Here is a 144179-nt window from a genome sequence, read left to right as displayed (position 1 = left end):
GGAAATGTCCATGAGACAGGCAGAAAAAGAGGAAGGGAAACAAAGACATTGGATAGTTAATGCTGCCTCAGGAATGCATCAGTAACCATTGCTCTGCCCTCCCCTTGCTGTAACTTCCAAAAGGTGATTTATACGTGAATTGGCTTTTCTAGAACAGAATTTTGGGTTGTTGAGTTGGTTTCAATTTCAATAACAAATCATCTCACTGTTGCTTTCCCCTCTTGAAAGCCCTGAGCATCAGTGCCTTTGCTATAGCTTTCTATGATAACCTATACGCACTCACCACTGCAGGTCAATCCAAATGATACCATATTGCCCTGAAAGGAACTGAATGAGAGAGAGAGACAGACAGAGACAGAGAGAATGAGAGAGTGTTTTTGTCCATGCTTCCCACCCTTCACCACGAGCTCATCAAAAAAACCTAGTTACCCCACTTGTCCACCAAATCAGAAAGGAACATAGTGTGATGAATGACAACTCTGAAAGACAAAGTTTCTGGGTAATTAATTATCAATTTATTAATTACGGCTAACAAATAATCAATAAATTGAGGTCAGTAGTACTCTCAGAAACCAAAGATGAACCTTGGGGACCCCTGAATGTTTAAATACCCTGGAGAAGGGGTTGTCCCACATGGGTGGAAACCAACTCTAACTGGTTAACAATTAATGAGAAAATGAATATTATAATGAGAGCTGGGCTTATTCTAATGAAGGGCTCAGGGACTTGACTCTGATCATGTCACTCTTAAACAAGGAGACTCATCTTAAGCCAGACCACTCTGAATCTATACAAAAGAGCTTATTTTCTACCCAGCGTAGGAATAATGAGCAATGGTGGGTAAAAATTCCACCTAGATAAGACAGTCTGAATTCTTTGGGCAAAGTCAGAAATGTCCTTGAAGGTCTAGACTTTAAATGAGGAAACAGAAAGGGAAAAAAAAAACAACCCTGGATTTCTGTCATCCCCCCCATCAGTAATTGGTTAATAGTAATCATTTTTCTCAGTGGTGTAGTGGACAGAACACTAGATTTTGAGTCAGAAGAATTGGTTTCATACGTGAGCTCTACCACTTAATATCCTCATGCTTTTTGGAATGCCCCCTAAACTCTGGGGTTTCTCTAACCTCAGTAGGAGAGAAGCTTAGGGAGAAAGTTGTTTCTACAGTACAAGAAAGGAAAGGTAAGAGCTTTCTTCTAGTACATGGATCCAGATTTGGACTTTTCCTGTAGCCACTGACTCTCTGGACGTGGGAGCTAGGATGTTCTCAGTGATACCAACTCTGTCCTCCAAAGACCTGCCTTGTTTGTTTATTAAGTTAGACAGGAAAGGAGGAGCAGGGGAAGCAGCACCTTAAAGAGACATTGGAGAGGAACTAGCAACAATTTCTGCTGATCAAATGCAGGACATGATGGGGCCCTCATTCTGGTTACACTTAATAACTTCTATGCCCGGTTATCACAGCCCCTAAACTCCACTTAAGGAGCAAAGAAGGAGACGACAAAGAAGACAGTGAAGATGCTTTGAGGTATAAAATGGATAACAAGTGCGAGCTTGAGATGCATAGACTTGATTTTCCCATTCAAGTAGGTGGCAAGAGAATCTGCTGAGAGTCAAATAAGGGAGAAGGACAGGTTTGTTATAATTTTTTAAAAGAGCACTGCCATCAAACAGGGAAGAATAAAAGTATTGTTGTGCAACAGTGACGGCCCAGTGGAGATCAGATCATGACATTTGTAGTAGATCCAGAGTTGTAACATGGGAGTGGAAGTGGAGAAGGTGGGTGGGAGGGTGCCACAGGTTTGAGGATCTGCAGAGTGTGAATGACAGACAACAAAATAAGGAGGCTAGAGATGTAAAGGTATAAGATGATGGCATAGGGTCAAGTCTGTAAAGGGAGGAAGTGATCAGGGATTTAGTGATTAGGGATTTAGGGAACTCAGAAGGATTAAAGACAAAGAATAGGTTTAGTTGGAGTGAGGAGAAGGGTGCTTTACAATCAGAAACAAAAGTGTTTTCTAAAATGTAGCTGAACTCAGGTTAATCGTAATAACCAATCTTAGTCCTGGATAACTGATAATAAAACACAATTTTCTCTTCAGAATAAGGAAGTGGGAGACTATAGCTAGGTATGGACTGCTATGTAACTGTTAGATATGGTCATTTTGTCAGGTAGTCATATTTATTGTTTTGGGTTATCATTGTTGTTATCATTACAAGGGACTATTCATTGTCAGGGTGGTTGGGAATATCAGTTAACATGGTATAAAAAGCAAAAGGCATCAACAAAACTGCTTAAAGGAATGTATAATTTTTCCATCCAATTATTTTTATTGTAGAAAACCAAAATATTACCAGATTACAAATTTTGTATACAACAATGTAGACTCAGACAAGATTTTCTACCTAACACTTCATGTGTTCAGATAGCCCCAAAATGTTTCTGTGGCTATGAAGACCAGTCACAGAGAGTAGACAGAGCATTAGATGAGGGGTCATGAACCCTTGATTCTAATCTTATCTCTGGTTTGAACCAAGCACTTGCCTTTTTTTCTGCTTTCATTTTCTTTTATAAAATGGGAATAACCTAAGCTATCTCACAGTGTTGCCCTGAGAATCAAGTGAAATAATGCATAAGAAATCAAAAAATTTGAAGTATTTTTATGATGTAAGTATATGTACATTCACATTCATATACCTTGCCACTACATTCTATGCCATCCTGCTTCCCTTCCCCTTTTTTCTCCCACTTGGGGCTGTTTTTAAGTCACAATCATAGACTCTAAAAGTTGGGAGAGCAAGGATTAGGGAATTAGGGAACTTGGAGGGATCAGAGGTCACTGAATTCACTTTGTGCCTGAATTAGGAGGCACCTGCATAGCTTCCCTCCTAGCAGGTATTAATTTTTTCTTGAAATAAAAGTTTTCATGCAGCTGTAATTCTCCCATCATGAAGCTGTAACTGCATGTGTAAAGCATAAACTGGCCTAATGCTACCTTCTGGAGTGACAGAGGAGAACTCTAGAATCTCTCCAGAGGGCAGCCCTTCAGATGTTTGACAGCAGCTAGCATGTCACCCCCCACCCATCTCTGGGTTAAACAGCTCAGTTCCTTCAACTACTTCTCAAAGGATACATTATTAACAATAATAAAAATCTACCATTTTCAGTGCTTTAATCTCTCTTCTTTTTTGTCAAACTCGGTTTCCCACATTTTCTCAGTTGACATCACAATAACTCTGGAAATTGTGATTGGAAAAAATCTCCAAAGACAATAGCTCTACTTGGCTACACAGTGCACAGGGCCTAATGTGAACACTTCTAGAAGCCAAATGTCTTGGTGAGGTCCAATTAATAAATCCTTTTGTGTAATCTCTTCAATGCATCCTTTCTGAGTACCTTCCCTCAGTATGGGACCCAGAGTGTTGCTCTCTTATTAAAGTCAGAATTATCTCTCAGGAATCGAAACCCTGTGATCTCAGCTATCTTCCATCTCTCATTAAAGCATGTTTAATTAGAACTTTTTAACTAGCAGGAAGTGGCAGAATGAGGGGTTTGCAACAGGAACAATGCAACCACCACCTGTCTTAATAGAATAGCATTTAAAAAGAAGCTTAATTAAAAAAGCAAAAATGACAGATCACAGAAACAGCACGTCCATTTCACAGTGCCTTATTTATTTTGTTCTCCCTGGAGAACCAGCTTGAAGGGTAAGAGACAATCTGGAGTTTGATTAGTACAGCTCTAAATGTTTATTGACTGACTATTGACTGAAATAAATGAGCATGGGACCAGGAGGCATGACATCTGAATTCTAATCCAGGTTCTATAGCTCCATTAGTCATGTGGTCTTGGGCAAGTCACCTGACTTCTCCAGATTTCAGTTTCCTCATCTGTCCCAGATCTAATGCTGTATTATATAGCTCTACAAGCCTCTATTCCCATAGACCACAAAGCCATATCCATTTTTGTGTTGAGATAATCAGACCATGTGCAGATTGGATAAGAGAGGAGCAATGTGATAATCCAGCAATCCTCATGAGTGTCCACCTGGTGAATGTTTCAGCTCAGTTATTTTATTCAACCTAAAATTCACTTGAAAATAATGCCCTCTAGACATCTCCATCCTTGCAGAGATGAGAGACTATGAATATGGAATGCTATAAATAATGTTAAGCTTAGCTGATGTGCTGGCTAGTTTGCTGAACTGTTTTCTCCCCTCATTTGTATTCTTGGTTATGTGAGATTACTCTCGGGAAGAAAAAAAAAAGATATATTGGCAAATGAAGGCAATGAAAATACAAAAGATATCAACAAAAATAAATTTATAAAAAAATACTGCTCTCAAAAATCAAATCTTTTTAAAAAGATACAAATACAGATACAAAAGATACAGATACAAATAATATCATTCAGAGTAAAAAAGTGAATACTATAGAAAATGAGAGTTATGATAGCCTAAGAAGGGAACGGATCAATTTGGGTTGAAGAAGTATAGGAATACTTCATTTAAGAAGTAGGACTTGAATTAGCTCTATATGGAAGTGAACTGGAAATGACCCATGATAGGATGGTTCTCAAAGCTTATGCCAGCCAGGAAAGTCTTAACCAAGCTAGAAAAGTTTGAGGGGAAGAGAGTATAAAAGTCCCTAAGAGATGCAAAGTTTTATTGGAGTTCATAGATGGGATATATATTTAATAATACTTAATCATGTTGAAAACAATTATATGTATCATTTAAAATAATTTCCAAAACAAATAAATCAAGTAAATGGCCAAAGTTGGAAGTAAACATGACAAGAGACATTATTCTCTATTAGAAAGAAAAAACACATTTATCTAGCCAAAGTCAGTAGTTATTGCAAATATAATGCAAAATGGGATTTTAAAAATATGCCTTCTTAGTTGCAAATTTCAAACACTAATCATCATAGCCAAAATTAGCAAGAGAGAAAATATATATGTGTGTGTGTGTGTGTGTGTGTATAGAGAGAGAGAGATCTATGCCATCACAAGATTGATGTGAATTTTGCTTTTATGAAAATCATAAAACTTACTTTCCAAAATCCAAGAAATTTGAGTTATTAAACTAGAAAGATTCCAAATATGTATTTTTAAATGGACACTCTAGCAAAGCTGGAAGAAGGCAGACAAAACAACAGGATTTTTCTTTCTAGCCTTATGGCCAGACTCTCTTTCATATCATGGAATATTCTTGGTATATGATGTTTTAAATTGAAATCAACCTATTCACATATGTAATATGTGTATATAGACATAGGCATAAACATGAGCACATACATATACACATACACATGCATTTAAGAATGGGTGGAGAAAGACAGACAAAATTATATTCTTCCTCTGGGATCTTTTAGGAAATACATAACGAGCATTAGACACTAAATTAATCCATCTCAGAAATTATTACTTGGATTTCAATTTCAATGTGTAACTCTTCAAAAGTTAAAAAAAAAAGTCATTTCTACATCCAGTTGTGGTGTGTGCTAATAATCAAATCATGGGAAGAAATAATTGGAAGAGACATTAAAAGGTCATCTTGTCCAAAGACCTCTGTCTTTGGATCAATAAATTAACAGAACTTTTATCAAGTACTCTCTTCTGTGTGTAAAGTACTAGGGGATAAATACTAGGGGATAAAGAGTTAAACTAAAATAAGATTCTATCTTTCATGTAGCTTATAGTATAGTTGGGGAAAACCACAAACTCAATTGTATACAATAGCGCATTAAAGAATTCTAACATAAAGTATCTTATGGGATACCAAAGTTGAGGAGAATGAATGAAGAGATATCATTTAACATGGATTTTAATGGATAATAGGAATACAACAGGTTAAATATGTGAGGGTAGACATTCCATACATAGGTAAAAATGTAAGTAAAGTGTGGGGTCAGAAAGTTTCAAAGCAAAAAGCCATCTAGTTTGGCTGGAGTGTAGAGCACATATTCCACTCTAACAAATTTATGACCTTATCAATGTGTGTACTCTCTCCAAAGATGTACATCACAACCTATTCACACCTGCCCATCCTCTGAGACTCTGGTCCATGTCACTCCATAAATTCATCACAGGAGGTACACCCAATATGCAGTGATCCTTCCTCACCTTCACTTGAAATGATGATGATACCTATGGCAGATGCAAGCTACAGTTTTCTTTAGATTTTTAATGTGGCCAGCTCATCTTTTTCATTTATATATTTACTTTATGCCATTCTTTAAACAACTTCTCCATAAGTCCTTGTTTATAATGTGTTGCAACCTGCTCATCCTCCCCCCACACCGATGAATTTCTGCATTGCCCTTTGCATCATTCTCAATTTCAATTCTCCCCTAGTTTGCAACAGTCCATCACCAGAAGTATACTAGTATTGAAAATATGATCTTTTGTTTCAGGAAGAATCTTGGAGTCATTAACTAAACTTTGCAGCTTCCCAAAAGCAGTCTAGTCCAATATTTTCCTCCTGATTAACTCTGGGCCCAGATTACTGTCATATTGCAGTATGTATCCCAGAGCTATGGACAAATTTTGTCGTTTGTCCATTCAACTGTGTATCATGATCTGGGCACTAGACATTCTTCTTCTACTTATGCTTTATGTGGATAGATAGTAAAAACTCTCTTGGATGATTATAGATAACATTTAGGAGATTCATAACATCTGCAATGTTCCTGGACTGGATGCATCTGCAAACAAGAGAAACTGTATAACCTTACCACCCACAGGTAATCACTTGTCAAAATGGATGGTACTGGATTCCCTCCATGACAGTGACAGACACTTTTGTCAAATACACATCTCTCTTTCTGCTTGCTATTAATGATCAGAGTCTCAAATGAAGTTATTTGTTGTTGCATCTTTCAAAGACTTGAAGAGCCTTTAAGGTGGCATTACTCTCTACTGAATTAAATATTTTTAATTGTTAACAAATGATGAGCACAAAGATGGTGTGTGCTCTGCATCTGTGTAAAGCACTTAACACAGTGCCTGGCACATAGTAGATATTATATAAATTATATAAATAATATATATATATATATATATATATATATATATATATATTATACAAATCCTGATTCCCATCCTTTTTTCCCTTCTTTTAGTCAATTGTGTCAAGTGGATTATTTTAGAATATTCATTTCAAAAAGCCCACCTGTTCCTTCCTATTACACTCATCAAAGATGTCCTCAATACATGCGTATGTTATTTTCTTTAAAATTTTGTAGGTATGAGAAAATAAGCATGTAAAGTATAGGGGGGTTGTGCTGCCTTCTTTTAGAGGAGAAGAGTGTAACAATAAGGCCTAAGATTTTTTTCCACACCTTTGATTATTTTTTACTCTTTAAAATACCTTGAGAATTGATCCCTGAATACCTTGAACATGCTATTACCTCTACCACAGGAAGCACCTCTCTCTGTTTTAACTTACCGTAGCCCAACTATTTTATCATCTTTATTTTCTTCAGTGTTACTCTATTTCAGCTCTAAGTACATTCAGGGCTGTCAAGTCAATGGGCGTTTATTAAGCGCCTGCAATCTGCCAGCCACTGTGCCAGGTCCTTGAGAGACACAAGAAAAAAAAAAGGGTCTCTGCCCTCCAGAAGGTCACAGTCTAATGGGAAAGACAACATGCAAGCAACAAAATATCCTTAGACAGAACACATTGGAGATAATCTCAGAGGAAAGGTACTAACATTAAGGAGACCTAGGAAAGGCTTCTTGCAGAAGATGCGATTTTACCAGAAATCTGAAGAAAGCCAAGGAAATCAAGAGTAAAGGTGAAGAGAAAGAACATCCTAGGAATAGGGGGTAGGCAGTGAAAACACATGAAGCAGGAGATAGAGTGTCTTGTGTGAGGAACTGCAAGAAGGCCAGAGTAACTAGTTTGAAAAGCACATATAAGAACTAAAAAGAGAAGAGCCAGGTTATTATGCACTTCAATGTAAGGTCCAAATGTGGCAGCTCAATTGTCCTTGACAGCACAAAGGATTTGTAATAAACATCTCTTTGTAAATTTGGTAAATTTTCTCCACCTTCTGTATTTTTTAACCTATTTTCCATATTTAAATGCTATTACAATGATTTTTTTCTTAGTTGAATCTTTCCCCAAGCTTTCTTTACACATTTTTTTCTATCCACTACTTCTTGTTTTGTTATTGCTCATAATCTTATCCATCATTCTTTGTAAGATTTTACATGAGTTTTTATTCAAAATGTGTTGTTTGTGGCTATCTCTGTCTACTCGACAAATCTAAATATTTGCTGAACTAAGATGTATGGTTCCTCTTTTGATCCCCTCATTGTGACAGCTGACGTATATCAGTTAAATTTCTGTATGAAATTGTTGCAAAATCAATATTATTTTCTCTATCCTTTCCCATTTTTAGCAACAATGTTTTTTTTTAAAAAAATAGGTCAGATTGGAGTTGTTTTTATTGCGCACCATTTCTTTTTTTTATTTTTATTCTTTCCTTTATATTTTCCTTAACTAATTGGCAATCATTATACACAGAAAACAGAATCAGAAATGACACAAATATTGATAACTATCCATTTCTGCTAAATGTCTGTTAAATGTAATGTTTCATTTTAATGTTGTTATTCTGTACTTCTGACTCCTTTCTCAAAGAAAATATTCATTATATATGTGTGAGGCTTCTGCCTTTGGCCTCTCTCATTATTGACTCCTGAACTATATTTTCCATCAAATTTTTCATAAGTTTTGCCTATTTCTATATTTTGCCCTGAAGTCACTATCGAAGTATATGTTATTAAACCTGTAGGGTCTTACCTAATTCTTCAAAGAATTTCATCACCTTTTCATGCTCTATAACATATGGCACATAAGTCGCATTATTTTCATAATAGTTCATTGTGAATACTTATGAGCACTGTAATATGAGATGACTAAATGTCCAATGAAATGATGTTTCTCATTGCTTTTGGATACAGGATAAAATCAGCTCTACTAATTCCCACATTTGTTTCAATGGGACAAATGAAGAGGCAAATGGAGGACCAGGTCCAGAAGTCCAGAATATCTCAGTTCAAATCCAGCTTCAGATACCTACTAGTAGTATGACCATTGGCAAGCCACTTAACCTCCATCTACCTCAGTTTTCTCAACTGCAAAATTGTAATAATAACAGTACTTGTTGTGAAGATCAGGTGAAATATTTGTAAAGTTCTTAGCACAGCGTCTGGCACATAGTAGGTGAATAAAAAGACATAGAGGAAGAAAATAGAGTGTCTTCTGTGAGTGACAGCAAGGAGGCCAAGAACACTGGGCAGTGGAAGTGAGTGAGATGCAAAAGACTGGAAAGACAAGAAAGGACCAGGTTTTGATGTACTGTAATGTAAAGTCTTCTTCTCTACCCATTAATAAATGTTTGCTCCCTTCCCCTTTCGACAGGTAGAACCTTCACTTTTTCTGCAATTCCTATCTGATCATCTCATTCATAGTGAGAATGTTGAGAGGCAGGATGATGTAGTTGATAGAGCAGTATGCTTGGACTCAGGAAGACCCTAGTTGAGATCCAATCATAGGCCCCTACTAGCTAGCGGTACGACACTGAGCAAGTCACTTAACCTCTATGTCTCTCAGTTTCCTTATTTGTAAAATGAGCAGATTGGAGTCAATGACCTTTGAGACCCCTTCTAATTATGATTTTATGATAATCCTCTGATCTATATGATTCCATTCATCTAGTATTATTTCCACTTATTGCTCACTAAATTTAAAAAAAAAGCTTTTCACATTTAGAGTACTGGCAGCTAAGTTTATAGCTGGTCTGATAACTGTGTCGTTCTTAATACCCATTTCCCCTTTTCTTGGGCATCCTCATCTGTAAAATGAGGGTATTGAATTAGATGGCTTCTGAATTCTCTTCTAGTTCAAGAGCATACCATCCTAGGATTTCTTACTCAGCTATAAGTCTTCATGAGGACAGGGACACATGTCTTATCTAAACTTGTATCTTCCCTACCACCTAGCACAGGGCTCTGCACAGGATAAGAGCTCGATAATTTTTGCTGAATTAAAATAAAGAAATTATTAACATTTCATCTTCTTCTAGTTAAACAAATTCCTAGAACTCACAAAGAATTAAATATAGGGCTCTTAAAAACCCTAGCTTTTAAGAAAATGTATTCCTTAGAATCATGAGCATTTAATAGTCAACATACAGCAATTTTTTTAAGCCATCAAAGGCTGGAAGATAAGAACATCTGGTATACAAGAGCATGGTGGGGTGGGGCAGGAGAACATTATGTAAACAAATAACTGCTTAAAAATACATAATACGATAGAAACTGATCTCAACTATTCTCTAGTTTTCCTAAAACAATAAGAGATAAACTACCAATTAAGTCTGCTGAACAAAGAGACATATAAACAATAACTCTAATAATTAGTTTGAGCTTAAATACACTCACACTCAGAACTTAGCCCAGAGGATTTGAGAACATCTGATGGGGAAGGAGTCAGTAAGTAAAATGAATTTTAATTTTTTGTATACCTTTTTTACCTGTGATATGGATGATACTTTGTACCCTAATTATTCTCTAAAAATGTAATATTAATGGTTTCTGAAATATAGTAATAATAATGCTACTGATAATAGCTGAAATTCATCTAGCATTGCAAGTTTTGCAAAGCTCTTTTCATTGTCTCATTTGATTGTCACAATAACTCTGGGAAGTAGAAGTTATTATTAACCCTATTTTACAGATGAGGAATCTGAGGCTGAGAAAGATTAAGTGACTTGTCCAGGGTTACGCAATAGTAAGTGTCTGAGCCTGGAGTTGTGAACTTAGATCTTCCATACTCTAAATCCAGCATGCTATCCACTATGCCATCTAGCTGCTCTTCTTATGTAAAGTTGGCAACAATATTACTCATACTTCTAAAATAAAAATTTTCAAACTTGAGCTTAAATTTGCATCATTGACTTTGTATAATATAATTATGGAAAAAACAAATACCACTAATAAATACTTGAAAACTTTTAATAGATATTTTAAATATAGAAGAAGCAATAAAATATTGTTAACCAAAATGGTTCAGAAATGACTTGTACTGATTAATCAAATGTATCGATAATAGAGTTACCCAATAGAGTTACCCAATACTAATGATATTGCTTCTCAAACAATTAGACTAATGAATAATATATTAAATGCTAAAATTATGTAGCAAACAATTTAATTTTTAATTTACTCAAACATTATTTTTGAAATGTCATAACCCTTTAAGAATAATAAATGTAGTAATAAATAATAATAATAATAATATATGATGCTCACCAGTTCTGCTTTTCAGAGATAAGCAATTTTTTAAGAGAGCAGTTTTTTAAAAAAATTCTGGATGATAAAATTAGATAAATTTTGACAAAATGTACATAAAGACCTAAAGATCTTATCTTAAGGTTATTAGCCCAATCATTCTCAAAGTTCTTTTCAAATGATAATCATTAGCTTTTTATTTTAAAAGGAGTGGTGGTGGTGGTGGAAAGCATCATGTTCTTACTTAGAAATTAAAAAAAAATTAAACACTTTGATGGCAGAAATATCCTTTCTTGGGTGCTTTCAGATATTTTTGCTAGCGACAATTTTCTGTTTCATAGAGGCAAAATAGAGTATTTACTGAAAACATTATCATTTGTATTAAAAGGGAAACAACTTGCCCATCATAAGGAAAACATCTCTTGGGCAACAGGAAATGAAGAGAAGAGTGAAGTGTGTGGAAGCTAAATTTGTCAATCCTACACTGAGATTTGGTATAAAGAATTCCTTTAAAAAATATTTCTTTTCATTCATCCCACAAGCATGTATTAATTGCCCACTCTATACCAGATACTAAGCAATGTTAGAGGACTAAAAAGACAAAAATGACACAGTACCCTCACAAAGTTTACATTCTATTGGAGGGAAACAATGTGTACACAGATAAGTAGAAACAAAATATATACCAAGTAAACACAAAATACTGTTGGGGATGAGACGGATACTAACTATTTGGGGATCAGGAAAATCTTCCAGTAGAAGGTAACATTTGAGCTGAGTCTTGAAGGAATCCAGGGATTCTAAGACTCATATAGTCTAGGGAGGGACAGATTGTATAAAGTTAAGAAAATGATAGAATGTCATGTTTGGGGAACAGCAAGTGGACCAGTCTAGCTGGAATGCAGCATACGTGGAGGTTTAAGAATAAAGCCCAGAAAGGTAGAGTTAGGCCAGAATGTGAGAAGGTTTAAATGCCACTAGAGGAGTTGGTATTTCATACTATAGACAGAAGAGAAGCACTATGGCTTCTTTCCAGGAATATAGTTATACTGGTGCATTGGAAATTACATTGCGGGAATAGATAAGGACTGGAGAGATGAGAATCTTGAGGAGCAATTAGGAGGTTACTGCAAGAGTCCATATGAGGAGTAATGAGGACACAACAGCTCACTTAGTTAAATGTATATTATTTATTTATTTGTAAGATAAACTCTTAGATCTATTGATCAGAAAGTAAGTTTATTCTGTGTACCTTTTCTAGCTTCCATAGATGGAGAGATATGTGGTATATCGCATACCATAGATTTATAGGTTAGAGGTATTTATCAGACCATGTATGCATCCATACACATTCTTATTTAATTTCATTCCACTTAGTTAACTCTGTACCTCCTACCTCCTTTAGAAACTTGTTCCAACAATGATAGTTCTCTCTCAGGCATCTTCTTTTTTTAGTTAATTTCCCCATCCACCCAACTGCTCACTTCTGAATCCTTACTGTATACATGCCCCACCCCACAGAATGTAAGTCCCTTGAAGGCAGGATTTTCATTTTTACTTTTTCTAAGTAAAGTTCCTAGCATAGTGCCTTATGCAAAGAAGGTGCTTCATACATCCCTCTCTTTTTTTAAGTATTCAGTGAGTGGTTTTCCCTGCATCTTTAGGCTGCTCCCAGCAGGTGGCTATAGGATTAGGTCAGGGATGGGGAACCTGAGGCCTCGAGGCCACATATGGCCCCCTACATCCTCGAGCATGGCCTTTTGACTGAATCCAAATTTTGAAGCCACACTTGAGGTCTTAGGGGGCCACATGTGGCCTTGAGACCATGGGTTCCCCATCCCTGGTTTAGCTCTTTGGGGTTCCAAGCTGGTGGGGCTTGAGCCCTCCTTACTCTCTTCATAAGGAAAGGTATCTTTTGGCAAGGCAAGGGAAAACAACAATAACAATAATTTAAGAATACACTGTAATTTGTCACCATCTCCACTAACAGTTCAAGGAACAAAGCCTCAAGAGGACTATTTTTCTAGTAGCAGTTACATCTGCTCATGAAATCATTATAACCCTGGTGATGATAATAGCCAACATTTATATAGTATTTTAAAGTTTTTAAAATGTTTACATACATTATATCATTTCATCTTCAGAACAACTCTGGGAGGTAGGTATTGTTATTATCTCCATTTGACAAATGAAGAAACTGAGGCTGAGAGAGGTTAAATAGTAAATGACTTGCCCAGAGTCATACAGTTAGCATCTGAGCTTGACTGAACTCAGGTGTTCCTGATGTCAAGTCCAGTGCTCTATCCACTGGGCCACCTAGTTGCCTCTCTTTACCTCTGCTCATGTTTGATTCGCTTCACACAGAGATTTGCCCTAGAACTTAAAAGTCCTTAGTCTGCACAGTCTTGTGTCTCTCTCAACAATGAAAGAAAGGTGTTTATTGCTGCCTTCCCACTGGGACTGTGTTTCTAGGGAGCAATCTTCATTTTCTCCACTATACACTGGTTCGTGGACTTAACTGTATTCTTAACTGGACCGTATGTGCTGCATTCCTCAGACTTACCTACCTATGAGCAAATAAAACTTCAAAATTAAAAAAAAAATCTTTAACTCCACAAACCATAAAATATATAAATCTATGTTATGTCTAAAAGCTCTGAAGTCAGGTCCCAGTGGCTGTCACAGAGAAATTAATTAAAGCCTCACTCATTTTTTCATTTAAGAAAAGTATCTTAGTGCATGCTGCAGCCACCACAAGTGCCTCTATAAAGAGCACCATGAGCTGCAGACCATCAAAAAAAATTCTTATTGATCTCCATTTCCAAGAGATTTTCTGTCATAAACTTTAAGCTCAGATACAATCACCCAAATCCCTGGGACCCTTTTCCTTCTTTGACCTGGAATGGTTGACCTCTGCTCAAGGGATTGCTTGGCCAGCTATAAAAAAAAAAAAAACCTCACTTTCTCCCCTCAGTTTTGTAGTGTAATGTAGAGAATTAGATATAGAGTTAAAGGATCTAGATTTGAATCCTACCTACGTATCCGTTGGGCAAATTGCTTTACATCTTCAGGTCTCAGTTTACTTCCATATAAAATATTAAGGATAGACTAGATTTTTTTTTTTTGGAGAGGCAATTGGGGTTAAGTGACTTGCCTAGGGTCACACAGCTAGTGTCAAGTGTCTGAGGCTAGATTTGAACTCAAGTCCTCCTGACTGTGGGGCAAGTGCTCTATCCACTGTGCCACCTAGCTGACTCAGACTAGATAATCTTGAAAATTACTTCTATTTCTACCCCCTACAATTCTAGGAGTATCAGGCAGGAAGGAGTATTTATTGTTATAAGAAATCACAAGGAGGTGAGTATAGCCATAGGAGAAATGATTGACATATGCTTTCCACAATACCCTTTTCAGTACAGCAATGGCAGTAATAATTTGATTACTATACAAAAGCAAGATGCCCTGAGTCAAATTCAGATGTTGGTCCCATTCAGGCCCATGGCTAACGTTCCAAAGCTGCTGAGGGGATTAAGTCCCCTAGGGCATATATGGCCTCTGGAAGTGTTGTAGGTGTTCCAGAGGTCAGCAACAGTGTGGATGGCCTAGGTAGATGGCTCAGTGGTAGGATCTTCTTTGATTCCATTCAGAAAGCATTTATTAAGCTCTGACTACATAGCAAACAGTGTAGGGACATAAGGACAGAAACAAAAGCCTTTGCTCTCAAACAACTTATACTTTTTCAGGCGGCCAGGGTATATAGCCTATACACAGATAAACAAATACAAAGAATAAACAAAGTAATTTCAAGACACAGAAGACATGCCAGAAACCTGACTTTGGAAACTTTCTAGCATCTCCTAAAAAGTCAAGCCTAATCATTCTTAACTCTGGATGTTTCATTTGATCCTGTAGCTGTGTGTATAATTGCATTAGCTGTTGGTCATAATTACCCTGGAGCTTCACTATAGCACCACTTTTGGGATGTATACCTCAGGATCATGTTCCTGATGAAAGTTTTATAACATGGTATCCTTGAATAGGATCCTGAATGGGTACCCTGGTGCTGGATCTGGACTTTGGAGACCCATGCAATAGATCTTTGTTGTTGTTTTGCTGTTTTTCAGTCATATCTGACCTTAAAACTCCATTTGGGGTCTTCTTGGCAAAGATACTGCAGTGGTTTGCCATTTTCTTCTCCAGCTCATTTTGCGAATGAGAGATTGAGGAAAACAGGGTTAAGTGACCCAAGGTCACAGCTAGTAAGTGTCTGAGGCCAGATTTGAACTGGGGAAGATGAGTCTTCCTGATTCCAGGCCTGGCACTCTATCCACTGCACCATCTAGCTGCCCCCAAAGGAAGGTTTAAGAATCACAGATCTCTGCAAGTACACAGGAAGATTTTTTACCATAGTTGTTGTTTATTCACTTTTCAGTCATGTCTGACTCTTAATGACATACTAGAGTGGTTTGCCATTTCCTTCTCCTGCTTATTTTACAGATGAGGAACTGAGGCTAACAAGGGTTAAGTGATTTGCCCAGGGTAAGTATGTGGGGCCTGATCTGAACTCAGGAAAATGAGTCTTCCTGACTCCAGGCCAGGTACTCCATCCACTGTGCCACCTACCTGCCCTGATGAAATAAAGTACCAATGTATTAATTCCTTCAAGTTCAGCCCCAAGAAGAATTCTTACACAATCAGCCAGTGTATCTTTTAAATTTTCAAGGGAATCTGAGGACACCCTCACACGCTACAGATCACTGAAGGATTCTGCTCTCAAAGACATCTGCTTTCCAAAAGCAACAGAAAGTGGCAGCTCTTTCACATCCAGATGTTCTCTGAAGAGATTAATTTCTATTTTCCAACTTGTTTTTGCACTTAGATTGTCATTTTCCATTTGGCAAACATTGATTTATTTTCTGGTCCTTTGATTGTAGCTAAAATTAACATGGCTGTCTTTAATACCAATATCTGGCAATGAGGAGAAAGCTGTTTGACTGGTTCAAAGGCTGGTGGCTGGGCACTGCACCCAACCCCAATTAGTGCCCTTCTGCTGCTCTGCACCCTGGCTAAATGGCCTTGATTCAATGGGAGTCTGGATCCAGGACTCAGTCTGGGAAGTTAGAGCTGAGGCCAGATATAAAATGCAGGATAATGACAGGGAGTGAGGGAAAAGTAAAAAGAAAGAGAATTCACTACATGATGCTTAAGAGGCTAGGAAGTCATCCTAGGGCATGGATTTCAGTCGTTACAAGTATCCGTAACCCTGAAATCTCAAGGAAGCACAGTCACATTATCCTATTGACATGTAATAACATTTTATGCTATATTTTTGGCTCCTTTCCCCCAGTAAGTACAGCAGTATACTGGGATGGAAAGGGCCAGTGGTCCACCATGGGTTTCACTGGCCAGAGTCAACAAGCCTCAACAACTTGACCTCAAGTAAAATAATTATTCTTTTAGACAACATGATCACTGAATTATGTGGATTTGGAACTAGTTGAACGGCCCAACCCAAAGAATTGTCATTAATGGGTCAATGTCAAGTTGGAAGATTCTCTCTCTCTCTCTCTCTCTCTCTCTCTCTCTCTCTCTCTCTCTCTCTCTCTCTCTCTGTCTAATAAAGCACCCCTAAAGAGCTGTGCTTGACTCTGGGCTGTTTTACATTTTTTTAATGATGTAGATAATGGCATAGTTGGCATGCACAGCAAATTTTCATATGATGCCAAGCTAAGAAGAATAACTAACATGTATGGCAGAATAAGAGTCCCACAAGATCTCAGCAGATTAGAGCATTGGACTGAATCTAATGATATGGAATTTAATAAGAATTAATGTAAAGTTTACACTTGGGCTTTAAAGAATCAACTTCACAAGTATAAGATAGAAGAATATAAGACCAGACACAACTTTACTGAAAAATATGCAAGTTTTATAATATTGCAAGCTCAATCTAAGTCCACAGTGTGATATAGCAACCAAGAAATCTAATGTGAGGCTAAATTAAAAGAGACATTGTGGAAAGGAGGTGAGGGAAGGGGAAAGACAGAGAGGAAGCAGACACTGACAGACAGAAACAAAGACAGAAAGAGAGACAGAGAAGTGATTCTCACTATATTTTTCCCCTGAAAACATGTAGAATATTATGCTCAGTTCTGGGCACCACATTTTAGGAAGGCTATTGATAAACCTCAGAATATCCAGAAAAGGACAGCCATGATGGTGAGAATAAATATAAACCTAATGTTTGTATAGCTCTTCATGGTTTACAAAACACCTTACATATATTCTCTCATTGGCTTCTCACAGCAACCCTGTGAAGTAGGTGGTATTTATTATCCCCATTTCACAGATGAGAAATCAGGGTCACCCAACTTGTAAGTATCTGAGGCAGGATTTGAACACAGGTCTTCTTGACTCTAATTCTGTTATTCTACCCACTATTCCATATTGCTTCCTAGAGAGTGTGCCATATTAAGAATCAGTTGAAGGAACAGGGGATATTTAGACTGGAGAAGAGGAAACATGGAGGAAGGTGAGTATGACAGCTATAATAAAGTATTTGAAATAAATATTTAAAAGAAATAGCAAGTTGCACTTAATAGAGTGGCAGTTTCATGTGCAATCTTCTTTTTTATTATACTATGTTACAGAAGCGATTGTTTTATTCCATAATTTTTAAAAGAGAAAGAACATAATTTTAAATAATATGCTAACCAAGAAAAATAAAATAAAGTAAGCTATTTGAAAGGTTGTCATGTGGAAGAGAGATTGGCCTTGTTCTGTTTGGCACCAGAAGGATAGAAATGGACATAACAGGTTTTGGAAATTTCAGGAGTAGATTTTACCTTTTGATGTAAGGAAAAACTTCCAACAATTAGAGATGTCCAAAAATAAAATGGATTGTCTCAAGTGATATGGGATTCCCCTTTGCTAGAAATCTCAGTGAAAGCTGGATGAGAACTTCTTGGGGTTGTTACAGAAAGACATGCTGATGTATGGTTAGGACTCAATGATCTCTGAGGTTCCTTCTGAGATTGAGCTTCAAGGACTATATAATTATCTTAAGCTGCCCCTTCATGACTAAGTGAAAAGGCCTGAGCTATGTGATCTGGAATTCCAAATACAGGTGAATCTAGACTCTTTATTCATTACAGGGATGCAGTTAGGCTGTGGGAGATAGGCACAGAGCATTATGAATAAGATCAGGATAATTATTTGTTCCAGCCAGGCCACCCAAACAATTTCGTATAACTCAAACCCCTTTCTTCTAGAAGACCTACAATCTAAACAGAATAATGTATAGCCAGGTAACCCCATGAAGAGCATGATATTGAAAAGTTGGGGAATTAGGAATATTAGTAACACAGGTGGCATGGAAGACCCTCTCTCTCTCTCAAGGCTCTCAAGACCCTCAACAAAGCCTGGAGAGAGCTGAAATAGCTTGTCAAGACAACAGGCTACACATGAAACAAATGTGTACTCTTAATATTCTCTCTGTGTGAAACTGGACCTCAGAACACTGAACTACCTCTCAGATGTGATTAGAGCAACTTTGCAGGTAAGTGATAAAAGTTTAAACAAGGTTTCCAGCCAATCCTGGAGTATTTTGTATGGAACTCTCCTAATTTGTGGAGAGAGTGCTATGAACCTGTGTAAGTAAAAGGTGGAGGTGGTGTGAGCATTGGAGAAGAAAGACTTTTTTTTTCTGTTTCTGAGTAACAATACATGTGGTTTGAGACTCTCTCCAGGATCAACTTCATACATGTGGGGAGAGGGAAAGACTTGGGAACAACAGACACATAAAGAAAAGCTGGCTCCTGAACATGATTTTTATTTCCAGCTTGCTTCCCTAGACACTAAGCGGAACTTTCCCTTGAGTGAGATCAGGGCCTCTCTCTTGGTTTGAATTCAATATGTCACTTCCAGCAGAAGAGTTCAATCACTGTGTACTTTCTGGTGTAGTCTAATCTATATAACTTGTTTCTTCTCTGTTTACTGTTTGCTTGGCTAGATGGGCTTACTAGCTATTCACTATTTGTGGTGGATTTTTATGTAATTAGCATTAAGTATGAAGGAAATAAACCTATGAGTGTGAGGTTGGGATAGCTCTTCCTTTAATGTTGATCAAGTTAAATGGATTTTTGAAAATTTATTATACACCTAGGCCCACAATATTTAGGTAGGCATAGATGTAATTCTGGTCTGGTAGACTACAGACTCACCTTTCAGAGACTGGAGAACATTTTGTGTCTCCTCATGGCTCCTTCTCCTGTTCCCTTCAAGGCAATAAACAAAGCATCCTTGGTGAGAGTTAGGCAAGATTACAGAGATGTGTGCTTCCTGCATGGATTTGGACAACTTATATGGGCATAAATATTTTACAGGGCGAGCTGGGCAGCACACCCCTTACATAAATTAGCCTACTTAATGATCTTCCTGCCTTCACTGTATTGTCTTTGCATTCTAGCACTCAAACCTTGCTGGAATAACTTCCCTGATGCAGGGGCAGCTAGGTGATGAAGTGGATAAAGCACTGGCCCTGGAGTCAGGAGGACCTGAGTTCAAATCCAGCCTCGGACATTTACTAGCTGTTTGACCCTGGGCAAGTTTCTTAACCTTGACTGCTTCCAAGAAAAGAAGAAAAAAAAAACCTTGTCAATGCACAGCTCTGATCATATGACTTTTCCACAAAAAAAAAAAATCTTTGATGTCTCCTAGTGTTTATGTAAACTTCTGCTCCTGGCATTCAGTGTCTTCCACAATCTATCTCCAAACTTCCTTTCCTGCCTTATTTCATGCTATTCACCTTCATACAAGTACTCCTTGCTCTAGCAACAATGGCCTAGTCTATCTACTGTTCTCTTCCTTCCCTCCCCTGCCTCTGTCCTTGCTCATGCCATCCCCATAGATGGAATGGATTCATGTTCCTCTCCTCCACTCCCTTCTTTTTCTTGACGTATTTCCCCCTCTTCAAGGCCCAACTCAGGAAGCACTTCATCTTTGAAGCCTTCCCTAATGACCTCCCTCATAACTGAAAGTGATTTCTTCCTTTTCAAATTTGCCTGGAATTCTCTTTTGTACTTAACACACTTTCCATTATGTCATGGTTATATGTGTGTCTCCCCCTCAGTTGAATTCCTAGTTACTTGAGGATAGGGACTGTGTCTTATTTTACTCTTCTAGCCCAGAATCTAGTGTCTTCCATGTAGTAAATAGGTACTTTATAAATGTTTATTCCATTAAATTTGATGAATAAATGCCAGATTATACAAGGCCATAAACATTCATCACTCTATACAGTTAATATTAGCTATAACCATACTTATCAATGGCTCCTCTGTATCACTCCTACCTCAGTTATATTTCATCCCACCTTTTGATTAAATATGAAAAATGTCCATAAAATTGGGAAAATAATGACATTTTATAAAAACTTAACATGCAAAAATTTAGACCTAAGACTCAAAGGATGATAAGAATTAGAGCAAGAGGGAGTAATAGCAATCACTAGTCCAATCACTTAATCTTATGGATGAGGAAAACAATGAGACAGAAAGACAAGTTAAGCAACTTTCCCAAGGTCACAAAGATAGCTAGTAGTAGCTATAGCAGAGCTGGAATTTGAACCCAGGTCTTTGACATAAATGAAGGGAATATTTACTCACCCTACCAAAGGATTACTGCAAATAGAAAGACTTTCTGTAACATTTGGGGTGGTGTTTGATATATAGAGTTTAGTTCACTGAACTTTTCAAGAAATGCCTCTTGTGTCAATCAAGGGGCACCTTTAATATCACAGGCCTTGGAGATTTTAATGCTATACATTTTTTCCCAAGGTGGTCCTCTCATACTGACTCCAACAAATGTAATAAAGGAGATAAAATCACCCAAGAAGAGGAAAGCACTTTCCTCTTTTGCCCCCATAATTCACATGAGACATCTGGTCCAGTGAAGGGAGAGGAGCACATTATGTGAAAACTAGAACTGGAAACTCATTTAGCAATTTGTAATATCCATCCTACCATATTCTTCAACATGTTAAATAGCACAGACCCTTGATGCCTACTTTATATTTAAACTTCTCTTTCATGCAGTGCTAAGGATACACTGACAGAATTTTTAACTTTTTCTACTCTGCTTTTTCTATATTTCACAAGGACCAAAGCCTTCTAATTCAACAAACCTATATTAAATGTCCACTGTGTACTAGGTGTTGGGGATAGAGACAATGTAAATCCTACTTATCAGCTTTGTGACCTTGGGCAAATTATTCAACCTCCTTCAGCCTCAGTTCTCTCATCTGTAAAATGTAACAGTAACACCTCTCTTCTAAGGTTGTTGTGAGGATAAAATTATATAATATTTGTAAAGCTCTTTTCCAATTTTAAAGCACTATATAAATAATAGCTAGTAGCTATCATTATTACTATTACTTATAAGGTGATTACAACCTAATAAGGGCATACACACTGATGAAAGTTAATTTTGAAAACTATTAAAAATAACAAAGAACTGAAAATCTTGCCTCCAATAAATATGGATGCAAAAGTGAATTTTGTAATTACATGTGGAGTGCACCATATTTGTGTTCTTTCCAGATCCCTATGACATAAAGTGTAAACTGGTCTCCATCCTAGAGGAGAAAGTGCTAGACAAATGCTTCTCTATTCTCTATTATTGGAAAGAAAGAAGAATTCCTTGAAAGAATGGCAAAAGTGCTTCCAGGAAACAAAGAATGAAAAAGATGAGAAGGAGAGGGGAATACTACTATGTGTCAGAAGTTAAGAAGGTAAAAGAGAGCAAAAAAAGAAAGGTGGGAAGGAATATTGAACACTTGGTGCAAAGTGATAATTATGTAGCATTTCCAGGGTCAGTGTTGGTACAAGAGACTTAACAATACAGTTGAGTCCTAGGTTCAGATCTTGCCTCATACTTTCTGGGTCATGACCATGGACAAGTCACTTAATCTCTAGGAGCCTTAATTTACTTATTTATAATATAGGAGTAAAAAAACTTTCACTACCTACCCGTAACAGGTTGATGTGAGGAAAGTCCTTTAAAACCTACATAAATATGAGGAGCTCTTCATACAGAGAAGGGAAAGTGACCCTTTCAGGAGGAAGCAGCTTCTTGGCCTCTGAGAAATGATGATGGGTCTATTTTCAGAGCTGTTTAACACACAAACATTCACACATTTTATTTTATATATATTTATAGGGACTCATTGATGCTATCAGGAGGGAGATGGTCCAGCAAATTTCTAAAGAAAAAGAGACTAATGGTGGTTGGTATATTCCTGCTAAAGGGAACCAATGTCACCATTTGTTAAACTAATATGATAAATAATGAGGTTTCCTGTATTCCTAGAGCATGTAACTGGACGTGATAGAAAGCCTCTGGAGACCTGTCAAACATAAAAACGACTACCCACTCCTGGTGATTCATGTGGAAAGAAATAATAATGACAGATAGAACCTAGAAAGCACTGCTAACGATTATGAAGACTGGGGGAGGGGAAAGCTGGAAAAGGATAGCTGTCATCAAGTAATTGAAGGAGTCTTATATGGAAGAGGGGTTATATTGGTTTTGCTTAGCCCTCGGGGACAGAACTAGAAATAGTAAAGGCAATGTTGGTACAAAGGAAAGAGATTTACAATATAGTTGAGTCCTAGATTCAGATCTTGCCTCATACTTCCTGGGTTGTGACCATGGACAAGTCACTTAATCTCTAATAGCTTCAATTTCCTTATTTGCAAAATGGAAGCAACACAAATTTTAAGGAACTCACAAAAATCACACACAGATAGCTTTGGGCTGTTCATATGCAAAAAAAAAATTATAACAGTTAGAGCTATCCAAAATTGGGATAATCAGTGGAGGTTTTCAAGCAAAGGATGCATGACCACTTATTGGGGATGTTGTAAGAGATACTTGCTGAGGGCATGGGTTGACTAGATGGCTCTGACATCCCCAGCTCTAAGATTCTATGCTTCTGTGGCAAAATTGGCCCCTGAGTTAGGCTTTGTAGAAAGGAAGGGACTTTAGCAGATAGAGGTAATGGCACGGTTTGGGAGAGACCATATAGATGGGATGGTCTGAGAAAAGGCAAGCAGGGAGGAGAGGCTGGTGAGAAGAAAAGTCCCATTTGCCTGGAACATGGGTTGAGTACATGAAAGGGAGCAGGCACTATGACCTAAGTCTGCAAAGGTAAGATGGGGCTGCCCCTCTGCTGCTGGTGCTTTTGATGACATTACCCTTCTTCATCTCAACCTATTTTCTTAACTTGTTCAGTTTTGAAAGTTTAATTTCTAGGCAGTGGGGAGATTCCATTCCCTTTCCTTCTCTCATAAACATTTTTGTGCACTTAGATGAGAATTTCCAGGAGCAATAAAATGCACAGACATTACAGAAGAGCTTTAACGTATTCCTTAACCTACTTTAAAATGTATAAGTAACCACCAGGACAAATATTTATTCTTGGAAGGAGGAATGGTTTCTGAAACTACTTTGCTGCATATTGATTTTTATTATAGCTCTGAGAGTTATTCAATTTTACTGCATTTGGCTCTTTTTGATTTATTGATTTTTCAAGCAAGTTATTGATTGCAAGAAAACTCAGAAAAATTAAATTAAATGCTTAGAGTCTAAGTAGCTCTCAAAAAAAAATGCAAAGGTAACAGCATTTCCTTCCTTCTCTTGGAAGAATTTGAAATTCTAGGTCTGTATGTTCATGGCAATGTGGACTCAAGTTAGAATTCTTGTTGACACCTCCGTGACCTTAAGCAAGTTATTTCACTTCTCTGAGGCCTCAGTTTCCTCATCTATAAAATGAAAGGACTGGAATTTGTGGCCTCTAGGGTTGCTTCCAGCTCCAATTCTACAACCTTCTTCCTCCCTATGCTATTATTTCTCTTCTAAAACCTGAGAGAAATAAATGTGTCCATGGGACATTTGGACTTTAGCAGCCATCTAGAAAGCGCAGGCTGGTGCTGATTACTAAGAGAAGGGCAAGGACCAGGAATGATATGATAAATGGACAGAGTAGGTAGTTGCCTGTCAATAATAATAATAATAACAATTTAAGATTTTGTAATACCAGTCCCAAAGCCTATAGTTATGGAACTCTCTCCTTGTTGATGGAGATCAATGCCCTGCACCTGCATAGGGCTGAAGCAGAATTGTTGGTGAGGATGAGGAACAAGGAGAATTTTGATCCTCTTCAAGCTCTTTGAATCACTTCAGTCTCCTTGCTTTTGACAGTCTCTTCAAGAGTTCAGGCTCTATGGTCACTTCAGGTACTTCTGGCTTCTAACTTTAAAGAAGAAGATGGAAAATGCCAGTTCCACTTCAGTTTACTGAGGGGAAAGATTCTGGTAAGACATAGGAAGAGCTGGCAGGCTCTAACATGTCCCTTTCTCCAACTTGCTGTACTAGAGACTTAGAAGAATTTCCCATTGGGTGAGAATCTCTCTCTCTCTCTCTCTCTCTCTCTCTCTCTCTCTCTCTCTCTCTCTCTCTCAGTTGAGCTATTGCATCATTCCCAATAGGAAAGTTAATTTAATCTGCTTTGTCTGGTATAGGTTCTTCTATGTATTCTTTCTCCAATTTCTGTTTCTCCAATTTGCTGTATATTCAGATAAATGGATTTCTATGCTACATGCTATGTCTGTTCATGGTGGAACTGGTATTTGGTGGGAAGCTTTGGATATAATGTTTGGGATCATCCTCCCTCCCACATTAATGAACAGCCATCAAAATTTGACTCAAACTTGAAAATCATATCCCCTAGACTAATAATATTTAAGAGAGCAGATACATATAATTCCTTCCCAGTGTCCCCTCTTTCTGACAAGAGACAAGGAGCCAAGCTTCTGGCTCCACCCTCCTGCTTCAATTCCTGGCAGGAAATAAAGTCTCTCTGAGAAGGATGGTAGAAAAAGAAGCTAGAGATTTCTTCTGCCTCTCCTCAAGCTGGACAAGGACACCCTTATACTATATATGGTGGGTAGCTCTCATTACAATTTGAAAAGCACTTTATACACATTAACTCAGTTGATCCTCATAACAACCCTGTGAGGCAGAGGTTATTTCATCTCTATTTTGCCACTGAGGAAGATGAAGGTGAGAGAAATTAAGCAATTTTCCCAGTGTCACATGGCTAGTAAGTCTTTGAAGCAGATTTCAGTCATATGTCTTCCTCATTCTAAGCCTCCCCTGTGATGTGATCTGAAGGATTCCAGGAAGCCTCCCACAATGTACCTAAACATAAGAGTAACTAAGGTAAGGTTTTGCATAAAATCTGTAGGAGAAACAGTATTTGTCCTCCTTATATAGGAAGAACCCCCAGAACTTAGCACCTTGTTTAGGTGCTAAAATGAATTAGACTAGGAAGCTACCAAATGATTTACCTCTAGAAGCAGCAACCCACCTAACTTTCTCCCAGTCTGGCCTCTTGCCACTCCTCATTTCCAGCTGAGTCTCCCTATGGTATCTTGGAGCCTGTCCACCAATGGGACTTTGTGTTCTGAGGCCCAAGGTTTCTTCATGAGGTCTCCTCCATAAAATGCATTTGCCTTTGGTGCCTGGATCACTAGTTACAGCTTTATGGCCAGAACTAAGAATAGTCCCTGAGTATTTCAGGATTCTCAGGGAAACTGCAGGAAACTGGAATCCAGGCTCCTATTGCTCCATTCCTGAGCACACATCTCCCAAACCTGATAATGCTTTCCCCATTTTTCATTCAGCTTTGGAAAATGGGAAAAAGAAGAGGAGAGCTAGAGGGAAGGGTATCATCATGTGAATATAAGGATACTATATATGCTATGGGGCAAAGAAGGAGAAGGACAGCTGACGTTCTGGAGTAGGGGTGGCATCAGGATAAAAGCCCCTGGAAGGAGAACCACACTGTGACTTCCCCTCCCTCATTGCCACCTTGCGCCTTGTAACAGTCCATTAAATACACTCTTCATTAGACCTTGTAGCCACTATCTCCAGTCTAGTTACCATTTTTCCCATTTAGCCCTGGGCTAATTACAACCCAGTATAATTACACATGCACCACTGGGCATTTCCAGCTGCAGATGGAAATTAATATGTGCCTTTTAGGATGAAAATGAAAGTCTACCCAGTGAGATATGTGCCATGGAGTAGAGGAAATGGAGTGATTACTTGAAACAGAGACTATGACCTGGTGAGACAGTCAGCTAAGGGATCCTGTGGTGTACCTCTGTGTGTGTGTGTGTGTGTGTGTGTGTGTGTGTGTGTGTGTGTGTGTGTGTGTGTGTACACAAGGAGGATGATTTCAAATGGGAAGGAGCAAGGATCTCTATATATCACGTAGCAGTCTAGGGCTACATTCACACTCGAACAATTAATCAGATAATTACTGTAATGAGAACCTGGTCTTAATCATAGTGCCTATGTTCACACTAGAGCAATTAACGAGGTAATTGTACTATAGGAGAATTATACACACTATTATTTAAATGCACACAAGCCCAGAGATTGTGGTTTAATAATTTTGCAGCCTACAACCATTCTTCACACCAAAATTAATGAACAGGGACATCAGGAAGAGTTATGTGATGAGCAATAAAGCACTGCATTTGGGGAAAGATGCATTAGCAAAACTAAATTTAGAACTATGAATGCCAGAGCCCTCTCTGTGCCAGCTGAAAGATACCTTCATCAATCATCTGGAAGGTTGCTTCATCCCTTTCCCTGTTTAACCCCTCCAAAGTGACCTTCCGTATTGGAGCACCTGCTCCCTCTGAGTCAGGCTGCTTTGATTGGTGCATAGGGAAATGAGAAATATTGCATTTTTCTTTCCTAGAGGATCATAAAGGGCCAGAGTTTTCTTCTATCCCCAGAGAGGAAATAGGCTGATGGATCACATCATTTGAATATAGCATGCTTCTTTCCCTTAGGTAATTAATCAACAGACTTGTTCTGAATCTAGACTGAATCCCTTAATCTTGATAGGCATTAATCAAAGGGGAGGTACCAGAAGTTGAGAAGAGGAGTGAGTAGATAAAGCCAGGGACAGATAAATAGCTTAGTCTCCTAGCTCAATGGTCTCCAGATATTGTTGATCATGAACCTCTATTAGTCAAGGATTTTTGAGCATTCATCTCTAACATATTTATTCATGTATAAATGATATACATATCCTACCTCACTAATAATTATATGTGTGTATATATATGTATATATATATACATACATATATATATATATATATATACATATATATATATATATATATATATATATAACTTCTAAATGGAAATTTAAAAGAATGAGATAATATTTGACCCTAAAGTCAGTAGGAAGCCACTGGAGTATATTGAGTAAGGGGAGGGGGAAGGGAGAAGGGGAATATGATCAGACCTGCTTGCTAAAAAATTCTTTTTGACAGCTACATGAAGAATGAGTTGGAGTAGGCAGAAGTTTGTGCCAGGGTGATCAATTAAGAGGCTATTTCTATAGTCTAGGTAAGAGATGATGGGAACCTGAACCAGGGCTCTAGTGCAAGTATAGAGAAGGGAATATACAGGAGATGTTTTGGAGGTAGAAATAACAAGATTTGGCAAATGGTCAGAGATGAGGCAAATGGTCAGTGAGAGTGAAGAGTCAAAGATTACCCTGAGATTGTAAATCTGGGTGACTAGTTAGATGGTTGCTACCTTGTTAGCATCAGGAAAGTTTGGAAGTGAGATGAGAGAAAAGTTAATGGGATGAGATCAGAGATATAGATCACAATGTATCCATGCCTATTCATCTATCCCACCCAAAATAGCAAAAGGTGGGAGGATTTTAGAGTGCCTGGACCATAGAGCCTGCCCTTTCAGAGACTTTTACAACAACCATTATGTGATTTGGAGGAAAGGGGAGTGTATTTGGGGGAGTGGGGATTTTCCTAGAGGCACCTTCGTGGCTGCAGCGGTGGGTGCCTGCAAAATGGTTTACAGCAGCAGTCTTGAGGAGTAGAGGAAAAGATGTAATGGGGAATACTGGGGAATAAGGATATGTGTGGTTGCATTGGAAAGGAACCTCATGATTAGCTATAGCAGAAGTGGGATATGATGTTTCTTCCTACCCTCCAATTGCTGGAGCATATATCTTGGGATCAGATCATAGGTGAAACCACTCTCTTAGGGCATAATCTCCAAAAGTAGTTCTTTAGGCAAATATGCTAATATATCATTTACTTGCACTTGGACCCATAACTATAATAATCTGATGGATAAGTTTATTCCAAGCTGGGTCTCATAGAGGGCATAATAGTTTAGGGCCTGGAATCTTGATGGTCAGCTTCCCTAACACTGATTAGACCCTTCAATGACTGGTTAATGCTATATGAACTCACAGGAATTTGCTATTGCTGATGTTCAGTCATTTCAGTCTTATCACACTCTTTCTTTGGAATCTTCTTGGCAAAGATACTGAAGTGGTTTGCCATTTAGTTCTCTAGCTCATCAGATGAAGAATTGAGGCAAACAGGGTTAAGTGACTTTCCTAGGGTCACACAGCTAGTAAGCGTCTGGGGCCTGATTTGAACTCAGGAAGATGAGTCTTCCTAACTCCAGGCCCTGTACTCTATGCACTATGGTGCTACTTAGATGCCCTTTGTTGTGTAAATCAGAATGCTAAGCCTTTAATTTACAATTGGCTATGTATCCTCTGTTCTGCTTGACTTTGAATGGTTTGGCTTTGGCATAACAGTCAGATGGCTCTCCAGGTGTTAAGTTCAAATACTTCTCTTTGCTTTCAAACCCTCTACAATTTGGCCCTAACCTATCAATTCAACTTAATTTTCCCCTTTTCTCCATTCTAGTGTGGCTGATCTCTTTATTTCCCCATTAACACACCACATGCATTCCTAGCTCTGTTCCAGGATATGGCATAGTAAACCTTTAAAATGTTTTTCTGTGCTATTATTCTCTCTCATACCTTTAAATATAGCTCAATATATGTGTTGGCTACAGGACATGTGGTTTTGATACAAGCTGAGAAATAGAGATGATTCTGCTGGACCAGAAGCAGCCAGGAACTGCCCCAAGACAAAACTGTCCCAAGAGGGATGATTTCATTTGCTACCTCCCAAGGTAGACTTCACAATTTCTGAAGGTAGGAGAGTATAAAGGAGGATGTTCTTCCAGAATAAGATGGGAACAAATTGCAAATGTCAGTGAAGAATGACAAGGAGAGAGAGCACTCCTTCTAGCCATTATCTTTTGGGGGAGCATAATTCTGCCCCCAAATAGGTGATGGAACCCCTTTATGTGACAGACCAGCCTTGCCTTGACCAATCCACAAGGATAATCAACAGCTTTAAATTTAGATAAATGTGGTAATAAAACCATACAATTCAAGGCTTAGGTTATTGGGTATTCGCTATTAAATGCAAGGCTACTATTGGATCCAAATTGAAAAGTGTAACCCAGGTGTGGGTTACATGTAGCCTTCTAGGTCTTTGAGTGTGGCCTTTTGAGTCCAAGTTCAACAGAACAAATCCTTTTATTAAGGGGATTTGTTCTGCGAAGTTTGGATTCAGTCAAAGGGCTACACTTGAGGACCTCGAGGACCACATATGACCTCAAGGCCACAGGTTCCCCACCCCCAGTGTAACCTGTTAGACTCACTAACCAAAACAGTGAGGATTTTCCTGATGCCCATGACTGCTAGTGTCTTCCCCTCAAAATCACTTTGCTATCGGTTTTGTATCTATCTACACATGTGCATGCTGCCTTTCCCCTTCGCCTCCAACTGTCAGTTTCTTTTGGGTGGGGACTGTTTTTACCTTTGTCTTTGTGTATCCAGCATATAACACATGGTAGGCACTTAAAAAAAATTTTTTTTGACTGATTGATTGTGGGATTTAGAAGAAGTGAACTATTTCTGATTCTGGGATTGCTTCATATAACCCTAGGCAAATTTTGCACAGGAATTTCCCAGAAACTAGGTTTGCATGTCTTTTTTCCCTCACTACCTGAACTAGTGGCATATTTTTATTGATGATAACAAAAGCTTTACAAATGAAGCTTTCCTTGACTACTCCTTCCCTGAACTGGAAGAGATCCTTTCCTTTCCCAATGTCTTAGAGCATTTTCTTTGATTTTTCTATGTATATAATAATATTCTAACTTGTACTGTGGCCCTTTTACCTGTGCATATTTTAGCCCTATTAGACTGTAAGTTTCATGAAAGCAGGGGTTGTTTATATCTCTAGTGCCTTGAACATACTTGTCAAGCAGAGTAGCTAGCCAGACATTGCTAGCCTGAGGTGAAATCTTCACCTCACCTAAATCTTGTTCTTTATCTGTCCTCATGGTTTGCCCTGACTTCATTGCTGTGGGGTGGCCTGTCTTTCCTGCAGGAGAATTAGAGTCCCCAGGGTTTCAATTCCACCCCTACATCAGATTCCCCAGGGAAAAAAATACCTATTTTTGGCTCTGGTCTAAGAGGTCCTCTCCAAGGAGTGGAGTTGAAGGGAGAGAGCAGAGAAGTAAAGAAAGTGCCCAGAGTATAAAAATGAATCAGGCATGGAATAGTGAGTTTTTATTCTCACACAGCAAAGGGAATGATAAACAATAATCATAGAAACATTACAGTCAGTATTCAAGCCTTTGTGAGACATTTATTATAGTGCTACTCATTGGGTATTTTACATTTTGCCTCCCTTAAATACAACCCAATCAATGCCAACTAGGTCAAGTAGGCACTTTTCTTTTGGGTAGGTTCTCACTCTAGGAAACTCTCTTTTGTCAGGTTTGCCAATATTGCTGCTGCTGCTGCTGCTGCTGCTGCTGCTGCTGCCCTTGCAGCTCCTCTGGTAATTGATAGGCCAGTGCTTGGGTTCTTGGGATGAGGCTGACTCCAGCTGGAGGACAGTGTACCAAGGGCAAGAAGATATGGACAGGAGGCAGCACCCCCCTTCCCCTAGTCTTGCCTTGAATTTTTCCCCTGGGGAATCTGATGTAGGGGTGGAATTGAAACCCTAGGGACTCTAATTCTCCTGTAGTAAAGACAGGCTACCCCACAGCAATGAAGTCAGGGCAAACAATGAGGACAGATAAAGAACAAGATTTAGATGAGGTGAAGATTTAACCTCAGACTAGCAATGTCTGGCTAGCTTCTCTGCTTGACAAATATGTTCAAGGCACTGGAGATATAAACAACTCCCTCCTTTCATGAAACTTACAATCTAGTAGGGCTAAAGTATACACCTGGCTTATGGCTTGGTGGGGGAAAGGGCACCCCAGACCAGCCTGCTAGAACTTAGAGTCATCCTTATACCTTAAAGGCAGGAGGAAGAGGAAGCTGGATGGAGGAGCAGGGATTTCCCCTTCAGTATATCCATAGAGTTCCAGTTCAGTAGGCAAATAAAAGTGTTATTGCAATAGGAAGCAGCCCAATGATAGCTGCACCGGCTCTGGAGTTTGGTATAGTGGGGTAGGGACCCTCCATCACACATCCCCCAGATGTTGCTACATTTAGATGGAACTATGGCCTCATTAATAAAGATAATTCTACCACCTGGGTAGAGTACAACCCAGGCATGCCTTATGCTGTGGGATTCTTGGCTATGTCCTTTCACATAGCCTTCAAGGATGATCTCCCTAATGGGATGAAGGCCTTCCTCTGGGTCACTTAATATTTCATTTATACCAGTGCAACACTCAGGCCATTTGTTTGTTATACATGTGTCAAGGCAATGTCGTTTATGCCACTTCTCAAAGAGTCAAAAAATTTCAGGGTCAGAAGGGGCCTCAGTGGTCATCTAGATCAACCAATACTCTAAAAGTTTTCATCAACGTACCTGACAAGTGGTCATCAATCTTGAAGACTTCTAAATGAGAGGGAACCTGCCATCTCTTAAGATGGCCTGCCCCATTGTTGAAGAGGCCCATGTGTTAGAAAGTTATTGTCCTTGTTGTCATTTTTCCTGCTATCAAACCTAAATTGCCTCCTTGCACCTTGGACTCATTGTTCCTGGTTCGGCTCTCTGGGACAAACAGAACAAGTCTAATCCCTCTTCCCATGTGCTAGCCCAGCCTCTCAGTTATTGGAACTTGCTGCAGCAGCAGAGGCAGCAATATGGGCAGACCTGACAAGAGGGAGTTAACTAGAGGGAGAACCTATCCAAAAGAAAAGTGCCTACTTGACCTACTTGGCATCTGTTGGGTTGTATTCAAGGGAGGCAAAATGTAAAATAGCTAATGAGCAGCACTGTAATAAATATCTCACAAAGGCTTGAATACTAACCTCTCAACTGACTGTAATATTTCTACGATTATTGTTTATCATTCCCTTTCCTATGTGAGAATAAGACTTGCTATTCCATGCCTGATTCATTTTTATACTCTGGGCACTTTCTTTACTTCTCTGCCCTCTCCCTTCGACTCCACTCCTTGGAGAGGACCTCTTAGACCAGAGCCAAAAATAGAAAGAGGTCCCTCTTTCTCCAGACAAAACAGCACCAGTTCTTTCAACTGTCACTGATATGACATGGACCCAACTCCCTGTGCCATCCTGCTTGCTTTCTTCTGAATCATCTCCAATCTATCAATGGTCTTCTTCAACTGTAGTACCCCAAACAGAACACAATACTCTAGAAATGGTACAGAGGGACTGCCATTGCCTTCTTCCTGGGAGCTGTACCCCTCTTAATGTAACCCAAGATCTCAGTAGCTTTTTGACAGCCACTTCGCACTTCTCATATCAAACTTGTATTACATTGAAATCTCCACTTGTATTACATTGAAATCTCCAGATAGTTCTCAAGTGTAAGTTATTGCAGCTAGGGGGTGTAGTGGATAGAGCACTGGGCCTGGAGTCAGAAAAATTCATCTTTCTGATTTCAAATCTGGCCTCAGATACTTACTAGTTGTGTGACCCTGGGCAAGTCACTTAACCCTGTTTGCCTCAGTTCCTTATCTGTAAAATGAACTGGAGAAGGAAACGGCAAAACACTTAAGTATATTTGCCAAGAAAACCTCCAAAGGGGTCACAAAGAGTTGGATATGACTTGAATAGCTCTGTAGGACAGGACCTTCTCTTCACCTTATAGAGCTGTTCTGTGCAGTAAGAACTTAAATAACTTCCTGAGTTAATATGTGCCAGAAATGGGACTTGAATGCAGGTGTTCTTGGCTCTGAGACCAGGTCACTATCTGCTATGTGATGCTTCCCTAGCTTATTTCAATTCCACCTCCTACAGGAAGCCCTTCCTAATCCGCCTTATAGTGCCTTCCTCCTGTGATCATTCCAATTTGTCCTTTATATGGCTTGTTTGTATGTTGTCTTTCCCATTAGACTGTGAGCTCCCTGAGAGTAGGAATTGCCTTTTGCTTTTTCCTATATCTCCAGTGCTTAGAACAGTGCCTAGCACACAGTGCTTAATAAATTCCTGTTGTCTCTCTGTGTAGTATGTGCTTTACAAAATTTGTTGAGGTAATTAAATTGAATGTTCCTGTGCTTGAGTTAAATTTTAAAATTATAGTAACAGTAACACCTGTCTATCTATGCTGTGAGGATGACAGAAAGAATGTCTTCAAAAAATTTTGAGCTCTCCAGAGTTGTGAGTTCTTTGGCAAACATTCATCATTCTTATAAAGGAAATATATACACACTATATTTCTTATGCAGCCCCAACACAGGAAGTAAGTCACAAGGATAAATCACTGCTAAATGGCTATGTCAGCTTTCTAGATGAAAGCTGTAGCTATATCTATCTCCTCCATCCCAAATCTAGAGTCAAGTGAAGCTAGTATATTCCCAATGTGTTATTTAATACCATAGCTGACAAATTAGTTACAATTATTTCAGAAGGCTTGAATCTCCCCTTAATATTCTCACACTGCTGTTCCTTTCTTCCTTTAAAAGAACAAAACTCTGCTAAAGGATGTCATTTACAAAATATTTTACAAAGTACTTTCTTCATAGGAACTAAACAGGACTAGGAGATCCCAAATGATTCCTTCAAACTGTAATAATGGCTCATATTTATGTAGAACTTTAAAATTTTCAACACATTTTGCCTACTTTATTTCACTTGAAACTGATGACCACACTGTGGAGTTAGTAGCATTTTATACAGGCTCATTTTACATCTGAGGACCCTGAGGCTGAGACAGATTGAGACAGAATCACGCAGGAAATCAGTGCCTGAGACTGGATTGAAACCCAGGCCTTTCTGATTTCATGTCTGGTCTCATAGCCACTATGTGATGCTGCTTATAATATTCTCTGAGGTTAAAGTTGATCCTACTAGTATTATCCCTATTTTACAGATGAAGAACCAAAGGCTTAGAGAGATTATGAGATTTAGAAAGAGCAGAAGAGATCTTAAAGATTAGGACTTGTCCACTAATCCATAGCTGATAAGTTTCTGGTCTAGGATTTTGACTCAGGTGTCATGAACTCAGATTCAGTGTTCTCTGTACTATATCATTTTGCATTTTAGGGACTTGATCTACATGTTGGTGCTGCTACTTTTATCAATTATTTAATGTAGGCAGTGTATATACAGGCAATAGCTTGGGTCTCCATTGCCACCCACTGATTAAGTTTTGTCCTGGCACTGAAATTCTCTCTCTATATAAAGTATAAGGATCTGACTGACCTTCCATGTTGTTTCCATGGCTGGCCATTCCCCCATAACTATAATGTACTCCTTCCTCACCAGCACTCTGTAGAATCTTGACTGTCCTTCAAGCATCACTTATGATATAGCTTTTCCTGTTATTGCCTTCCATCCATAAACAACCTGTTTATATTTTGTATCTATTCCATATATACTTATATATGTACTTCTCCCTCAATAAAATATAAGCTACTTGAGGGTAGGGACTGTTTCATTTTTACATTTGAATTTCTAGTGCCTTAGCACAGTACCTGGTACATAGAAGGCACTTAAAAATATTTGTTCATCAATGAATTTAATGACAATATCTAGGTGTATAGCCTTTACATTAATACTCCTCATACATGATTGCTCATAGTAGGCCATCTGTTGCTTATTAGAGCTGTTTTAAAAGGCATGATTAGATAGAAATTCATGATAACCTCTTGGATCTCTTCCCATTCCAAGATGCCATTAGATTGGAGATTTCCTGAGGGCATGGACTATCTTTTACCTCTTTTTTGTATTTCCCAGCACCTAGCACAGTGCCTGGTACATAACTAGTGTTTAATAAATGCTTATTGGTGGGGCAGCTAGGTGGCTCAGTGGATAGAGCTCCGGCCTTGGAGTCAGGAGGACATGAGTTCAAATCCAGTCTCAGACACATAACACTTACTAGGTGTGTGACCCTGGGCAAGTCACTTAACCCCAATTGCCTCACAAAAATAAATAAATAAATGCTTATTGGCTGATTGCTTTAAGTATGTGTGTATAAAAATGTCCCTGAATCAGTCAAGTGAGTCAGCCCACAAAGTGTCTTAAATCAGCAAACACCTTACTTGTTCAATGGAGTGGATTTCCTCCTTACTTATGGCTCTTAGAATGCTCAACTTCCTTCAGGGCAAAATGATACGTTGTCTTTTATGGGAAGTCTTTACTAATCCTAGTTAGTGCTCTCACATACTTCAAAACACCTTGTATTTGTCCCCAGGAGAATGTAAACTCCTTGAGGGTAGAAATTACTTCTGTTGTCTTTGTTGCCCTCCCTGCTTTCTCCAAACCCTACACCAGCACGTGACTTCCATGTGGTAGGTGCTTAGACAATATTGTTGAATGGGAGTAATTGAATCAATCCTGTGGTAGAAGGCTCCCATCCAATAGCTCTGAATTCCAAAAAAGAATTGCAGTTGCTAGCTAGCGCAATATTGGACCCTGTAACCCTTGGACAAGTATACCAAAACTCTAAAGAAGAAAAGCACAAATGGAAAAATAACTTGACAACATGTTAATGAGAATGAAAACAGTAACTGAAATAAATATTTACTGAGTTTATAAATGGTGCATATCTTTCCGCCTTGCCATCCCATAGGATTTTAATGATTTAAAGGCAAGGAAAAAGAACAAGAAATAAAGCTCTGGTATGTGTATATGAAACCAAAATCGTAAGTTAAGATTTACCATATACATCCAACGATGTTAGCACATGGGATTATGAAGATAAATGTAGATTAAAAGGAAAATACATGGAGAGTGTTTGGAGTTATGTTCACATTAATGTTGTTTCTCCAATGCTAGCATTTCAAAGTCATACCGAAATTAAAGTTATGCATTTCACAACTGCATTGTGAACGAGAAAATCAATTTCTTCACCACTGAAAAAGCAGCTAAACTAGAAAGATGCATTTTAAAATGTTCTTGATTATTCCCAAGATGGCAGCAGTAGCAGATCAAAGTCTTTAAAAAAAAAAAAAGGTCAGTCAGGCTTTTAAAATTCCATTTTCTGCTCCATTGCAGATGTAACAAACAGGTTTTCAATATGCAAACAAAAGATGGCCCCTGGTTATACAAATTCATAGTAAAAGTTGTTTGAACACCTTCCTGAGACCTTAATCCACAATTTATTTTCTTCATTATAAGTGTAGTGACTGCATTGCAAATGACTTTTCATTCAACAAAGCACATTGGGTCTATTTCTCCAGCAGAAGGAAAACTATGAAAATGATGTTGTGAAAAATGGCTCATGGGACAGATGCTAATCATTTTTTGGAAGGTTTTTTTTTTCTTCTTAGATATCCAAGCAGGGTTGAGTGTTTAATTTACTCCAATAGCATATCCTTTAGCACACAGCATATCTCCAGGTGACAAAGACATTATTTTACCCATATCGTTGGATGCTGCTACAACAGAATCCAATTCTCCTTTTGTGGAAACATTACCTCAATGATGAGTACTGAATACTACATTCAATATAAGCATTACAACCTGAATGTTCTTTTCCCCTCTTGATCTCTTCCTTCCTACCCCAGTATCTTCTTTTAAAAAATAAATTATTTTCTTTTTAATATGTGGAATAAAACAAATATTTCCATGACATAGTATAATAAAAAAAGACAATTGCATATGAAACTGTAAATCTGTTATGTACAACTTTCTATTTCTTTTAAAAATATAATGAAGTTATCATGTAGATTTCTTTTTTTCCTTTTTTCTTCTCTTCCACCCACCCTAAAGATAGCTACCATTAGACAAAATAGTTATGTACATGTAAAATTATTCTATACATACTTCCATTTATCATTTTTTTTCCTCTGGATGTAGTATCTTTCTTCATATATCCTTTATTTTTAATTTGTATATTTATAAGTCAAAATGACTTAGTCGCTTAAAGTTGTTCTTAAAACAATATTACTGGGGCAGCTAGTTGGCACAGTGGATAGAGCACCGGCCCTGGAGTCAGGAGGACCTCAGTTCAAATCCGGCCTAAGACACATAACACCCACTAGCTGTGTGACTCTGGGCAAGTCACTTAACCACAATTGCCTTCACCCCCCCACCAAAAAAAACCCACCGTGGAATAACAGAACAGCAATACATAAACAAACTAATAAATTAATCAATTAAAAAAATAACAAAAAATTAATGTACTGTATCCAGTGTTCTCTTGGTTCTGCTCACTTCACCACTTCGTGCAAGTCTTTCCATGCCTTTCTAAGACCACCGAACTCATCATTTCTTATAGCACAGTAGTATTCCATCACAATCATATACTACAACTTGCTCAGTCATTCTCCAATTGATGAGTATCCCTGCCATTTCCAGTTCTTTGCCACCACAAAGAGGGCTGCTATGAACATCCTATTTACATTCAAAGTTATAATGACGATTTGTGAATTTCCCTCCATAACTTTACACGAAATCTTGAGTAGTTTTTAGTCATTGATAATAGCTTCACCAGATGACTGACTCATGCTCAACTAGCTCACCACCAATCAGACCTATTCCTTTGCATCAGACAGTATGACCTGTTGCCAGCAGGTGAGCCGGGGGCATATAAAGCTGAGGAGTCTGGGTACAGCAAACACAATAGTGATGATTTTTTTTTCTGTATGAGACCATGTCAACTACACACTCACCCCCTAAACAAATTTCTTTTCAAGGGGAATTGTTTGGTCCCAGTGGGCATAACTAGAAGTAGTGACTGAAAGAAGTAGAAAGGCAGCCTCTGTCTAGATGTAAAGAAAAAAATCTGTCCATAATTAGAGCTATCCAGAAGTGGGATAGGCTGCCTTGAGGAGGCCTTTAAATAAAAGCCAGATGACCATTTGTCAGAAGTACAGGAGGGATTCTTGATTAGATATAGCTTGCAGTGATGTGTGGGTAAGTTCGCTGGGAAAAAAATGTAATCATACACACTTTTAAGTTTAATCTGGATCATTAACATTTTCTCCATGACTTTCTTAACTCTAGACAATCAGCAAAACAATAAAAAAAAAACAACCATGAGCCCTGATTTGTAGCATTTGCTTATTTCCACGCTGTAAATAATCACACTGCAAATTTAACAATTGCCTCTCAAGGCTATTATGATCTGGCTCTAGCAGAAAGGGTACATCTAGGATAATGGACTCAGAGCTGGAGAGACCTCAGAGGACATCTGGTTCAACCCTTTCATTTTGTAGAGGAGGAAAACAAGCCCAGGGAGGTTAAGTGACTTGCACAAGTCCGCACGATGTCAGAGATAAGATTTGAATCAAAGTCCTTTGACTCTAGAGCTAAGGTTCTTTCCAGTGAACATAGTATAATAGCCTTCAATGTCCTTTCCAACTCCAGGAGTCTGGAATTCTGCGACAGCTTCAAACACTAATACATGTGCCAGTAAAAAACAGGCCTCCAACCCACCCAGCGCTCAAGAGGAAAGAATATTAGACTTTGCCTCAGGGGAACTAGGTTTAGTACTGATTCCACCACTTACTAATGGAGTAGGGAAGTCATTTTATTTCATAAAGCTTGAGTTTCCTCATTTGTAAAACAAAGATGATAAAATCTGGCCACACTAATAAATAATAATAACTAACATTTATATATCCATTTACAATTTGTAAAACTTTACATTTATTATCTCATTCAATCCTTACTACAATCCTCTGAGGTAAGTATTATTATCTTCCTTTTTTAAATAAGGAAATTGAGGCAGTCAGAGGTTAAGTAACATGTTAAGGTCACACAGCTAATATGTATCTGAAACAGGACTTGAACCAGGTTTTCCTGACTCTAAATCCAGCACTGTCTAATGAGCTACTCCACTATCTCAAAAGGAGTTTTGAGAGGATAGTCAAAAAAGACAACCTTTAATTATCTGTACGAATAGATACTCTGGCAAGGTTATATTCTTCCATTTTCATCCTAAATCAAGTAGCTTCTCATGACTTCTAATGAGAAGGACAAGTTGAAAGGGTGCTAACCAATGAAAGTGATAACGATACCTATTTCTCAGTGTCTCTCTAACTGTATTACAAAGGCCAACATAAACAAATTATGTGGTTTTAGGTTATTTTCATTCTCTTCCTTTCCCTTAACACAGATTACGAACTTAAACATCAACCAACACGAATGTGTCAATTTGCAAAGAACAAAAAAAGAGGATTGTTTATGAAACTCTGAAACTTGTTATGTACAGTATGAGTTTTTTAAATATATGTTATATTTAACACAGTAGCAACAAGACTGCCCACTTGTCTAAGCTGCCCTCCTATTTCCTATGTATTGTTAATGTTTCGGTGATAATCTATTCTTTATCTTTTTTTTTTTGTAAATCTGTCACTACTTACCAGTTCTCTACAACCTGAAATAGAAGCCCTCCTTGTAGCAAATAAATATAGTCAAGCAAAAAATAAATAAATAAAAAGAAGAAGAAGAAAATTGCCTTGTCTGAATATGATTGCATCATTCTCTACCTTTAGTCTATTACATCCGTGCCAAGAGGAGGGAATTATGCTTCATCATGAGTCTTCTGACGTCATGACCGGTCACTGCATTGATCAGAATTCTGAAGTCTTTCAAAGTTCTTTTCTTCACATACTTGTTATAGAAATTGTTCTCCTGTTTCTACTTATTTCATTTGGCTTTAGTCTATGCAAGTTTCAACAGTTTTTTTTTCTGAATTCATCAATATTCATGATTTCTTAAGTCAAAATAATATTATGTTACATTCATATAACATAGTTTGCATAGCCACTCCCAATTTGATGGATACCTCCTTAATTTCTAGTTCTTTGCAAGAACAGAAAGAGTTGTACTATAATTATTTTGGTGCCTATGGGTCCTTTCCCTCTGACCTCTTTCTGGTAAATGCCTAATAGAAGTATCAATGGTTATATACAGTTTAACAGCTTTTAAATTATGACTCCAAATTGATTTCCAGCATTGGTGGATCAATTCATAGTTCTACCAACAGCGCATTAATGTGCCTATCCTCCTACAGTCCTTCCAAAATTACCATTTTCATTTTCTTTTCATCTTTGTCAATATGCCAGGTATAAGGTGGAATGTCAGAATTTGCATATATATATTAGTAGTAGTAATTTGCATTTCTAGTATAAGTAGTTATTTAAAACATTTTAATATGGTTATTGAAATATTTAATTTCCTAATTTGAAATCTGCTTCTTTATATTCTTTAACCAGTTACCTAGTAGAGTATGACATATATATATATATATATGTATGTACATGTGTGTATATATACATATATACACATATATGTATGTATATGTGTGTATATATACATACACACACATACATATATATGTATGTATATGTGTGTATATATATACACACACACATACATATATATATATATATATATGTATGTATGTATTCTCTATACAACAGATACTTTCCCAGTGCAGTAGGGAAAGGTAGCACAGAGGGATGAATATGTGACACACGCATAATCACAGAATGTCAGACCATGAAGGGACCTTAGTCCAAGTCCCTGATTTTATAGATAAGGAAACTGAAGCTAAGGAAGGTGAATGTGACCTCTGAGTTACGTTTATTAGAAGTCAACAGGAGTTGGCTTTTAATAAAGCACTTTTCCATTCCATGAAAATGCCTCTATTCATCACTTCCAATGTTCTAGTGCACTCTAGTTTGTCAACCCCTGAAGTCATATTAAATTACATTGTGAATCTCGTTGCATATCTTATAAATACGTCACTCATTCCAAAAGCTTACCTAGCAAAATGAGATGCTATTACATTGGACTAAAGGCAATCTGAATACTGACTACAGTGGGAGGGACCTTAATTAGGTTTTAAAAAACTTTCTAACTCATCTACTTTAAGGAGATTATACAATGGTTAATTGCAAAACCATAGTGAATGGGCTTTGCCCCAGTGTAGGGAGGGGAATAAAAAGAAAGAAAAAAAAACTTAGATATTCCTCTTGTTGGACACCTCACTTTTGGTTTTCCTGATTTTCTGTGTGCTGCTGTTGCCTCAGTGGCAATCAATACTTCCTTGCTAATTCATTGGAGTAGTTCTGCTGCTGTCAAGTAAACTGAGAATCAGGCCAACATGATGTCACTGAAAACAGACTTTCATGGTTCATTGAAGTTGAAGTCAGTTTTGGTTTCCATTTCACAGTGAAGTGAGTTTTGATGATCATGGCTTTTGGAAAACCTAGAAGAAGCAATCCATATGTGACCAGTGATGACCAAGGTAATACTGCTTTCCACTGAGCCAGTTAGGAACCAGAAAACTAACAGATTGGATAATCAGCATTTTGAATCATGTAAAAGGCACTTTTTGCTTTTCAGAGGTGATGGTTGAAGCATCTTCCCAAACAGTGTGTGTTGGGGGATGGGAGAGTGGGGAACCATGTAACTCTAGTATTCTAAATCTATATGGAATATCATTTATCCATATGATAAGGAAGAATGCAACAATGGGATAAAAGAGACGCCTTCAGTTTCCTATTGAGTATGAATAACATATACCACATATGAAAGTACTACATAGCTTCTTAAAGTCATGCAGTAACATTTTTTTTTTAAATTTTAAAATAGGACTTAAATAATAAACTTAAAAGTTCTAACCTAATTCCAATCCTTGGTGAGTTACATGCCTGGGATATCTATAATTCCTGGCTTATGCTCTTATTTTAGAAAAGAAAAATATATCTAAGAGGAAATATAGATGAAATATTATTGCATAAATTTCCATCATATCAGGTGGGTCAGGGACAAGAGCAATGATTTCATTGGTATAGGGACTTCCCTAGTAAACTTCTACCAATGCAAGTTGGTACTTACTTTACAACTTACAGACTTAGAGTTGCCTAGAACTCTACACAGATGTGTGGGTCACATACCCTGTATGCATCAGAGGCAGGAGGACCCCGAAACCTAAGTCTTTCAGGCTTTGAGGATAGCTTTATGTCTACGATACTATGCTGACTTATCATTCAGATAGGTCAAATGGAGGATCTGAACTAGGGTCCTCTGACTGTTGTGCTCTTTCTAACATGCATAGTGTTTTGGTGGCTATGCTAAATTTTATTTAATGAATATTTTGGCAAAACAAATGTTTTCTCTGGCCCTTATTCACAGAACTCTTATTCTTAAAAATGAAAGTACTGACAATCTCTCAGATGGATGGATGGATGGATGGATAGATGGATGGATGGATGGATGGATGGATGGATGGATGGATGGATGGATGGATGGATGGATAGATGGATGTCCAATTTACAAAGGAATGACCTCCTAGAAAAGATGGTGACCATTAGAATATTCTCTCTGTCCTTGATGTTGTCATTTGTAATTTCCATGCCTCTTCTCTTCTTTCTCTCTCCTATAGCCACTTTCACCTGCCTCATCTGCACTTCTCACCTTAGGGAAAAGGTTAATAATGTCCAGAGGAAGGAGAAGGAAAACTTCCCAGATGTTTCTCCTTTATTCCCTCTGTCCCTGTATTGTTGCCTCAGCTTCCTTCCAGCAACAGACGTGGTGTTTTTGGCAACATTGCCAGACCTCAGGCAGTGTGATATAGTGGGAAAAATCAGCAGATTTTCAGTCAGGAATGTGGATCTTTTTTCTCTGCTAGGTTGCTCTTATCTCTGTGAACTCATTGGGAGCAGAGATTAATACCTTTCTATCCCCAGCACTTAGCATAGTGTCTGACACATAGTAGGTGCATAATAAATACTTGTTGGCTAACAGATTACTACTGACTACCTGTATGATGTTGAGTATAACATAAATTCTCTTGGACTCAATTACTCCATCTATAAAATTAGAGTGTTGGACTAGATGAAGTTAGTGAACCTTTCCAGCTCCAAATTTTTGTCCCATCTTCTTATTCTAACACCAAGAGGTCTTGCCTTGTATTTTATCTCAGATGTCCCACCATGCTTCTGTTTTAGAATTAGAGGTAATTTCAGAGAGCCACCACCCAGACCATGAATCCTTTCTATAACATCCCTGATACGTGATCATGCAGTCTGCACTTCACCCTCAGTAAAAGGGAACATATTACCTACCATGATAAACCTTTCCATTTTGGACAGCTTTAATTATTAGGAAAACTGCCTTCCTGTAACTTCTATCCACTGCTCCTAGTTCTAATTTGATTTATGCATACCCATTCTGTAACTGGTTCCAGTCAAGTTCCAGAGAAAATAGAAAATGAAAAAGTTAATTTACCAAAAGTAGGATAAAAAGAGATGAGAGAAAAAAATCAAAGTAGACCAAAAAGAAAAATTGAATTGGTAAAACCTGAAATGGAGGCTTTTAAAAATAATAGTAAATTTGAGATAATATTCAATAACAAAATTGAGAATTATTGAAGAAAAAAGAAAAATCAGATGACCAAAATCAGATTGAGAAGATCAATATGATGACAAATTAAAAAGTAAACGTGTTTTGTTACATTGAATTAAAGTTAAGAAAGCAGTGAGAGAACTCTATGCATGCTAAATGCTAACAAAATTGAAAAAAAGTTAATGGATGGGTATGGGTGAACGGGTGAATATGAACAAAGTTTGTCAGTTATGGCTAACTTGCACATAAGAAGTGTCATAAATGACATCACTGAGAACATGTGTAGACAGAAAAGGATGCGGATGGGTCATGGGGAAAGAATTATGTATAACAGAGTGCCGCACTGGCATCCATGAAGACTGAACCTCCAGCATGTTGGGCAGATGTTCTGCGGAGCATTTATGAAAAGACACAGACAAGATTTGCACGGGATGAGAAATCATGAAGGAATTTCAAGCTGCCTCAATGAAAGGAGTACCCACAGCAGTACAGTGACAGATCAAGGAGGATACTACATTTAGAAAATCCAGGAGTCTTAAAAAAACAAACTGATTACAGATCTAAATGACTTTGGTAAAAGCATAGAAATTCGCCAACATTTTTATGTCTCAGTAACAGCAATGAAGATCATAGATTTAAAGTTGTAACACAGAAATTAATTCCAATATTCTCAATTTAAAAATAAGGAAACTGAAGCTTAGAGAGTTTAGGAAGAAAAAAAGCATCAACAACAACAAAAGACGTTAAATACTTGGATACTGGACCAGTAAAAATGCACAAGATCTATAAAAGATAACCATAAAGATAGTTTTGACAAACATAAGGTATGGATTAAACAACTAGAGAGAAAGTGAATTAAACCAATAAAAAATGCTAACAGTACCCACATTAATCTACAGATTTAATGTAATCAAAATGGCAGTGAGCTACTTAGTTGATATATTTATAATAAAATTTATACAGGACAATTGGGCAAAAATATAAAAAGCAACTATGAGATAAACATTGAAGAAGGAGAAATTGAGCTGTGAAATCCCAATTATACTATAAAATAGCAATTACCCAAACTATCTGGTACTGGATAAAAATAGATCAATGGGAAAAAATCCAGAGGCATACAATATATTAATGTTTGATAAATACAAAATTACAAAACATTGGGAAAAGGAATCACTAATCAATAAAACTGTTGGGATGTGATGAAGCCCATATCTCATATACTATAGTAAATTTCAAATGAACTGACAATCTAAATATAAAAAATCCACATGAAACTAGAAGAACAAGGAATGGTGTATTGATTTTTCACTGTGGAAATGAGGAAATTCTCATCAAAGAAAAAGCAGAAATTATAGATTGTATAGAACAAATTATATCGTAAGAAAAAATGAATGAATGTTTTAAAATGAACTTTTGTGTACCTAAAAGCAATGTGTCAAATATAAAAGAAAAAACATTAGGGAAAATGTAGTAAATAAACCTGATTTTTAAAAAAAATATTTCAAAAAGTCTACTTAAAATTGACAAAAAATTTAAGAGCAATGTTCATTGTCCAGTGGAGAATTAGGAAAAGAATACCAACAGTTATTGAAAGAAGAAACAAATTATTAATAACTACTTGTAAAATTATTCAAGCTATCTAACAATTGAGAAAAGGTACAATAAAACAATTCTAAAATATCTTCTTAAACTCATCAAATTGGCAAAGACCCTTAAAATCCATAAAATTAAAATACAACATAGCTATAGTGAAACAAACTCACTGTTACAAAGCTGGTGGAATTCAAAACAGGTATGATCTTTTTTGGAAAGCAACCTGACAATATACAATAAAAGTGACAAAACTGATCATACATTTTGATCAGATAATCCCACTCTAAAGACTGTATCCTAAAAATGTATTAAGAAGAAAAGAGACATATGGGTGTAAAAACAAATATTCATAGGATCTTTATTGTTAATAGTAAAAAACCAAAACTGGAAATAACCTCTATGTTTATGATTTGGGAATGGTTTAATAAATCATTGTTTAATTATTATCTCCATGCAGATTATTTCCATATTTATGTATCTAATTCTAGTCTCTTTCTCCAGTCACATCATCAATGCTTATTGGACATATCCACTTGAACCCCTTGAACACGTCAAACTTAACTTGTCATCTTATCCCCTTAACCTGCCTATCTTCCAAACTTGCAAATGGTAACCTTCTGTTATCAAAGTTTCCAACTTCAGAATCACCTTTATCTTACTCCTCTATCTCACGTCCTACATCCAATCAATTGCCAGGATTTATTAGTTCTAAGTTGCAAATATCTGACTTTACAAATGTTTAATAAATTGGGGGCTGCCTCCTCAATTTACATTGCTCACCTTGTACTTGGATGGGGAGGATGGGAAAGAGGACAGCTGGAGGAGATGGACTGTAATTGTCCAATTCAGTTTATTTTTGAATGTCTTGCTTTCTTACCTTCTTTAACTGACTCCTCCATCCATTGCACTTAAAAAATTCCATATGATCCTGAAACTAGAAGGAAGGCAAGGATGATGGAATCAATGGCTACATAAAACTTTCATTTTGCCTGAATTCGGGTTTAAAGCATATCTAGTTCATTGTTGATTTTCTACAGGTAGTTCTTTTACATAGCTAATTTCTGTAGACTGGGAATTCTATGTCTAATACAACTCTAATATAAATGGATGGCCTTATACAAGTTACTATCATTGGATTTTACACACACCACTACACAATTCCAATCAATTTAACAAACATTTATTAAGCATAGAATATACACGGCATTATGCTAGGCTCTAGGGAAGATGGAAAGCATAACTAAGACCTGATCTTGCACTCTCACTGACTTACAATATTGTAGGGGGTTATGACATATACAATAATACACAATAAATATATTAGGTTCCAAAGATTATTTAAAGTCTAAGAAGGGAAAGGTGACATTCTGCTTTAAAAAAGCATTTACTAAGTGCCTACTATGTGCCAGGCACTGTGCTAGAAGCCAAGGATACAAATAAATAGCAAGACAGTCATTGATTTAAAGATAATACATTCTACCAGAACAATATAAATTGTTCACAAATAAACAAACACGGAATGTAGACAGATATATAATACAAGATGCTTTTGGGGAAGTGGCATTAACAGCAAAAGGACCTCATGAAGGACGTGTCATTTGGGCTGAACCATGAAGAAAGCTAGGGGTTCCAGGAGACAAAGGTAAGGACACCATTCCACGTACACTGAAAAGGAACAGAAGTGGGAAATGGAATTTTATGTGTAGGGAACCAGAAAGTAGGACGGGTAGACTGGAGTGTAGAATATATGAAGGAGAATAAAGTATGACCATCATAGAAAGATTGGCTAGAGCCAGCTTGTGAAGGGCTTTGAATGTCAAATAGAAGAATTAGCACATTATCCTTCAGGCAATATGGACTCCTCAAAGCTTCTTGAGAAAGGGAGTGAGATTTGTGCTTTAGGGATTAAGCTTTAAAGAAGGCAGGTAGAAAGAGGGAGAACATTACATTCAGAGAGAACAATGTGAGCAAAGATACAATATGAGTTTGGGTCAGTCCAATAATTTTCTCCTTATTTCCTCTGTTTGGAATTCAAAGCCCTTCATGACTTGCCCTCCTCCCACCCTTTCTCCCACTCTTCTTACCGCTTACACCCTACAACTGTGCTATGATCCAGTGGCCCTGATCCCCTTGTTTTTCCTTGAACAAAATACTAAATCTCCTGACTCCAGGAATTTTTACTGGCTGTCCTCCATGATTGGACTACTCTCCCTCTTCATCTTTATCTCCTGGCTTCCCTCAAGTCCAAGACTTTCCTGTTCCCCCTTTAATTCTAGTGCCTTCTCTTTTCTGATTATTTCTAAGTTATTTTGAACATATCCTGTTTATACTTAGTAGCCTGTATATGGTCTCCATCATGAGACTGTGAGATTCTTAACAGGGACTGATTATCTTTGCCATTCTTTGTATCCCTAATATTTAACACAGTGCCCAGAATATAGTAGGCGCTTAATAAATGTTTATTAACTATTCCCTTTTCTGTAGTAGAGAAATCCTTCATTACATACATTAACTTAGCTGTCAGAACTAAGATTGCCTTACGTAAAAGAATACAATGCCTCTCTATGGGAAAAGATTATTTTGTTCCCAAAGAATTAAACTTCAGTTTCTAACTGAAAGTCCCATTCATGTTTGCACCGATACAAAATGTTCCTCTGCCCTCAGAGACCCAAGCTTTTTTCTCCTAAAGTAAGCTGGGGAGAGAGAGAGAGAGAGACAGAGAGACAGACAGAGAGACAGAGACAGTGAGTGAGTATGCTTGGCTGAGTGAGTGTTTTTGTTTCTCAGTTGCAATTTCTTACCTAATTCGCAAAACAATGCTATAGGATTGACATTTTTTTCCACTTGCTTTATGAAGACTTGACCCTTCGATTATTATGTATCATTTAGAGTGGACAGTAGAACATATACCTAGGCATCCATTTGCCACTAAATACAAAACCAATAAAAAGCCATTCATGGGGAGGAGGCAGGGTTGTGAGGAGAGGGAGAATTCCACTTCACTTTCATCAAATTCAATTGTACGGATGCCTACTGGTTCCTCACCTACACAATTACTTCCTAACCTATACTATTATAAGCTGTTTTGCTGTGTTGAACAAAATGATCGGCAGAAATGACAGCCATATATATGGCTTATGAAAATGTTTGAGTGTATTAAGAAGCAAATGTCAAGCTGAAAAGCAATTAGATATTACTGAAAGCTCTTTTCACTGGGGCAGGAATCAGAACTTCCTCTGTTCATAGCATTACCTTGCAAGTTGAATTTCTGTGAAAGGAAACAAGTCTCAAGACACTTTTCAACATTGGTTTTGGAGTTAGAAGACCTGGGTTTGAATCCTGGCTCTGCCATTACCCATGTGACCTTGGTCAAATGCCTTAACCTTGCCTGGAAGAGATTGGAAGCGTCAAGCAGCCCACAATACTCCCCAGTGCCAGTAGGAATGCTTCTGTGTGGATTAATGGTCACCTATTCTACTTGAATTGGATTTGTTATTCAGTTGTATTGGGCTCTTTTTTGACCTCATTTGGAGTTTTCTTGGCAAAGGTAGTGGAGTAGCTTGCCATTTCTTTCTCCAGTTCATTTTACAGAAGAGGAAACAGAGGCAAACAGGGTTAAGTGACTTGCCCAGGCTCACACAGCTAGTAAGTGTCTAGGCTGGATTTGAACTCAGGTCTTGCTGACTCCAGAGCTGATGCTCTATTGACTGTGCCACATAGCTGCCCTTTTGAATTTGATACCACTGGATTAGATGACTGCTGAAGTCCAATCTCTGATCCTGTGACTTTTCTGGCAGTGCTGAGGGTGGGGTGTGGTTTGTGAAGGTATATGGGTACAGCCAGTTCTTCTATAACATAACATACGTGTTCCCACCAAAACACCTCTCTATACAAAATAGCATAATAAAAACCATAGGGCTTATGGAGAAAATGTGGCTAGGGACACAATGCTCAAAAATTTCTTCAGTGACCAGAAAAATTAAAAAAACACAATAGGAATCTAATAGAAATGGTAACATAGTTTTACACATTTTAAATGGCTAGGAAATACATACATCCTACCATAAACAGTAGTCAGAATCTGTGGCCTCTGGATACCGCTTGGGCCGTACCCCAGGCTGCACGACTGAGCTGAGCAGGGTGCAACTTCAGGCCTTGGGCAGGAGGCCAAGGGGTAGGTAATGGTGCAGACCAGCCCTTTGCAACCCACATCTTCTATTGCAGCAAACTATAGCAATAAATAAAGCACTTTACCCCGAAATTTGCTTATGGAAGTGGGCATAGGAATGGTTGCAGCTTGTGAGTTATTGCGAAGTGGTGCAGTTTTCTGCATTCTTGAGGAAAAATTACGAAAAAGGAACTAGAAAATGTGCATTATGTTCAAAATGTCCCTAATATATCAATTGCATTGAAACAAATTCCCATTTTTTAAAACAAGCTTTATATCAGAACGAAATGTATGTATATATATGAGGAGGCAGAGAGGAGAGTACTGTAGGGAATAACTGCTAGGGAATAACAACAGGAATCAATCTTTATGTGAATGAATAGTATTGCCTTATTTTTAAAAATCTTATTTTTTTAAAAAAAAGCACCTCTCACTGAGCCTATATTCTAGCTGGAAAAAATTACCTCTTATCCATTTTTATCATAATAAGTTTGTTACATTTACACAAGACAGTGACAAATGAACCATTGATCAGTTCTTCAGCCCTTGCTCGTGTTATGGGAACCTTGGACAGCAGCATTCCTTCCTCCTTCGACCACAGAGAATGGGGACCTATGCATCTCATAACTCACTGAGATAGATTACTTTAAAAGGGTGGACCTAATTCATACCTCCTATGGGTTCTTGGCCACTAAAACTGAAGAAGCATTTACAATCCAGGACACTGAAGCTTTGAAATATACCACAGTTTAAGTATAATGTCGAGAAGCTTATTTTAAGAAGGATAGGTATGGGGCAGCTAGGTGGCACAGTGGATAGAGCACCGGCCCTGGATTCAGGAGGACCTGAGTTCAAATCCAGCCTCGGACACATAACACTTACTAGCTGTGTGACCCTGTGCAAGTCACTTAACCCCATTGCCTAGCCAAAAAACAAAAAAAGAAGAATAGGTATGAGCTGATATACTCCTATCCTATGTGTGGCCCATGTATATATTCCCCTCTTCTCATAACTAAGGTTAAGGGGAATATTTTACTTTAATGTAAAACTTAACAATTAGAATTAGCCCCAAAATGAAATGGGCTGCCCCAAGGAGGTAATGATCTCCATTTGAGGCAGTGAGGTGGTGCAGTGGATAGAATCCTGGGTTTGGAGTTAGGAAGACCTTAATTCAAATCTGACCTCAGACACTAGCTGTGTGACCCTGAGCAAGTCACTTAACCTCCGTTTGCCTCACTTTTCTCAACTGTAAAATGAGGATAATAATAGTACCCACCTCCCAGAGTTCTTGTAAGGGTTCAGTGAGACAATATTTGTAAAGAGCTTTTAGCATAAGTGCTTGTTGCATATTAGGCACCTCATATGCTTGCTTCCTTTCTTCATTCCCTGGACAAAACACTGGGGAAAATTTTGTGTTAGTATATGTGTGTGTGTGTGTGTGTGTGTGTGTGTGTATACACACACATATATGTATATATGTACATGTATATTTGAACTAAGAGGGTTTAATATTTATAGCTATTCCCTTTCAAATCTTTCCATAGAAAAAGCAATCACCTTTACTTCATATTTTTCATCTGGATCTTCATATACTAGGCTTGTTTGAAGAGAGGCGTAATTGTATTGGTGTTTCTACTGAATTGGAAGTTCCTTGAAATAATCAAAAAGGACTTAGATATCTTGTTGCAAGAAGATATTCATTTTAAAGGTATTTGTTTGTGACCTTGAGGAAATCACTTCCTCCCTCTGCATGTCAGTATACTGATCTTCAAAATGAGAGGATTGGACTGGATGATTTTTAAGGTCCCTTTAAGCTGAATGTGTTTTGCTCAATGTCACTATCTGAAGAATAGGTTCTAAGTTGCATAGGCAAGTTTCAACATCCTATCTTAATTAGACTCACATGACCAACCGATTTTATATATGGCATTTCCTCCTTTAAAGGTGGGACAATTTAAGATCACCCAGAAACAGGCCACTTATGGCTTACTGAAAATGACAACAACAAACTAAAGATCAACACAGATCCTTTCAGGGTCACTGGGTGAAAATTACAAAGAATAACATTTAATGCCCAAAATTAGTGACAATATATTTCTTTTTACATAAAAACCTTTCATAAAGCAACTTTTTGAAGACCAGTTTGACTCAAACTAAGGTGCCTTTGGTCATTCTGCAAGCGTTTGGCTTGCATTTGGAATGAGCACCCTCTGCTGGCAAAACAGTAGGTTTTGCTATCTTTTTTAATGTTAAAAACAAAATGAGTAGTGATAATTACATAATGCATCATTCCAAGGTTTTCTTTAAAGAAGGCATCCTAAAGCACTGTAGTGAAGGGCACTTCCTATATCTAAAATAACTACTTAAAAGATATAAAAATGTACTAGTGTTAGAGATAGAAAAAAAATTTCTCAGCAATTGATCAATATTCTAATTTTGATTAAGTGAATCAGTTGCTTAGTCCCATTTATTTTTATTTTCTTGTAGCCTAGTCATGCCTTGAATTAGGCTGTATCCTCTGTGCAGAAAGATGACCTCACTGCCTGACACAGTGAAATGACTGAGGCACAGTCAACAATTTCAGTCACCTTCTCTAATCTGTGGCATTGAACAGCATTAGTTTTGGCTCTGCCTTCAGACTCAAGATGTGCTTGAAAACTTTGGCTTAAGAATCTCCCACTCCCTAGCTAGATCATATGCCCCCCCCAAGTCTGTCTGTCTCTCTGGCTTCCTCCTCTCATATTTTGACTCTCTCCCTCTTTTTCCATCTCTTCTTCTCCCTCCCTCTCCCTCACTGCTTTCTGCTTCTCCTATTTCCCTCTCCTCTCTCTCCCTCCCCTCTTTCCTCCTACCCCCTCTCCTGTGTACAAGTCCTCACAGATTTCTATCCTTTACACACGTTCAACATTTATTAAGCATCTCCTTTGTGCCAGGAATGCTGGGAATACAAATACCTACCCCTACCTTTAGTCCCATCCAAAAAACAAAACAAAACAAAACAGTTCTGGCTGCCCTTTAATGAACATACGTTGTATTTGGAGAAAAACAACATGAATATGGATAAATACAAAATATATATAAAGTAAAAACACAGCAATTTCTAGGAAGGGATAGGGCACTAGCGCTGGGAGGATTACAATAGACCTCCTGTTGTTTGTCTGTTCTTCATTTTTTGAAGAGGTCAATAACATCACTGGGTGGGTCACCTTGACTTGCAAGTGAATTGGATTTAAGTGAGGCAGAGCTGCCCAGCTGTCATCCTTACTCTTTCCTAGAGTCATCAAGGTCCAGTAGCAGGACAAAAGTCAAGAAGACTGGTGATGACCCCTGGTGCAACGGATGATTTTAGCATCTTCAATGTCTGACTAAGCTTTAGGTGCTCCATAGCACCTGCTTCAGCCACTCTCTCCACTGGAACAAATTGTTCTCATCCACCTATTACTCCAGGGGAAGGTTTTACGTGTTTGGGATTGACATCGCCATAACTCACCCACCAGTTAGAAGCCTGCTGATTACCCTCATCCTGGTTTAGCCGATCTGCCAAGAGGGTTTTACAAGGGTGTGGCCCCTGTGCATGCTACAGGTTCTTGGAGCCACAGGTGAGAGTTGGGTGAAGGTGGAAACCAAAGGTGGATGAGCAGCCCTGAAGAAGGCTCGGCAAACCCCCACACCTGAGGTGCTAGTCCTCCGGAACACCCCATACACCTCCTATGTAGCTAATCCCTGAAGGAGTGAGTGCATCCCAGGAATTAGGGTTAGTCTAAGCAAAGATGCAGACATAAGAAATGGGATGTCATACAGGGAACAGGAATCAAGTGGGCCAGTCTGGAAGAAGCATAAGAATGCTTGAAGGAGAGTAATGTGTAATAAATCCGAAGAAAGCCACTGATACTTCTTGAAGAAAGGAGAGACATCAATCAACTGTCATTTAACTGCATATTAAGCACCAAACCACTGTGCTAGGTGTTGGTGATACAAAGAGGAAAAGAAATATGCTTTAGGATTATCAGTTCACCAGCTGTGTGCAGGATTGATTGGAAAGAGAAGCTGCAAACAGGGATATCAATTATGTAGGAAGCTAATGCAATAATCCAGACAAAAAAGTTATGAGAGCCTGAGCTAGGGCAATGACTATAGGAGCAGAGAAAAGGGGATAAATGTAAGACCTCCATATTGTGGGTCAAATGGACAAGACTTGGCATAACTGGACGTAGGGTAGGAATGCCCGGGGAGGAAGAAGAGCCAAGAACAATTACAAAGTTGCGAACCTGGGTGACTGGGAGGATAATGAAGCTCTTAACAGAAATATTGGGTGGGTGGGGGGAATGCCATGATGCAATAAAACACCCGAAGTCTCAAGATCCACTGATGTTAGATTCATCAGTTCATGAAATGAGCTCTAGTACAGTATACAGAGCACTGAACCAGGAATTAGTAAGATCCAAGTTCACATCCAGCCTTATATCATTTTTGGCTATGTGACCCTGGGCAAGTCACTTAACCCGTCTTCCTCCATTTTCTCATGCGTAATGAGAATAATACCCACCTCCTATTTTCTTCTGCAATCTTCTATACTCTAGATTAAATATGCCTGCAAGCAACTAGGTACTACAGTGGAATAGGGAGGGGGTGGGGGGAGGGTACTGAAGTCAGGAAAACCTGAGTTCAAATCCAGCCTCAGAGACTTATTAGCTGTGTGAACCTGGGCAAGTCACTTAACCTTGTTTGTTTCCATTTCCTCACCTGTAAATGAGTTGGAGAAAGAAATGGCAAACTACTCTAGTATCTTTGCCAAGAAAACCCCCAAATGGGGTCACAAAGAATTGGACAAAACCAAGCAACAAATGGACGCAGTTCCTTCAACTAATCCTCATATGGCATGGCATCAAAGCCCTTCACCATCTGGGCTGTCTGCTTTTGGAAACCGTTACACTTCTTAGTTATCTTAATCCACATTGCTTAGAACTGAACCCTGTACCACAGATGAGATCTAATAAGAACAGAGAATGGTGGGACTATCATCAACTTCTTATTCATTGTAGCTATGCCTCTCATAAATGCAATCCAGGAATGTGCTGTCTTCCACATCACATTGCTGTCTCATTGAGCTTGCAATCCACAGGTATTTTTCAAAACAATGCCTTGTGCCTCTATTTTTTCTAAGCAGAAGACTTTACATTTACCCCTACTGAATTGCTGAATTCTGTCATATTAAATTCAGCCTAATGCTGTATTGCCTATAAAGATCCTTTTGGCTCCTTTCATGAAGTTAGCTATCCTTCTCAGCTTTGTCAGCTGTGAATTGGATTAACATACCATCTCCCTTTAGTCCTATTATCACTTAAAGGAATTTAATTGGTTACTGGTAAGTCATCTCAAGATACATTGGACAGAAAATGGCTAAATGTTTGTGGAATATGAACATAATGGAATGTTAGTACTCTAAGAAGTGATGAATAACTACAGAAAACATGGAAAAGCTTATACTACGATGCCCAGTGAAGTAAACAGCAAAGAAAACAATATACACAAAAGACTACACAAATGTAAAGAACTATAAAACAATTGATTTTAAATTTTAAATTTAAAAATTTACATTTAAATTTAAAAATTACAAAGAAAGATGGCCCCAAAAAAAGAGACATAAGGAAATACTCCACCCTATCCCCCCCAACCACTCCTTCGCAAAGGTGGGAAGTCCATGAAAGCAGAATACTGCATATTTTCAAGACTTTTTAAATGTATTTATTGCTTTTAGCTAATTTTTTTTCCCTTTCCTCCTATAAACATTCTTTCTTCTATGAGATGGTTGTCTGGGAGGAGGGAGGGGGGAAATACTATGAATTTAAGAGATAGAAAAACCAAAGGCACTAATATATTGTATTTTTTAAAAGTAATGATTACATTATATACTGGTATTAAAAGCAATTTTATGTAACAGAGATTTGCAGTGTCACGTGATGGTTTCCTGTTCTATTTGTATATGGAAATGTTCTTTTGGTGTTCACTAAATTTTAGAATTTAAAAAATTAAGACAAAAAGACATGTTAAATGTAGAATATCAATTCTTGAGTTCAAAAACTTCAGTTTTTTTAAAGAGCAAATGGCCATTGTGAAGGAAAAACCTGCAACTGTTTGACAAATGTCAAACAATAACATAGATTTCTAGTAAGAAGACATTCAAGAGAATACCACAAACTATTTAAAAAATTTTTCTTGGTATTACATCTGTTCTACTACTGAAATACACTAGGAAAGAATAAACAGGTTACAAATGCATTACTGAAGTCTCATCCTGATGCCTCAAACTGGTGTGAAAGTATGATCATGACTAGGTCAATGTAATATAGCTTGGGAAGACTCTACATTAGCCTAGAAAGGTTTCAAACACTGGCAACAAAGTCCGTCATTGCAGGACAAACGTGGCAAAGGTCAGTGAGGCTCAACAGCAAATGATGACTAGAGGGCAGGGGGAGGGTGGTCAAGTAACTCGAAGACCACCTAGTAAAGAATGGAGGCGCCACAATCTTCACTGATGAAGTATCCACACCAATAAAATGTCAGAAATCTCTTTAATTGCTTAAGTAGACAGAAAGACAGATATCGATGGATATAGTCACAGATGTCTTTAAGTGCTTATATATACATATATATATATATACACACACACACACACACACACACATCCACTGTGCCACCTAGCTGTCTGCCTTTGTGTGTCTGTAGGGGCAGCTAGGTGGCACAGTACATAAAACACCAGGCCTGGAGTCAGGAAGACCTGAATTCAAAAATGACTTCAGAGCTGGAGAGGGAAATGGTAAACCACTCCTGTATCTCTGCCAAGAAACCCCAAATGGGGTCATGAAGAGTAAGACAGGATTGAAATGATGGGACTACATATGTGTGTATAAATATACATACATACATATACATGTGTGTATACACATGTACATATAACCTTACAGACCTTTGAAGTGCTATAAAATGTAAGCTGTTAGTATTTGAAAAATTAGTATGAGAAGGACTGTATTAGTAGAACTAGTATTACAGAAATTAATTAGTATTAGTAGCTCTAATATTAGGACTAGTATTAGTAGAATTAGTATGAATAGGTCTCGAAAGCAACCAGTGTTCCACATAACCAAAAAGTGATTTTCTAAAGAAGTTTCTGTGTCTACCATCTATTTTCAATATTTATAGGAATAAAGGATGACAAGTATTATTCTTTACTGATACAGACAGTTTGCACGGTTCATTTTGTTTTTATTATAAAAAACAACAAAGAACATGTACATGTACAGGCATTTTAAGAAATGATGAATACAAGACAAATCAGAACCATGGTGAGTTATTAAACCCCTTTTCTATATACAAACACTAAAATTCCCAAAGTGGAACATCATCAAATGTGAAACACATTATAGCATTATACTGTACATACAAAACATACACAGAGATCTGCTGGTTATCTCTGAATCTTCTATATACATATAATTGATACATAAAACTGCATTTAGAGTTTAGTTTTACTTCTCAGATGCCCTTTCCTGCTACAATAGGATGAAATTGAACAGTTTTACTGAAGTTTACAAATGAGGAGAAAATAAGTTAAAATGAATTTCTGGCAAGAGCTTTGTCTTTCATTCTCTCCAGAAGCCCACTAAAAACAAAAAATACAGTTTTGTAGCCCATCCCTAGGCTCAGTAACGGAAGACTCTGCTATCCAAGTCTTTTTTAGCTATATAATTCTCTAGTCTTGAGTGCATAGTCCAGAAACTGTTTCAGTTCAAGAACCAATAGCATTTTCATTTTGTTAGATTAAATTTAAAATGTCACATATATATTTTTTAAAAGCCAACACTAAAAAACATACTTTCTGCAGCAAAAAGGGCAAAGTTCAAGTTTTTGTTATCTGATCATAATACAATACTTCAACCCATCATCATTTAAAACTTGTCAGGCTTATGTGAAATGTATAGTCAATAATATGATAATTTTGTGAAGGACATGCCTTCTAGAATAAAGTCAATCCTACTTTTTCTTTTCTGCCTACAACAATAAGGAATGTCTGTCTTTTGCCTGGTTTTGTTGTTGGTATTGCTTTGATCATTTCTCAACTATATCAACCAACTCTTCTGATAAAGACAAAAAGGCACTTGGACAGATGCACTGTCTTTCTCCTCCGTGGTTTAGCTGAGGTCTGCTGCACACAACAAGCTGACTTCAGCTAAGCAGCTCATAACAGCAGAGGGAATATTCTTTGTGGTCATTCTTGTCCAATTTTCTAGTACCTTGGACACTTCTGCTGGATTGCTGGGACTCAAGTCACAAAGAGCGTATACAGCTGCTAACTGAATACTCCAGGGTACATCTGGAAAGAGTGTAAGGCAGTCATTATTATTTAAGCTCTCAAAGACTGTATTAAGAATTTTTGAAAAATTTACATATGATAGCCTATTTATATAATTTGGATACCATGAAATATACTTTCTTCCATAAATGAAAATTTTAAAAAAAGATCAAGAGAAAAAAATAATCAAAATCAATGAAAGCAGTGCGGGCTACAGTAGCCCTGGATGGCATGACAAATCCAAAAGGCAGTAAGGTACAGTGATGAGAATACTACATTTAAAGGCAGGGCATCTAGGTTCGAATCCTAGCTCACCCACAAAGTAGGTGTGTGACCTTGGGCACTTTCATGTTCTTTACTACAAATTAAGGAATTAGATGATCTCTATGGGTCTTTGTAGCTCTAACTCCCACTATCTTATGGCTTATCTACACACTAAAAAGACTTGGTCTTGGATCTCACTCAATTCTTCTTCAGTCTTAGTTCATGTACGTCACTATATTCTTGCACAGAGGAAGGAAACAAGTATTTGTTAAGTGCCTATTACATGCCTGGAACTATGCTAAGTGCCTTATACAGAGAGACAGAGATACGCAATATCCTGAAAAGAATAAGTCAGGAGGAACTGTAGAGATACAGCAAAAACCATCAGGCTAGATCTAAAGTCTTAATGGAGCAATTTGACCATGACTCATATCTAAAATAATCATGATTTCATGGGGAGGGAGCCATCATTTAAGATATCTGAGGGCCAAATTCCACCGAGCTTCAAATTTGCTTAAGGACTTGAAGTTACATATACTCTTTAGGCCTCAATTTCTCCACAATAAAAACAGATCATTTTGTACTGGGATCACATAGTAGGCAAAAGGATTACTTTGAACTTTGAACTCTTCCCATGAAAAACAAATATATACAAATACAAAATCAATTATGATACAAATTACATTGAAGGATATCAGCACAAAGAAAAACTGTATTTATAAAGGCTCTGTGATGTGTAGAGAGACCTTCGATAGATCAAGATTTGAGTTCTCTTTTCTCTAGTGATAAAATATATCAATGCTAAGAGAACAGTAGGAATTAAGTCTAATACTATAGCTTCTGAGAAAACTAAAATGTATTACTAAAAACCTACACGGTGTTCTTGCTGTTCTTCTAGCTTAATTTCTCTTCTGTAAAATCTATGCTTATCAACAGAGATAAGACTTAAGGTTAAGAAGTATAATAAAAAAAAGCATAATGATTTTAATGATTTTTATAAAACTATTTTTACCTTCTTCATTTGAATGTTGTATGAACATACAAATCACAGAACTGATATTTTTCACAGCAGAAGAAAATCCTTCCTTTAAACCTAGTTGGCCTAAACGACCTGTAAGAAAAAAAATCAACACATAAAAGATATCTTTCATTAAGTATAAGCTACTTTCAATAAGAATTCAAAACTAATCTCTTCATTTCCTTTTCTCCCATTCTTCCAAGTCTTCCCTTGAAGTATCATCACGTAACAGCAAACAAACCAAAATGACCACATCCACAGTTGCATTTATAGTACATAGTTCAACTTTCTATAAAGGGAAAAAAGATCACATAATAGAAAGTTGAAAATAGTGCGCCTATGTAATGTCCTTTCAACTCCATTCAAACAGTTCTCTTTAAATCATTCATGACCACCGTAAGGCTAAGTCCTTTTCTGTCTTCTTTTCTGTCTTTCTCCTTTACCAATCTCAGGCATCTAACAATGTAAACCATATTTCTTCAAGATATCATTCCTCAGACTGCCTTCCTTCCTGTTTCCTTTACCAGCACCTCCCAGAGTTATTCCTTAAATGGGGGTACACTCCAAAGTTCTATCTTTGTTTCTCCTCATTTGACTGTCTCTTTACTATGGTGATCTCATTCACTCCATGAATTTCAATTATGACCCCAATGTAGGTAACTCCTAAAACTCCACCTACCACTTCTCTCCACAACTTTAGCCTTATTATTGCCAATTCTATGATTTCTAATTGTCTGATGGCCTACCTCCACCTCAAAAACATACCCCAATCTGAATTTATTTTATCTTCGAAAACTCTGTCCTTCTCATTTTTCCTATTTGTTTTGATGGTGCCATCCTCCTCCTAGTAAGCTTTCTAATAGCTATCATATTTTAACTTGCATTTATTATCAGTAATGAGTTCCCTTTCCCTTGTTTTGAAATATGTTTTCCTTAAATATCCAACTTGGGTATCACTTTTACCATTGAAGCCTTCCTTCACAATCCCATGAGTACCATCCCCTACCCCTAACTGGAAATGCTTTCTCTTTGAAAACATAGTACTTGCCTTTCATTGTAGTTATTTGTATACATGTCATTTCCTCCTATTAGAATATAAGCCTTTTAAAAAGCAGTCCTATCTGTCTTTTTAACCTCATAATTTAAAACAATTCCTTGAACACAACAGGCACCTAATGTCTCCTGAAATAAAAATGCTTTAGGACACATTTAACACATCTTTTCCTCACATGGTAGGGAAAGCTTACCTTTATATGCAACTAATTACTTTGCTTTTGATCACTGCCTCCCTCAAGCTGCCCTCCCTTTTCTATCAGCCCCCTCCCTTTTCTTTCTCCTTTCCCCTCCTACTGCCTATATGGCAAGTTAGATTTCTATACCTGAGTATGGTATTCTCTCCTTGAGCCAAATCCTATGAGAGTAAAGTTCAAACAATGTTGATCTCCCTCCCTTCTTTCCCTCTATTGTAATACGTCTTTGTGTAGCTTCATGTGATGGAATGTATCCTTTTCTGCCTCCTCCTTTCCTCTTCTCCCATTACAGTTTCCTTTTCACCACTTCATTAGGTTTTTTTATCATCACATCAAAGTCAACTTAAACCCATCCCCCTCTATTTATGTATATCCCTTTAGGGTGGTAAAGAGTTTACCCTTATTGAATAACGTTTTGCTTTGTTTTGTCTTCCCCCTTTCCAGTTTACCTGTATATGCCTCTCTTGAATCTTGTATTTGAAGATTAAATTTTCCACTGAGCTCTGGTCTTTTCATTAGCAAAATCTGGAAGTCCCCTATATCACTGAATGTTTATCTCCTCCCCTGAAAGACTGTGCTCAATTTTGTTGGGTAGTTGAACTTTGGTTGTAATCCAAGCTCCTTTGCCTTATAGAATATTATATTCCAAGTCCTCTAATCTTTTAATGTAGAAGCTGCAAAGGATCCTATGTAATCCTGGCTATGGGTCCACGATATTTGAATTGTTGCTTTCTGCCTGCCTGCAGGATTTTCACCTTGACCTGATAATTCTGGAATTTAGCTACAATATTCCTCGGCATTTTCAGTCACCTCTTTTTCAGAAGGTGATTGGTGGACTCTTTCAATTCTTTCAATGACTATTTTACTCTCTAGGGCCTCAGGGTAGTTTTCCTTGATGATCTCCTTAAAGATGCTTTCCAGGCTCTTTTTTCATCATGACTTTTAGACAGACCACTAATTCTCAAGTTATCTCTATTTGGGGCTCTTCAGTTCTCTCAATTAAGGACCCAGAGAAACATATCAGACTTTAAGAAAAAAAAATCCTTGAATTTACTGTACTTAAGGTCAATAACACAATTCGTAGGATGTATAAAACCTTGTGTTCTCCTTTGTTTTGTTTGTGTCACTCTCATCTCTCCAAAAAGACTGTCACTCCTTGAATACCAGGCATCTTTATATTTCCTCTTGAATTATAACAGGTTTTCCCCATAACACTGTAAAGTATTTTTTCCCTCATCTCTGTCAATTGAAATATTTCTTTTCATTTAAGTCACAGTTAAGATAACAATCCCATCATGAAATCTTTCCTGATCATCTCCCTTACCCCCACCTTATATGAAAGTGATTACTGCCTTCTCAAATTTTCTTTTAAGCTCTACTCTCATCAACAGCCTAGTGAACATTTTGAACTAACTGTCCTGTAAGGATCTAAAATTCAACATGTCTGAAACAGAAATTTTAAGATTTTCTTCCGAATCCTCTCTTCTGAACATCTCTATTTTTGTTGAGTACTGCTCCTTCCAATCATACATCCTCAACTCTTTACTCTCATTCACCCACATATTGAACCAGTTACCAAATTTTGTCATTTCTACAATTTTTTTTCCATATATCTCCCTCCTCTCCAATCCTATTGCCACCATCCTAGCTTATCATTTATTATCTAATCTATTGTAATAAGTATCCTCAATTGGTCTCCCAGACTGGAGTGTCACCTATCTCTAATCCAATTACCATAAAGTAGCCACCCAAGTACTTTATATAATCATAGGTATGATCATGTCACTCTCCCATCTCTATTGAAGAACTCCAGTGGCTCCCTATTACCTCTTCCATAGAAAATACACTCTTCTTTTCGACACTCAATAATATTGTTAAGTGAAATTAAATTATCAAGTTATCCTTATTGATACTCAGCATGGTACCTAGCAAAATATTTGTCCAAATAATACTCAACATGTGTTGAGGTTAATGTGGATATATGAAGTTGAAATAGATAGGTAGTCTATTCCAGAATTCAAAAAATCAATTTTGGTCACGATCATGACTTAATAGTCTTATGTAAGAAGAATAAAATGGTCTGTCCTCTTTTCTACTTTGATAAATACATTAAGGATATAAGAGCAAAGAGATTAAGTACAAAGCAGAGTAAATGAAGGCATGATTATGAGTTTGCAAGTTTTCTAAGATAGTGTAAGACTGGAGGAAAATGGTTACCTCTTTTCCAATTGGGAATGCTTGCTGGAAGAGGCAGGCTTTCATAAGCTGTTTGAATGAAGGAAGCAAAAGAAATGAATAATTGTGAAATGAGATGTCTCTGAGAATGTAATGTGACCTGACATAAGGCTCAGAAACAGATGAGATGACTGGATGGAGAATAGAAATGTGCCTGTGCTAAACAAAGTAAAGAGTAAGACATCAGCAAAGGAAGTAAGTTAGTGTAAAAATGTAGACCAAAGATATAACTCTTCAAAGATCAGCTTAGTGGGATTTTAAATAAGGTAAAATGAAAATTTTCAGGAGAATGGAACAGTAAAAGCGATATAGGTAGATTACAACTTTGGAAACAATAAAAATGGAAGGCTAGTAGGAACCAGGGCACGAAGAGGATTTGACGAGATGATAACCAGATTGAGAAGAGATAACCAGTTTGTGATCACAAATTTGATTTAATCCAATGAACATTTATGAATATATAAGTTAACAATGATGGCTGAACAAATTTCGTTGTTGTTGGTTTGCAGTTTGATTTAACTTCATAATATCAAGTTGAACAAAATATAGGCTTTTTCCACACTGGTTTGTTAAAGCCATTTTCCTCTACCCAGTAGTATTTCATTCTTTTTAGCAAAGCAGTGTGAAATAAGAATTCAAAGCATATGGATGAAAGATATATTTGTTAGACTGTGCCTCCTAAAGCGATTTTTACCATGTGCAGGGATGTTCTCTCCATTTTCTCTTTGTCCCCAATGACTCATTGCCCATTGGATAGATACTGTTTAGGTCTGCTCCTTATAAGCAGGGGTCATGGTTTGTTTATATTTCTTTTGTATTCCCAAGGCCCCCAATATAGGATTAGGCACACAAGGAAACATTCAACAAATACCTGCTGAAGGAAAATGTTCTTTATTAAAAATGTCATTCATTTTTCATTATGTGTCTAATGTTCTGTGTCTAATGTTAACATAAGTTAGGAGACTTGGGTTCTTTTGCTGTTCTGCTACTAAATATAGACCTTGGACAAGTTACTTAACCTTACAAAATCTATAAAATGAGGGGGAGGTAGATTAGATCTCCATCATCCCACATAGTAGCTCTAAAACTCTATGATTCAAATGTCAGTTAAAGCATTTCACAAATTAGTCTTTAACTGATATTAAAACTGACAATGTTCATTAAAAAAAGGCTACATAGTCAAATAATATTATTGTGTAGCAACTAAAGTGAATTTTACTGTTACCCTGACTCTCTGTGGAAAAATTCTGAATTATTTTTCAGTAATGTTAGTTAAAAAAAAAAAAATTCTCACTCTGGATTCCACTAATGAAATTACTAATTCAGAGAACCATTTGTTTTATGATCAGAAGATTTTTCAGTCAACCAGTCAACAAGAATTTGTCAAGTGCTTTACTATGTGCCAGGCACCATGCTAAGCAATGGAGATACAAAGGACGGCAGTGCTTCTGCCTTAAAGGGGCTCTTATTCCCAACAAGGAAACAATGAGAGCTACAGTGAAAAAGGGGGAGAAGGGGGAAAATGAAAATAACTGGAAAGTAATCTTAGAGGGAAGGGATGAGCAAGTGGGGGGAAGGGGCAGGGGAGAAGGGTGTCAAAGGCCTCCTACAGAGAGCAGAATTTGAGATGACTCTCAAAAAGAAGGCAAGGAAAGTAGAAGGCTGTGAAAATGAGCATTCCAGCCATAGGGCATAGGCAGTGAAAATACAAGAGACAAGATATACTGCCACGGATGAACCATGGCAAGGAGGCCAGATTACATGTATCACAGAGTGCATGGAGGAGACTAAAGTATTTTAAAAAGATTGGAAAGAGAGAAAGGGATCAGGTTGTGAAGGTCTTTAAATACCAAAACAGAGGATTTCACATTTGATCTTGGAGGTAACTGGGAGCCACTGGAGTTTAATAAGGGAGTAAGATAACATGGTCAGATATGTGTTTTCAGAAGATCAGTTTGGCTGCTGAGTAGTGGATGGACTGCAGTGGAGAGAGAACTGAGGTAGGTGAGCAATTAGAAAGTTACTGCAATAGTCTAAGCGTGAGATGAGAAGGGCCTATACTAGGGTGGCAGTTGTATGAATGGAGAGAAGGTTATATGTACAAGAGATGTTGTGAAGGAAAAAAATAACACAATATGACGACAGACTGAATATGTATGTGGGGTGGCCAAGAGTAAAGAATCCTGGATAATGGTGAGGCTGTGAGCCTGGGTGACTGGGAGGATAGTGATGTCCTGGGCAGTAATGGTAAAATTGGGAACAAAGATGATGAGTTCTGTTTAGAACATGGTAAAGTTTGAGATGTCTATAGGATATCCATTCAAAATGTACAAAAGGGAGTTGGTGGTTTGGGTTTAGAAGAAAGATTACTGCCAGATATATAGATCTGGGATTCATCTACATAGAGATGATAGTTATTCTTATGGAAGGTGATGAGATCACAAAGGGATATAATACAGAGAAAACAGAGGAGAAGATCAGAGACAAAGCCCTGGGGAATATCCAGGTAGTTCAACCTGGATGAAGATAAAGCAAAAGAGACTAAGAAGTGGTAAGATGGGTAGGAGGACAACCAGAAGAAAGAGCAGGGTTGAGAAAATCTACAGAGATGAGAGTATCAAGGTTGAGAAAGTGATCAATAAAGTCAAACACTAAAAAGAATTTAAGAATGATGAGGATCAAGAAAAGACTTGGCAATTAAGAAATCAATGGTAATCTTGGAGAAAGCTATTGTAGTAGTTGAATGATCAGCTAGGAAGCCAGATTATAAAGAGTTAACAAAGGGAAAGGAGTAGAGACTTTGACTGAAGATGGACATCTCAAGACTTGAGTTCTATCTCTGCCATCTCCAAATTCAGTGCCTTTTGTACTAAATAAAATGAATTTGTATTATCTAACGCTCCTATTGTTTGAATCCACAATCCTTAACAATTTCATCATTTGCTAACCACGTTCTCTGGTCAATATCAGCCTAGACTCTATGAAGTATAATTTAGGCAGTGCTCTTTTCTTCAGAGAATTATTAACTTATTTACTTCCCACTTCTTTTGAGTTACCAAGCTTATTTTAAACTAATAATTTACTTGGCTTAGTAATTAGATAAGTCAAAAAGCAAAACTGATCAGTTTCTCTCCTCTCATTTTTAAGTGATGCAATTGGGTATAAGTGACTTGCCCAGGGTCACACAGCTAGTAAGTGTCAAGTGTCTGGGGCCAAATTTGAACTCAGGGCTGGTGCTCTATCCACTATGCCACCTCGCCGCTCCCTCTCCTCTCATTTCTTAACTTTACAATCTGTCTTAAGACTTCATTATTCAAATGGAACTGCTCTTATCAAAGTGACCAATGGTATATTTGGTATATTTACTAAATCTGGTGATTTTTTCTGTTTTCTTGACCTTCCTGCAGAATTTGACAATACTGACCACTCCCTTTTTCTACTCACTTTGTTATTGGGTTTTCAAGACATGGCTCTCTGTGTTATCCTGCTACCTGTCTATCTGCCTGCTTTTGCTCTGTCTCCTTTGCTGGACCACCATATATAACTTTCTCAAAATGCAGGGAAGGGTGGGTGAGTGAGTGAGTGAGTGAATGTGTGTATATTTGTGTGTGTTTCTATCAATGTACCTATATATTTACCTATCGGTATATCTATATACTTAGCCCTACTCTTTTCACGAAGAGACAGGTACACATGTCCAAATGCATGTTTCACATTTCCACCTCGAGACCCTGTAGCTATTCCATTAATTTATTTTGATTTATCAACAATCACTTCCATATGCTTTTGAGTTGAAAATTTTTCTCCCCCTTCCTCTACAAGACAGCACACAATCTGATACAGGCTTTACATTTACATACCCATTACACATATTTTCACATTAGTGAAGTTGTAAGTAAAAATTAAAACCCATAGGAGGAACCATCAGAAAGATGAAACAAAACTCAACAGAAGGTAAAAATAAGTGAGAGCGATTCGACTTCCATAGTTCTTTCTTTGGATGTGGACAGCATTTTCCATCCTGAGGCCTTTGGAGATGTCTTAGATCCTTGTATTGCTGAGAAGGGTTCAGTTTAACAATCTTAGTCATTGCATAACGTGGCTGTTATTGTGTACAAAGTCCCCTTGGTTCTGCTCACTTCACTCAGCATCAGACCACATAAATCTTTCCAGGTTTTTCTGAAGTCAGCCTGTTCATCATTTCTTATACCACAATAGTATTCCATTCCATTCATATACCACAACTTGCTCAGCCATTCCCCAATTGATGGGCATCTTCCCAATTTCCAATTCTTTGCCACCACAAAAAATGTTTTTGTACATGTGGGTCCTTTTCCCATTTGTTTGATCTCTTTGGGATGTAGCCCTAGAAGTGCTATTGCTGGATTAAAGGGTATGTACATTTTTGTAGCCCTTTGGGCATAGTTCCTAATTGTTCTCCCAAATGGTTGGATCATTTCACAACTCCACCAACAATGTATTAGTGTTCCAATTTTCCCACATCCTCTCCAGCATTTATCATTTTCCTGTTTTGTCATGTTGGCCAATAGGCGTGATATGGTACGTCAGAGTTGTTTTGATCTGCATTTCTCTAATCAATAACGATTTAGAGCATTTTTTCATATGACCATAGATGGCTTTAATTTCTTCATCTGAGAACTGTCTGTTCCTATCCTTTGACCATTTATCAATTGGGGAATGGCTTGTGTTCTTATAAATTTGTCTTAATTCTCTATATATTTTAGAAATGAGGCCTTTATCAGAGACACTGGTTGTAAAAATTATTTCCCAATTTTCTACCTTCCTTCTAATCTTAGTTGCATTGGCTTTGTTTCTGCAAAAACTTTTCAATTTAATGTAATCAAAATTATCCATTTTGCTTTTCATAATGTTCTCTATCTCCTGTTTGGTCATGAATTCTTCTGTTCTCCATAGATCTGATAGGTAAACTATTCCTTGTTCTCCCAGTTTACTTATGGTATCAGCCTTTATATCTAAGTCCTGAACCCATTTTGACTTTATTTTGGTATATGGTGTGAGATTTGGGTCTATGCCTAGTTTCTGCCATACTCTTTTCCAGTTTTCCCAGCAGTTTTTTTCAAAGAGTGGGTTCTTATCCCAGAAGCTGGGGTCTTTGGGTTTATCAAATAATAATAGACTATAGTCATTGACTACTGTGTCTTGCATATTTAACCTATTCCACTGATCCACCTCTATTTCTTAGCCAGTACCAAGCAGTTTTGATGATTGCTGCTTTATAATACAATTTAAGATCTGGAATTGCTAGGCCACCTTCCCCTGCATTTCTTTTCATTAGTTCCTTTGATATTCTGGACCTTTTGTTTTTCCAAATGAATCTTGTTATTATTTTTTCTAACTCTATAAAATAATTTTTTGGTAGTTTGATTGGTATGGCACTGAATAAGTAAATTATCTTAGGTAAGATTGTCATTTTTATTATATTAGCTCAGCCTACCCATGAGCAACTGCTGTTTTTCCAATTATTTAGATCTGATTTTATTTGTGTGAAAAGTGTTTTGTAATTGTGTTCATAGAGTTCCTGGGTTTGTTTCAGGAGGTAGACTCCTAAATATTTTGTAATGTCTACAGTAAGTTTAAATGGGATTTCTCTTTCTATCTCTCGCTATTGGGCTTTGTTGGTAATAGATAGAAATGCTGATCATTTATGTGGGTTTATTTTATAGCCTGCAAATTTGCTAAAGTTGTTTATTATTTCAAGTAGTTTTTTACTTGATTCTCCAGGATTATCTAAGTATATCATCATGTCATCTACTTTCTTCTTCGCCTATTCTAATGCCTTCAATTTCTTTTTCTTCTCTCATTGCCAAAGCTAACCCTGAAGCTATCCCAAACTGAACCAGTTTAAGACAGAACTCATTATCTTTTCTCTTAAACCCACCTTTTTGATCATCTATATTTCTGTTGGGGATACCACTTTCTTTCTATTTAGTCAGGTATATAGCAGCCTTTGCTTTACCTGACTCCTCAAAATACCTCAGTTGCCAACTCAAAATGATTTTGACCTCCACATCATGTTCACATTTCTACACTCTCAAGGCCATCAGTGTAATTCAAGGCCCAATTGGCCTCCTTTTCTTAAGTCTCTTCCCAGTCCACCCCCCACACAGCTGCCAAAATAATTTTTCCCAAAGCACATACTATTACCTTGTGCAATGAATTCCAGGGCCTCATTGTTGCCTCTAGACTCACATACAAACTCCTCTGTTTGGAATGTTAAAATCCTTCACACCTACTTCTGACCAATCTTTCTAGCCTTACACTACTCCCCTTTACACAATCCAGCCAAACTAACCTTATAAAATTTAGTCACACATGACATGCTATCTGTCATTTCCATGCCTTTGCTTGGGCTATGTTCCATACCTGGAATGCACTTCTTCTACCTCTGCTTCATAGAATTTCTCTGTTTTTAAGACACAGCTAACATACTGCCTTCTAGATGAAAGCTTTCCTGATTCTTCCCCATCCATCCCCCTAAATCTCCTATTGCCCTCCCTTATATTTAACTATTTTAGATTTATTTATATTTCTTTTTTATTTACTCTGTATATCCATCTCATGCACACCTGTTATCTTCTTCCCCATCACAATTTAAGTTCCTTAAGAGCACAGATTGCTTCATTCTTGGTATCCCCCAGTGTCTGGTACATAACAGGTGCTTATGCCTAGTGATTGAGAATCCCTAGTTTTTCTTCAAAATTCTGATCGAGGACCAGCTCCTACATGAAGCCTATCCTGCTCCCTCTAGGTTCAGTGCCTTTCCCCATAAAATTGCTATTATATTTATTTTGTATTTATTTAATATACATATGTGTTATTTCATCTGATTGCATGTAAGCTGCCTAAGCAAAGGGACTACTTTTTGTTATCTTCCACCAAACAGAACAGTGCTAAGACCATAGTATTGACTGAGTGAGTGAGTGAGTGTGAGTGTGTGGTAATACACTGGTAGTACACACGCTTTGATTCCCTCTTATTTTATCTTCAATAAAGACAGACAGTAGCTGGTCATCATTATTATACAAAAGTCATTCATTTTCTATTAAGGATTTCTTTCCCTCACTATCATCATTTATATTACCTTTTTGTCTGTATTTTTTATTCATTGGTTCATGGCCCTTAGACTTAGTCTTTCTTTATTCTCTGCATTCCTCACAGAATTAAAAATTTTTGAAGTACCAATTTTGGCTCTCTTAAATAGTTTATTATTGCCTTGTAGAGCTTGCCCTCTTCCCCCCGTCCCCACCTCTTCCTTTTTGTTGTTGTTGTGTTTCACTTAGAAAAATGCTAATTTCTGCAGGGGATAGAAAGAATATTCCCTCCTGGTAAGATTCTTCCTATTTCCCTGATTGTGAAGTTCATTACTGATATATACCTGCCCCTTGACCATATTTTCCTATTGGCCTCAAAATCTTTTCCCTGAGCCCATGCCTTCCCACTTTTCTGTGTGTCAGCTGTTTCTAGCAGCTCTGACTTACCTTCTCCTGAGGTAGGATGAGTGAGTGGTTTCACTCAGCACCTGAGCCCTACACATAATCCACATTGTAAAGTACCCATCTTTGTTTTTTACAGCTCTCTCTCTTCATTCTTAATTCATTAGGAGTGTCTCCTCCCCGCACTGAAACAAGGTTTCTGTCTTTTTTCTCCTTTTTTTAATCTTCCCTTTGCCTCTTTGCCCACTTTCCTGTAAGTTTTCTTCTTAAGAAACTACAGGAATTATCCTCCCTTCATGTATAGACAAGAAAGCCAAGAAAGGACAATGCAATATGTTTTAGGAAAGTAAACATGCTAATTCCCTGACAGCTTAAACATCTTAAAAACAAAAGTCAATGCAACAGGTAAACCCAAAAGTAGCTTAAATTTAGAAACTGCTTACGTTAATTAGATTTTGTGCTTAAAAAAAATCACTTGAAAGACAATGAATGCTAACATAAGCAAAAACTCACCAATTAGTCGGAGTATCAATGCTACAATAATATCCGGAGTGTATGCAATGTTCAAATGTCCTTTTCTGTGCTTTATCCACTTATCCATGACAGGCCACAGTTCTTTACTATGAAATCAAGAGATAATGAAAGTATGAACCCTCCAAAATTTTACCAAATCAAGAATCTTATATAGATAATAAATTAAGAATTGTTTACTCTAACATATCATTAGCTACAAGAGTTGGTAAAAGCACTCTCTTTTGAGGAAAAATTTAGCAGACTAAGGTAAATTTAGTTTGGTCCCTTGCACTCCCCTCTCTAATGCTAACAAATACCCTTCTATATATAACCATTCTTGGGTTATATTGAAAGTTGTTGCACATTTGTCTAAAAACACAAGTGCACTCTGAACTATGCAATAAAATTACTTTCAAGTAGGTAAAAACTGAATTTTTGCAATTTAAATAATTTGAAATGGATATAAAATCTCACTATTTCAAAGCACAATAGAGTGAACTTTTACTGTAAAGAAGTGCTTTCCTGGCTTATTGGTTTTGTAAAGTTTGAATTTCTATATGCTAAGTGCACAATAAGCTGGGTCCACTTGTATTATATTCCCTGGAGAAGAGTTTATTTCTCATACTGAATAGTCAACAAGTCAACAAACGTTTAGTGCCTACTAATGTGTCACACATTGGGCTAACACAATACACAGTAAGTGGTATTACCACCCTAAAATTATTTTTACCTATGAAGTAACTTCCAAATGAGAGAGATGAATGATTTTATAACTTTTACTTCTATTATTTAGCAAAGCAATACCATACCTTATGATATTATCATGTGTCCAAACCCATTTCTGATGACAGCAGAGTAGATCAAGGGCAAATACATATTCCCACATGTCTTCATTTAGGTCTTCACCAAATTTCTCACTTAAGTGAAATTCCATTTTAGGACATAATTGTATTGTTAAAAGCAGCTTGGAGATCATCATACTAACATCTAAAGAGGAAGTCTGGGAAATGGAAAAATATAATAAAATTTAAGAAAGTTGCAGAGATAGCATAATATATGACTTATTCTTTGGGCTACTACTTCCAAAGCACCCAGAGTCCCTATATTCCCTTTTCATAAATAGAATAATTTTAAAACAGAAATTATGTTCCCTCCTGATAATTAATCTTAGTAGAAGTAAGCAATTTTCATTTTCATTTCCGACCCCTGCCTTCTGCTATTATACTGACAACAACATTTAAAAGAATCCAGTGATATCTGAAAAGCTTTCTTCCCCCTACAAAGCAGTAGAAACTGATCCAGACGAGATTCTACCATAAGATGACTTCTACCCAACGTAAAACACATACTGAGGCTTAAATATTTTATCTTACAGAATAATCCTTACAGTACTAAACCACCTATGGTTTCAGCTGCTTTTAAATACATTTTTTAATCTCATTAAACTATTACCTTTAATAAATAATGAGCCAACGGAATCACTTAATATTGTAAATTTTAAAAAATTCTTTTAAAGTTTAGTTTTATCCATAATCAAGACTAATTCTGGCAATCTTAGCACCTTTTAACTAGCTGTTTTTCACCAGAAAACATTCCAAGGTAGAATGATTTATGAAGAATGAAAACATAATGTGTTTGTAGGAAAATCATGCTTTTATTTTGCACAATTTTTCCTAGTTCAGAGTGATTTATATACAGTTGCCCCAACTAACATCATTTTGTAATCAGTCTGTATTGTCACTACATTATGACCAAACTCCACCATAAGATTACAAAAACCTGATATAAACATGGTTGTCCACTTATACTATTATCCCTTTCAAAATAACTGATCCCTCCAAAGTAGGTTTGCTTAAAATAATGTTTTTAAAGGACCAAATAATGACAGCGATTGGGACAAGTCTATACGGATACTTGGCTTGTTGTAAAATGTACCACAGCTTTATATCAAGATCTCCTTATGCTACACTGACCATATTCATAAGACAGCTGTCTGGCTTTCACCAAAGACTACAGTTTTCATTAGGGCTCTTAGGAAACCAGAGCATTTAACCTGGCAAAACTGCTTGTGTTTATTCTTGTTTCTAAGGCAGAATTTTATGCTAAATCTATATCAGATGTACTAGGAACCCTAATGAGTCAGTTAAATGAGCAAAACATTAAGCTGTCTGCACATTTATCAAAATAGGCTAGCAAATGCATTTTTAGCCAGGTCATGTGTTATATTCAGAATAAGGCCAGGAAGTGGTTCAAGAAAACTTCTAGAACCTTAACTTTATGTTCATAGCTGTTACTTTCTAAGCTCCCTTTCAATTAAAAAAATTTTATATATTCTATCATACTCCTCCACTAACTCCTTTTTCTAACATGTCATTTACAGCACAGGGATAACTCATGAATTCTTGAAGGTTATGCCAGCAGAGTGGAAGCTCTGGTAGGTTTCCATCAACTTGGAAGAGTTTGAATACTATCCTGTCATCATAATATGTCTACTTTCTGAGGACCAGCCTTCACAAGCTCAGAGTGACTCATCATTAGTAGGTTAGAGGTTTAATAATGAATTGTTTGGTCATAATAACCAATAAAACAAAGGAAAAACAAAACGATGCTTAGTTTTATTTGCCTCCAGGAAGAATGGCAGAATTGTCAGCAGGAAAGCAGATAGAGAACATTTAAGGATCACAGTTTTCTTATCATCTAAAAACATTAACATAGCCATTGGTTTTCTACATATGAATTCCTTTCCCAAAGATTAATGGACATATTCCTGGAGGAACTCAATCATACTCTTGACATTCTTACAATATATGAAAAGAGAAGACAAAAGGAACTTGCCCCTAATTGAAAATATGCTCAAAGATGTTCTATGGAAAGGCAAATGGAGGAATTGGTTGTTTCACAGGATCATAAATCTAGAACTGGAAGAGACTTTAGTTTTATTGTTTAAAGAAATGCTTGTACTACCTCATAACTATCATACTAGATAATATCACAGAAAAGGAAAATGACAAATGCTGGAAGGGACGTGGAAAAGTGAGAACACTAATGCACTCTTGGTGGAGTTGTGAACTAGTCCAACCATTCTGGAGAACAATTTGGGACTAAGGCTAAAGGGCTATAAAATTGTGCATACCCTTTGACCCTGCAATACCACTACTAGGTCTGTATCCCAAAGACATCAAAGAAAAAGGAAAAGGAGCTATATGTACAAAAATATGTATTGAAGCTCTTTTTATACTTGCAAAGAGGGGCAGCTAGGTGGCGCAGTGGAGAGAGTACCAGCCCTGAAGTCAGGAGGACCTGAGTTCAAATTTAGCCTCAGACCAAATACCTGACACTTACTAGCTGTGTGACCCCGGGCAAGTCACTTAACCCCAACTGCCTAATACACATACACACATACACACGTACATGTGTATATATATATATGTATGTGCGTATGTATGTATGTATGTATGTATATACATATATTTGCAAAGAACTGGAAACTGAGGGAATGCCCATAAATTGAGGAACAGATGAAACAAGCTGCGGTACATGATTGTGATGGAAAACTATTTTGTTTTTGTGTTTTGTTGTTAGGCAATTGGGGTTAAGTGACTTGCCCAGGGTCACACAGCTAGTAAGTGTCAAGTGTATGGTCTGAGGCCGGATTTGAACTCAGGTCCTCCTGACTTCAGGGCTGGTGCTCCATCCACTGCGCTACCTAGCTGCCCTGACGGAAAACTATTGTGGTATAAGAAATGATGAGCAGGATGGCTTCAGAAAACCTGGGAAGACTTAGATGCAGAGTGAAGTGAGCAGAATCAGGAGAACATTGTACCCCGTAACAGCAATACTGTAATGATGATCAACTGTGAAAAACTTAGCTATTGAACAAGACAATGATCTAAGACAATTTCTTTTCTTTTGGCTAGGCAATGGGGTTAAGTGACTTGCCCAGGGTCACAGAGCTATTAAGTGTTATGTGTCTGAGACCACATTTGAATTCAGGTCCTCCTGAATCCAGGGTCAGTGCTCTATCCACTGCGCCATCTAGCTGCCCCTGATCCAAGACAATTTCAAGAAACTTTCATGAAAAATAATCTGCAGAGAGAGAACTGGTGAACTCTGAATGCAGACTGAAGCATACTTTTTTCACTTTATTTTTCTTGGGCTATTTTTTGGGGGTGTAAGGGAGGGGCAACATGGCTAAGATGGATGTAGGTTTTGCATGACTTCACACATATACCTGATATAATATTGCTTGCCTTCTTGAGGAATAGGAAAGAGAATGGAGGAACGGAATTTGGAACTCAAAATTTTTTACAAATGAATGTTGAAATAAATAAAAGAAAATAAGAAAGAGTTACAAGAGACACAACTGAACAGAGTTACTTCAAGGACATTTAAAGGATAAAACTGGAAGGCCAAAGTCCTCCAAATGTTCCTGCTCACAGATGATACTGTGATTACTACATTAAGTCCCAGATAACTGCAAAGCTTCTCAAAAGAGTTTGACCTAACTTTTCTACAAAGGATGAAAAACAAGTGGATGGGGAAAGTCTATTGCTCATCCGACTGAGTTATTTTTATCAGCATACGGGCCAAGAAATGAAGAATAAGTGGGTTGGATTTTCCTTAGGAAACTAAACAAAGGTATACCTTTGTACTACTGTTTTTCTGTTGATGCTGTATGTCTATAAGTCATAGAATATTACAGTATAAAAAACTGAGGTTGAAGATCACTCTAAGAGAAATGAAGAAGTCTGATATGGATGTGAGTAGGCTGTAATACAAAACAGGAGAGGGGCCATAAAATGTCATCAGAAGAATGTATGACAGTAAAAAAAAAAAAAAAGACACGGGCTAATTACACAGTAATACAAACGAAAACAAGAGGATAGTTCATCTGCATTATCTATATTATATGAAACATCAAGAGAATATGAAGTAGGTCCTAAGAATGTGAGGGAGGCCTCAAGAGATTAGTGGACCTTTTATGATGATTGCCTAATAGAACATGGATAAGAATCACACAGCATGGGGAGGCAGAGTGATAAATGATTTCTGTTATTGTTGGAAGCACCTATACCAATAATCAGAAGTAGTTATTCTATATAGTACCCAAAACATATTAAGACAGATAACTCTGACATATCTGTCCTAAAAGAAAAAGGATGAGCAAAAGGACAGGTAGAATATAAAACTCGTCAGTTGTAGTTGTTACTTAATAATTGTTTTAAAAAATACTCTGTAGAAATGGTGAAATCTGTTGCTAAAATGTCATTTTTAAAGTATTGCCTTCATCTGAGAATGCTTTTATATTTTGTCATTTACTTTAGAAATTACAGGCTAATTTGGATAACCTCAGATCCATTTCAGCTTTAAATCAATGATATATGTGATATATGTAATTAGATGCTCATAAAATATTAATGATTATAAACTCTCCTGAATTTACTTTGGCTTTAGTAAATTAGTTATAAAGTTATCATTTCCACTGATCTTTAATTAGATTCTTTTTAGACAGGAAATACTTTGTAATTTTTTCCAAGATCAACACATCAATGACTCAAAAGTTAGCACTATGGATCACACACTATACTAGCTGCTGGAGAAACAAACACAAAAATGAGAATCTCTGACATCAACAAACACATATGCTTTCAGAAGAGACAAAGATACATAAATAAGTACAATGAGAACAGCATGGGGGTGGTGAGAAGAGGTGTTTGGGGAGGGGGAATCAGGAAAGATTTCATGAGTTCAATCTTGAAAGAAAGGATTTTATGTGGTGGAGGTGATGGGGCAAAGAATTTCAAAAATTAGGAACGAGCACTTTAAAAGCATACAGAAGAGACAAGAACTATCATGTGTAAGGAAGAGCAAGAATGCCAAAACAAAGAATGTGAAAAGAGGATTCATAGGTTATAAAAATGGAAAGGTAAGATGAAGCCAAACTGAGAATTGTGTGAAGAAACAAAATGAACTAGATGATTACAATTTTAGCAACTTTATTCCCAAAACACTGAAGGGAATAAAAGAAAGATGAACCATGGAAAAAGTAATCAACTTCTTGGTGTTGAAAACAATCTCCTTTTTCTTGAGCATCTACTCCTAAAATAATTAACCTATATATAGTTATTAACAGATCTCTATATAACAGATTTTATAAATGATTGAAGAAATTGAATATACAGGATCAAATGATCATAGATTTAAAGCTAGAAATACTTTAGAAGCATCCACTCCAACTTCCTCAATTTACAAATCAGAAAACTAAAGATGACAGAAGTTAAATGACTTGCCATAGTCATATAGCAGGCTGCCCTCAGTTAAAATCTGGTGCTACTTTTACTCTGCATGTCTGCTTTACTAAATACGTGTCTAAGTGTATAACATATAATAATTAAATAATAGATGATATACATAACACACCATTAAAGTGGAAAATTTCTATCAAGAATACAATTTAAAAGACTATAACTGTTCTCTGAATTTGTCCTGAATTTCCACTAAAGTGCTATGTGTGCATCTTAATGATAAAAGTATCCTTAAACCAATTAATTAAGGTTATGCAATAATAAAAAAGACCAACAATAACATAGGACAGGGAAGGCTAATTAATCTGAGAAGTTCAAACACCAGTATGAAAATCAAAGATACCAAAACTGTGAGCTGTGAATATATAAATGAACTAACAGGAAAAATAAAAGATGACATTTACATAAGTCTTCAGAGGTATCAAAGCAATCACAATGTCACGAGACCTATGTGAAAACCAGGTTTATTACAAGAGAAATGAACATGCATGTAGAACCCAAACAGAACAGAAGTTTGCATATTTATAACAGTATAACAAAATGAGGAGAAAAAGGGAAGGGGCATGGCATGGGAAGGGAAAGGTGGGGGAAAAAAAACCCTTGAAGGAGAGGAACAAGGCAATGGCAAAAGCCTCATTCTTTTTCCTCAGTATCCGACAGACTGCGAAGATAGGTGGTACCTAAGCTGGATAAAAATTTTCCCAGCCTTGCACAGACTGGCTGGTGCCTGCCTTGCCTCCCAAGGACACACAGGGGACCCAGTTTGGGGGTGCAAAGGCAGCAGGGGGCCAGGAGAGGCAGGGGGAAAGTGCTTCATCCTTGACACATTCAGTGCCTCCTGCATGCTCTGGCCCCACTGTTTCTGGAAAACAAGGCAACTCAAAAAGACAAGATCAGGGGACTAACAGCCTTTAATACAGGCAAGTTCTGGAATTAAAAGAATGCAGTAAAAATACAGCATACCTTTTCCCAATTGAGATATGTAATCAAGCAGTTCAGAACCTCTCCTTTAGCACGCTGCCGGACAACCAGCTGCATTGCTTTATTAATCACTCCTTGGAAGGCGAATATATCATGCCATATGTTTGCAATAAACAATGTTAATTTATCAGACTCTGGAAAATCTAAAGGGGAGACACAAAGAGGACAAGAAACCCTTATAACTTACCAACTATACAGCAATTACAATTTTCCATTCATTTTTTTCTCCTACTACATAGGACGGAGTGGGGTTAAGTCCCCAGCCTCAGGCATTCTTTTCCTTTAAATAAACCTTTTCTCTTAAAATGGAAAACAAATGATAAAAGCCAATTTGCTTAAATAAATCTGATGCAAGACTTAAATCACATTTATACAAAGTAGATGGGCTATTAATAAGGGAATTGCTTGACAAATCCAGTATTTGCAGCCTACCAATTCTCTTCCAAAAAGGCCCTTTGGAGATGATATTTAGTACAGTAGCAAATAAAATTATTTGAAGGACAATTTGCTTTTAAAACTCTGTCTCCAAAGTAGATCTGGTGCATACATTGAGGAAGTATGAGTGAAAAGTAATTAACCTAGGGTATTTGATGTACTGTACTGTTACCGATTCAATTATCTTCACCTTGAAGAAACTAGAAGACTACTCTCTATATACTCACAAAAAACAAATGTACTTAATAGTTTAAGTTCATTATGATCAAATACAATGCCATTTTAAGATGTATGTAAAAATAAAAAGATTTAGCAATGGCTAGAACAGAAGCAAAAATCTAAGAAATAATTTTTTTTAAAGTCTGACTTTTGTTAGGTCATAAAACAAGAAGCTCAACATAATTTCTGTTTTTAAAAGAAATTTCTTTTTTTCAAGAAAACAGACATTAGCAAGTCTATGGTTATTTTCTGGATTTCTCTTAAGGTGTTCATAGACCAGGGATAGACCTCCAGAGATCATTTAGTGCAACCTTGTCATTTTAGAGATGAGGAAACTTCTTAGATGACGTGCTCAAGGTCACTCAGATAAGCAGTTGAGAAGGGATTTGAATCCAAGCCTTGGACTTTAAAATTAGCACCTTTTCCCGCTATACCATGAAATGGCTAGAACCATCCTTCAAAGAACATTTTCTGTTCTAAACTGTCTAATAGAAAAAGGGCCACCTTCCTCTTCAAAAATATGATTCAGATCCTAAAAAAATGCAAAACTGTTTTTCACATAAAGGATACCAACTCCTCATTTACCAATGCACTTCTGCACCAACGAAGGGTACAGAAAATACAAAAGATTATATATTCATAAAATCATTTATATTTGGATTTAGATGGATGAAATGGAAAAAAAATTAATCTTCTTAACTATCTTTCTTTAAAACAACTGCAGAATTAGCTTGCCTTTCATAAGCATACATGTAGACCATCAAGGGAACATGTCAGTGGTAGAAATGTCATCTTGGGATGAAAAATTTGCCATAAACAATGAAGACAAAAGAGTTAATAATAACTAATTTCTATTTTAAAGACTAAACCCAGAGATTTCCAACCTGGGTTCTCTTATATCCATTATGATAATGAAATTCACAAAACAAATTTTAATTTACCTTAATGTTGAAAAATGTCATAGAAGCAGCTTTAGAAAGAGCAAAAGAAAAAAATAACAAGCAAAAGGGTATGATAATTCTAGAAAAGATGATTATCATCCATCTAATAACAAGTAATATATGTTAGCATTCTTTATAAAACTCACACAAAACAAATAGAAAGAGTCTTAAGATGAGCAACTTACATTGCATCTATAGCTATAGCATTCAGATGTCTATTTTAATTCACACTGGCAGTCAGAAGCAGTTAAACACGGCAGCTTCATTCAAAGGGCTATTACAATCATGGACAAATGATTTGTTTTCACCTGAATTTATACTGGCCCTAGAGATTGCTTTGAGACACGAAGAAGATAAATCTTGGTAAAAAGAAATTATATTTTTGGATAAAATACCCAAACCTTACATTTATATAGCATGTTATAGTAATTAACAAAAAGCTTCTAGATCTTTTACTGTAGATGATATAATCCAGGCTATCTTTAATAATCTGGTGAATCATAAGACAGTTATGGGTAGAACAGATGTCAAGCAATCATTGGTGAAAGAATAATTCAAGGTCAACTCTCATGCTAATCATTTCTTTTCTTGTTCAGTGTAGGCATTCTAATCTTCAATCTAAAACTCTTAACTTTATTAAATTACAGGATCATGGATCTAGAGCTGGAAGAAACCTCAGAGTCCATCTTGTTCAATTTTATAGATAAGGAAAATTGAGGACAGGGAAAGCTAACTGATTATATACTTCTCTCTTGATAAGTAATAAAGCATTTCAACTTGTCATGTGCTTCAAATGGAGTGTCATTATTTTAGGTCAAGCATGGTGTTTCCTAAATGTACTGAGGAAAGAAAACCAAACCAAAAGACACAAGTGATGAGTAATATTCACCTAAATATAAACTGTGCTAATGTGGTATGTATTTAAATCATGGACATATTTGCTAGGTAGAAAACTGGACACAGAGAATAATTTTATGCCCTTTCACAAGTATATAACATGAAAGAGATATAAATAAATCACACAAATGTTTGCCTAGAATAAAGTAAAAAAGGAAAGTACAAACACAAGGAAGCTACTCATTTCCCACCAGCTGCTCCACTTTTGGACTTCTCTGGACCTCTTCAATCTGCTCTCCTTCCCCAGGAAACTCATCCCTGGGGAATCTCATTATGCTGCAAGATTGAAATCTTCCTGTTTTTCACATCTCATCAGTGACCTCTGCCTCTGACTGGAGCCTTGGATTGGAGGGCAGGGCTATGGGCTCCAGGGCTTCCATTCAAAGAGGGAGCGCAGCACAGTTTTCTCCACATTTCCCACCAGTTACACTGCTTTTGGACTTCAATGGAACTTTCTCTCTCTCTCTCTCTCTCTCTCCGTCTCTCTCGTCTCCTTGGGCCAGGACGCTCCTACCGACCCCCTATCCCTAGCTTTTCAGCTTCTTTCTGTGTGTCATATTCACCATTATATGGTAAGGTCCTTGAAGGCAGGGATTGCCTTTGTTTTTATTTGTATTTGTATCTCCAGCACTTAAGATAGCCCCTGGGAACAAAGCAGGCTCTTAATAAATGTTCGTTAATTGACTGAGAGCACATTTCCAAGACAGTGTTACAGTCTATCAACATACCTTCCTTAAGTAAGTCATAGCAAAACAGTCGGGCTCTTTCCAAGTCTCCCAGTTGCCGACATATTCCAACATACACTCTGCAGAGAGCATGAATGTAAGTGTGATCCAAGGATGTCTTGTGAATTTTCAGTTCAGAGAGAATAGCATGAAGCAAAGGCTGTGCTAAGTGCTGTATTAAAAATGTAAAAGTGATTTATTACTTGCATTTATATTCAGTAAAGACAAGAACAATTAATTGATAAGGAAAAGCGAAACACAAAAATCTCTTATGAGTAAATAAAACATCAGTACAATATGTGTGGGTAGCGGTTGAGAGAACCAAAATGATTCAATGTGTACCATCACCAACATTCTGTATAGCTCTTTGCGTTAAGCTTTGTTTTCCTGAGTTAAAGTTTAATTTTCCTGTATATCATGTCATTTCAAAGAAATCAGCTATTATTGAACCTCTAACTGTTACGCAGAATGCAGGTGGATGCAACCAATCAGCATCCCCAATACCTGGAAAGTCCCAGTTCTTACCACCAATAACAAACAGGATGACTCAATCTTACTCCTGTTCTACTTTTATTAACCTTGTAACTACATCCTACCATATTTTTGTCTACTATATAATGCCTGTTCTATTTTGTACTCCATTATAAAATCCTTTTGACTTCTTTGCTTGGGGTCTTTGTGTCTACTGAGGAGGCCTGGATCTGATTTGTTTTGCAAATGCATGTCTTGCCAATAAATTGCATCGTTTAGACTGTTTCCTCAATCACACTACCTGTGGGACGCTGTGAAAATTACTTAAACTTTCTGAGTTTCATTTACTCATCTACAAAAACAAGGAGTCAGATGACATTTAAGGTACATTCCAGCTTTATACTTGTGAATCCAAGTGATAGCATCATGCCTTAAGAGTCTTATAAAAAATAAAACACAGTGAAGTAAAAAAAAAATTGTAAATAATTACACACAGACCAATATGGGGACAATGTCTATTTAGTGTTAAAGAACTTTAGCCTTTTTTAAGTTTTCATACCTTTTAGGATAATAGGTTCTCAATGGCCTCTATAACAAAATTTTATTCTAAAGACAACAGCAAAATACAGGACTATGGATTCTACTATTAGCTGAGAAGTCAAGTCTCAAAATTCTGGCTTTCCTACTATTATCTGAAGTTGGGCATTACTTACTTACATATCTGCTTTATAATTATGCCCTTCTTCTTACATTTCCTATTTCTTCACTTTCCCTACTTATCTTCCTTGGGCACTTCAAATACTGTTAGGATAACTACTATTAAGACTAACAACAGACTTGTATAGTGCTTGAAAATTTACACGGCCATTGTATATCTTATTTAAGTTTCACAACAATCTTGCAAAATGGATCACACAAGTATAATTACTACCAATTTTGAGATGAGGAAGCAGACTAACCAGAGGTTAAATGAATTGCCCATAGTTAACTACTGTCTGTTAGGACTCAAATTTGGATAGCTCACGACGACTCCTCTGTCTCCAGAGTTCTTAATACATCACACTACGTCATGACTGTTCCATGAGATACACTGATTATTAAATACAATGACAGTGATGCTACTAATAACTTACATTTAGATAGCATCATACAGGTTTGCACCTGGTTTGCTATTTTCATTCACTTTAAAATACTCTTAAAAGTTACACTGACAAACTCTGTTGTTCTTTTTCATAAAAAGACAAAAGAAAACTAATAATATCCATAGCCCCAAGCTGATATTTAACTAACTTTTTTGTTTTGTTTTTAAAAGGCAGTTAATCTCTAAAGACCATTCTCAGATAAGTTACTAATGCTGGTGATATAAATCTTCAGTGTGTCTTAAAAGCATATTACTTTTATAAACTTTTACATCTTAAGTATAAATGTTCAAAATTATTTTGTTTCTTAGAAACATTTTTGAAAAAGAAAAGAATATAAATGCTGATGACTTTTGCCATATCTTTAGTAAATCCCTTCCAAAAGACCTAGAAGCACTAGATTCAGCAATCATACTTTCTCTAGATACTCACTGTTCTCTAGGTTTTTGTGGGTACTTAATGATAATGATGATAATTTTATATCTATCTAAAGGGCACAAACAATGCACCAGTCTACTCATCTGACTGCTCCTTCTCAGTTTCCTCTGCTCGTCTTCATACAAGTTATACCACTAACCAGGAATATCCCACAAGGGTATGTCCTTGGATTTCTCCTTTCCCTCTATTATTATTACAATTATGGTCCAAATGCTTCTGATGGACTGCATTATCACCTTTATGTCAATGCTTCTTAGATCTATTTGTCCAGCCCTAATCTCTCTCTTAATCTCCATTCTCCCATTACCAAATTATTCTTGGGACATCTTGATTGGTGGTCTTGTAGACAGCTAAAAATCAAACATGCCTAAAACTGAACACATATCTTTCCCTTCAAATCCTCCTCTCTTAATAACTTCCCTATTACTGCTGAAGGCACCAACATCTTCTTAGTAATCTAGGTTTGCAACCTTGGTGTCTTCCTGGACTTCTAACTCACACTCAGCTCATCTATTTAAACTGTTGCAAAGTTTTGGCATCCGTAGCTCCTCTTCTCTCTCACCCTCCACGTCCAATCTGTCGCCAAGGACTGTCAATTCTATGTTCACAACATACATACATAAGTGTGTATATGGGGGTGTGTGTGTGTGTGTGTATAGATATATATATATATATATATATATATAGAGAGAGAGAGAGAGAGAGAGAGAGAGATATAGATATATATATATATATAGATATATAGATATTTTATATGGTCTCCCTGCCTCATATATGTGTGTGCATACATATATAGATATCTATCATCATCTCCATGACTCAAGTCTCTCCAGTTCTAAAGTGCAGGTCTGACCATATCATCTTCCTATTCAATAAACTTCAGTTGTTCCCTTTCATCTCTAAGATCAAATATAAAATCCTGCTTAGCTATTAAAGCTTTTCATAGCCTGGTCTCTTCCTACCTTTCCAGTCTTCTTATTCCACTCTACTTAGTCTGCAATGCAGCAATACTGGCCTCCTTGATATCCTTCCTCCAAGATACTCCATCTCCTGACACCACACATCTCCATTAGTTGTCCCTAATACCCGGAACCCTCTTCCTTTCTCATTTCTACCTCCTTGCTTCCCTGCCTTCATTTAAGTCTTTGGCCTTCTGCCAAAAAAAAAAAAAACCAAAAACAAAAACCCATACCTGGTCCTCCTTAATCTTAGGGCTTTCCTTAAGATTATCTCCATTTTATCCTGTATATATCTTGTCTGTACATAGCTACTCACATATTGTCTTCCCCATTTGACTGTAAACTCCTTGACAGCAGGGACTGGTTTTCTGCCTCTCTTTGTATCCCCAGCACGTAACAACAAGCCTGTTGTGTAGCAGGTACTTAATAAATACTTGTTGAATTGACTTGCCTTAATATCTCACATATACATCTCCTTCTTTCCACTCACATGTTCATACCCTGATGTAGGTCCAAATCACATAGACTATTGTAGTACCCTACTGGTTGGTTCCCCCTACCTTAAGAAGTCTCCCTCCACACCAATCCATCTACCACTCAACTACCAAGTGATTTTCCTACAATTCAAGTTTAACTAAGTCTCCCCTCTACCCAATAAACTCTAATGGCTCCCTTTTGCTTCCAGGATTAAATATCAAGTCTTCTGTTTGGCTTTCAAAGCCATTCACAATCCAGCTCCTTTCTATCTTTGCAGTATTGTTATATTTTAATCCCCGCCACATACTCTGCACGTCAGCTGCACTGGTCTCCTTGTTGTGCCTCATCCAGGACACTTCATCCCATGACCTCAAGCCTTTGCACTGGCTACTTCCATGACTGCAATGTTTTCTCTCCTCAACTCTGCCCCTGGGATTCTTTGGCTTTTTTTTTTCTAAGACTAATTTCAATTCCTAATTTTTGCAAAAGGGGTGGGGGGGTAGGGGTGGGAAGGCAGGCCCTTCCACATCTGTTGCTAGTGATTTCCCTTTGAGACAACCTCATATCGACACTTATGTGAGTTTGTGTGTAAGGAATCCCACACTGAAGCATATCACCAACTCCTCTATATTGTAGTATATGAGTTGCCTGTGACTCTGAGAGCTGCAGTTACTTACTTGCTCATGGTTATAAAACAAATGTGTGTAAGAGAAAGAACGTGAATCTAGATCTTCTTGCCTCCTTATCCACTATGAAACATTATATTAATAATTAATAATCATTATATAATTATTTAATCAATAATATAGCTAAATCTATTATAATTAAATAAACTCCCTAAATAAAGGCTATTTATTATCATGAAATACCTCAAGATTAAATATACGTACTGGCTTTGAAAATTACATTAAATTTGAGATATTTTCCAAGAGAAGCTACTAGGCCTCCAAGGGCTTAAAACAAAGTTTAATTTGTAAGAACTACTAAATAAAGTTAATGAAGGAACTATGTGCTACCAAATTTTATGGGGCTAACAATTGTTGAAACAAAAAGTTTTCAAAGAAGATTGGTGTAACCTGTGGCTTTGAGCACAAATATAATAATTACATACAACAGACCAAATAACATACCTTCTTTGTGGTACTAAATTCACAAACAACTTCTTTCTCTTGATCCCTCATTACTGGCTTTTTCGAAACATTTCCTACATGCACATGACTTCGAATGACAGGTAACAAATCAAAAGATGACTCAGCAATCTTTTTCAGGACACTGCTCATGGCCTTATGATGGGGCTCTTTATATTCCTGTAAAGCTGAAGATGATTCTGTAACAGAGTTGTCTGCTGGTTCCTGAATAGAACTCTCATCATCACGTGTTATTTCATTTTCAGCTTGAGAAGAACTAGTATGGGGCATCTTGATGATTTCTGGTACATCTACCTTAATCTCCAATTTTGGTGACTCACTGTCTAGACGTAACCTCTTGGCGCTCCTTAAGATGGTTGATGGCACCAGTGGTCTTTTCCCACTGTGACTCTGGAAACTCATAAGCTCAGTCCCAGAATCTTTTAGTTTACCTTGATCACACTCAGTGTTGGAATTGCTTCCTGTTTTAACAAAAGCAGTTGACGTAGATGTGATTGTTTTGAATCCTGTAATATTATTCACAGGCCCAGGTAAATTCTTACAATCTGCTGGTGGGCATCTATTCAGCTGAATATTCCCTTTGAGAATGTTAAGTGTCCTTGCTCTGGCAGATAGTTCTGGGTACATGGTATCAAGGATTTTTACAGAGTTCTCCTGGGGTCCTCCTAGTGCAGTACTGCCAACTGCCAATGGAGGAAGCCTGCCAGGCACAGGAAGTGCATGTTTTGGTGTGGCAGCACAAAACTGCAAAGGAGATGATAAGATTCTCTGACTGGCAGGTGCATCTGAAGGAGATGGAGTACTATGCATAGGAGACTTGTACCGTGGATCATCGGACAGTGGAGACATGAGTGGAGGGACTGGTGTATCACGCAATGGAGAAATCAGATCATCAAGTGGTGAAGTTAGAGAAGACTGACTAGAGGTTGACATTAGAGGGGAAACTGGATGCAGAGTCCTTGGTGGTGTTGCTAGCAGTGGTGCAAGCAAAGGAGGCAAAGGCGGCCCCATCTCTTGCCTTATTTTACTCAGAGTATCAGGAGAACATTTACTTGGTGTAGAAGTATCAGCAGTTGCCAAAACTGGCTGAGCTAAATGACACTGTTGAGTTTTTGCTTTGCTTTTTACCCTTGATGACTTTCGAGAAGCTTTGCCCTGGCTAACCTCAACTTTAGATTTGGCTAAAGTCTCTGTCAGGTTATGTGATGGTTCTTGGTTTGACATTCCTGACTCACTCTTACTTTGATTCCCCAAATCAACAAATGGCTCAAGTTCTAAAGTATCATGTGTGCTATCAAAGGAAATATTTGAGGATTCTGAAATCTGATTATTTCCTTGAGAGTCAAAACTTACATCAGACATAGATGGATTCCACAATGTGTCTTTATCAAAAATACCGTTTTGATCACTGTTTGAACTATCTTTCTGTCTGGATGAAGGGAAGTCCTCATAGTGACATTCATTAGATGGGGGGTCACTCTGTTCTTGTTCAGTGTTGTGTGCATTCTCAGTAGGGGCAACTAGATCAAGTGCATCTTCTAAGACATCTCCAGGAAGAATACTTTGCACTCTAGGTATTGCATCAGGAAGTTCACATTCTACAATTTGGTCTATGCTTGATTTGGGATTTTCACCCTGTGTAATCTTCCAATCTTCAGATTCTTTGATACTTAAATTCAAATTACCATCTTTTTGATATCCATTTACAATTTCTGAATTCATCCTAGATATATGATGGAGTAACACTGCTCCTTCTGAATTACTAGTATTTTGCTCAAATGCCTCAGGTCTCATCTCAATTGTGTCTTTACTATCACTTCTTACCTCAGCTGCATCTGAATACTCTTTATGCTCCCTTCTTTCAGTGTTTTCATTAATAAACCTATCAGTGCAGGACTTTCTTTCAGGATCAAAATCTAAAACTAATGATTGTTTTATGTCCGATGAACACTTAGTTATTGCACAGAAAGGAGATTTTTCTTTCAAATGTCCAGCTACAATACTGTTATATGTGTTCAAATCAGAGGAGACATCAGTATATTTAGCATGAGCATCTTTACAACTGTTTTGAGTTTCAGGGACATCTTTGTTGTAAGTCTTAGTGGCTTCCCCCAGTGAGCAATGGGTGAACTGACTTGCACATTTAACCTTTCTTAAAAGATAATCTTCTTCCTCTGACTCATTTGTCTCTTTTGAAACCACAGGAGTTTTCACCCAAGAGTGTTTTCTCAAGTTCTCTTCAAATTCCTTTCCTGGTTTTAGTTCTTTTTTCTTTTCCTTATTTGTTACTACTTTGTCAAAACATTCTAAAACAGAGTTTCCTGAAGTATAGTCCTGTGACTGGTTATTTTCAAGAAGTTTAACTATCTCTGATGTAGAAAATCCATTTGTCTCAGAAACAGCACTTATATTAAAATCTTTCAGGGCTGATGTCAAATACTCTATTTCTAAAGAGCCTCTCTTTTTCATATGTGTATGAGCACCTTTATGAGTACTAGTTTTTCTTATTTGTGTTTGCGGTTCTTTGCTGAAATTTTGCTCTTTAGTTTCACTCTTAGTTTCAGCCTCATTTTTACTTTTACCTTCATAACTAATTTGGTTATCTTTCTCATCTTCAGAATCCTGTTTTGTTTCTTCTTGGCTACCCATATAGCACTGTACAATGTCATTAAGTATATTTAGGCTAACATGGGTCTCATTTTCATCTTTCTTACTTAGGGATGAAGAGAAAGCACATCCTTCTTTTGTATAAGTATCCAAACAAGTATTCTCAGGAGTTCTTTCTTTCTGATCTTGCTGAACACTAAGAGACACCAAGTCCAAAGGTGTAATTAGGGTTTCAATATCTGATATGGAAGCATCTCTTGAGCAAATTTCTTCTGTGGCCAAACCATCTGGAAGTGAAATATCTGTGGATGGAGGAAATTCTTCCTTAGCACTCATGGTTTTAAGATGACTTTGGTTTTGCAGATCTTGCTTTTTATCTACTTCTGACACATTCTTCTGGTTCTCTAGAGATATTTCTCCGGATCTGGCTAATAATTTCCTAACTGTGTCATAATGAGAATTTTCTACTGGTAAAGATTCACTAAAAGACTTTAAATCTGATGTTAACCAGGCAGTAGGGTCTTCTGCTGAGGTACAGCTTACTGTCTGTATTTGCTTGATTTTTTCTGAGTGGCATTTCTTTTCGTCAACACATTTTGCTTCAGATGGCATATGTTGCTCAGTTTCAGTACAAGTATTCTCAGGTGCCAAAGTCTTCTCTTTATCATGAGACCCAAGATCCTCCAAGTTGGTAACCTGGGGCTCTTCAGATTTCAACTGCTCAGGAATAACTGAGACTTGGTTATTTGAAATAGAAACAACTTTAAATTCTCCTGGATTACCTCCTTCTACATGACAATCCAATTTGGGAGATGACAGCATATTTTCTAAAACAGGCATTTCTGTTTGTAATTGCTTATTATCTTCTTGTTCATATTTGAATTTAGCTTCTGGACTTCCTTCATATTCTCTCTCTGTTACCACACCTGCATCTACACTGCGGCACGAAGCACTTAGGTCTAAATCAAGATCTCTCTTTACCAAGTCACTCTGTGATGCTGTTGAAATTATACCTTCTGATTTAGTTGTATTAAGCTCAATTCCTGCTTCTTCAATTTCACAATGTTCATCACCTGTGCCCTTTATAAATGCTGCCTGATCAACAACGTAGATGTTAGTCATGACTTTTGATACATCAGAACATTCTGTTTCTCTGCTGATTTGATCAGTAAGCATGGGTGTTGCTGAATTGGGCCTCAAAGCATGTATGTTTTTCTCTAGATCGTATTCTCCTTCAGAATAATCTGTAGGTTCAGACTGCTTATCTAAAGCATCTGAAATTTTATTCTGAATTGTTTCATAGGATTGTTGTTCCATGCAATGGAGTTGATTGGGAACAGTCTCATTTAAAAAGTCTGTACTTACAACTTCAATTAAAGTACACTGTCCATTGAACTTCCAAGAAACCTCATTATGACATCCTAAGTCAAAGGAGAATTGAGGATTACTACAATTAGATGATGTAACACTGGGAGAAGAAGATATAAGATCTGTCTTGATATCAAGCTCACTTGTATCTATCATAATGGGTACATCTTGATTGGATTCAGAAAGTTTCTGTATATTAAGCCCTTGCATTTCTTTTGCCTCCTTTCCAGGCAATTCTCTAGCTATTTCTTGGAAATGTTCAGAGACTATGAGCACTTTTTCATTTTCAGAGGTGAGTCCACTAATGGGTGTTTGTGTAGTAAATTCTGATTTGTGTGTCTCAGTTCCAGGCAATGAGTTTTCTTCTTCAGATGCAATTGGTACAACCAACTTTTCCTGGCTAAGTACAGAATTACATATTTCTTCATTTAAAATAGCATTATCTGTCACTTGCACTAGATCATCAGATATCCTCTGTAAACACTCAGTTTCAGTGGATATACAGTGTATTCTAAAGGATGCTCCTTTACTTTCCAGTGGTGCATCATCTCTCCCCTCATTATCTTGTGGCATAACACCTTTATCTGAGACATGTTTATTTTCATGTTCTGTACTTTCACAAGACACCACAAGGTGCTCTTTATAAGATAATGGGTCAGCACCTGAAAAAGGTATCTCCACATCTTTTGAATTAGGTTTACTATCCTTAAATTTTAATTCTGCTGTTAAAATATCACATCCAATAGTTGTTTTTTCATTCATTTCCAGAGACATTGGATCCTGGATTCCAAGATCTGGTTCAGGTTGTTCTGTAAGTTTTCTACTTTCTTCTTTCCCGCTAGAAGAGTTAAGAGTATTCTGTGACTCAGCTGCGCCATTTTCTAAAAGAGATTGCATAGTCTGTTCACTACCCACCAACTCTTCTTCACTAGAATCTGTAAAATCTCCAAAATAGTCCTCCTGGGGAGAAAAAATACCATATGATTAGTTACATCAGCTTCCTTAACCAAATAAATCATTCAGGTCTAACAGATTCACAAAGTACCTCATCCTTACCCCCTCAGGACTTTTAATGAAGGGTTCAATTTACTATGATCTTTATTAAACAGCTGATATATTCATTAAAAAAAAAGATGTTCCATATAACATATATCAACTTGCATACTAAATTACCTTTATTGGGTAGTTAACCAAGTATCATTCATCAAGTTTATACCAGCAAAGGCCAAGCCTGGCACTGAGACAGGCATGTACTATAGTAATATTTCCAGTAATATTGCATACATTTTCATTATTTTATATTATTAGGGGCAAATACTATAGCCTCCCCATAAAAAAAAAGTTGTAAAGATACTAATATTATTTTCTAGAATGATAAAGGCAAGTTACATTCTATGCATCTAATATATTCTATAAATCAAACTTTTGTGATCCTTTGAATAACTTACATACCTAATGCCACTAAGTAAGGGCTAAGACTAATTGTTCCAAAAACATTCACAATCTGACCCATAAAATCTTAAGAATTGATAGGAAGTTTAGAGTTGACATTCACAAAACCAAAGATAGAATTTCTGTGTTGGAAAGGACTTTGTCAAGCCAATACTCTAAACAACAATCATTCTAACTAAACAATAGCTTCAACAAAGGTGTTATATTAGAATGTGCTTGAAAACTTCTTTTTTTTCCTTTTTTTTTTTTTGGTGAGCCAATCAGGGCTAAGTGACTTGCCTAGGGTCACACAGCTAGTATCATGTGTCTGAGGCCGGATTTGAACTCAGGTCCTCCTGACTCCAGGGCCAGTGCTCTATCCACTGTGCCACGTAGCTGCCTCAAAAACTTCTAATGAGGAAGAAATGACTATTCCCCCTGAAGCAGTCCATTGTACTTTTCAATTACTGGTACAATGAAAAAAACCTTCCTCTCTATGACTTCTGCTCATTATGCCTACTTCTGCCCTCAAGGGCAAATCAGAACACGTCTAAACTCTTTCATGTGGCAAACACAGATAAATATTTGAAGCTGGCTATCACCTCTTCCTTTAGGCTTTCTCTCCTCCAGGATAAACATGACCCCTTCCCTCAACCAATGTGTCTAGTAGGCATTTGGGAACCTTCATGATGCTAGTCATCCTCCTCTGGAAACTTTACATTATTTGCTAGCCATAATTAATAAAATTAATTATTAACTGCCCAGAAATTATGTCTCTAGGACTTTTCATGTCACATCCAGTTTTCCCACATGCCCTCCAACATTTATCATTTTCCTTTTTTATCATATTAGCCAATGTGATGGCTGTGAGGTGGTAACTGAGTTGTTTCAATTTGCATTTCTCTAATCAATAGTGCACAAATGAGCATTTTTTCATCTCATTATAGTTAGCTTTGATTTCTTCATCTGAAAATTGCCTGTTCATATCCTTTGATCATTTATTGATTGGGAAATGACTTCTACTTTTATAATTTTGATTCAGTTTTCCATATATATTTGAGAAAAGAGGCCTTTATCAGAGATACTTGCTGTAAAAAATTTTTCTCAGGTTTCTGCTTTCCTTCTTATTCTGGTTGCATTGCTCTTGTTTAAGGAAAACCTTTTATATAATCAAAATTACCCATTTTACATTTTGTAAATGTTCTTTATATATTATTTGCTCCTAAATTCTTCCCTTATCCATAGATTCAACAGGTAAACTATTCCATGCTCTCCTGATTTGCTTATGGTGTCACCCCTTATACGTAAACCATGTACCCATTTTGACCTTGTATTCGTATATGGTATGATATACACTATGCCTAGTGTCTGCCATACTGTTTTCAAGTTTTCCCAATAATGAATTTCTGTCCCAAAAGCTTGGCTCTTTGGGTTGATCAAATAATAAATTACTATGGTCATTTACTACAATGTACTGTGTACCTAATTCATTCCACTGATCCACCACTCTATTTCTTAGCCAGTACTGGAAATCGTCATTTGTATCACAGCTAACTCACATTAACATTATACACAACTATGTATTTGGTAATATGTTCAAATACTCTGTAACTTACAGGTGCAAGTGGCGATGATGATGGCACCTGACATCGTAATGGTGTTGGAGGGGGAGTACACACGGGGGATAAAAGTGGTGGGGGAAGTCTGAAGAGGGCAAAGATGGCTTCCAGATCCTTCATGAGTGGTTTATCTTCCAGATCTTCCTGATCAGAGGAATCAGAACTATCATCCTCCCAACTGCTTGGCACGAAAACTTCAGGATTTCTGTCCTCATGAAAAGCCGAGTCATTACTGCAGTCCTGCACACTGACAGTGATAGGGCCATCCTCCTCAGCAGACCTACACCCTCCAAGGAGTTCCTGCTCTAACTGCACAGAGAAGCTTGTCAGGCAAGTCTTCATTTCAGGAGGTCCAAGGTGATTGCTCTGCACTCGAGGTAGCAGTCCACACTCTTCAACAGATTTTCTAGATTTTATATTTTCTTTGGCAGTCTTTTCTATGGACAGACATTAGAAATTAGACTTTGGGATATTAGTTGGTTTTCCTATACTTTTATGATATAATTCTATAAACCAGTAATTATATCAAAGACCTAACAGGAAAAAAAATACAGTAAAACGAAATTTTTCTCAACTATCTCTCAGAAATTGAATGTCACGTAAATAAATAAGTTTGTCATCTTTCAAACATTAAGATAACAATGCTAACCCACCAGGAAGGTATATCATTTGAACTTTGTATCTACTGGTTTCATAGGCTCATGTCATAATTCATTCACTTCTCTTGCCAACTACCCTTTAAACCAACAAAATATACATGGGACAGCTAGTTTCAGGAATGTGGTTTATGGAAAAGCTGCCTACACCATATAAAAATTGTACCTACTACTGCAGCCACCTTATTGCAATGTTCTAAACAACAGTGAATACAAATGCTTTGTAGCATATATAAAAAAATAACTTTCTGTTCTCAATTTTAATTAAAGCACAGATTGCCAATGATCAAAAAAGAGAAAATCTCTAAATTAAAGGAAATCATAATTGCCATTCTTGTCAAGTGAATATTTGCTATGTATAATGAGAATATTAAGAAACCATATTTGTTTTCATTTCCACTACACAAGAGTATAAATAATAAATTTCTTTTTCACCAACAGGTTTTAAAAATTTTGATGACAGACATCAGAATCTGTCCTTTTAGAAACATCCTTGCATATCTCTCAAAATATTATCCAAAACATATTCATCATTCATGGGGCCAAATGTTTAAAAAAGGATCACCCAGTGAAGTATAGGGCATGAAACAAACTTATAAATGGGAAAAAAATTCTGAATTGCAATGTTTAACTTTAAAATTTGGCAAACACATAATCCAACCTATTACCTAGGTTGAGGAAACTCCAACCACATGTAACTTTATGAAAATGCCCAATTTTAAATCTGATATAAGGGTCAAAAATATTCATGTTCTTATCTTCTAGATTATTCTTAGTGGGTTTGATCACTGCAACTGCAAGATTATTAGTATGTGTAAATTTTCAGTGGCTTAGGAACACATCAGCTAATCTAGTTGTGATCTCATGACTGCTTCCAAAAGTGACACTGAGGTGCCCCTTTCCACATCGATGAAGTGGGAATACGGGAAGGAGGTAGGAGATGACATGGGTGATTTTTGTTAAACTTTAAACTCTGAATAGGTGTCTACTCCACATATGGCATATTAAATGTAATAACTATGCTGTCTACAACTAACTGTAAAGGCCAGATAGAAAAGTTAGCCTATAAGGAACTGGTCCTGTTTCAAAATACTAAATCAAACTGGGGTTTTACCAATCAAATACTATGTACTAAGAAGCATGTTATCATGGATAGCTCTTGAAAGTTGGCTGCATGATTTTGCACAAGTTCCTTTAACATCTCAGCGCTCCAGAAAATTTTGTAAGTTGAAAAACAGTTGCCTATCTACACTGGAAGAGGACATTTCTTTACTGAGATCTCTCTACACCCATCAAATAACAGGTCTGAACTAAAACCAAAAGTAGGGGGATATGTGGCAATGGTATATTCAGTTTTCCTCCTACAACCCAAATGTTTTAAATGAAACATTTTTAGGTTAGTATGTCTAGAAGATGCTATCAGTTTGTTGAAAAACTTGACTAAATTGACAAAAATTTGGTCAAATGGTCATTTTCGTATAATATATTGAATACCCACCTTTCTTGTACTCCATGGATTTTTTTTCAGTTATCTCTGAACATTCATTGATGCAAGCTGTGGCAAATCAAAACCCAAATACATTATTTACTAAGAACATAGTATGAATCATGCCATAATGGAGGAAAAAAACAATAACTCTTTTGCTGATATTCCTTTGAATAACTCGTCTTACCTTGGACATCTTCACTGTCTTCATTTTGTAACCTTTCTTTCGTAGAGTCAATGCACAGCCAGAGCTCCTTCAAGAGCAGTTTTATTTTTCCTAAGAAAAATATGAAAAGCATTAAACATTCTTCATTTAATAAAATTTACTTTAGGCCAGCTGAGGCAAGACATGCTGCCCGTAGCAAGTTACTGGGAAAACCCAATCTTTCTTAGGTAGTTCATTAGGATTTATACAAATAAGTGAATAATAATATTGTACACTATAATTATTACTGTATACTACAGTGCACTAAAATATTGTGCAATGTAATTCCCAGTAAAATTCAACAAGTATTATAAATTCCATCTTACAAATGGAAGGAACAGAGAGGTTAAGTGACTCATTCAAGGTCACAACAATAGCAGAGATAAATATAGTGAAAGAAATCTATCTTCTACCTCAGAGTCAGATTTGAAGTAGAACAGAGAAGTTATCAAGTCTGACATATATCTGTATAGGAATCTTCTATTCAGCAATGCTAACAAGGGGTTGTATATCCGCACCTAAAGAATTCCTCCTCAATGAGTCACTGCAGACTCTTCTTTCTGGTATTCATCCTCAACATTCTGTTAAACTGCTCTTGAGGGTTCCCAATGACCACATTACAGGTAAATTCAAGGACATTTTGTCAGTCTTCATCCTCTTTAACCACTTCACAATTTCTGAGGTTGCTGTTCATCCCAGACACCCTAATAGTATCTCTCTTTGATTTCTGGTCTCCTCCTCCCTCTCAAAGCATTACTCGTCTCCTCTGCAAACTCCTTTCTCTCTTCCCGGCTTCTAAACATTTGTCATTCTCCAAGTATTTTTCCTCTGTCTTTTCTTTTTACACTCTCCTTTTTCAGTCTCAACTATAATCTTATGCAAATGACTTCCAACTGGAAGGCCTAACAGAATAATGGAAAGAACAAGTGACTCTAAGTCAGGGGATCTATGACTGGTAAAATGTCTATTTCTACCATCCACTCTTCCAAGCTCTAGAGTCCTATTCTAACTGCCTCCTAATAATCTCCTGGATTCAATGATACCACAAATTAAAAATGCCCAAAACCATCATTTTCCCCACTCCAAGACTTCCCTATTTCTGCTAATGCACAACTATCCTCCTTGTGACCTGTGAAAATCAAGTTACAAAATCCTATTCAATCTACCAATGAGATCTTTCACATCTATAATGAATCAGAGACAACATCATTATCCACCCAGCTATTATTCTATAAAAAAATTTAAAATATTAATGATATAAAGATTTGAATGTGCCTTGCAATAGCAAATAATTCACTGCACTTATTTTTTAGGAGCAGCTAGGTGCTATAGTGGACATAATGCTGTGCCTGGAGTCAGGAAGACATAGGTCAGATCCAGATTCAGACATTTATTAGCTGTGTGACTCAGGGAAGTCAACCTCTATTTGCTTCAGTTTCCTTACCTGTAAAATGGGAATAATAACAGCACCAATCTCCTAGGGTTGTCATGAGGATCAAATAACATAATATTTGTAAAGTGCTTAGCACAGTGCCTGGCACATGGTAAGTACTATATAATTGCTAGTTGTTATTATTGCTATTATTAGTATCAGCTACATATATTTTTAAACTAAAGATAAAATCAAAACAGTAATCAGAAAGCAACTTACTCTTATCTAGGGTTTCAACTGGCTCATTACTGGAACTCTGGGTCCCCATATGTTTCAACACTAAAGATACAGAGAAGAATAACTTTATAATACAAAGTATATTCTAAGTCAAAAGAAAAATCAAATAAAGTTACAAAGTGAACACTCACCTTTCTTATTGTTTTGTTTAGGAAACTCATCAAGTTTTTCCTGTTAAATAATAAAGTTTTGTTACAATATTCTGTTACACACACACACGCACACACTTATAAGAAATTCATCAGATAACTTTTGGATTAGTACCTAATATGACACAATTTACTAATTTCAAATTAGTTTTTATTTTGTTTTATAGCTATTCTCATATAAAGAAATGTTTCTATAATTAAGAGAGCTTATGAGAACTCCCATCTATATTAGTAATATTTTGAGATTTACAAAGGATAACATGTAACCTCTAAACCTATAAACCAGAGACGTTGTAGATTAACTTTTATTACCTGTGTCTTCTTGAGCTCTTTTTCAAGAGTTTTCTTTTCAATTTTCAATTGCTTTAAGTCTTCAGTGTGTTTTACTGCAGCTTCTATATTTAATGAATAAAAGGACAGGGGAAGAGGGAAGAAAAAGTCATCAACTTTATTATAGTTAATTACATTCATGAAATACAGACAGGCAGGCATATGGTTGCTACATGCATAAAACTCTCCTCCGTTCATTTACTGTATTTTAAAATAGAATAACGTAAAAGAACTTCCCTTTGACAGTCTAAAAAGTCATTCTAGTCCAGGTAAGAACATATGCAAACCATTCTAGAAAGACAAAAATCCAATTTGTAAAGACTCTTCAGCAAAGTGGAAATCCTACAAGTTTCTTCAGGAAACAAATTCCTATGTGCAGTAACCCTCATTATCATGAAATTATTTTCACAAAATTTCATTTATGTAATTTCAAAACTGTTTAATTTATTTTGATCTCAGTGCTACTCTACATTCAAAGACTTCTGTTGTTAATGAAACAGTTATAATTCCTTCACCGTTCCTTTCCATGGACTAAATAATCCCAATTTCTGAAACCTTTCTGATAAATCTTTATTTACAAACCTTCATTCATCTTTAAGGTTCTTATCTGTAGTTCTCCATGTTCCTCCTTAGCTACAGAGCTCCAAATTGGATAGACTACTCTAGTAAGGGTCTGACTGCTGCCGATTACAACAGAAAGACACCACTAAATGTATGCTGTGGCACCACTACAGAATTAAAAATTAAATTTATAGAAAAATAAAGATTGGTTAGGGCCCTCTAAATCAGACAAAGATATTCTTCTGCTGATTTCACTAACACTCCCTAGTACTTCTTTTATAACAAGAGTAAATAAAAGTAGGTCCTATGTTGTCTATCCAAAAATATACTAAATAACAAATTTAAACAGGTCATACAAAGCAAAAATATCTTACCCTTTATGCTTCAAAGGAAAATTTTAAGATATGCTTGTACAAAGAGTGATAGCAAACAAAAGGTAAGCTGCAGAGCATTTCCCTCAATAAAAACTCTATCTCCTTAATCCACTACTGAATGATACAGCACACAGGAATTCTCCACCTACACATTTTACTGACAATGTTTATATATAATTGCTACATGAGATTAAATCATTAGTATTTGGATTTTAAGAGTTCATATCTAAATTTCAAATTTAATCAAGATAACAAGTTTATGCCTGAATCATCAGAATATATTTTATTCCAAACCTGATGTAAAAAGTTTTTTGTTTTGTTTTAGAAGTGGACTATCCAGCTACTAGAATATGATGCGAAACATGAAAGGATGGATGTAGTAACTGAAAACACAAAAGGTAATCTTTGGAGGCCAGGCTGGAATTCTGGAGAGAGCTATGTATCTCAGGGTCAGTCTTAGGCAAAATTATGAAAATGGACAAGTAAGAAAATCATAAGATTATCCATTTAGTGCAAGAAGGGACTATAAAGTTCAACCCCCCTCATTTTTACAGATAAAGAAACTGATGCTGAGAGGTTTCATAACTCACAAAGGGTTACAAGCTAGTTAATGTCTAAGGCAAGATTTAAACTTAGGTTTTTCAGACCCCAAATTTTAGACTCCAATTTTCAAACCAGTATGCCCCCAACTATCTAAGACTTCCCACTTTTTCTATCAGTTTGGCTTTACTTCTCCCTGATTCCATCCCATTCCAAATTCCCCACATCTCCAGGTCCATTCTTTCTAAACCATATCGACATGTTAACTAATAACTAAAATAGCTGTTGATGAGTCACACCTTCCCAGTACAATACTATTTTAGTGGGTGTAGTAGAAGACCAAAATTTAATTCTTCCTCCTCCAAACAGAGAAAAGAAAAATAAAATGAAGATCTGCACTTAAGGTGCTGATCTCTGATCCAAAGTATCAATTTTTCTAACACAGAAAAAAAATCCAGGTTTTATTATAACTTTTTCATCATACATATCACAATTTGCTTGCTACTAAAAATGGTATCTTTTCTCAGTAATGACTTCCATTTCCTTAAGGAAAAGAGTACAAAAGACTTATTTCTTTCAACTTTCTAAAATAAATCCACTACTCAATTGTTGCCTAGTATAGCAAAACTATAGTGCTCCTATCATTTGGACTGTAAAAACATTTCAATGACTTGTCACGTTACAGTCAGAAAGATACTGTCGCTTGGATTATTCAGTCAAATATTAGTGCAAAATAGAAATGATTAACTTTATCATCATCATCATCATCATCATCATAGTGGTACTAATTACCTTCGAGCCTTTTCACTTTGGCTTCGAGTTTCTTCTTCCTGATTAAAATTTCAAGTTAGATAGTAAGTAACAGCACAAGACATGCAATTCTGCTTCTGCAATTAGATACTGTAATAACGACACAAATTTTTATTCTATGAATGGTAAAAAAAAAAAAGAATTAGGATTGTCAAATAACACCAAAAAAAGAAATTATATAAAAAGACTTCTTATTGTTGTGAGAATTATCCCTTAGTTAGTTGTTTGTGCTGAGTTTTACTACATTAGCAGAACTAGTTAAAAGAAAAAAAACAAGAATAATATGAAAGAAATATAGTGGAGGTACAATTTAAAACTTAACTAAGGAAACAGAAATCAAAAATGAAAAATGAACAATGGGAATAACACTGTGCTGGTTATACTAATATGATCTAGAAGTTTCTCAAATATAAACTAACTGCCCCAAAATGGAGGCTAGAAAACACCTTCGTTGGCAAATATCTGCCTTACTGACAATTAATCTTAAATAAATTTATTTTAATTTTAAAATTTATTAAGTACCTACTATATACCAGGCACTGTGTGAGGCACTGAACATATATGATTTCCAAAGATAATACTACTAGAATACAAACTTATTTTAAAATCTTATGAAAGAGGATCATGATGATTATAAGCAGTACACGTTAAAAAGAAATAAGAAGCAATGGAGGTAAAAACCAGTTTATAGAATTTCTGGCAAGCTACCCAACTAAGCAAAGCCATCCCAAAGTTGTTCAAGGTTGATGAAAACGGAAGGACTGTAAGCAGAAAAAAAGAGAAAAGATAAGATCTGCAATATCCATTTTAATAAACTTTTCTCAAGGGCAATGAAAGTACATTTGGATCGTAATATCACAGTGGCAGATGTGCCAATAAAAGAAGGGCAAAATGATATCAAAGAGAAAGAAGAAATTGAACTGAAGTGTGTGTGTGTGTGTGTGTGTGTGTTTGTGTGTGTGTGTACTAGAGTTCCATGTTGAAGATCATACAATCATGAGGATATTGAAAGACCGATACAGAGATAAATCTATCAAAGGTATGAGGAAAATCTCTTATCTTATTACTCCTGAAAAAAAACCAATATGTAACATTCAGAAGGCATAAATAATTACTATGCACCTACTTTCCCATCTACACAAAATCTTTAGGAGAACCATCTATGAACAAATTGAATTAACTTATGATGAGTGTCTTTACAGGAAACAAGCAGTCTTTCCCAAGCAATATTTAACAATTAACACATTTTTATCATTCTACAACTAACTTAAAAAAGTAGAGAACAGAGATTCCATTATGCTTATGCTGTTGCAATTATAAAAAGGGATCTGATTTTATAGAACAAAACACTACCGGTGTCTGTCATGTAACACATTTAATAGTCTCTGTAAGGTGTAATGACAGAAATAACACTGTTCAATGACCCTCTAATAATGAACATCATGTGAGGCATGAAGCAAGGAAACGTATGCTCGCCAAAAGCATTCACCACTGTGACCAATGAGATCTATCAGAGTCCCTATAAGCAGTGAGCTCATTTCAGTGGGTGATATAATGGATAGCATGCCGAGCCTGAAGTGAGGAAGACCTGATTTCAAATATTACCTCAGACACTTATTAGCTCTGGTGACCCTAGCCAAGTCAGTTTAACATCCATATGCCTCAGTTTCCTCAACTGTAAAATGGGGATAATAATAACTCTCTCCTCATAACGTTGTTGTGATGATCAAATGAGATAATATTTATAAGTTACTTAGCACAGTGCCTGGCATATAATAGGCATTTAATAAATGCTTGTTCATTTCCCCCTTCTCCCCCACACCCCCATCTGTGGATAACATTGTACTAATCATAATAAGCTTCAGAATATTAATTACAAAGCCTCCTTGAAAAAATCCGTAATCACTCAAAAGGATTCAGATTGTTTATCTTTACAGGAGGGACAAACTGATTGAAAAAATGTTTTTTGATAAGATTTCAATAAGTATCCACATGTACATCCTATAGAGCTCACAACTAGACAAGCTTGGCTCAGAGCTGACCAGGAGAAGAGAGAGCTAGACTGTTCTGCGAAATAGCAAAGCTCTTTTACTAACTCTATGCTTCCCATGAGAGCAAATGGCCATTTTTTTCAATGCCAACATTCCATAAATATTTTTATATAAAATTCCAGAAACAACAACAAAAAATGTCTAAGCATGGAAGAACTACAGAGCATCTGGAATTAACAACCATAAGCTACACATGGTCTTTTTCTTTAAGGAAAACAAAAAAAAGCAAAGCAAAACTTAAAACTTACCGAGCATCACTTTTCAGGCATTCTTCTTTCACACGAGTATATTCATGAGAAGAATCCTGATATATCTTGAGAGAACTCTAACAAGGGGAAAAAAAATGGCCTGAAAATTGTATTGAGCTAACTCAAAAAAACATGCTTCTTTTTATGATTGTAAATGAATGTAGATGAGTTTTATATATGTGACATCAAGGAAAAAAACTTAGCATTCAATCCTTCTGCATTATTACTATTTTAAAATTTAATATAACAGTGAACCTGGGGTGATGAGTGGGGAGCTGTGCTTGGGAGTTCAAAAACCCACATTCAAGTCTTGCCTCAGAGACACACTGTGATTGGAGGGTAATTCACTTACTCTTTTAGTACAGCAAGAAATTTTCAAAGACTATAATGTAACAGAGTAATTGCTGATCTGCACTGATAAAAGTGAACTTTCTCACTGGGGGTTCACTACAGTGGTAAAATCACAGGTTCAGAAAAAAATGTAATTATCAATCACATGAAAATATAATAGTAACTTATGCATAGAGGGATATACAGATATAAGGTCTAAAATAGAATACATAAATAAATGAACAATATACAAGTAAATGTTTAAATAGAAGTCTTGCTAAAAAAATTTTCCTGTAAATTATATTAAGTAAAACCCTAGCTCAAAGAATGAGAGGCACTGCAGCACAGTGGACAGAGCACAGGGCTTGGAGTCAGTAAAACTTAAAATACAGATCCTGCCTCTAGTCACGTAACTTCTCTATGCTACATTTTCCTCATCTATAAAATTAGGGGTGTTGGGCTCAATGACATCTATGACTCCTTCTAGATCTAAAGCTCAGCACCCTAAGGAATTAAGACAGCAGAATCCTATGACTCTAGCAACAGATCCTAAAATCATTCACTATGAACAAACTAAAATTATAATAGAGATGCAAACATTAAGAAAATATACTAAGTTGCATTAAAAATAAAAGCATCCCAAATCTTATGATTATGCTAACAGAAAAAACAAAAGTCTTCAAAAAGTATAATATTCATTTATGTTAAAAACTCTCAAAAGCACAGACATGAGGGCTACTTTTTAATATGATAAAAAAAATTCACTACCAACAAAGAAACACTACATTCCTTAATAATTACATAAGTAAAGCAAAGATATCCCACTCCCTACTATTTAACACAGGTCTAGAAATTGCTCGTAGAAACTAACAGAGAAAATTAAAATACTGAAGTTTCACCTCATTACCAGCAAATTGGCAATAATGACAAAGACAAAAATAGTTCATGCTAGAGTGGCCACAGAAGGACACTATTATACTGTTGGCAGAGCTATCACCTGTTCTAGTCATTTTATAAAGCAATTTGGAATTATGTGAGGGAAAAAAATGACTAAAATAGTCACAGAGAAAAGTTCTATTTATAGCAAACTGCTAATTGCAATACTTACTGGAGTAGCAATAAACTAGAAATAAAGTAGGCACTCTTTAATTAGGAAATGGCTAAACAAATTGGTACATGAAAATTGTAATGGAGTATTACTGCATCATAACAAATGATAACTATGAAGAACTCAGAGAAACATGAGAAAACATTTATAAACTGAAGCAGAATAAGATAGAAAACACTAAGGAATAAAACAATTTAAAAAAAGAGATAATGACAAACAAAAACATAAGATTGAAATGATAACTGAATGCCATGTAATTATAAAGACCAAACAGGCTCAAAAGAAAAAAAGAAAAAGAAAAGCTGAGAAATGACATGTCTCTCTCTTCACTGAAAAGGTGACCAAGAGTGGAATATTGTATGTGTCCTAAGACAAAGCCAATGTGTTACTGGTCTGTGTTGCTCAATTGTTTCTTTTTCTTTTTTAATCTGTGTGTATAGCAATATATCTGGAAATAAATGTTTTTTAAAAAGGTATTAATAAAAAACTGTCTACAAACAGAATCATATATCATGAACCAAAGGGACATAAAAGAAATTCATGACCATATTTTATAAAATGAAGGATATTTTGTAACATGAATCATCAATCTCTAATTAGCTTTCCAAGTCTGAATTTTTACTAATTGTTTTCCTGAAGAAAGATGAAAAGATGAAGTATCTAGAAAAATCAATATTAAGGTACACACAATCTCAGAATTTTAGAGCAGGAACAGATCTAGGGATCACTGATTTTACATATGAAGAAACTGAAATCCAGAGAAATTATGAGACTTGTTCAAGGTCAGAGGTTAGCTCTTAGCAAAGTTAATAACCAAGCAAACACCAGTTCTACTGACACACATTCTTGGAGGCTGGTGGGTAGCACAGTGGATAAGAGAATCGGACCTGGAGTCAGGAAGACTTGAGATTGACACCAGTCTCAGACAATTATAGTGTGAAGGATGTCCACTCAAAAATCATTTAACATCTCTCAGTCTCAGTTTCCCTATCTGTAAAATGGGAATAATAATAATGCCTGCATCACAGAGTTGGGAGAATTAGATAAAAACAAAGCACTTTGTTAACCTTAAAGTTCTACATTTGTGATTATTATTGTGCTTTGCTATATATACTATTTTGCTGCTTACTTAAACATACCTTAAAAAATGTTAAATTAATTCCTTTTTTAAACATATAAAACCTATCTTTTTTCTCACTTCAAATAAATGAGACCTTCATTTACTGAAAATTAACCAACAACCAGTCAAGACTTAAAACTTAAAAAATGTTAAAATGAAATTATCGGAAGCCAAACATGTCACAGTTTAGAAGGTTATGGGATATCAAAACTACTAAATGAGTTTTCACTCAGTAACAGACTACTTTGCAAAAAGAAAATTAAAACTAAAAATTAAAAAGTTCTTGTGAACATTGTTTTTTAAAGGCAGCATGTGCTCTTCTTAATGTGACATTACATTAAGTGAAAACAGGATTTCTAACAAGTCTTCAAGCATCCTGGAATTTTAAGACAGAAACTATGCCTAATTTGGCCAAGTCTAAAGATCTAAGGCTATATAATAACACACAATGATGGAAAATAACAAAATGAAGAACATGAATTATATTTGCACAGGATAACATACCTACAACTTACTCCAAATGACTACACAGAACAACAAATATATGGGATTTGGGTAAGCTTCAGCCAAACAATACTGATCTTTTCACTACCATACCTTTTTCTCTTCTAGCTCTGCTTTCAAACATCCCAATTCTTCCTGGCATTTCTCCAGAGGGGAAATTTTTTGCAGCATTTGTTCCACCTGCTTACGAAGTGCAGAATTTTCTCTAAAATAAATAGGTAATGTGTTAATACTATAGTATCTAGTTACCTGAGTGCAATTAACCTAAAATTCCTCTTTAAACAGCTTTACTTTCACAAGTGAGGTTAAGTAACATGCTTGCTGTCCCTGTGATAACTCTGTTCCATGAACCTGATCAGCTACATCTGTATGTCATCATCCACTTCTTACAATTACTCTTTACTACCCGCCCTCACCCCCTGGCAAAAACACTTAAAAAGGATTTTTTTAAGAGGTAATTAATACAACTTTCCAATCTGTTGGGAGAATAAGTACCTGAGTATTGCCCCAGCAAACCTATCTTCCAACCTCTCCTTGGACTGAGCCTAATCTATTAAGTTGAAAAGATCAGTTGACTCATACCCACATCAAAATCTTAAGTGCATGGTTTGTGTTCTAAGCAAGTAAGTAGGATAACTACACAATGAAACACTACTAAAATTTTAAGTATGTCTATTTGTAATTAATTCAAACAGCTGAAATTAAACTGGCTAAGACAACCGAATTAAATAGTCCAAATCACACAAAATAATCTGATGGTACTAAAACATCAACATAAAAGGAATTTAACATCAGCTAAACATCACTGAAGAAACAGAACTCAAAGGCTATTATGTAAGAACAGAAGAATGTGCAGTCAGTGCAGGAAAGCTCTGCAGACCCTCTTGTTTTTACTGATATCTGAATAATTAACACCAAATATTTTGACAAATTCTAATAGACAACCAGTAGATTTTATTATATTGTTTATTAAGTTGCAGCGTACTAAAAAGTCTTTTGGTCAATGAGATTACCTTTAAATAGTAATGAGAGCAAGCACTCAAAAGAGTTATCTAATGGGCAAGTTTATCTTCCATAAGCAGATAATGCTCAGATAGTCATCTGGTAAAGCAGAGAAGCCCAAAGAAATGTAGCTTTAAAAGACTTATGCTCCTAACTGACACAATCTACCACTGTTCAGACTTTGTTTAGTCTTTTCAGTTGTAACTGAAAGTCCTCTTCATGACCCCATTTGGGATTTTCTTGGCAAAGACACTGGAGTGGTTTGCCATTTCCTTCTCCAGCTCATTTGACAGATGAGGAGACTGGGGGGAAAAAGGGTTAAGTAACTTACCAAGGGTCACGAAGCTATTAAGTATCTGAGGCCAGATTTGAATTCAGGAAGGTGAGTTTTCCTATTTTAGGCCCAAGGCCCTATCCATCTAGCTGCCTGGAAAGATGTCATTAAGGAGAAGCTAATAATTTTTTACAGGTGTGTTATCAGTTCCTTTACTATAGTGTGAAGGATATCCCCTCAAAAACAAGGCCCATATCAATTGCATCATTTAAATCTGTGCTTACCTTTCTGCAAACTGCAGCTGTAACCTTGAGTTAAAGAAAACTTAGAAAATCATATTTATTGAAACATTATTTTCCTGCAGCTAGCGATAGGTTTCACCCACAGTCACCTATTACTTCTAGGATCAAATATTTGGCACTTATGACTCTTCCTAACCTGACCCCTTCCTACCTTCTCAATTTTCTTACACCTTACTCCCCTCCTTCATGCACACACTGTCCTATTTGCTGTTCCATACTGGATGCACCATGGGCTTTCTGCAATGCCTCAAATGTGCATCCTTACCTCAGTCTAGTTTCCATCAACACTCAGCTCAAGCAACACCTTCCTGTTTATTCATAATCAAAGGAGTTAGAAAACAAAAAGATCAAGGATTTAACAGAACTGTATAATAACTGATATGCATAACTACATATAAACTGAGTACTTTCTGTGCCATTGTTAATTCATGTATGATATTTGCTTTGTGTGTACATATTTGTGTGCTAACATAAATATTTAATCAGAATATCCATGTCCCAATTATCTTGAGTAAGTAATTCATTTTCATTATAGATTTCTATGCTACAGCAGATTTCTTCTAAAGATTTCAAGGTGGTGTCTGTTAATTCTTATAGCATCATTTTCAGGTAAATAAAGAATATATGCTAAGTCCATTTTAAAGATGAAGTAAATTATATACAAAAAGACTTGAATCTTTCCTAAGATCCAAGGGTCAATGTCAGAGTCAACTTACAGACTAACCAGAACATTAAATATATTGATTATTAAATATTAAACTATTAAGATATGCTCTTTACTAAAGCCTAAATCTTTCATCTTGCAAATGAGTAAGAAAGTATCAAAGAATTCCTTCAAAAAAATTAGACATAAAAGGGTTGTTTTTAAAGAAATAAACACAATGTGAATATATTTAGAAGTAAAAAGCTATTAGAAAGGATATCATCACATTTCTTTTGATATTCTGTGAGCAAATTACTGTGAATGAGAGCAGAATAAATTATTTACAATGAAAACATAAAGAAAACCACCAGTTTACATTTCTTATTTGAAAAATCTCAACAATTATAATTAGTTATTAATAGTACACAATATATAAGGCATATACTAAGTGATCTTACAAAGCAAACAGTTTGGTAAATTTATTCTAGGATCAACAAATCCCAAAATTTAACTATTCTAAAAATATTGCATTAAATTATTATCTAAAGCTACTGAAATGTCATTCCCTAGCTAAAAAGTCATCTGAGCGGCAGCTAGGTGGAACAGTGGATACAGCATCGGCCCTGGAGTCAGAAGCACCTGAATTCAAATCCGGTCTCAGATTAGACATCTGACATTTACTAGCTGTGTGACACTGGGCAAGTCAAGCAAACAAACAAAACAAAAGTCATCTGATCTGACTAAAATTTAGATCTGGTATAGTATTAGACTTTTCAAAGAGTTTAATGAATTTTAATTGAACTTCCCAGAATGACTGAAAATTTTTGTATTGCATCATTTTTTTAAAAACTGTTAGGAAAATGAGTACAGCAAGAAACTTAAAAAACACAAGCAAAAATGCTTCCATATCAGAAAACAGAATGGTAGCAGATCAAAATTTAACCTAGAGATCTTAAAACTATTCCTCACGCTGGATCCTGAGAGAGATCATTTTCTTCTAAGTCAATTTTACCCTGCAAGATAGCTACCAATCTTGGAAATAATCTCTCCTTCCAAGCTAATAATACTACATATTGATTAAGAAAAAAATGTTGGAAATTTTCTAGCAAATCTTTTCCCAGGCTGATACATTTTTCTCCTTTCCCATGTCTCTAATCTTTCTTTTTTTTTGGGGGGGGGAGGAAAGGGGCAGGAGTCTTGCTCAAAGTTAACACTGTGTGAAAACTTTCATTTATTACACTAGAAAAATGAAAATTATCTAAGACACATGTTATGATTAGAACATGTTCTAGTGTGCCTATTCATCCCATGAAGAGAATGTGGATTAATCCTGAAATCCTGACTATGGATTTATAATTTTGGTCCACCACTTGAAGCTGTAAAATTATCCAGCCATTCCAGAAAGAAATTAGAAACTATGCCCAAAAAGTTACTGAACTGTGCATACCCTTTGAAGTCCACTTCATAGGCCTTTACCCCAAAGAGATCAAAGAAAGAGAAAAATGATCCATATGTACAAAAATTATTTATAGTAGCTCTTTTTGTGGTGGCAAAGAACTGGAAACTATCCTACAATGGGAAGTATCCTACAATGAGACAATGGCTTAATGAATGTAATGGAATACTACTGTACTAAAAGAAATGATGAAAGGGGAAGTTTCAGAGAAACCTGTGGGAACATTTTATATGGGAACTGATGCAGTGTGATGTGAGCAGAACCAGAACAATTCATACTATAATACTATTGTAAAGACAAACTCTGAGCACTTAACTCTGACCAAAATCAATGACCAGCCATGATTTCAGAGGACCCATGGTGAAATATGCTATCCATTTCCTGATAGAGAAGTAAAGGTCTCAGGGTACAGATTGAGACACGGAGGGTGTCCCAAAAATCTTGGTACAGTTTTAAGCTTTAATAGCACCCTGTGTATTCATTGGACATAGTTAATATGGAAATTTGTTTTACTTTACAATGCATAAATTATACGTACAAAGGTTATAAAAGTTTTCTTTTTTCACTGAGGGAAGGATGTGAAAGGGAGAGAAAACAGATTTTTATTAATTGAGAACAACTAAAATCTCACTAAATAAAGTAACTTGAAATTATACTGACTGTTCTGTATAGTCCAGAGACCATTCTCCAATGCCAATTTATTAGTAAAAAAGAAAACACACATAGGCTTGGCTCCAGTGATCTCAAAACCATTGTACTGAACACTATTAGGAAATCTGTGTATACCTCCTATTTTCCCGGGACCTACATATTAAAACCATACAACAAAACTTTTGCTTACCTAAAATGTCTTTTAAAAAGTTTTACTTACTCTGTATCAATTATTTTTTGTTTCAGCGTGATTAGTGCAGCAACATATTCATTTAAATTCTGAAAGGAAAAAAAACTGATCAATGCTATTTCCATTTTCTGGGGAAACAGTTCAAAGAAATATGCTGGCTAATGTATGGATAGTGATTACCCATAACAATCACTCTGTATAAGATCCTTAGGGAGAGTTAAATGCTTAGTATTTCCTTTTATTTGAATATCAGGCAATAATCACTTCAATTTCCCCCACTCTTCAGTGCCTTACACCTAAGTAGGCCTTCAATGACTGTTTAATTAAATCCTCAGTATGTCAAGGAATCCAAACTTGCCAAATATAAAATGAAACCATTTACCAAAACAGCACACAAAAAAACTTCAGAGACAAAAAGTAAAAGTGATATGTTCTTAAGGCTTTCGTCTTCCTCTGTTACATTTTCAACCACATTTCTCTAGTCTAATAATATACTACACCAATGATCTCTGAAAGTGCAAATCATTTGGTAATTGACTACAGAGAAGCCAAACATGAAGAGTTTCTACAGATAACAGAAATCCAAATTACTCACAGTCCTTTAAGCAAAATCATGCTACACCAAAATTTAGGTGCTTTCAGTTCTTTAACAATGTGATTTTTGTATGCTATACTATAATTTGCATGCTTAGGCTCCTAGAAGTTTAACCTGATTTGATTTACAATGTAGATGGTTCAAAGGAATAAATGTTTATGACAAGGAGGAATTTTTTTTTCATTTAAACCTCTTTTCCTTTGTTTTACATCGTCCCACAAATGGAAAATGTTACGTGACTTCAACATTCAACTGTACCAACTATAAAAACATAAACAACTACTTTATCCCACATGAAAAGATCAAAACTGTATACTAAATATGAATCAATGTTTGTGATTCATTCATCTATAACCATAGAATTATCACCAGCCAATGATTAATAATGCTAGGCCTTCTAAACCAACCTCTTAATCTCAGTTCAACAAGTTGGCTGCTAGGTTCTCCCTCTGCATTTTCCATTCCATCTATCTGAAATAATCTTCACCTGCTCCCAGTGAGATTCAGTTGAAGGCATAGATTGAGTCAGAAGATCTGGGTATTACTCTTAGATCTGACACTCAGAACAAATTAGGCAAATCACTCAACCCTACTCTCAATTTCTTTTTTCTGCAAAATAGGGTTGAGCAGTAGTTGTGTGACTCTGGGCAAGTTGCTTAACCCCAGTGGCCTCACCAAAAAAACAAAAACAAAAAGAACTGTAGTGAAGGCAGAAAACTTTGGGGGCAGCTAGGTGGCACAGTGGATAGATCTCCAGCCTCACAGTCAGGAGGACAAGTTCAAAAGAGGGTTGAGCATCTACACCGACTACACTGAGGATTAAATGATGAGACACTATATGGGAAAGAACCTTATTAACTATAAAGCACTAAAGAAATCAGAAGAAGACTTCCATTGCATAGGTCAGGTCCTCAATGAACAATTTATAGAAAGATGGCCAAGTATCACACAGGATGAGAAGGGATGGAAGAGTTGCAATTTGTACTGGTGGAATAAGTGTCTACATCAATGAGATCACTGATCTATCGAAGTACCTAAGACTAAGAATAGCTAAAATTTATTCAGCACTTCAAGGTAGGCGAAGAGTTTAACACGCATCTCATTTAAGCCACACAATAACCCTATGAAATAGGTACCATTTTCCTTTTTAGAAAAAGGAAACTGAGGCTCTAAGAGGTTCAGTGAATTACTGCCCATGGTCACTGAGCTCCTACATGTAGTGGAATCTGAACTCTGATTTTCCTCACTCCAAGTCCAATATCTCAAACTCTATTATGTCATCTTGCAAACATTGTCTATCATGAAGACTAGGTTTCTGTGAAAACAAGATACCTGAATTCCAATTAGGGAAGTTCAAATCTGAACTTCTCATCTGAAAAGTAAATCAGCTTCTACTGATTACTTTATTTTTAGTTTGATTGCAAGATTAGCTCCCTTCCTTAGGAAAAGCTAGCACTAACAGCTAAACCAGACAGCTAAGGCAGACTAACAGAGATAGTCTAAATTACATAGGGATTTAGTGAAGAGACAGATTGAAAAGATGTTATCATTTAGTAGCAGATAATTTAAAAGAATAAAATCATCCTAATATAATAAGCAGGGCGAGGAGTGGGGTGACCAAAGGCTAAGCAGAAAGCCGGGCTGACCAGAAGCCAAGTTCCCCTCTCTGGCAGCTGAAGAAAGGTTAACCAGAGGCTCAGTTCAGCCCCCCTTTTATTTTCTTTAGAGTCTAAGCTGAGTAATAGACTCCCCTAAAGAAGATGGGGGTGGGGAAGAGGCAGGAGAAGAGGTGACTGCTAACCACTGATTACAAGTTCCTCTTTCCCAGTACCCTTTCTAATTACAAAGGGTACTACTGCGGCACCTAGATGGTGCAATGAAGAAAGCTCCAGCCTTGGAGCCAGGAGGACCTGAGTTCAAATCCAGCCTCAGACACTTGACATTTACTAGCTGTGTGACCCTGAGCAAGTCACTTAACCCCAATTGTCTCACCAAAAAAGAAAAAGGGGGGGGCACTACCTAGAGGAAAGGATGTCGGGCATAGGATTAAAAAAGTCTGGGAGAAGCTAACTAGTCAAGTGACCTGTCTTTTCCAATTAAATTATGTTCAAAACAAGTTTCTACAGTTTTTTCCAATTCCTCTTTTTTGTTATAAAAACCAACTCCTTGTCTTTGACCTCTGAGGAGTCAGGTGACCTGGTTTAATGTGCAAATGCCAGCTTTGCAAATTAAATCACAGACGGCTTCAATAACTTTGTCCTCAGTTTTCTTTTTTAGATAATCAATTTTAACATATCTCATAGAAGTAACTATCCTTTTCTTTTGTTCCCCAATTCAAAAATATTGAGGAACTGACCTAAACAGATAGTTTCTCATGCAAGTGTATAAGATTCTAGAAGCACTTCTACACATTTGTAGAGATGTTAGAATGTAGAATCCTTATTTACTCTGGCCCAAGGAGTCCCTGATCAACTCCCCTATTGGGAAAAGCATAGCTGCCTACTGTTCCTGGTATTGTAAACTGGAACCAAGAATTTGTTTTTCCATAGCAACAATATTACAAGTAGGTTTAAAAAAGAGGTAGCTCACATTGAAGCACCCATGGCATTTTGGCAAAAATCTTAAGATTTGGAGTTGGAAGACCTAGGCTTTAATCCTGGTTACTTACTACCTTTGTAACCTTCAGAAAATTACATCTCCGGGTTTGTTTCCCCATCTAGGGAAATGAGGGAATTGGGCTATATGATTTTTGTGGTCCTAATTTCTATTACCCTTCTAGCTCTAAATCTTATAAGCCTAATACAATGAAACCTCAGCTATCAAGAATCATGGAGACTATGACAAAATGGGATTTATACTAGGAATGAGGGCAAGTCCAATATTTGGAAAATCACCACCATAACTGACCATATTAATAACAAAAACAGCAAAAATCACATGATTATCTCAATAGATGCAGAAAAAGCTTCTGACAAACTACAATACCCAATTCTATTAGAAACACTAGAGAGCACGGTGAATAAATAGAGCTTTCCTTAAAATGATAAGCAGTATCTATTGAAAACCATAAGCAAGCATTATCTGTAATGGGGATAAACTAAGAACCTTCCCAATAAGACCAGGGATGAAGCAAGGATGCCCATTATCACCCCTGTTATTCAATATTGTACTAGAAATGCTAGCTATAGCAATAAGAGGGGGGAAAAAATAGAAGGAATTAGAAGAGGCAACTAGGAAACAAAACCCTCACTCTTTGTAGAAGATATGATGCTATGCTTAAAGAACCCTACAGAATCAGCTAAAAAACTAGCAGAAACAATTAACAACTTCACCAAAGTTACAGGATATAAAATAAACCCACATAAATCATCAGCATTTCTATATATTACGAACAAAGTCCTGCAGACACTATAAAATGTTCCGGAGTTTACCAAGACAAATCCAGGAACTAAAGGAACACAATTATAAAACACTTAACAGCATTTTTACTGAGCAAGTATCTAATCTGTGAATGCTTGGAGCTGCACAAGCAGGCCTAGAGACAGGAGTGCCAGTAATCAAGTAGCCATTTAATTAATTTGTTTCATTATAAGGAATAGATTTACAAATTGGGCACTCTCCTGATCAGAATTCCACCTTGCTGAAGACAGATATTATATACATAATTCACAATGGGAAGGGATGAGGGAAGGTGGATTACAGACAACAGTTTCCAGAGCCAGAGTGGTTTCCCAAGACCAGCCCACAATTCCCACAATACTAAGGTACAAGTGTCCTGAAGCTCTGTGGGAACAGCATTGTTCAAGTCTTTGAGGATCGTTACTTGGTGGGTCATAGGACCAGAGTTCTGTGACAGGAACAGGTTCTACAATCTTTGATTCGATTCACTTCAGTTACACAGGCAGTGATTATGACCCTTGTGAAAGTCTGACTGATCATTTCAAGTAGCATTGTGAGCTTCTGACTCACAAGCTAGAAAAGGCAATTCTGAAAAGTCTAACCTATTAGCATACTCATTACATATATCACAACAATTAATATGAAAATCATAATTCTACACACAAATTCAGATATAAGCAATAGGAGAAATATTAATTGCTTACAGGTAGATGAAGTTAATATAATAAAAATGACAATTCTATCTGAATTAATTTATTCAGTGCCAGCCATATCAAACTGCCCAAAAGTTATTTCATAAAGCTAGAGCAAAAAGCAAAATTGATCTGATGGGCAAACGGTCAAAAATATCAAGGAAATCAATGGAAAACATTTAAAGGAAGATGGCCTAGCCATACCAGACCTCAAACTGTATTACAAAGTGACAGTCATCAAAAAAAATCTGTTACTGGCTAAGAAACAAGATAGTAGATCAGTGGAACAGATTAGGTACACCAGACACAATAGTAAATGATTATAGTAATCTAGTGTTCAATAGACCCAAAGACCTAAGCTTTGGGGATAAGAGCTCACTATTTGACAAAAACTGCTGAGAAAACACAAAAGCAGCTTGGTAGAAAGTATGTACAGACCAACATCTCACACCACATGCCAAGACAAGGTCAAAACGGGTACATTCCCCCCCCCAATCTGTCTCTCTCTCTCTCTCTCTCTCTCTCTCTCTCTCTCTCTCTCTCTCTCTCTCTCTCTCTCTCTCTCTCTCTCACACACACACACACACACACACACACACACACACACACACACACACACACACACACACACACACACGATAGCCTTGGCTATCCTGTCTTCCACTTGGCTCAATGATTTAGCAGTGAAGAGTGATATAAACAAACTAGGTGATCAATTGAGTATTTCACCTCTTAGACCTATGGATAAGGGAAGAATTTATGACCAAACAAGAGATACAAAACATTATGAGATACAAAATGGCTAATTTTGATTACATTAAACAAAAATCGATGCTACCAAGATTAGAAGGAAAGCAGGAAACTGGGGGTGGGGCAGGGGGAATTACAGCTAGTTTCTCTGATAAAGGTTTCACTTCTCAAATATATAGAGAAATAAGTCAAATTTATAAAAAAAAATGAGTCATTCCCCAATTGAAAAATGGTCAAAGGACATGAACAGGCAGTTTTACAGAAGAAATCAAGGCTATCTATAGTCATATTAAAAAATGTTCTAAATCACTACTGATTAGAGAAATGTAAATTAAAACAACTCTGAGGTTCAATTTCATACCTATCAGATTGGTTAATGTGACAGATAAGGAAAATTACAAATGTTGGAGGACATGTGGAAAAATTGGGACACTAATCTACTGTTCATGAAATTGTGAACTGAACTAATAATTTTGGAGAACAATTTAGAACTATTCTCAAAGGGCTATAAAACTGAGCATACCCTTTGACACGGCAAGAGATCAAAGAAAAGGAAAGAGGATCTCTATATGCAAAAATATTTATAGCAGTTTGTTTTGTGGTGGCAAAGAATCGGAAATTGAGAGGATGCCCATCAGTTGGTGAATGGCTGAACAAGTTGTGGTATATGATTGTGATGGAATACTATTGTGCTATCAGAAATTACAAGCAGGATGCTTTCAGAAAAACCTGGAAACACTTGCATTTATTGATGCAAAGTGAAGTGAGCAGAAGCAAAACATTATATACAGCATCAGCAATATTGTACGATGATCAACTGTGAATAACTTCTCAGCAATACAATGACCCAAGACAATTCCAAAATACTTATGATGAAAAATGCTATCCCACCTCTAGAGAAAGAGTTGACAAACTTTGAATGCAGATTGAGGCATACTTTTTTTAAATTTTATCTTTCTTACTTTTCTTGTCTGTTTTCTTTTGTAACATGGCAAATATGGAAATACAGTTTACATGTCTGCACACATATAATCTACATCAAATTGTTTGCCTTTTCAAGGAGTGGGGAGGGGAAGGAAGGGGAGAGAAAATTTGGAACTCAAAATTTTTTTAAAATGTTAAAAATATTTTTACATGCAATTCATAAAAAAACCCAACAAAATTTGCTCATCTGCCTCATTTTTCAAAGTTCGAGTGCACACACGCACACACAAACACACACACGCACGCGTTTGAGTCTTGGTTATCTTGTCCTCCACTTGACTCAGCATCCTAACCCAAAATGGATTTCTTGCTATCCCTTATGCTCTCACACCTCCATCACTTTGTTCTTCCACCTATAATGACCATCTCTGCCCAATTTCTACCATGCTTCAAGGTCCAGATCAAAGGCTATATGCTCCATGAAACTTATCTCGTTACAATTCTCAATTCTCTTAACATGGGATGTTTCACTGTACTTTAACACAGCAACAATTTACCTTTATATAATGCTTTGTTTGCAAAGTGCTTTCTTAAACAATACTACAATTGTGCAGGTAACAAAAGAATTAACCCTATTTTCCAAATAAGAAAACTAAGGCTCCAGTTAAGGTAAAAATTAATTGCCTGTACTTACATAGCTAGTTAAGTTTCTTGACAGAATCACAGCCTCCTGACTCTAACACTATCCATTATGTCCACAGCCTTTCTACAACACAATTCTCTTCAAATTTACACTTCCTTACTAGACTTTAAGTTCCATGAGGGCAAGAATGGTCTTGATTTCCTCTGTATCCCCAATAAAACATTGTAAATAGTATGAGATCAATAAACATATGCTGAATTAATTACACAATCAGAAAACACTTTTGCTGCTAAGTCATAGGATCACAGTTTTCTCCAAGTTTTGCTAAATGTTTTATTTTAACAGAATTCCAGGTACAAGTAACATTTCAATTACATCTTTAACGTTATAAGACTGTTAAGTATTATGAACCAGTTTTTTCACGAAATCTATTTTGCAATATTTCGTTTTCTGAATAAACCTTTTGTATGTATAGTATAATTAAAACTGGCGCCAGGAAGATGGTAACAATAATACAAATTCACCTATTTCCCAGATACAGTGGTTGGCCCAGGGGATATAGACAGAAATAGAAACTGTCTCTGCTCTTTGAAGAGTCTTACTGTGTGTGGGGGGGGGGAGCAAAATATTCATAAATAAGTAGAAAATTATCAATTTTCTCTTATAAAGGGTTTGGTATTCAAGACAGCTAACAATTGAGGGTGAGGAAGAAGGGGAGGAGGGGAGAGGGAAAGGGAGAAAAATGAGAGAAGTGGTGAAATGACGTGAATACACAGTTCTCAAAAAAATTGCAAACTATTAACAACCATGTAAAAGAATGCTCCAAATTACAGATACATGAGAAATGCAAAACAAAACAACTCTAAGATTTTACCACTCGCCTCTGCAAATGGCAAAAATGACAAAACATGAGAAGAGTCAATACTGGAGGGGTCACCAGGGCATTGTTGGTGGAGATGTGAATCAGGACAAGCATGCAATTTGTAATTTTACAAATAAAGTGACTAAGATGCCAATATCCTTTAACCCAGAGATTCTGTTTATAGACATATCCAAAGAAGGTCACTGATAAGAAGAAAATCCCTATATATGCCAAATTATTTATAACAGCACTTTTTGTGACTGCTTTGGAAACAAAGCAGGTGTCCATCATTTGGGGAATAGCTAAACACATTTTGGTAAATGAATTTAATGGAATATCATTATGCTGAAAGAAATGATGAACATGATGAACACACAAAAGCATGGAAAGTTTTTTCATGAACTACTGCAAAGTGACATAAGCAAAGCCAAGAAAGCAATATACACACTAACTACAATGATGTAAATGTAAAGTATCACAGAAAATAAATTAAAATCGAGTGTTCCAAAATTATAAAGAACAAGCATAAAAAAAAAGTATGGTTCAAAAGATGAGCTATGAGAAGACACTCCCACCTCATCCTTTGGCAGGGATGGGAAGTCTGCAAGTGTTGCGCATGGCATATATTTTCAGACTTTTTCCAATGTATTGGTCAGTTATGCTGATTTTTCCTCATCTTTTGTCTTCAAAAAAAATAATATTTGTTACATGAAATACTATTTGATCTCTGAGAGGAAAAAAGAGAGAAATGCTGGGAAAAACTATAGTGATGCTAAAAGAAAAAGGTCAATGAAAACTTTTTTTAAAAGTAATGAGGACAATAGTGGTAACAATTGAAGGTGATCAGAACAAGATTCATTTAGGAAGTAACGCAAACTGAACCAAGAACGCTAGGGATGTGATTCCAAGAGTCAAAGGTAAAAATGACTTTGCAAAGACCCTGATGTGGTAAATATGGTCTATCATGTACTGGGAAGAAGTAGATCAGTTTAGCTGGAACATAAGTTGTGAGAGGGAGTAATGTAAATAAGTCTAGAAATGTAAGTTGTAGCCAAATTGTAAGAGTTCTATATGTCAAAAAGATTTTATATTTCATCCTGAAGTTGTCAACAGGGAGCCACTGAAGTTTTTTGAGCAGAGAAGTGACACGGTCAGACCAGTGCTTTAGGAATACCAATTTTGGCAACTCTGTGGAAGACGGATTGCAGAGAGAAGAGACTTGAGGCAGAAAGATCAGTTAGGAGGCTAGTGTAGTCGTCTAGTTCTAAGGTGTTAAGAATTTGAACCAGTATGTATCTAAGCAAGTGAAGAAAAGGAAATGGAATCAAGAGATGTTGTAGGCAGAATAGACAAGATTTGGCAACAACAATTAGATATGGGGGTTTAGAAAGAAGGAAAAAAGCAAAAATAATTCTGAAACTGCATACTTGAGTGACTGGAACAATAGTGGTTCAACTTATAGAAACGAGGATCTTAGAAAGACACTCCTGGTTGCAAGACAATTTTAGGACAATCCTGCTCTATTAAGATAAGCTTATGACTCTGAAACCACCTTCCACATAGGGCAAATGAACTATTCAGGAAAAAAAAAGCCTGTCAATGAATTAGTTTGTTCTTTAAGAAAAAGGCAAATGGGTTAACACTTGTGAATCCTGTATGCTGATTACATTTTATAATCACTGCAGGTTATATAATATGGAAGATTGCAGCATTAATATATGCAAGGAGAGTCAAACTTGTTATTCTGCCTAAAGGTAAGATGACTCGATTTACTGGAATCAGCCTACAAGTTGCTGTGCACTATCATCCCCACTCTCATCTTCAATCACTCCCTTTCTACGGGCTCTTTCTCTACTACCTGTAAACATGATGCCCATGGCACTTCATTCTTAATAAAAAAGAAAACTGTCAATCGATATGACCAAGCCTGCTGGCTGTCATCACATCTATCTTAACTTCTCAGCTAAACTCCTCAAGAAATTCATCCAAAATTGACTGATTTTGTTAGTGTTGTAAAACTGTTCAGGGAACAGACTGCTTAGAAATATCACTCAATTTTTAGGCAATATCATGATTTACCATTTTTAATCAGCTACAATGAATTTTCTAATGCTCTCATTTAGTATGAAATACTAAAGGAACTAAACCAATTCCATCTTGTGAACAGAATCTATTTTGTGAGCTAGGCCTTGTTTTGCTATAAATCATGTGATTACGAGGAACCGAGATGTTGATATAATTCTGGGAAATGGGGGCAGTAGGGGATGACTACAAGATGTTCTGTATAGCTTGTGATATGTTTTTGTAATAACCACAGAATGTAATAGGATATTCTTGAAATAACCACAACATTTGCAAACTCTGGCCAATCAGAAAGAGAACGTCCATGTTACTCAAGATTGCGTAAGTTGATTGGTTTCTCATTACTGACTATAAGAAAATTTTGTTAACTGCAAAATGGTGTCCTTGTACGTAGTGAGGGATCTTGGATCTGATCTGTTATGCGACTGCATACCTTGCTAATAAATTGATATGCTAGGATTTAATTACCTCAGTTTTAATCAATTTCATTTCTGACAGTTGGCAAGCCAGCTAGGAGGAAGAGTAAGGTACCTTGGCCCTTGAAACAGCCTCTTAGAACTTCCTAGAGAACATCAAGAGACTTTTCCACGGAGAACTGCCTTGAAAGTTGGACTTCCCCTCAACCTCAATCCTACTTTTTCCAGGCTAAGGTAAGCCTCCACAATGGTGGGGAGTCTCTTATGGGAACAAAGACATGAGAAGGTGCTTAAAGGAATAATGGGATCTAGTAGCAGCATACTGAAAGGGAACCCCTGCAAAAAATTTCTCATATCTTGAGATCAAGGAAACACCAAGTTCGACTAAGAATGACCAAAAACCCCTCAAAAAATACAAACCAAAAACCACATCAATAAGTTATGTGAAATTTGGTCTAAAACTGCAAGAGATACAGCTAATAAATTATTCTGGCCTAAATTCAGCACTTTTGATTACTGTATATTAAAGAAATTGAGACTGTCCATTGAACACCTCTACACCCCACCCCTACCACCACCAAATGAACTGTTGGGTTTTTTCTTTTTTCTGAGATGACCTGTCTAAAGGATCATGCACTCCACTCCTTAAAAAGGGCCTACTTGTAAAATTAAAGGTTTTTACATTGCTTTTTAGAAAACTGTTCGCACTGACTTTTTGATTGGACCTTCAGTGGGAGATAAAAAGGAAAAACTTTGCCAGCAAGTATATCTATGTATTTGTCTTATCAAATTGTCTGTGTTTTGGTAAATACTGCTAACTTCTTCCTGTAGCCTGATCAGCCAAAGAAAAAAGAATGCATTTTTTTTCTGAGAAGTCTCTTTCTTTGTCTTTCTAATTCTGGTCAAGCTAGAAGAGCAGACAAGAGACTCAGAATAGAAGGAAGGGAATCTTTGTTCCCATTGTGTAGAAATTTATAATATTATGAACTAGAAACTAAAATTTGTGACTAAATTGTAATATATTTACTGTAAATTTCTAAATTATGATAACTGCTAAAACATCTTAGTAAATTTTGGAAATTTAAAGAATAAAATAAGTTTTTACATGCAGTCTCCTTTCCAGGAGGGCAATAGAGAAACTATATTATAAACAGGTCTGGAGCTAGTTTGAAATGATTCAACAGGATTTAACTGTTTAGGTAAAGTAGTATGTTATAGATTCAGTGAAATATTAGACTAGTATATGGTTGGGAATAAGCTGAGATGGGCTCAAGTGGGCAGTGAAAATAAAGTAAAAAAGATCTGCAACAGAAAGAAGGTTTAATTAAGTAGAGATAGGAGGAGAATAAGCAGAAATGCTGAAGAAAAGTAGAGCCTTCATAGACATCCTCTTTCTTCCTTATACTAAGTAGCTTTTCCAGCCTACCTGACCTGTCCTTTTATATATGATGATACATGGATAATATCTTCATACAGGGAATAAAGACACTACATGTAGGAATTACACCTTCCTTCTTTTGAAATACTGTTTCGTCACTGTCCCATAAAAGCTATACATCATTGTTGGAAAGAGATACATCAGTTGCTTCTTACAGGAACTACAAAATAGGCTGAACAAACTTCACAAAGCAGGAACTGCAGTACAGACTGGGCCTTTGAACTTTTCGCTACATGGCTTCCACCATGGTTAACAGTTGTCAAAATATTTTAGAGATACCCTGTTTCCCAGAGCTAAGGCCCAGCAAGCAGGCTGTGCCTTGAGCCTGGCATAACAATAATCCTTTGCACTCTGGATGATCCTTCCCTCTAGCAAAGTGTATAGCACCAGGTGTTCACTCCCTTTATTTCCCAGGGACCTGAGAGCCAACATCCAGCATGTTTCTGACATGCTCAAAATCCCTATTTCTTGTACCGTACTCCCATTCCCATCACTGAACTCTGCTTCTGTACCCCATAGAGTAATCATGACCCCAAGACTTGGGACAGCATTGCTCCCACAGAACCCATGGGAACAGTAACTCAATAGCTAAAAATGCCTATACCCCAACATGTTAAGCCCTCCTTCTCATGAGTGAGGGCTTCCTTGCACGAAAGTCATTTTCCTCACTCAAATAAAAAATTATGCGACTACTTTGTGTCCTGACACACCTGCCTCTAACTTCTTCTGTTTGGCTCTGGCCATTCCCAGGTTAGAGACCAATCCAGACTATGTTGCGTTCAAAATTCTGTCAACACAGTCTATATCAAGAACTTTCAGAAGACCAACTTAAGTCAACCCACCTGGAAGAGCCCATTCCAGGTGTTGCTGACTACCCTAACTGCAGTAGGACTGGAGAAAAGTACTACTGGGAACACTGTGCCCATGTAAAACCTGCTCCATATCATTCCAGGTATAATATTACCTGGTGTTTCTCTTTCCCTAATTAAAAAAAACAAATTGGCTTTGTATTACATGTTGTATTACTTGTTGTACTAAAGACTATTCAAGATTAATTCCTAATAATCTGAGGACCTTTCAAAACACTGATTACGATTATACAATGAACCTTATACAATTGGCATTGGATAAATGATTGATGGGAAATTAAGATGTTGATATAATTCTGGGAAATGAGGGAAGTAGGTGATGACCACAAGATGTTTCGTATAACTTGTTATATGTTTTTGTAATAACCACAGAATGTATCAGGATATTCTTGAAATAACCACAATATCTGTAAAACTCTGGCCAATCAGAAAGAAATGTTATTCAAGACTGTGTAAGTTGGTTGGTTTCTCATTACTGACTATAAGAAAGCTTTGTTACTTGCAAAATGGTCTTGGATCTGATTTGTTATATGACTGCATGCCTTGCTAATAAATTGATATGCTAGGATTTAATTGCCTCAGTTTTTATCAATTTCATCAGTGACAGTATCTTTCTCAAAATATATAAAGCTCAGTCCACTACATCTGAGTATCTCTTTAATTTGCATTGTGACAAAGATACTGAGTACCCCTTAGGGCTTTTCAATCAAGATTTGTCACTCTTTAGAACTCAATTTAAATGTTTTAAGTGGACACATTTTCTAAAAATACCCCACAACTTTAGCCAAATTTTGAATCATCAACCTGAATACACCTTGAAGTCCGTTTCTTTGTTCATGAAATTCCTTCCTTCTCCCTACATTGCAGAACTGTCTTTCTAATGCTATCTAAAACCTGCCCATCCTTTGAAGATGCAGCTCAAATTCTACCTTTCTCTGTCAAGTCACTCTTCACTATCCCAGCTGGAAGTGACCTTTTCCTCTTTCAAAATACTTTTGATTAATTAATTCAACACTCATTAGTTAATTCCTGACATTGATCTTTTCACCCATCTCTAACACTATTTAGCTGTGTGACCCTGGGCAAGTCACTTAAAGTTTCTCTAAGCCTCAGTCATCTGATCTGTAAAATACAAATAAGAACATATAAAAGTACAAACATGCTGAAATTGCCTCTACTTGTTAGAATAAATCAGGGCTGTCACAAAAATATGTACTAGGCTCCTACAAGTTTAAGTTGCTGATCAAGTTCTTTCTGTACTGTGTACGGCAAACAAGTATTGAGACAAGTTAACAAAATTATATTTAAATTTTCATACTCTGCTTCTGAATGGAGTTAGAGGAAACCACACAGACTGGGAACACTACAATTTATGTTTTCTAATCTCAACTGGGCTCTCCCTTATTTGCTATCCCCCTCTCCTCAGTAGTTGTTCCAAACCTTCTCTTGTGTCCCAAGGCTATCTCTCTGTCTTCTTAGCCAGAGACTTCCTCATATTTCACACACAAAACAGAGAGAGGGGGAAAGAAAGATAGAGGGATGGAAAAAGGGACAGAGGGAAAGAGAGGAGAAAGAGGAAGGGGGAGAACATGAGTGCCCCCTCTTCCCCATTTCTCACCTCACTTTACCCTAACATTGCCCTCCACTCTTGTGTCAAAAGAAAAGGACCTTCTCCCTGCCTAGACAAACCTTCCTAAAGGTAGTCTTGATGCCAGCTCTTCTCCAGGAAATTACCTCCACTATCATTCACTCTCTTGTCTTCCATCATTCCCTTTCTACTGACTCCTACCGTAGTGCCTGCAAACATGCCCATGCTACCCCATCCTTAGGAAACCCTCATTTGATCTGACCATCCCTGATAGCTGTTATTCTATAACTCTCTTAGCTTCTCAGCTAAACTCTTTGAGAAATTCATCTATTATCTGTGCTTCTACATTCTCTTTTCTACACACAGAGAAAATAAGCTAGCTCATCTAGCTGAAGCAGTGAGGTACCTTGAGTAAGGTAAGAGGTAGCATGTTCCAGGCCTTCAGATCCTGATGGGGAACTGTGAACCCAAGTGCCATGGGTATAGAGCACCACAAAACCACTACACCTGCTTCAGGACCAGTCCCCATAGCCTTGACTGATGGAACAAATAAGTACAGAGAGATGGCCACCTTTCTCATCACCACCACCCATAACTGCTAACCAACTCCCACTAACAGGCAGCTAGGTACAGGTGTCCTGAGAGTGGCAATACCCCCCAAAGAATCATCACAGCCAAATTCCAAGCAAGCAGAGGAAAAAAAATTCAATATTGTGGAGCCATAATAAGGTTATAAACACAAGACTCAGCTTCTACATTAAAGAATTCAAGGACTTGGTATATGATATGCTGGAGGGCAAAGGGGCTAGGATTGCAACCAAGAATCACCTATCCAGCAAAACTGAGTTTCCTTCAGGGAAAAAATGAACAGAGGACTTCCATGCGTTCCTGATGACATTGTACAATCTCTTCCCTGGCTCTCCCTAACTACAACATCTCTTTCTCAGTTTCCCTTGCTGGCATGGAATTATGATTTTTATAATTACCGATATGATATGTGTAATGAATATACTAATAGATTAGATTTTTCACAATTGCCTTTTCTGGCTTGTGAGTCAGCTCACAATGCAGCCTGAAATGATCAATCAAAACTTTGACAAGGTTGACAAACATTGGTATCTTTGTGCTTACATACCTAAAGTGAAGCGAATCAAAGACTGTAGAACCTGTTCTTGTCACAGAACTCTAGGTCCTGTGACCCACCAAGTTAACGACCCCAAAAAAACCTGAACAATGCTCTTCTCACAGAACTTCAAGACACCTGTAGCTTAGTGATGGTGGGATTACCTTGGGAAATCATTAAAAGCCCTGGGAAGGACTGTTTGTAATCCACCTGCCCCCCTCCCTTCCCATTGTGATTTATGTATATAATCTATGTCTTCACTTCACCAAGGTGGAATTCTGATCAGGTGAGTTCCTGATTTGTAAATCTGTTCCTCATAATAAAACTAATTAATTAAATGGCTACCTGATGAGCCACTTTGTCTCAAGCCTGCTGTTTTGTCATTCTCAGGTTAGAAACTGGCTCAGTAAAAATACTGTTAACACTCGTTTTCATCCATGTCATGCCCTCTCTATCATCCATGCCCACAGATACCCTTAAAGACTCTGTTCTGGGCCTCCTTTCTATTTTCATTCTATACTGTTTCACTTGATGATTTCACCTCTATGCAAATAACTCCCAAAACTATATCTCCAATCCTAATTTCTCTGCTAAGCTACAGTCAGACATCTCTAACCAAATCATGCCTGCTATCAATGGGTGTCCCACAGTACTCTTTCCTGAGCATCTTCTCTTCTCACTCTATACTGTTTCACTTGTCAATATCATTATCTCTATGCTGATGATTCTCAAATCTACTTATTTAGCCCTAAACTCCTGTTGACCATCAGTAACACAGCTACAACTGACTACTGCACATCTCCAACTGGATCTTAAACATCTTAAACTCAGCAAGTCCAAAACTGAACTCATCATCTTTCCCCCCAGCTCTACTCTAACTTCCCTATTATTGCTCAGGATGCCACATCCTTCCAGTCATCTAAACTCCAAATCAAGTTGTCATCTTTGACTATTCAACAATGTCTCTTACCCTCCATATCCAGTCTGTTGCTAAGGCCTATTTTACCTTCATAACATCTTCCATACATTCCCTAGTCAATCTTCTGACATTGCCAACCATGCTGATACATCACCTTAAGTCTGGACTATCCCAACAGTCTGCTGGTTGGTCTCCCTGCCTGGAGTCTCTCCTCACTCAGCAGTCAAAGTAATCTTCCTAAAGCACAAGAACCATGGTACTGCCTCTACCTCAGTCAATAAATTTTAGCTAATTTTTATCTACAAGATCAAGCTAAAAATCTTCTGTTAAGTGTTCAAAGCCCTTCATAACCTGTCCTCCTCTAATCTTCCCAGTCCTCTTACATCAGACATTCCTGACATTCTTTGATCCAGTAGAAAGTGGCCTGCTTGCCATTTCTTGAACAACACACTCCATCTCTGACTCTGGGCATTTTTTCTGGCTTTTCCCTATACCAAGAATGCTCTCTCAACACATCTCTACTTCCTGGCTTTCTTCAAGCACCAGTAAAAATCCCACCTTCTACAAGAAGCCATTCCCAATCCTCTCTAATTCTACTGCCTTCCCTCTGTTGATTATTTCCAATTTATCCCGTACAGAGCTTGTTTGTACACAGTTGTTTGCATGCTGTCTTCTCCATTAGACTGTAAGCTACTTGAGGGCAAGGGCTGTCATTTGCCTTTCTTTGTGTTCCTAGCACTTAACACAGTGCCTGGCACAAGCATGGTGCTTAATAAATGATTACTGCTAACTCTGCTGTCTCAAATTAGATGTCCCTTAGCTATCTTTCATCTTTCCCCCCCAAACTCCCTTTCAGACTTCCCTACTGTTTGAAGGTGGGCCACCATCCTCCTAGTCACCCAGAGCCAATGTGTCGCTGACAGTCTCAGATTAAGTGTCTTGCCTATGGTCATAGAGGCAGCTAGTATGTCACAAGATGGAAACCCAAGTCTTTCTCACTCCCAAGTTCAGCACTCACTACAAACTCCAAGAAAGATAATATGAGCTGAGATTTCATTAAGAAGCAATAGTGTCCAGCTCTAAGAGGTGATGTAATCCTGCTACATTTTGCCCTTATCAGAGCACACCTAGAATAGTATAACTTATTTTCAGGTACTGCATTTTACAAAGGATATCGATAAAGTGAAGAATGTCTAGGAGGCCAACCAGGACCTGGAGTTCATGGCATATAGGGTAAAGAAAATGCTAAGACAATAGGAAAGCGGCCGCAGAGTTAGGAATACCCAAGGTCTGGTCCTGCCTCTGAGAGATTAAGTAATATATGTTGTGTGGCCATAGCATGAGCAAGCCACTTAATCTCTCAGTGTTCTAAACAACTCTAAGACCAAGTTATAAAAAAGCTGCAAGTCTTAAACTGGTAAAAAGTTTCCAGACCAGGATCTCTTCCACCCTGATGAAATCACAGATTCTAACATTAAAAAGCTATTAATTCTCGAAGATAAAAAATGATCATAAATAAAACAAGTATATTACTAGAGATACTATATGCTTTATAAAGATTCTACTTCCCAAGTATTTCTAAAATATAGATACTATACTATCTTGGTATTACTAAGCATACATACGAAATCTATCAGGAATAAGTAGTTTTCATAGAATCAGAATTTAGAGTTGGTACAAACTGTCACAGACAAAATATGTGCCTTATCTCCCCAGTGCTGAGTTCTGAATTCTGGAGCTGTTTCAGTTATGTATGTCTTCATATCTATAATGCCTTGCAGGTAGTAGATATTTATTTGAATAAGATTTAAAGTTAGAAGAGATCATAAAGATCAACTAGAATAGATGATACCTGACTGATGAAGAACCTGAGCTGGTACAATGGAAAGAGTCCTGGATTTGGAGTCAGAGGTCCTGGATTCAAATGCAGCTTCTATCACTTACTATGTGATCTGGGTCAAGTTACTTCACCTTTCTGGGTCTCAATTTTCTCACATGCTAAATGTAGTTGAATTTGATGGCCCCTAAGGTTTCTTCCAGCTCAAAGCTATGACCTCTTGCATAGATGCCAATCTTTACAGATGATTCAGATTTAAAAAAACTTTGGCTCTTAAAAAGTCACTTTTCATCTTAAGTGCTTTTCTTTATTCATCAGAAAATGTTAAAAGGCAGTGGCCAAAGTTATTTCTTACAGAATAGGTCTAACTACATCACTCCCAGATACTCAATAACCTCTAGTGGCTCCCTATTGCCTTTAAGAACAAACGCAAATTCTTCTAATTGCAATTTAAAGCTCCTCACAATCAATCTCTAACCAGGATTAAACACTGGACCCCAACAAGCATTCTAGGCTGCAAACTGGCTCCCTTGCAGTTATTCACTCACAACATTTCATCTCCTACCCCTGACCTCCAGTGTGCCTTCTTCCTCACCTCCGCTTCTTAGAATCACTAGCTTTCTTCAAAGTTCAACTCAAGGGCCACCTCCATCTTAAAGTCCCATTTACTTATTCTGCACATATTTAAAATTGTTTATGTTTCTTACTCCCTCTCACACTCTCCCACCTCTCCTCCCCCCAAAAAAATAACGACAAAACTTAAGCTCCTAAATGACAGGATGGGATGGGGCAGGTTTGTCTTCGCATCCCCAGCAGCATGCACAGTGTATGGCGCATAATAGGTGCTTCATAAATGGTTGGTGATTGTCTGACACTATCCACGTCAACCTTTACTACGGCGATTTTCCCTTCTGTCAGTCAGAGAAACAAGTATGTTTTCTGCAGTTTGGTCTATCTACTCAAGGGGTGACCACACATCCCTGGGGGAGCGCCTCTGTTAGGAGGGGGCTTTAAACAAACACTGGGGCGGGGGAATGGGGGTGGAATCCTTCCAGCCTCTTAAAGAAGAACGAGCCCAGCGCTGAAAAGCCTCCGGAAGCCATGCCCGAGAAAAGAGCCCAACCTCGATGCTGAAGCCCACCCTGGACTCAAGAAAGGGGCGCCCCCCAAGCAGTCCGTCCCCGGGGATGAATGCCCGCAAACCTCATCCACGCGCCCCCCGCCCCCGACTACGCCCCTTCCCCGACAGAACACGTGGCTTCTAAAACAAGACTATCCCTTCTCCAAAATGTTCCGGGAAAGGGGCGGGGGCGCGGAGCCAAGCGCAATGGGGTGACGAGGGGTTGACAAAAGGGGGTGCGCCCGAGGGGGCAGCGGCCCGGCCAGCTCTCGACCCCCAGCCCCGCAGGGGGCGGGTCCCAGGAATGACGGGGGCGGGAGTGGGAGGGGGAGGAAGGACCCGGCCCTACTCTCTGGGGCGGAGCCGGTACCTGCTGGAGCGCGGAGCAGCCCTGACAGCCCGAAGCATCCGCTGCCGTCCCCGCAGCCTTGGAGTGAGTCTCCCCGGGCATCATGGTGCCGCAGGAAGCCGGGCTCGCCCGCCTCAGGGACCGGCCGCCGCCGCCTCGTCCTCCCGTCGCCGCCGCTGATACTGCTGCCGCCGCGGCGCCGCCGCCTGCCCGGCCGGAGCCTGCGGAGCCACTTCCCGCCGGGGCCGGGCGAGTCCATCCGGACACCGATGTCCCCGCGGAGCGAGCGAGCGACACCCCGAGCCCGTGGTAGTCGCCGCCCCGGGTACCGTGGGGGAAACGCTGCGCCGGGCACCGCCCTAGAGAGCGACGCGGCCCAGTTAGGACCCCGCCTTTCCTGGCTGGGGGGAGGGTGTCCATGACAACGCCTGAAAGAAACGAGCTAAAGATGCTTCTTGCAGGTGCTTGAAGACCCGCGGATCTGAAGCTAAAAGAAATGAAAGAAATGCTTTCAAGAAATAAAAATGTTGTCGGGCTGTCCGAGGCTCATTTCTCTACTTTGAAGGATCTAACGATGGAGATTTAATTGTGAGCAGGCATTTGGTCAATCTCCTAAGTCGGCGGAGGGGGGAGGGAACGCCCTCTTCTGTGGAGGGAGAAGGCGGGGCCTGGCATAGAGCGTAATATTTCTGCTGCGTAGGCGGTCGAAGGCCCCCAGGGCGGGTAAAGGAGCTGCCCAAAGCTTTAGAAAGAGGCCTGTGGAGATCCCCGCTTTCCCGCGTAGGTACTGACCGCTGAGCCTCTTCCCGGCGTGCAGCGCGACGGGCGAAGCCGGCGGCTCCTGGGCCAGGTTCCCGGGGGCGGTGCGTGCGGAGCCTCCCGCTGCGTGCCAGGGGATGTGGGCGTGCCAGAGAGGGAGCATTATGGGCACGGGGTGGGTCCTGGCACCCCGTCCCTGGCCGCCAGACTTTGCATAGCTGCAAAGCTTACTGACCCTGAATCACGTAGTAATGATAAGAACTAACACCGTAGCCACACGTATATGGCCCTTTAAGGTTTGCAAAGCGCTTTCCTTTTAAAAACTTGATTTGACGCAACCTTTCCACCCACCTAGTGACATAGTGCGCTTATCCCCATTTTACTGAAGAGATGCTGGATCAAAGGACACCCTGCCGGGGCAGAGCACCTCGGAGCACGCGGGCGTTGAAAAGATTTTTCTTCATCAGCCGCGTAATAATGATAACTGATAATTACATGCGTTATCTTGTTAGAGCCTCCCGGAAGCACCGAATGTTCGTCTTCCCATTTTACAGATTAGGTAATTGAGGCAGCTAGTGTGACCCCAAAGCTAGTGTGAACTCCCGGATTCCGGCACCCTCTGAGGCTCCGGTTTAAGAAAACGTGTTTGTTTACGATTGGCGAGATCTGAGCAGGAGCTTGAACTCACCTGAATGCAAGGTCTGGAGATCCAGACAGGATGAACCATCTGCAGAGGGTTTTGTTGGGATTATTCACATGGAGCACATTTAATCTGCTAATAAACAATTTAATAATTCCAGCTATTTTACTTCATTCCTCTGTGACCTTGCTGCAAATCACTTAATCTCTCTGGATGGTGGTTTTCTTCATCTATAAAATAAGAGCTTGGATTAAATGATTGCTAATAGAGCTTTCCACACTAACTTTGTGATTCAGTATCCGAAGTTGGTTGTTAATAGGCACCTCTGAAATCAATGAAATGTCTTCTCAGCAATTAAGAGGCAACGTGTATCATATAAAAATTAGTGAGGAAGCATTTACTAATTACTGTGTGCCTGGCACTTCCTAAATGCTAGTTATTAATATTAAATGATGAGGGTACAAATACAAAACAGACAATTCCTGCCATCAAGAAGCTTTTGTTCTAATAGAATGAGAAGACATACATGGGAATAGTAACTAGGAAAGGGAGTCAGGGAGATAGTGAATTGATCTTTAGAACTTTGTACTGACACATCTTTCCATAAGGAGCTATGGTCTTTGTACTGATACATCTTTGCATAAGAAACTATGATAGTATGGTCATATTGATTTGATTACAGAGCAAGACATGGAATTAGGGTCAGAGTTGGAGGGAAGTAGTATATGTGACAGCTGGGTAAATTACAGAATAGCTAGATGAGATGAAAAGTATAATCTTGTGGACTGAGGTTGACCCTATACACACATATATATACCTATACATATAGGTACACCACACACACACACAACACACATAGTGGGCTCATTAAGTTTGGGAACTCGGTACAAAGACTTCATTATTGAGCAGGGTGGGAATTCCCTATCAGGGGTGGGCCCCGTGTGGCCTTCTGGGTCCTCAGGTGAAGCCTTTTGACTGAGTCCAAGTTTTACAGAACAAATCCTTTTATTAAGGAGATTAGTTCTGTGAAATTTGGATTCAATCAAAGGGTTTCAGATTCCCCACCCCTGCATAAAATGGAACTCTTCAACAATCATAAGACCCAGAACAAGAGTTACAGGCTAAGTGAATTAACTCCAAATATCATCTCATATGTGTGTATATATGTACATATATATGGACAACTAGATTTTAGGGGCTTGAGGAAAAGGATTATATCTCAAGTACTTATTTGTACTCATAATGCCTAGCATATAATAGTATGTATGCCAGACCTGGAGTCACAAGGCTCACCTTCTTGGGTTCAAATCTTGCCTCAGACACTTATTAGCCCTGTGACCCTGGCAAGTCATTTAACCCTGTCTACCTCAGTTTCCTCATCTGTAAAATGAGCTGGAGAAAAAAGGGCAAATCACTCCATTAGCTTTGACAAGAAAACCCCAAATGGGGTCGCAAAGAGCCAGACATGACTGAAAACCACTATAGAAATATGTTTGTAAGGCAAAGGAATATGGTATACACATGCTCAACTTCAGTTAACTAAGTAACAGAAAGCCAAGTTGTAATCACAAGGTATTAATGATGCCTTTTCTAAGAATTAATTGTATGTGCTGGCAGATTGTTAGTGGGCAACACGTAAGTGGAAGATCCTGAAATACAATAGTATATCTCCACAGGGTTACCCCTAGGACCCTGGACCCCCAGTTGGAAACAGTCTAGAAGGTTGCTTACTTGTGAATTTGTCAATTCCCTGAGAAGACACTGGCAGACTTATTCTGAATGTGGGCAACATATTGGATATGAAATCAGAACTAGACAAAAGAAAGAAACCAGCACATCTGTTGCTGGTTGTTTTCTTAAAGCGTATAGACATAAATGCTTCTGTGGTCAGTCCAGCTGTCACTGGGTATATGGTGTTCCCCTTGAGTATTGTCACTAGATTTCAAAAGGTACTCTAGACATACCTCAAAGATAACGCAACTTTGGTCCTAGACCACCACAACAAAGCACATAATAAAGCAAGTCACACAAAGTTTGTTTCCCAACACATATAAAGGTTATGTTTATATTGTAGTCTATTAAGTGTACAATAGTATTATGTCTTAAAAAAACAATGTACACAACTAAATTTAAAAATACTTTATTGATTAAAAATGCTAACCATCATCTGAGCCTCCAGTGAGTTGTAATCTTTTTGCTGGTGGAGAGCCTTTCTTTGATGTTGATGGCTGCTGAATGATTGGGGTGGCAGTAGGGGGGGTTGCTGAAGGTTGTGGTGGCTGGGGCAATTTCTTAAAATAAGACAACAATTAAGTTTGTTGCATCAATTGACTCTTCCTTTCACTTGAACACTTAGAGGCCATTGTAGGGTTATTAATTGACCTAATTTCAATATTGTTGTATCTCAGGGAATAGGGAGACCTGAGGAAAGGGAAAGAGATGGGGGAATGGTTAGTCTGTGGAATAGTCAGAACATACACCACATTTATCAGTTAAGTCTGCTGCCAGGTTCGTGGCACCCCAAAACAATTACAATGGTAACATCAAAGATCGTTGATCAGAGATCACCATAACAGATTTGAAATTTTGTGAGAATTATCAAAATGTAGCACAGAAATGTGATGGTAAGCTCATGCCTCTAAAAAATGGCACCATTAGACTTGCTCAATGTAGGATTGCCAAAAACTTTCAATTTGTAATAATAATAAAACAAAAATATAGTATCTGTGGAATGCGGTAAAGCAAAATACAATAAAATGAGGTATGCCTGTGCAGTGGTCATTAATTCCTTCCACCAGATGGCATATTCAGAAAACTCAATAGGCTTGTGATATGCTCAGTGAATGCCTATAGCGTATATCTTGCTGCTGCAGTGCTTGTGTAATTAGATATTTACTTCGGCCAATGGGAGAATACTACTACTATTACTAACAATAATAATAATCTTTATATAGCTTATTATGGCACTAAGCACCATGCTAAGTGCTTTACAATTATCTCATTTGATTCTAACAACATCCATGGGAGGTAAAAGCTATTATCACCATTTTGCAAATGAAGAAACTGAGACAAATGGGTTAAATGACTTGCCCAGAGGCACCCAGCTAGTAAGTATCTAAGGCAGGTTTTGAACTTAGGTCTTGCCTGACTCCAGGCCTGGCATTTTATCCACTAGGCCACCTAACTTCCCCACCAACATTATCTCATTTGATTGGCTGGAGGGTATGATTTGGAGTTCACTCAATTAAATGAACAGAATTATCTTAAAAAGAATATTGCATAGGCATGGCATAAACTCTTTCAACAAATGGATACAGTGCAATGTGTGAAAGGACCATTTGGACCATTTGACCTCCAGGACTACAAGAACTCAACTTCTCAGCAGGCTACTGAAATAGTAACCTGTATTGCCCATGGCCTTGAGACCCTCCTGATGGAAGCTAGCTGTAAGACTTTCAACTGAGGACCATATGAGAGTATACCAGCTCAGACATTAGCATATCCACCTCTCAATGCCACACAAACTGTTATCTTTTCAATACAAAATCAATATGTAAGCAATATTAGCTTTAGATAATATAAGCACACTGTTTTTGGCCTCATATATACCTAATCATGCTGTGACTAGGTCAAAGGAAATTTAAAGATTTTTCTAGTATAGTTATCAGTTGTTTTCCAGAACAGTTGGACTAACTCACAAATCTGAACAACAGGGTCTGAATGCCTTTTATAGAGATTTTTTAACATATCACTTCTAAGATTTCCACTTTTATCTTTTGTCATCTTTACCAATCATATTGACATGAGGTAAAACCTGAGCATTATTCAATTTGCGTTTCTTTGATTCTTTATGACACAGCATACTTTCATATGGATTTGGAGATTGTATTTCTTCTCTTGAAATCCATTAGGGAATGGTTCTTATATATTTCAGTCAATCATTCAACAAGCACTTATTAAGCACCTACTATGGCCAGGAACTATTCTAGGGCTCTGGGCATACAAAGAGGCACCTGTTGAATGATGACTGACTCTCTCCTCTCCCTGATAGCTATCAGTTACTAAGCACTGCTTATTCTGTCTCTACATCTCTCACATCTGTACCTTATTTACCTTGGATATCAGATCTTTATCAATAATGCTAGAATGAGACATAAAGGGGTTTTTTTCCCCTCCTAAAGGACAGATTCTTTCTTATTCTAACTCATTTGATTTTATTTGTACAAAATGTTTAAATTTTTTGTATATTTAATATTGGCTATTTAGCTTTTTATGATCACCTCTACACCCTTTTTGATAAATAATTTCCCCTGCAGGCATATTGTGAAAGATTACTGTTTATATGTAGGTAGAGTATCCATTTTGGAGTTTATAATAATACATGGTATAAGATGTTGGTCCAAACCTGATTTCTGCCTAACTGGTTTCCAGTTTTTCTAACAGTTCTTATCAAATATGGAATCCTTACTCCAGTTTGTGTTCTTGGATTTAATAACCACTAGGCTACAGTGCTTGTTTTCTTCAAAGTCTTGTTTACCTAGATGCTCCCATTAATCATTTTTTCTGTGTTCGTATACCAACAAATTCCCAAGAAGTGATATATTGCTGGAAGAGTGTATATTCTGTATCAGATTTTATTGCTTTGGGAAAAATTTGTTACAAGACAGAGAGAAAAGAACACATGCTATATGTAGCTCCCCTCTCATTGTCTCTGCTTTTCCCACCAATCAATCAATAAACATTTATCATGTGCCAGGCTCTGTACTAAGCATCAGGAGGGTTAAAGCAGAGAGACAAAAGAAAAAGCGGCAACAAGAAGAAACAAGATGTGGCTTCAAGAGGGTCTTGTGGCAGGATAAAAGTCTGAAGGTTACGGTAGTTTGAGGGTGTCATGGTAGCACTATTCTTTGCCTGGGCAGCCTAGTGAGTTCAATTATTGTGCTCTGAAATGAAGTTAGTCATAGCAAATATTGGTCTGAGACTAGCAGGCATAAAAACAGCTTTTAGGAATTCTAGTTTTCCGTGGATCGTGAATTCTCATCCTGCGATGGAAGCGATTTGGTGTCCAGCATTCCTGAGTCTTCATCTGGTGATCAGCTCTTCTGGATGCGTGAATCAACACTAAACGGTGCCCAATTATCCATATTCCCTCTCTGGCTTTAAGGCCCTGGGAAGCTAAATAAATGGAACCCTTTATTTTCTAGAACTTTTGGGTTCAAAACAGCCTATATATTGTCTAGTGACTACTGTGTCTATATAACTGAGAAGGTACAAGGAGAGATAGATGTTTTATTTATGTATTTGTAATGAGAGTTATCAGAGGAACTACCTCATCTGGACGGAGGCACCTTCCATAAAGTTGGGCATGTGCTCTGGTCCCTTGCTGGAGGATATGAGCCTAATTGAGATGATGCAGCAACTCCTGACTGGTCATCAGTGATGGGGATTGTATCAAATATGACTTAGCACATAGTCTGCAGAAACCAATTCTTCAGTGACTTAAGGGGAAATGAAGATAAGCAGCTTGCTCTCTTTTGAGTCCTTCACTCTTGAGACTCTTCCAGTGTTTGCCTTCCCTTGGCCTTTCAGCAAAGGAGGTGAAAGAGGTTTTTCCCACCTCCTTCCTCTATTCTTCCCCTATCCCCCTAGTGACAAGGGCAGATATGAGCACATAGGGACATTACCTGCCTAGATGAGTCTGAAACTGGTTGCCACTTGTGTCTTTTTGTATCCTTCTCTGTGCACAGGCCAGCAACCAGAGATGCTGAGAAACAAACACTTCCAGCCCTGGTGCTCACCTTGTGAATTCAAGAAACTGAGAGTTTCTGAGCCAGGTACCACATGTTCAGTGCGAAGTGGCTTTGGTCACAGGGTCACTTCTCAGAGGAGAAAAGTGACACTTCCAGGAGGATTCTGAACCAGAAAGATTTGAAACAAAACAAAACAAACAGTCCAAGGAATGCTCTGGCTGGGCAGAAAGTACAGATGTTATGAGTTGTTTAGACAGCTCAGGTCTGAGATGAATGTTCTATATCCTAAATATCTGTGTAGCAATTCCACAAAAGTTGTCTTTATATCTAAGAAGAATATAATGAATGTGATGAATCATTGATTCATGTTTCTTTATTTGCTATGGAATATTCATTAAGTCTAGAAAGCAGGCTCAAGAACAGGAAGAACTGGGTTCAAGTCTTACTTGGAACACCTGCTATTTGAACGAGCACAAGACATAGAACCTCTCAGTGCTCCAGACCAATGCTGGCAAATTTAAATAGAAGCAGATCCCCATGGGCTGCGTGATGGTTTAGAAAACCACAAATTAACTTTATCTGGATCATATGTTGTATTACCATTTCTTTTGTCAGACATTTTCTAATTACATTTTCATCTGGTTCAGCCCTCTGGATGGAGTTTTGCAGGCTACGTGCAGCATCTGGCCATGAGTCTGACAACCCTGCTCTAGACAACTCTCTAAGACTGTGAGCTCCAGAGATGATGAAGATCTACTTTGTTAGAGGCAGTTTCTTTTTTCAAGAGTTCACTACACCAAAGCTAATGCCGTCATTCCTCATTTGTTACTGTGGAAAGTGAGCCTTTTGTGTCTTAAGAATTATCTGTGGTGGAACAAATAAACTGAGTTTCTATAACTGATATTCATAGTGTATATGGAGTACTTGAAAAGGAACTCTGTTACCCACATTTGGAGGAGATCCTAGACAGGATTTAAGACTACCTACCTACGCTTTGATTTAGAGATTTCCCTGGAATTATCCAGAGGCAATGGTCCAGTGTGACAGAATGAGAAAACTGACCTCCCCCTTTGGGGTTGGGCCCCCTAGTTATTAGCCCAGTCTGTGTGAATCAGAGTCCTTTTACCAAAGGGGTCCCCCAGAGCTACAGGTCACAAGTTGTTTTTATCGCAATTACATGAAGTAGATCAAAGCATGTTCCAAAGCCTGTGAGGGTAGGAAAGTGTAGTATGCAAAGGGAACAGACAAAAGTAGGAGTCCAAAGCTCATAGGGACTAGTGGCTCTTAGCCAAAAGCAAGAAGGTCAGTTGCTGAGATTGAGAAAATTATTTAAGTGTGCAGATCATATTGATAACTTCTCTTTAGGATTGCACAGGTTTAACAAGAAAAAGAAATGCTAGCTGGTTAAATCCACTCCTGGTGTGAGTAAATAGCCTAGTCCAGAAAGGCCCTTGTTTGTGCATGAGCAGTATCTTTAACTCTTTCTGCCCAGAAAGCTTCTTTGGGGGCATGAGCTTCCCTGAAGCATTTGGACTCCAATTGTTTAATTCATAACCCTCAGAGGGAGACCTAAAGAAGAATGGGTTATGGGCAGTGGTGTTCTAGTAAACATTTAATAAATAGCTTCCTGGGAGAAAATGTACCCCCCCCCATGTGTAAGTTTAATTTGTATTACTACAATTTTCTCTGTTGTTTTTCCAAGTCTAGACAATCAGCAAAACAATAAATCAGGCCCTGATTTATAACATTTGCCAATTTCTGTGATGCAAATGCTCACAATGAAAATTTAACAGTGGCTTTTGGGAGCCAGATCAAGCTGGGTCCAGCACGTCCTTTGCAAAGTATTGAAAAAAATATTCAGAGGGCAGATGTGATCACTGAAGGAGATATTATAGAGAAAAAAGAGAAGAGGGATGAGGACAAAATCCTAAATATAAAATTTGCCATTAAAGTTAAGGAAGAATTTCTGCTAAAAGAGCCAGTATAAGAGAACAAGTAACAGAGATGGGAGGAGAACCAGGTCAGCACAGTATCACAGGAATATCCTTAGACATTACAGAACAAATCATCTAGAAAGGGGATTGCAAGTAATAATAATAACAGCACCAAATGTTACATAAATGTTGAGGAGGATGAGAAATGAGACATCATTTGGCTTGATACTTTCATTGGTTACTTTTGAGAGGAAAGTCCAAGTTGACTGGTAGGGAAAGAATCTGGAATTAAGATTAAGAATCCAGAATCAGGATTAAGAGTGAATATGGGGTCAGGTAGAGACAGAAGGTATAAACTATTCTTTAGAGAAGGTTGGCAATATAAAGGAAGAAGAGAAGTACATAGTAGGGAAGGATGAAGGTGCTATTATTTTTAAGCACCAAATGCTTTTCAGCATGCTTAGATAGAGTGGAAGAAGAGAGAGAAATTAAGGATGCATTTCTTAAAGGATGGGATAAATAATAGAGCAGTTTCCTGGAGAGAGTACTGGAGAGAGGATAAGGGGGGTTTGCATCGAAAGTGCAGGTGGATGGGTTAGCCTTGACAAAGAGAAGGGATAGTCCTTTGAGACAAGTGAGAAGGGTGGTGTGAGTAAAGATTTAGAGGAATTTAAGTTAGAGAGGAAGGAAGTTGAATGAGCTCACATCAGATGGCCCTGATCTCAATAAAATAGACGAGGTCATTAAGGGAAAACAAAGGGAACAAGGGGATAGAGTTTTAAGAGAATGGAAAAAGATTTGGAACAGCTGTTGTGGCATTGCAGTGTTGCCAGAGCAGAAATAAGAGAGGCTTATTAATGTAAGTACCAGCTAATTTTAACCACAGTCAACTTCTGTTGCCAGGGTCAAAGGATACAGATAAACGAAAATGGGAATATAGAGCTATTTATTAGAACTCCATATACTTCTTTTTTTTTTAATTAATTAATTTAGTTTTAGATTTCAACATTCACTTCCACAGGATTTTGAGTTCCAAAATTTCTCCTCATCTCGTCCCTTCCCCAACCCCAAGACAGAGTGTATTGTGAATACCCTTTCCCCTAATCTGCCCTCCCTTCTATCTCCCCTCCCCCTTGTCTTATGCCTTTCCCCCTCTATTTTCCTATAGGGCAGGATAGATTTCTATACCCCATTGCCTGTATATCTTATTTCCCAGTTGCATGTAAAAACAATTTTCAACATTTGTTTTTAAAACTTTGGATTCCCAATTCTCTCCCTTCCTCCCTGTTCACCGATCGTCATTGAGAAGTTAGGCAACTTGATACAGGTTATACATGTGCAGTCATGCAAAATACTTCCATAATAGCCATGTTGTGGAAAACTAAGGATATTTCCCTTTATCTTTTCCCACACCCCATTTATTCTATTTTCTCCTTTGACTTTGTCCCTCCTCAGAAGTGTTTGCTTCTGACCACCCCCTCCCCCAATCTGCCCTCCCTTCTATCATCTCCTTCCTCCCCTGTTTTCCTGTAGGGTAAAATAGATTTCCATATCCAATTGAGTATGTATGTTATTCCTTCCTTAAGCCAAATCCGATGAGAGTAAGATTCCCTCTTACCTCCCCCTTCTTCCCATCCACAGTAAAAGCTTTTTCTTCCCTCTTGTATGTGAGATAATTTACCCCATTGTACCTCTCCCTTTCTCCTTCTCCCAGTACAATCCTTTCTCACCCCTTAACTTTATTTTTTGGATATCATCCCTTCATATTCAACTCACCCTATACCCTCTGTCTATATATATTCCCTCCAACTACCCTAATACTGAGAAAGGTCTCATGAGTTACAAATATCATCTTTCCATATAGAAATGAAAACAGCCCAACCTTAATAAGTCTCTTATGATTTCTCTTTCCTGTTTACCTTTTCATGCTTCTCTTGAGTCTTGTATTTGAAAGTCAAATTTTCTATTCAGCTCTGGTCTTTTCATCAAAAATGCTTGAAAGTCCTCTATTTCACTGAATATCCATATTTTCCCCTGAAGGATTATACTCAGTTTTGCTGGGTAGGTGATTCTTGGTTTTACTCCTAGGTCCTTTAACCTCTGGAATATCATATTCTAAGCCTTCCAGTCACTTAATATAGAAGCTGCTAAATCTTGTGTTATACTGATTGTTTCCACAATACTTTAATTGTTTCTTTCTGGTTGCTTCCAATATTTTCTTTTTAACCTGGGAAATTTCACATTGTCTTCTATTTTTTCATTCTTTTGGTTTCATTTTATAGTTTCTTGATTTCTCATGAAATCATTAGCTTCCATTTGTTCCATTCTAATTTTTATGGCATTATTTTTTTCAGTGACCTTTTGGATTTCCTTTTCCATTTGGCCAATTCTGCTTTTGAAGGCATTTTTCTCCTCATTGGCTTTTTGGACCTCTTTTGCCATTTGGGTTAGTCTATTTTTTAAGGTATTATTTTCTTCATTTTTTTTTTTTGCATCTCCTTTAACCAACTGTTCACTTGTTTTTCATGATTTTCTTGCATCACTCTCATTTGTCTTCCCAGTTTTTCCTCTATTTCTCTTACTTGCTTCTCAAAATTCTTTTTGAGCTCTTCCATGGCCTGGGACTGATTCACATTTTTCTTGGAGGCTTTGGATGTAGGAGCTTTGACTTTGTTGTCTTCTTCTGGTTGTATGTTTTGATTTTCTTTGTCACCAAAGAAAGATTATATGGTCTGACTTTTTTTTTTTTTGCACCGTTTTCTCATGTTCCCAGCCAATGACTTGAGTTTTAAAATCTTTGTTAAGGTAGAGGTCTTCTTCCAGTGTGGAGAATGTACTGTCCCAAGCTTCAGGGTTTTGTATAGCTGTTTTCAGATGTACTTCTAGGGACTTATACATTTTCAGTTCTTCCAATGTGGTATGATCAAGGGCGAGGTGTTTACCCCTTTCCTGGCCTGTGCTGTAGTCTATGAGTGACCACAAGCACTCTTTTCTGCCTTGGAACTATGAGGAGGATTCTCTCGCACCACCACCAGAAGCTCCACCATACCAGTGCACCTCCTTGCCCCAGGACCACCACCTAGAACTGTGACCCAGATCCAAGCATGGGCAAAGCAAGAGAAACCTGCCTCAGTGCCAGCAAAAAGATCTCTACAATCCCCCTCTGATAAGCCACTCGATCCCCCCTCATTCTGTGGGCCAAGAGCTCTGGAAGCAGTTGCTACCCCAAGGCTGTGCCCAGACTGGTGCTGGACTACACTCCTATCTTGCAGAGGTCTGAGAGACCTTTCCTACTGACCTTCTAAGTTGTCTTTGGCATTTGTGGTTTGAGAACTCTGGAACTTGCCAAAGCTTCCCTTGATTCAGCCTTCTGAGGCCTGCTTCAGATTCACTAAGGCATGGTCTTTGCCTTTGTGGCCCACGCTGAACTATGCTCTTCTCCCAGCCCAGTGTATGAGATCTTTCCCTTCAACCATTCAGGTTGTCTTGGGCTGGAAATTTGTTTTACTCCGTATTTTTTGTGGGTTCTACTGCTCTAGAATTTGTTTAGAGCCATTTTTACAGGTATTTGGAGAGGTTTAGGGGAAAGCTCAAGCAAGTCACTGCTTTTATTCCACCATCTTGGCTATGCCCCTGAACTCCATATACTTTAAAGGGTTGAATAATAGATAGTTTTATAGTGATATATTGATGGTTATTTTCTCTTGATATTTTTTTTTAATCTGAACTTGTGACTTTATTGGTGAAGGGGACTTTCAGTGTAGGGACAGATTTCCAGTAGGTATAGTTTCATTGATTATGTTTGTATCCCTAGCACAGTGCCTGACAAAAACAAGTACTTAATGAATACTTATCGATCAATTACTTCACCAATGCAGTTCAACAGCTCATGGCCTTGAAGAGGTGATTGAGACATTAAGAGGTTAATGACTTGCCCATGGTCACCACACACAGCTAGCATATGTCAGATATAGGATTTGAACCCAGGTCTTCCTAACTCTGAGACTACCTCTTTATTGACTGTTGCATGCTACATCTCATTCTACTTTCTATTAAAAGAAAAATCATTAACTTAAAATTTTCTTTTTCTATTATGAACTCAACAAACATGAACATTTTCCATATACAAAGAATAGAAAACATGGATTCTATGTGAAGTAGTGTGAAACAAATATCTATTACGTATAGTTTGCTTTAAAAATGTGTTAAATTTAACATGATAATACCAACCCTGACTCATTTGTCAATTTCTCCTTCTAAACTTCCTTATGCTATTAATGTTTTCTTTTTTTTTGAACTATTATCACTACCCACTTATTCTTCCCTCTCCCACTTCTCTCTGTGAAAAAATAAAACCATTTTCTTGTAACAATTAATATAGTCAAGCAAAACAAATTCATACAACTGAAGATATTATTTTTCATTTTGAACCTCTAATCTATCACATTTTTTTTTTTAGTCTATCACATATTATACTTACCTTTCTTAAGGTAGACTTTATTGGATTTTTCCCAGTCTTTGCACTTGGTCAGTGGACATTTGCCACATCATTTGGAGGCTACATACAAAAGAATTTTTTGATAACAGAATAGTTTCCTGGGTCCAATTTATTGTGCTTTTTAAGTACAAGGAAAGCTACCTTCCCCCCCCACACACACACACATTAACAAAAGTCCTTGTCCTAAATTACTAGCATCAGAAATTTGGCTAATAACATCCTACGGAGCCTGCCAGGAAAAGAAGAAGCAGGGGAGGCTTTTAATTTACCTACTGGGACAAATTTATAATGTCAATTAGACATTACGAATGATACAAGGGGTGCTTGAATACTGAATATGGATGATTGATGTCCCAAAGGAGAAAGGCAGATTCTAAAAGCTATAGACTAGAAACTATAGGATTGAAAGTATGAGAATGATATTGTTCCCCACCAAAATTCTAACAAAGTATTATTCTGTGGATGGTGTGTCAGCATTTGGTGATCATTAGGATACCATGGGTTTACCAAGAATAAATCATGCCAAGCTAGTCTCATTTTCCTTTTTGCTTAAGTTATTTGATGGTAAGTAAAGAAAATGCCAAAGACAGTGTACATCTGGATTTCAACAAAACATTTGCCAAGTGTCCTTGATGTCACATAATATTAAATTTGGGAGGGACCCTAGCAGTCATTCAGTCCAGTTCCTTCATTTTACAGACAAGTAGTCCTGGAGATATCATAGGATTTAGAGCTAGAAAAATATTTAAGTGATAAATTCCAGGGGGCTGTAAACTTATTTAAAATATATATTTTGATAACTGTATTTTCATATTATTGATTTTCTTTGTAATCCTATGGATTTTATCTTATGCATTTGAAGATATTCTGAGAAGATAGGCTTTACAAGACTGGCAAAGGGGTCCATAACACAAAATGGGTTAATGTTTTATACTCTGATCTAGTGTGAACTCCTCAGGGGTGATGATAGTTTTAGTGCTACAAAGGACCTTAGTTATCGTCTAGACCAACCTTCTCATTTTACAAATGAGGATACTAAAGTCCAAGGAAGCCATGTGACATAACTAGGGTCACACAGGTCATACATAGCAAGGGAAGCATTTGAACCTGTGTCCTCTGACTCTAAATCCAATGAGTTTGCCATTTGATGTGCTAGCACTCAAATACTTGTTGAATTAAACTGAATTCATCGTGTTGAGGACCATACGGAGATTTGTCACATATGGTCTCTACCTTCATGGACCTTATGATCAAATCAAATAAATAGATAAAATG

General features: G+C 37.3%; 1 protein-coding gene across 5 annotated transcripts; it reads right to left on the bottom strand.

Moving 5' to 3' along the window:
- Positions 1–57035: 57035 nt before the first annotated feature.
- On the bottom strand, positions 57036–129729 carry ICE1 (interactor of little elongation complex ELL subunit 1). 5 transcript variants are annotated; one of them, XM_078153305.1, is made up of 21 exons: positions 129345–129729; positions 109748–109806; positions 107701–107735; positions 106760–106778; positions 105293–105404; positions 102138–102214; positions 99821–99858; positions 97536–97618; positions 97206–97245; positions 97057–97116; positions 95388–95477; positions 95213–95269; positions 93056–93495; positions 86016–90968; positions 81405–81573; positions 78167–78327; positions 71708–71898; positions 70899–71005; positions 62893–62940; positions 59420–59518; positions 57036–58164 (listed from the first exon to the last, which is right to left on the bottom strand). In XM_078153305.1, exons 1-21 carry the CDS (start codon positions 129426–129428, stop codon positions 57983–57985), a joined length of 7104 nt encoding a protein of 2367 aa, XP_078009431.1. In that variant the 5' UTR covers positions 129429–129729; the 3' UTR covers positions 57036–57982. The 5 variants fall into 5 exon arrangements, 4 of the variants coding, with proteins under 4 accessions (XP_078009431.1, XP_020860074.2, XP_078009433.1 ...); XM_021004415.2 differs by lacking the exon at positions 62893–62940; XM_078153307.1 differs by lacking the exon at positions 95213–95269.
- Positions 129730–144179: the final 14450 nt, after the last annotated feature.

This window comes from Phascolarctos cinereus, unplaced genomic scaffold (genome assembly GCF_003287225.1).
Source record: "Phascolarctos cinereus isolate Bilbo 61053 unplaced genomic scaffold, phaCin_HiC Scaffold_4;HRSCAF=312, whole genome shotgun sequence".
Classification (NCBI taxonomy): Eukaryota; Metazoa; Chordata; class Mammalia; order Diprotodontia; family Phascolarctidae; genus Phascolarctos; species Phascolarctos cinereus.
The sequence above is the reverse complement of the archived record's forward strand: the minus strand, read 5'-3'. Positions and strand labels throughout refer to the sequence as shown.

Bases quoted from the DNA above. Each gene is read 5' to 3' on its own strand.
- ICE1 (XM_078153305.1), bottom strand. From the start codon at position 129,428: ATGATGCCCGGGGAGACTCACTCCAAGGCTGCGGGGACGGCAGCGGAT. The intron at 102,215-105,292 runs GTATGGTAGTGA...TCCCCTTGTTAG, and splicing joins CAGAGCTAGAAGAGAAAAAG to AGTTCTCTCAAGATATATCA. The intron at 78,328-81,404 runs GTATGTTGATAG...TCTCCCCTTTAG, and splicing joins CTATGACTTACTTAAGGAAG to ATTTTCCAGAGTCTGATAAA.